Source organism: Corythoichthys intestinalis, chromosome 1, assembly GCF_030265065.1.
Source record: "Corythoichthys intestinalis isolate RoL2023-P3 chromosome 1, ASM3026506v1, whole genome shotgun sequence".
NCBI classification, from domain to species: Eukaryota; Metazoa; Chordata; class Actinopteri; order Syngnathiformes; family Syngnathidae; genus Corythoichthys; species Corythoichthys intestinalis.
In genome coordinates this window covers 49504612-49633186 of record NC_080395.1, presented here as the reverse complement: position 1 = coordinate 49633186, position 128575 = coordinate 49504612, and the positions used below count along the sequence as shown (strand labels likewise).

Here is a 128575-nt window from a genome sequence, read left to right as displayed (position 1 = left end):
TATGAAAAAGCGCTTGAAGCAATCCTTTCTGTAGGTCTTAGTGGGCGAGATGTTCAGCACATTCAGGACCTTGAGGAAGATATCTGTCACAGTTCCAGAATTTTAACATTATAGTCTCCCTTGATTAAAAGATGTTTTAAATATGAACCTGCTCCTTCCACATTTATTAAGTGATCAAAACCATTCAAATTAAAAAAAAAAAAAACTTGCACACTCTATTTCAAAACAATCTATCAATTCTTAACAGTGTTGTCAGTAACACGTTTTACTCAAATCTGGTTACTTTCTTTCAGTAACAAGCAATCTAACGCATTTTTCCAAACCATTAAGCCTAGTTTCCTTAGTGTCTTGTGTGTTACTATTTTGTTATTGCCTCATATTGTATGTAGAATGAAGAATATTGTAATCATGTACAAAGAGCATTTTGAATAGAAAATGTTAGAAAGGTTCCCAAAGGTTTGTTTCCATGGTAAGCGCTCATAGTTACTTCCTGTTTTGGTCTCGAGTCACACGCACTGTTGTGTTTTGGGACTGAGAAAGGCGGGACGAGCACGGGTGCACATTCGAGCCGAGTGCAGCCAGCTGTTGAGATTTGCGAGCGAATTTTGATCTGTGTGCGTCCATAAATGAACCTGAGTATTTCACCTTCATTCTGGGGGGGTCTAGTGATAGGTTGAAGCCGCAACATGCGGCCGTTTCGTAGCGTTGCCGTTGCAACAGCGTGTAGTCATTGCTCCAAGTCATATTTGTGTGCACATGTATGCCGTGGGGTGACGTGTTCGTTTAGCATCTTTGGGATGTGTTGTAAGTTAAGGCTGAACGATATTGGAAAAAACTTACATTGCGACTTTTTGGGAGTTCGTGTATATATATATATATATGTATATATATATATATATTCATTCATTCATTCATTTTCCATATATATATATGTATGTATATGTGTGTGTGTATATATATTTATATGTATATATATGTGTGTATATATGTATAGATATATGTGTGTATATATATATGTGTGTGTGTATATATGTATGTATATGTATATATACTGTATATGTATATGTGTATATATATTAGAGCTGTCCCGACTAGTCGACGTTGTCGACGTCATCGATGACGTAAATGCGTCGACGGGCAAAACATCCCGTCGACGGATATTGACGGGTTAAAAAAAAAATTACATGCGGATAAAGTTTAGAATGGCGGGCGCTCGCGATGCAAGCGGTTGTTACTAACAACCCCAAGGGGGCCGCTGTTATTTCAATGTGACCGGCATTGTCAGATTGAGCAAAGAGGAAGAAAGTGGGCGAGCGAGAGAGAGTGAGCGAAAGAGAGGGAGTGAGATCGGTGAGTTTGGAAAGTGCGCAACTGCGCGGGTAGCCCCTGCGTTTTTGTTTTGGACGTTAAAAGTATCTATAAAGAGCCATCCGACGCCTCTTGGTGTTTTTATGCACGCCGCCGCCTTCCTGAGGAGGACATTGGCCGAACCAACGACAACGAGCCAAGTGAATCGCCGGTTCACTCCTCACTATGGCGAGGAGTTGAAAACACCGCCAATTACCAAAAAGGGCAGAATTGGTGACATGTGAAAGTGGCATAAAGCCAAAAAAGCAGACCAGAATAGCCAGAGCCTGGAATTATATCAAGGAAAATATGGAGGGTGCCACTGTGTGTACTCTTTGCTAAATTGAGCTCCCATACCACGGTAGCACGTCGGCTATGAACACTTGAAGCGCCATCACCCAAGTATAATTTTCGAAGACAACAAGAAACAACAAGCTAGCGGATTGTCCATACAACTTTCTAACGATGTTTTTTAAAATGGAAGTTACCTTTATGTGCGTCGAATCAACGTGCATTTTTATTTAATAAAATAATTAATGTATATATATAATTATATATATATATATTTTTTTTTTTAAATTATTATTAAATTTATTAGGATCATGGAAGCTCCCACTTGGGGAAAATATATAAATACATCCTGTATATACATAATATAATGAAAATATATATGGAAACAGCACTGGCCTGCTTACTGTAATCCATGACTGCGCTAATGTTAGTCACTTTATATTATAAAGTATCATTGTGTATATACATATAGTAGTATACTATAAAATTAATACTGTATATTAAATTTTTGTTACTGTGAGTATGTGTGCCTCTCAATCAAAATAGTTGTGGTAATATTTCAGTGTGCCCTCTACTTTATCTATTTTCAGGTTAAAACAAACAAAAGTTGAACAGTTTTTCCCCTCCCCCAAAAATGCAAAATGCACACCAGAAAAAGGCATCTGAACTCACACAACGTATTCTGAAAATGGTTGTCCGGGACATTTCGATTCATTTTAACATTTAGAACAATATAGACAATGACATACCACAAAAAGAGTGAGAATTGTTTTGACTCCTGTTAAAGAGGTGAAGTCTCAGTGTTTCCGTTTACATTTTTTTGCACTAGTTAATGCCAGCATCATTTGACCTCATTGTTTGTGATTTATCATTGATTTATTATTATTATTATATTGATTTATGTTATTTATTTATACATTAATAAAGAATGTAGGTGTTCCAAAATGTTTTTTTGTGAATTAATAAGCTTCAACAAAAATTTCATTATTAAAGTAGTTAAAAAAAAAAAAAAAAAAAAAAATTAGATTAGTCGACTAATCGTAAAAATAGTCGGCTGACTAATCGGGAGGAAATTAGTCGTTTGGGACAGCCCTAACATATATATATATATATATATATGTGTGTGTGTATATGTATACATATATATATGTATACATATATATATGTATATGTATGTATATGTATTAGGGCTGTCAAAATTATCGCGTTAACGGGCACTAATTAATTTTTTGAATTAATCACGTTAAAATATTTGACGCAATTAACGCACTAGGCCCGCTCAGACAGATTTAAATGTCAGTACAGTGAAAGGCCAACTTGTTAATTGTGTTTTATGGAGTTTTTCCGCCCTCTGCTGGCGCTTGGGTGTGACTTGCATATGTTATGTGGCGTAATGTCGCCCTCTGCTGGCGATTCAGTGCAGCTGATTATTTGGGTTTCGGCGCGCTTTTCTGACGTGATCATATGTCGACGCGAACTCACACTAATAGACTGTGCTATTCAGACCAGCTAACGTCCGCATCCAGTATTCAGTGGCAGTTCTCATAGCCCCATCACACTGTTTGTGTCTAATACATGCATCGCTTGTGAGTTATATTCCTCCTTTGTTTATATTCATGAGCATTAGATAGTTATTGATGATGTGTATTTGAATTTGTTCACATATATGGTGAAATGCAGTTACATTGTTAGATGCTTGTGAGCTAATTGGCTAGTGCTACTGCTCAAATGGACACGTGTGTGTACATTTTATGTTATTTTGTGATTTATGCAAGTTATTGACACATTGCCTTGTTATTTTCAGTTTTACAAAAATACAAGAAACGTGCTCCTGTCAAAAAGAGATGACTTCAGTAAAGCCCATGCAACTTTGCCACACCGTCTGATTTCTTTTTGGAACTTATGTTCGCTATCTGTCAATTTATTTTATTTAGTTTATTTTTTGATTGAAAATTTTACAAATTTTATTAAAACGAAAACATTAAGAGGCGTTTTAATATAACATTTCTATAACTTGTACTAATATTCATCTTTTAAGAATTACAAGTCTTTCTATCCATGGATCACTTTAACAGAATGTTAATAATGTTAATGCCATCTTGTTGATTTATTGTTATAATAGACAAATACAGTCCTTATGTACCGTATGTTGAATGTATATATCCATCTTGTCTTATCTTTCCATTCCAACAATAATTTACAGAAAAATATGGCATATTTTATAGATGGTTTGAATTGCGATTAATTGCGATTAATTACGATTAATTAATTTTTAAGCTGTAATTAACTCGATTAAAAATTTTAATCGTTTGACAGCCCTAATATATATATATATATATATATATATATATATATATATATATATATATATATATATATATATATATATATATATATATATATATATATATATATATATATATATGGCGGAAAACACAGACGACTGAAAAAGCAGTTTCTGCTGTTGCACCCCTCTTTAAAAGAAACTGCAGTATTTTAAGCCAAAACAACTGTTGTGTTTGATAGAACAATATGTCTATATGCTGCCATAGCAGATTTATGGCGCACTAAGCCTCCGGACTATTTTTAATTTGTCCGTTATACCCTGAAAACCCCCGTTTACAGACGTCGCACAACCGCTTTTGTTTCAACCTAGCCATTAAAAGAAGGTAAGTAATTATATATATTATTCGAAATGTCTGTCATTTTTAGCTTAGAATCATTAATTGATGTCTAATATTTAGTTTAAAAGAAAAAAATGACTTAAAAAAAAATTACTCGCATATTTTAAACTTTTAAACGAATTATGTCACAATGAAAAATTTGGCGTCTGTAAAAAAGTCACGGATATCTACCTCATAACTATTGCTTAATTGTATTTTTTTTTGTTACTGTCGTATTTTCCCCGATATTTTAGATGATAAATAATCGATCCAAACAAAAAAAATTGAAAAATAACGTTTAAAAGGGTAACTATATGAAAAAGAAAATCTCAACCACTCCTTGTTGTCTGCGATTTCTGCATCGCGACCCTTGTTAATCACCATGTTTCACCCATAAAATGAAAAAAAAAAAAATCCGGCTATGGCTATTCACAGCTGTGTCTTGACACTCGGTGTTACATGCTACATGGAGTTTTTGGATCGAAACAAGATAAGTACGCGCTAATATCTTGTTAAAATCGTGGCGTCTTTAATTCTGCTCTCGCGTGCCCTCGCCTCCAATTAGGGTTTTGCTGTTTAAAAAAAAAAATTTAAATGCCCTCCTGTTCAAAATTTTTGTTGCCCCAGAAAATTGAGATTTTAGGCTTTCCAATGATGTATCACACATGCATATAGGACAATTTTGAAATTTGGCCAAATTGGGGGTCTCAGAGCGGAACTTCAAATCACCTGAGTGTTTTCCGCCATATATATAATAATAAAAACTAGAGGAATTTTCACCAAATGACTTGAATATCTTTGTTTTAGAAGACTTTGGTTGACTCACCATGACCACATTATATTCATATAATACAGTTTACTCCAGGCTAAGGGGATTCATCTGTGAATTATGAAGATTGATTTATATAAAAGGGATCCAGGAGACCATGCCTCTGCACACTTGCTGCTTTTATGACGCAAAACAAAAGTTTTAAGTGTTCAAAAAAAAAACCACCAAAAAAAATTGCATGTCCTGCGATAGGACTACTGCACAAGCACATATCGCGATGTTCAAACGATATATTGTGCAGGCCTATTGTAAATCCGACTGAGTGTAAAGTGCTTAGTTGCCGCCATGTTTTGTAGCCAAATTGCCCGCGTGTTTGTACAGCGTACTTTCGGGTTGTGCATGTGCATTAGCGCCTGTTCATTGCACTGCTTATGGCACAATTCTTTTGTGTGTTATTGATTATTGTGCTGTCAATTTGTATTGTTCTACATTGGTACTGATATGCTGTTAACCCTAATCCCTAAACCCTAACCCGAAGTTCAGATTTTTTTACATTGAGTTTAATCTTGGAGTTAGCGAGGGTTTAATTAGTCGGTGGAGTTGATTCCAACAAATTCCATGCAGTTTGTCAGTTATTTGTTAGTTTCAGGCCTCCCGAGTGGATAAGCTAGCGAGAGTCAATGGTGGTTGAAATCAACTCCATCGACTAATTAAACCCCAGTTAACTCGAAGATTAAGCCTTATGTGAAAAATTCTGATCTTCGTCTTTAAATTCAATTATCGGAAACTCAATTACACGTGATGACATTTTTCTGTTGTCATTCTTATGTTGAGGTGGCAAAAGGAGAAAAATAGGTAAAAAGTAACCGATAAATTACTTTTAAAGTAACTTAGTGACTTTAATAGTAAAGTAATCAGTAAAGTAACTAGATTACTTTTTTGAGGCTTAATCAGTAATCAGTAATTAAATTACTTTTATAAGTAATCTATGAAAATACTCACTTCACTTCAACTGAAACTGCAGGCAGCATTTGTTATATTATCAAACTAGACAGCTGCTGGCCAGGCACCAGCTCAGTGTTTTCTTAATAGCTCAACGGATATATATTAGGTTTGCTTTTATTTTGGGTCTTTCCATATTTAATGAACAAATATATTTTAGGTTTGCCACTTTATATGGCAAGGGTGTCATGCACATTAATTAACTAATTTCAGCAGCAAGCGGACTGGGTCATTAAAATCATAGCATAACTGAAATAGATAATTAAGGATGCACCGTTGGTCGAATAATATCGTGCATTTTTTTCTTAAAGTTCCAATACAGTACAATTGTACAGTACTGGCACCAGTACAATCAGTAATAAATGGATGTTTATATTTTGAATGTGATCATTATTGACCTAATGCCTATTACCCCATTTGAGAGCAGCAACATTACGTAACTAATCATCAGTCAGGACGAGGCGCAGTGATCTATGATGTTATTTTACCATACAGGGGTCGGCTCTTATGTAACATCTCGACTTGGTGGAAGAGGAGGCAAGGTGTGGAATGGACGGAGAGTGACTTACACTCTCAATATTAACCCACGCACACCAAGGCAATGTCAGATACCAACTGCCTTCGCCCGGTATTTCACAATGTTATGAAAGAAACCCTCTTGTAGGACATGTTGTTTTTCAGATGTGAGCGGACACACTGTACGTTACTGTACAAAATGAGAATGCATTTTTACTGTCAATTATGTACAATGTGTTTTATAAAAATCTCCTGAACTCAGCCATGAGTTGAGTACATAAGCAAAGTATTTGTATTCCATTACTTCCAAGCGCTGACTGAGTGCCTCCCAAGGGCAAGCAGCAAGCACAATTTCCGTTATGGTTTCACATAGCGTTTGATCTCATAATGCCCCCTATAACGTAGCTGTATTACTCCTCTTCCTCATATTATGTGCACTCAGGATGTCGTTTCTGAACCGACTTTGCGCTTCACACAGAATTGGAACATTCCTCTGCGATGGTGCACGTTAAATGGCTGTTTCATCCCACTGCTCTCCTATTCCAAGATGCTTCTTCGTGTCAGCCGCTCAAAAGTGACATAAGCAACGAAGCAAACATAACTGGGTCACTCCACATTTTGTCAAAATGTCAGATTTCAAATGTTCATGTTTTACACCAACAAATAGGACTTTGTTGCAATCGCATAGAGTTCTAGTAATTTATGATAAATGATGAATCATGCTATTTGTCAGGAGGCGTGGTCGGCCTAAGGCCAAGTTAAGTATTCCCTTTGCGCTCAAATGTAGAGTAATAACGAAGTCAAACTAGTTATTTGTGTGGTCGCTGAGTCAGCCATTCAGACAAACGTTGTGTGTACTCCTTTGAGGTGTTGAAAAAAATCCCCTGTGAAAAAAATCCCCTGCAATGTCTCAACCTGTTTTGAGATTATTTTTTTTTGGGTCTTGCATTTCTCCTACTGCAGGCTAACTTCCTAAAATTAAAACAGATCTTATTGGAACTATATACGTGTGAGACAGATAGGACAAAAGTAAGAAACATGAGATAAGATGGTTACAAAACGGAAGTCCAGAGAAGTACACAATTACACATGTGAATAACATTGTAGGCATTCTGTTCATGTATAGCTGACTATGCATATTACAGTAAGTAATGGTAACCTTGATACAGTTGATCTATATCTACTGTTACAGTTTCTTGGAAAGACTGCAATGAATCCTCTGCCATTCCTCTGATCCAAATAACGACAGGTTATGTCATACCTCGGTTGTTTCTTCCTCAATGGCGTGTCTCAATGGAATCATTTCTCTCTAACATAGTGCAAGAATCATAAATCAAAAGCGCTGATAGCTATGACTAGAACATATTGTCAATGAGTTTACAGTATCAGGTAAACAAAAGTTACAGTACCTTTATTAAATGACATTGTCTCTGTTGGTTAATTGCGTGGTAATATCAGCGCAGCACCTTTTGCAATCATTTTTTACAACCCGCAAGGTCGTGTTTCTCATAATATTTTGGATTAAAATAATATCAAGGATGTCTTGTGCAATCATCAGCATGCTGCTGTCTGAGTATATTTCATAACCCGTCCCTTAGTTGTTAGTGATACACGGGGAATTTTTGTGGTACACGTGACATAAAAAGGTCGTGTTGTTAGGTTGTCTTGAATGATGTACATGTGACAGCAGGCAGTTAATGACCCCGAATCAGGCTCTTACCACTCAACTTTCTTCGGCTTTTCCATCTCTGTCACTGCGCTCATTTTTAATGGGGTGCCTGTCTGGCCAGTGTGGGTCTGACCCTGCCAAGTTGTCACCGTGTGCTGCCAACCACCGCATCCTAATGATTAGATGAAATGGTTTCGAAGCCTCTCCTAAGGTAGCTTATCTCATTTGCCGGCTGACATCACTGGCAAACTATTGCTAAAACAATGAGGATATATACTGGAGTTTTGCCCGGGTTTAGGGGTGGGCAAAGCACTCACAATCTGCTTTATTAGAAGTATGAAGACTTGTGGAGAGACTATATAGTGCATAGTAGTATATCTTTTCATGGGACAACACTGACAAAATGACACTTTGACACAATGAAAAGTAGTCTGTGCGCAGCTTATATAAAAGAGTTTATATATTTTCCCCTCAGAATAACTCAAAATATAGCCATTAATATCTAAACTAGAGCTGAAACGAATACTCGAGCAACTCGAGTAACTCGATGTTTAAAAACTGATCCAAGTAATTTTATTCACCTCGAGTAATCGTTTCATTTTGACAGCTCTAAGCATCACGTTTTGCTCGGACTACTTTTAATGCGGGACAGCGTGCTGATTTCACGTGCATAGAGGAAGAAGCAATTTAAAAAAAAAAAAGAAAAAAACTTACTGCAGCTGACAGCCGCTACAAACGACGCCGAAGTTGCTAAAAACTAGCCCGCATGATGCTACGGTGGTAGCAGGTAGCGTCTGATGCATCTCATAGAGATCACATTTATGTTGAACTAGATACCACGTGACAGAGTCAGCGGCGTTAGTAAACAGCCGCCATCTTAAAGCAGTAGACTTCTAAGCGCTAATAAATAAAATTAACGTTACTGTCACTCGCTCATGTAACGTTAGCCCTGCGGAGGGCTAGGTTTCTATTCATTATGACCACTGTCGATGCGTGGCTAAAGTGTCCTACACACAGGCTTTATTTAATCTGTGAAAACATAGCGCTGTAGAGTGATGAGGGTGTAAAATAAAAACTTAATAATGCTAACTGTCAATTTTAGCTCAGTAGTCACTGCTGGATAAAACACCAAGTTGCACTGGTCTCTAATGTGCTCAAATACAGCAGGTATCATGCATTTATTTTGAAGACTGCAAACACTCAAAATCCTATCAGGACTTACAGTTTAGACTAATTTAAAACTTAACTGGAACTTAAAAATAGCTTGACACAAATATAAATTCAATTGAAACACGTGGGGAAAACACCTAACTTTTAAGTGATGTGTATTATCATGCGTAATGGCATTTTTAGTTAAGAAATATATATATATGTATATATACAGTGTGGAGAACAAGTATACTGGACTGTCTCAGAAAATTAGAATATTGTGTATTCTAATTTTCTGAGACAGTCCAGTATACAGGGGTGCACATAAGTGGTCCGCATGCGCGCATGCGTACTGGACATAGACAAACGCGCTGGCCCTCAACGGCTTCCATACGCTTTTGCGTACCGATGGCTGACCACTGTATTTGCGGCGGACACGAGAAAATAACTTCTCAAAATGTCGAAGAGGAAGGCCCCACTGAGTAATTATTTCCGTGTTCCCATACCCCGTCAAAAGACTGACAGACGACAGAGACATCACCGGAGCTACCGAAAAAAGGACTTTTGCTGAAAAGTAGCTGCAGGAGGTACCATGTCTAAATGATGCTCGCACGGAAATGCGGTACAAAATGTGCCGTGAGAATACCAATGTCGTCCTTGGTTTTCATAATGCTCTCTGCACTTTAAACAGAACCCTGAGACTATCACAGAGCAGGTGCATTTATACGGAGACTTGATTACACACATTTGGATTCTATTTATCATCATCGGTCATTTAGGACAACATTGGATCATTCAGAGATCCTCACTGAACTTCTGGAGTGAGTTTGCTGCACTGAAAGTAAAGGGGCCGAATAATATTGCACGCCCCACTTTTCAGTTTTTTATTTGTTAAAAAAGTTTAAATTATCCAATAAATGTTGTTCCACTTCACGATTGTGTCCCACTTGTTGTTGATTCTTGACAAAAAAATTAAATTTCATATCTTTATGTTTGAAGCCTGAAATGTGGCGAAAGGTTGCAAGATTCAAGGGGGCCGAATACTTTTGCAAGGCACTGTGTGTATATGTATATATATATATATATATATATATATATATATATATATATATATATATATATATATATATATATATATATATATATAGATATATATGTATATATATATATACTGGACTGTCTCAGAAAATTAGAATACACAATATTCTAATTTTCTGAGACAGTCCTGTACATTAATCCACCATTTAAAGCAGGGGTGTCCAAACTTTTTGCAAAGGGGACCAGATTTGGCGTGGTAAAAATGTGGGGGGCCGACCTTGGCTGACGTCCTTTACATAGAACAATATACAGGACTGTCTCAGAAAATTAGAATATTGTGTATTCTAATTTTCTGAGACAGTCCAGTATATATGTATACATACAGTGGGGAGAACAAGTATTTGATACACTGCCAATGGGTTTACCCATTGAATGTGTGTATATATACATATATATATATATATATATATATATATATATATATATATATATATATATATATATATATATATATATACATACATACATATATGTATATATATATATATATATATATATATATATACATACATATATATATATATATATATATATATATATACACACATATATATATATATATATTAGGGCTGTCAAACGATTAACATTTTTAATCGAGTTAATTACAGCTTAAAAATTAATTAATCGTAATTAATCGCAATTAATCGCAATTCAAACCATCTATAAAATGTGCCATATTTTTCTGTAAATTATTGTTGGAATGGAAAGATAAGACAAGATGGATATATACATTCAACATATGGTACATAAGGACTGTATTTGTTTATTATAACAATAAATCAACATTATTAACATTCTGTTAAAGTGATCCATGGATAGAAAGACTTGTAGTTCTTAAAAGATGAATATTAGTACAAGTTATAGAAATGTTATAATAAAACGCCTCTTAATGTTTTCGTTTTAATAAAATTTGTAAAATTTTCAATCAAAAAATAAACTAGTAGCCCTATTCTGTCCTCAATGTGTGTGAGTACACAAATTGACAGATAGCGAACATAAGTTCCAAAAAGAAATCAGACGGTGTGGCAAAGTTGCATGGGCTTTACTGAAGTCATCTCTTTTTGACAGGAGCACGTTTCTTGTATTTTTGTAAAACTGAAAATAACAAGGCAATGTGTCAATAACTTGCATAAATCACAAAATAACATAAAATGTACACACACGTGTCCATTTGAGCAGTAGCACTAGCCAATTAGCTCACAAGCATCTAGCAATTTACCTGCATTTCACCATATATGTGAACAAATTCAAATACACATCATCAATAACTATCTAATGCTCATGAATATAAACAAAGGAGGAATATAACTCACAAGCGATGCATGTATTAGACACAAACAGTGTGATGGGGCTATGAGAACTGCCACTGAATACTGGATACGGACGTTAGCTGGTCTGAATAGCACTGTCTATTAGTGTGAGTTCGCGTCGACATATGATCACGTCAGAAAAGCGCGCCAAAACCCAAATAATCAGCTGCACTGAATCGGCAGCAGAGGGCGACATTACGCCACATAACATATGCAAGTCACACCCAAGCGCCAGCAGAGGGCGGAAAAACTCCATAAAACACAATTAACAAGTTGGCCTTTCACTGTACTGACATTTAAATCTGTCTGAGCGGGCCTAGTGCGTTAATTGCGTCAAATATTTTAACGTGATTAATTTAAAAAATTAATTAACGCCCGTTAACGCGATAATTTTGACAGCCCTAATATATATATATATATATATATATATATATATATATATATATATATATATATATATATATATATGTGTGTGTGTGTGTGTGTGTGTGTGTGTGTGTGTGTGTGTGTGTAGGTGTGTGTGTGTGTGTGTGTGTGTGTGTGTGTGTATATATGTATATATATATATATATATATATTTTTTTTTTTAAGATCTAAAAGTTTTTTGAGTGAAAGCAGTGAATTAATTTTTTTTTATTCTATTTATTTTATTCTATTTCTGAGATGCAATTGTTGGCTGTTTTCAACAATGTACATCAAAAATAAAGACATTTATTGGCTGAAAATAGTTCAATATCAGATTAAATGTCTTGTTTTCTCATGTATATTTATAATTACTCTTCACCTAAAAATATATGTTTTATCCGATTACTCGATTAATCGATAGAATTTTCAGTCGATTACTCGATTACTAAAATATTCGAAAGCTGCAGCCCTAATCTAAACCCCTGGCAACAAAAGTAAGTACACCCCTTAGAAACTACGTACATCCCTAAATGTCCAAATTGAGTACTGCTCGTCATTTTCCCTCCAAAATGTCATGTGACTCATTACAGGAGTGCTGTCAGCCAGCATTGCTGCAGAGATTGAAGAGGTGGGGGGTCAGCCTGTTAGTGCTCAGACCATACGCCGCACTCTAAATCAAATTGGTGTGCACGGCTATCACCCCAGGAAGAAGCCTCTTCTGAAGACGGTACACAAGAAAGCCCACCCGTCTCATCAGACCATAGGACATGGTTCCAGTAATCCATGTGCTTTGTTGACATGTCTTCAGCAAACTCTTTGCGGGCTTTCTTGTTTTACTGTTTTACTTATAGAATAACCTATAACTGTTATTACTGTAATTCAAGTCCTGTATGGAGTTTCTCCAGTTTAATATACGTAAATGTCCAAAATATATAACTCTAATTCTTATCTGGCTTCAATTAATTATTTAAGTTGACATAACTCATATCTAATGTGTGTGTGCGTTCCCGCGGCCAGGGGATACCATTTTTGACGGGGGTAATTACATTGGCAAGACACTGGCGGTGTCTCTGTTGTACAATTAGCATCTTTTGTGAGGCAAATTGAAACTCCGCTCAACATTTTGTCGGTGCTCTCTGGCATTTCATAGTTCACATTTTCAATCCTTGGTTCTTGCTCAGTAGTTGTTGTCGCTTTTGAAAGCTTAGGTTTGAAAAAAATTACGTGACCGTTTAAGTTGCGAATCACGATTGGTTCGAAAAATACTTGACAATGATCCATTGCAAAAAAAATTTTTTTTTTGTTTATTTAATTCATTTTTGTTGTTTGTTTTATTGCTTTACACCTTTTACAGACAATATTTTACCGGAAAACTCTTAATTTTAAAATCATATGGGAAAGTGAATTACATGTAATGACACTTGCTCTCAAGCGTCGACCAAACATACTTATTTTAAAAAAAAGATCATTCAGTCTCTATTTATGAATGTTAGTTTATCACACCACAAATTTTCCATGTTGCAACTCTAGGGAGTTGTCTGATTATGCATTACGCCACACCCGCAAAATTTGCAACTCTGGGCTGTTTGGTTTTCAAATTGAAAAATGAAAAAAATAAATAAAAATACATTTCCCGTTTTGAAGGGGTGGACAAGCCAAAACAGAAGCCATTATTTGGAGAACTTAAGTTTTTTGTGTTTTTTTTTACTATATGATACAGCACTGATTTTTACTCTGGATATTTAACTTATGTTTTCAAAGTTGGATACGTTTTTCATAGTTTATATGCTTATTGTCCATTAACTGCAAAACTCTTGAAAGTGGGATTTTCCATTCACACGGAAAGTTGGTCAGTAGAAGACTATTGATTATGTCGTGTGAAGCGTCAATCATTAACTTGTGTTACTATAACACAGTGCAACAGGAAAGGAAGTGGAAAAACACCTTGCTGGTGTTGGCTGAACTACATCACTATATTATCAAGGAACAATGTAACCAGTTTTGGATTGCAACAACATGTAATCTTCCACCTTGGAATACTGCGTCCCTTGGACAGCGTGACGTGTGTGTTCATTGCAAGAGGCCGGAGAGTTGTGTGTATGTGGTAGGGGGCCAGGCTGTGTGTGTTTTTCCAGCTGTAAACCCTATGAGGACTGATAGGCCCGAGCTCTGTTTTTCAGCAGTGGGTCATTGCAGTTCACTTGTATCATCATCTGTTTCATTGCACAAAACAAAAAAAAAGAGAAAAAAGCTTCTTTTTTAAATCAAGATATTACTTTACTTTCCTTATAATTCTCGGTGGGAAAAAATTCAATGGTCAAAATTCCATGTTCCTCAAAAAACACTTTAACCCTTTATAGGGCAAGTTACTATTGGTCCTTTGGGCCACAATAATAACATTTGGTATTGTCCATGCAATCATTATTTTTATATAACTATTTTATGAATAAATACAATTATAACTTAAGAAAATGTTATAATTATAGCTTATAGCTTGTATAAGCTATTTTAAAAAAATAAAAAGAACATAAAAATAAATTAATAAGACTATTTACTAAAGATGTCCCGATCACGTCATTTTCAAAGTATTGGAATCGGCAAAAAAATATCGGACATGCCTTTTTTTTTAACATATATATATATATATATATATATATATATTTATACAGTGCTGCTCGAAAGTTTGTGAACCCCACAGCGATGGTCAGATTTTTTGTAAAAAAAACTAAAATAACCTTATTAAATGTTAAGTTATACCCAAATCCACAATACTGACATTCCAAATAATGGACTGAAACAAAAGAAATAGTTATATTGTCATTCTTTATTTAACAAAAGTGGTTGATTTAAGAAAAACTCAGATATCATGTGTGCAAAAGTATGTGAACCCCTTCAGTTAATAGGATATTGCGCCTCCTTTTGCAGAGATTACCTCAACCAAACGGTTTCTGTAGTGACTAATCAGCCTCTCACATCTACTTTGGGGGATTTTTGCCCATTCTTCCTTGCAGAACGCAGTCAGTTGAGAGAGGTTTGATGGGCGTCTGGCATGAACTGCTCGCTTCAGGTCCCGCCACAGCATTTCAATGGGATTTAGGTCAGGACTTTGACTGGGCCAGTCCAGAACACCAATCTTCTTCTTTTTCAGCAATTCCTTGGTTGTATTGCTGGAATGCTTTGGATCATTATCATGTTGCATGATCCACCTTCTGCCAAGCTTTAACTTCAAAACAGATGGCGTCAGGTTATGTTCTAGGATTTGACAATATTCCTCAGAATTCATGATTCCCTGGACTATGTGGAGTTGTCCAGGTCCTGAGGATGAAAAGCAAGCCCAGATCTTGACATTCCCACCTCCATGCTTCACTGCTGGGAGAAGGTTCTTTTGGTGGTATGCAGTGTTGACTTTTCGCCAGACATGGCGGTTTTGGTTGTGACCAAACAGTTCAATTTTGCACCTACATCAGTTGATGAAAACTCTTTTTAATTTAGTCTCGACAACACAACTGTTAAAAAAACAAAAAAAAAACTACTGAATTGATTGATTAGGAAATCAGGTTGAAATAATAGAAAATTCCAAAATGTTGAGGGGGTTCACAAACTTTTGAGCAGCACTGTATATATATACATATATATATATATAAAATAATATTATATATATTATTATTATTATTATTTTTAATTAAATCGTTTTCTAATTGCATTTAACGTTACAGACAAAATGTCTTACACTCATCCAGAGTCTTTAGTTTTGGCTTAAAGTAGGGCTATCAAATTTATCGCGTTAACAGCGGTAATTAATATTTTAACGCGATTAACGCATGCGCTGCACGACCCACTCACGTATTGTCGCGTTCAATCTATAATGGCACCGTTTTACCTATATATAGAGCTAAAAGGCAGCATAAAATGAGTTGAGTGAATTTTGGCAGCCTTTGGAGCTGTTTTTTAATTGGCTAAAGCCTTACTATCCCTCTCTCAACAATTAGAAATATCTTGGGAAGCAATGTGGGGAAGAAAGGTAGTAGTTGATCTTTTTCTTAACACCCTATCTTATTTCCCAACACAGAGAAGATGTATCAATAGGTGCCACTACGCACAGTCATGGTTGCACTTCCCATCATGCATTTGGGCAGAACAGTTAAATGGCTACAGTATAATTTACTGAAAGCTCAACAAATACACTAGATGGCAAAATTTAGTCACAATATACAAAGTCACATTTATCCTTTAAGAATTACAAGTCTTTCTATCTGTGGGTCCCTCTCACAGAAAGAATGTTAATAATGTAAATGCCATCTTGAGGATTTATTGTCATAATAAACAAATACAGTACTTATGTACTCTATGTTGAATGTATATATTCGTCTGAGTTTTATTCATTGTTTTCTTAATGCATTGCCAAAATGTATATAATCGGGAAAAATTATCGGGAATGATTGGAATTGAATCGGGAGCAAAAAAAAAAAAAAAGCAATCGGATTGGGAAAAGAAAAAAGATACTTTTTTTTTTTTTTTTTTTTAAATAAATAAGAGAAGATTTACTATTAACTCATTTCCTGACATTGAGAACGCTAGATGTCAAATTAATTTGAACTGGTTGGACTGGCTGTTAATGATCATTTTTCAGCGCCAGTTACAGTGCTTGACATCCCATCCACTTTGACTGGGAGAGGTTAGCATCGCTGCCAGTCACAATGGGAAGCAATGAGTTCAACGAGTGCCCTAAAATGGGGTTAAGGTCAAAAACTACATCAGGGTTCCCTGTACAGCCTAAGCATTGAAAAAGAAAAATTGCACTTTCGCCAGTGGTCAAGTTTTGCCCATTTTCTAATCCTCTATTTAAATACAATGTGTAATCTTAGTGCGTGAGTGGACACACATGTATGAAATTGTTCTATTTATATCCATTTGTCAATGAATGCCCATGTAAATACTGTAATCCATCACCTTAATTCATTGGCCGTTGTGAGAGACTGCAAGGTAACATTTGATCCTACTTCTATACAGTGCATTAATTCATGTTAATATAGTCACATGGATACATTAATTATTCATGTATAAACCCTACTAAATTGATTCCATTATCTAACAGCAGTACACGCTGGTAGTAAACAAAATTATGTTTAATAACCTGATCCAACATATGAATTAGACACTATAAATCAATCATTCAATGTTATTGTTTTTTTTTTTTTTTTTTTTTTTTGTAAATTGCATAACTCGCATTAGTCATGCATGAGCAACCCAACTATGTAGGTTGTATCTGCAGAGGAGAATATCATGCAGGGAAAGCTCAGCTTGCTTTCCAAAGTACAAATAAACAAATATTCTGTCCAAGTGGGATGATCACTTGCACAAACGTGTGTGAGAACCACACAAAACAATAACACCTCAGCATTAAGATGTACCTTTTGGTCAAAGAAAGCTCTTCTGTGATTGTTACATCTCTGAATTCAAGTAAATGCCTTTTTTAAAAATGTTTTTTTTTTTCCATGTGAGAGGAAAGAAATGGCTACTGCGTGTTCGAGCCTGAAATGCGAATGAAAACAAATACACTTAAGATTGTCTCTGCTTGAGGGCCTGGGGCTTGGACTGCAAATCTCCCATCGCTGTGTGTACTCTTCTCACCGACTGAACAGGAACAAATATTACCTCGGTCTAAGGACTTCCCAGGAAGCGAAGCACATCTGCAACTTAAAAACACGCTCTGTTGTTTTTAAAATGTAATACTGATATTAAAAAAAGTTTACACACCCCTGCCAGGTTTTTGAGAAATCCAATTACACTGAAACTCATCCTAAATGGAAAAACTGAAAAGAACATTGGATTACCATTGTAAAAGACACAGTAGGTACAGATTGTGCCTCTTCATGCAATGCGGACAAAAATGGAGTGACGCTCTGAAGCTGCACGAAAGGCTTTAGTGGTTACATAATGTAAACAAGTGCAAATGGACGTTTTCTCTTCTCATGTCTCTGAGCGCAATGTCTCATTGTTAGTGCCAAGAGCAATAAAATGGATTAAAAAAAACAAAAACAAAATGGGTCTCAGACATCACATTAAATGTATGTCTAAATCAGCATGATCATATTACAGTAACTCTTTCATTGCCAGCCAGCTGAGAGGTAGGGTACATTCTGAACAGCTACCAGCCAATTGCAGTGCACATATACAGTCTCACAAATTGAATGGAATCTGAGTGTCGTTATGGTCTGAACAGTTTTAATGTGCCATATGGAAGTTTGATATAAACCCATTGTGGTTGCTCATTATGTTTTAGTTATTAGGAGAAAGCAGCGGACGGGTTTCGAGGAGACAGAAAGAAAGGTAGCAGACGGAGGAGAAAAAGAACAGACAAAAATAAAATACTTTATTAAACGTCTATCCTACCTAAGAACATAGTGATGCTATCGTATCTAATTATTATACCCGTGGACATCATGCAGGGGGCCTGGTAACCGAGAGAAGGAGGAGGGAAGGTAAGTCAAAAAGAAACTTGATTTGGCACGGTGGGATGTACACAATTCCGGCAATGTGAAGTGGGGAATCCAGTTTTATGAAAATCACCTAGACTTGGCGATAGGTTGACATCCTACTCTATGCTACCGGATTGCTAATCCTGGCACCAACAATCCCATTTACCTGAATGCACCTGGTTGCACCTAGTCATGCATGAACCCACTCTGACATGTGATAGTCATGCAGAAAAGTGGAAATGCTGCACGAGGGCTGCCACGGGGCCCTGGCACCGCCCCTACCAACCATGGGAGGAGTGAGCGCAGCTTCGGCAAATGGACCACCGCCATCCCCCCAGTGCCCAGCCCCACCTTCACCTTACCGACCCCTAAGCCACCCCATACCCCTGGTGTATGAGGCATTACAATCAATGGGCAGCCTGCCCGGGACTGTCCGGCTCTGTTCCTAAAGCCCTGAATGAGTGTGTAGGTGCCCAAAATGAAGAATATAGTGTGAGGTGAAGAGTGTGTGAGCTAAGTGGCAGGCTCCTGCTGGTCAGGCCCCGCCCACCCACCAGAACAGCGGGCCAATGGCTGAGAGAAGCACCAGAGCCTCTACCACCTCAGCGCCCCCACCCCAATCATGACTTTTCAACAATGTTAAATAGTCAATGTACAGTTTAATGTAAATACCGTTTCCCCTTAAAGCAATACTTGGTAGCTTTTCAACCTTTGTCAAATATTTTTTAGGGCTGTCAAACGATTGAAATTTTTAATCGAGTTAATTACAGCTTAAAAATCAATTAATCGCAATTCAAACCATCTATAAAATATGCCATATTTTTCTATAAATTATACTGGTATATATATTCTGTAAAATAAATTGTTGGAATGGAAAGATAAGACACAAGATGGATATATACATTCAACATACGGTACATAAGGACTGTAGTGGGCATTTCACTCTACTGTCATTTAAATCTGTCTATGCTGTCCTCACTCCGAAGCGTCTACTTTTTCCAAAGCTAGACAGCTAGTGAACGACGCCTGAATAATCAGACTTCTTCCTTTTTCATCTGATTTATTAATAAAATGGCCTCAAACCATTGTCCTATTTAGACCGTCGTAAAACTACAAAAAAAAGTACACAAGCATTGCATTAGCAACAACGTTAGCTTAGCACGCTATACAGGTTCACTAAACATAAACAAAAAGCGTCTCATACAAAAAATATAACATTTCGCTTACTAACATAATATGTACATTCTTTACAACAACCATACTTACGGACAAATCTTGTCCAAGGATCATATAAACACTATATTACAACGTAGGCGTCAGCCCGAGACGTCGTGCAGCCATATTGAACTGGCAAGAAAACAATAAACCATGTCGCAAAGCGACCACAAGTGTTCGCTGTTAGACAGCACAAAAAGCCTTGCTGTAAAACTTACCAAAAGGCAGAATACTGTCTGAGCAGGACATGTGCGTTAATTGCGTCAAATATTTTAACGTGATTAATTTAAAAAATTAATTACCGCCCGTTAACACGATAATTTTGACAGCCCTAATATTTTTATAACATTTGTGATGATATGTCGACTGACAACTTGTTGAATGCCACCACTTTTATACAGTCCTGGCAAAAGTATTGGAACCCCTGCAATTCTGTTAGATAATGCTCAAATGTCTCCTAAAAAATGATTGCAGTTACAAATGCTTTGGTAGTAATATCTTCATTTATTTTGCTTGCAATGAAAAAAAACACAAAAGAGAATAAAAAAAAAAACATTAAATCATTATCAATTTACACAAAATTCCAAATACGGCCTAATACTTGGTAGCACAACCTTTAGACGAAATAACAGCGAACAACAGCTTCCGGTATCCATCAATGAGTTTCTTACAATGCTCTGCTAGAATTTTAGACCATTCTTCTTTGGCCAACTGCTCCAGGTCTCTGAGATTTGAAGGGTGCCTTCTCCAAACCTCTCCGCAGGTGTTCTATAGAATTCAGGTCTGGACTCATTGCTGGCCACTTTAGAAGTCTCCAGTGCTTTCTCTCAAACCATTTTCTAGTGCTTTTTGAAGTGTGTTTTGGGTCATTGTCCTGCTGGAAGACCCGTGACCTCTGAGGGAGAACCAGCTTTCTCACACTGGGCCCTACATTATGCATAAAAATTTGTTGGTAGTCTTCAGACTTCATAGTGTCATTCAAACGGTCAAGCAGTCCAGTACCTGAGGTAGCAAAGCAACCCCAAAACATCAGGGAACCTCCGCCATGTTTGACTGTGGGGACCGTAATCCTTTTTTTTTGAAGGCCTTGTTTTTTTCCCTGTAAACTATATGTTGATGCCTTTTCCCAAAAAGCTCTACTTTTGTCTCATCTGACCAGAGAACATTCTTTAAAAACGTTTTTGCCTTTGTCAGGTAAGTTTTGGCAAACTCCAGCCTGGCTTTTTTTTATGTCTCCTGGTCAGAAGTGGGGTCTTCCTCTACCGTAGAGTCCCTTTTCAATCAGACGCCGACGAATAGTACGGGTTGACACTGTTGTACCCTCGGACTGCAAGACATCTTGAACTTGTTTGGATGTTAGTCAAGGTTCTTTATCCACCATCCGCACAATCTTTCGTTGAAATCCCTCGTCAATTTTTCTTTTCCGTCCACATCTAGGGAAGTTAGCCACAGTGCCATGGGCTTTACACTTATTGATGGCACTGCGCACAATAGACACAGGAACATTCAGGTCTTTGGAGATGGACTTGTAGCCTTGAGATTGCCCATGATTTCTCACAATTTAGCTTCTGAAGTCCTTAGACAGTTCTTTGGTCTTCTTTCTTTTCTCCATGCTCAATGTGGTACACACAAGGATACAGGTTGAGTCAACTTTAATCCATTTTAACTGGCTGCAAGTGTGATTTAGTTATTGCCGCCACCTGTTATGTGCCACAGGTAAATAACAGGTGCTGTTAATTACACAAATTAGAGAAACATCACATGATTTTTCAAAGGGTGCCAATACTTTTTTCCCGGCCCATTTGGAGTTTTGTGTCAAATGAAAATGATTTAATTTTTTTACAATTCACTTTTGTTTTTTTAATTGAAAGCAAAAATAAATGAAGACATTAAGACCAAAGCATTTGTAATTGCAATCATTTTCTGGAAGAAATTGAGCATTATATGACAGAATTGCAGGGGTTCCAATACTTTTGGCCAGCACTGTATCTCGGGGGGCGGCACGGTGGCTGAGTGGTTAGCACGTCTGCCTCACAGTTCTGGGATCAAGGGTTCAATCCCGGGCTTCGGCCTTCCTGTGTGGAGTTTGCATGTTCTCCCCGTGCCTGCGTGCCGTGCCGGAAACTCCGGTTTCCTCCCACATCCCAAAAACATGCATGGTAGGCTGATTGAACACTCTAAATTGTCCGTAGGTGTGAGTGTGTGCGTGAATGGTTGTGTGTCTCCTTGTGCCCTGCGATTGGCTGGCAACCAATTCAGGGTGTCCCCTGCCTACTGCCCGAAGTTAGCTGGGATAGGCTCCAGCACCTCCGCGACCCTCGTGAGGAATAAGCGGCATGGAAAATGAATGAATGAATGAATGTATCTCGGGGAGTCTGTATTACTTTCACTGGCATTAATTAACTTTGAGGACGGTGGCAGAAACCCTGCCACAAAAAAAAAAACTAGAAATGCGCTGACTGCTCTACGGCATACGTTACTTCCACCTTTCCCCATTTATTTTAAATACGGAAATCGATGCGAACGCTGTCGCGCGAATTCTTCAAAGATGTCAGAGCAGCAACTGAGACAAAAAAGTTTTGTCTGAGGAGGGGGAAAAAGCCGACTTTCCCTCACTGGCATGACGCTGGTGTGCGCTGGTCCTCATTGGAAAGGCAGCGCTGGTCTTCCTTAAGGCAAAACACTACGGCTTTTGTCCACCGGCATTACTAGAATCGACCAAAACTGAAAAATTACCAAGTGTTTCTATAAAATATCACTATGCATCCATTTAAAATCCACTGGCAATTAAGAGTTTGTGACCACATAACATGAAAATACTGGACAACATTTAAAAAAAAAAAACAGAAAAACCAAAACAGTTTTTTCAACTAAATTTTGGACAGTTTTTCTTCTTATCAGGTCAAGTTTTTCTCCACAGTGTGTAAATTTGTGTGTAAAAACATGGATTTTATCGTTAAAAAGTCTAACGCAAAAGAGAAAAAACTGAGAAGTTTTACATTTCGCACCCAAAACCTAGTTTAAAACAGCTGTCAGTCCCAAAACAATAACCGATTGTGTTTTCCAGTTTATCATTTATAGTTACATCAGCTGAAATTAGAACAAAGCTCAACTGCAATACACTTGGGTACAATCTGTTCAGGCTAATCAATGCTGCACACTGTGTCAATGAGTCAACAATTAGGAGTCACTTTAAGAGTCGGTTCTTCACTCACCGCCTATGTGCATGCATTCTACATTGGGCCTATATACACAGCACACATTCATTCGCTATCATTGATAGCAATTAACATCCAAGAAGGAAAACAGGAAAGGCTTGGAAGGTTTGGAAGGTGAGTGGGACATTTTACATTCACGGCAATAAACGTATCCTCCTAGGACGTCTACCACCATCAATACATTGAAAGAGTTAATAGTCCCGTGATGACCACAGCAATGAGAATCCTGGCCATGTGGTTGATCAATTTTCAACCAAATATGTAGACCTCATGAAGAACCCAAACTTCATTTGGGTCACCCTTCTTTACAATCTTTTCATGCATTATGGTAGGAGGTAGCTGGCATCATGTCAATCACACCCAAACTAACGACACAATGTTTATTGCCCACTCTCCAGGAGCATAGCCAACAAATGTTCCCACATGTGCTGCTGCTGAACCAGCAAAATTTCCCCTGTGCCCATGTTGCAGCTCCTGTAACGTGTAGTTTGGCCTCCTCCCCAACCTTCTATAGCCTCGTCTACTGCGGCATTGCCTCAATCTGTTGGCAGGCGCGTCGCTCAGGACCTTTACAGTCCACATACCGTGAGAACAAGGAGAGGGACAGAGTTATTCGGAGGCATAAATTTAGCTGCAATACCTCCGGGCTGTCGGACAGGTTGGTGCTAAAGACAGTAAGTCAGCTGTGAAGTTGGACTGAGAGGATGGATAATGAACACTTCTCATGTGGGAGGAATATGGAAAACATATTTTATTGCCTTAACAGCCACCACAACCTATTGAAGTTTGCGCTCATTAGATGTTGAAAGTGAAAAGTAGAAAGGTATGCAACCTCACATATCAATCCTCTTAAAGTGATTAAAGCTTCACCAGGGGTTGTACTCCATCACACTGGTCAGCTGCCTGCTGTTATGCAACAAACTGAGTTCAGCATATTCCGACAATTGCAGTATTTAGATTCATGACTTGATCATCAATCACTGAACGCGGTGGTATTTTTCGGGTGCCCGCGAGTATATAAAAGGTGTGCGACAATTAATTACGTCTGGTTTGAATGATCACTTTAATTTTGCTGATTGTTCCATTTGTCAAATTCAGCTTATATTTGATTTCTTTTTTTTTTTTTTGGCACGGGGAGAGTCAGTGCTGGCCGTTATGACAATATATGTGTTGCAAAAACGATAGCAAATGATTTATTGTCATTAAGTCCTTCTAGAGTTACTAATGTTGGTTTTAATAATATAAGAATACAATGGGCTCAACCATAGACTTAATAAGGATATTGACGGGTCACACTCATATCAGACACTGCGCCACGCCTTCAAGTAGGGGGCCGTCCTACAATCCGCTTCAGTCGGTGGAAGTCGGTAACAGTTATTCTCCAACGTCGGATTTAGGTTGAAAAAGTTCTAAAGCTGTACCGCATACAAACAGGAAGGATTGTCTCTGGAGTGATTTGTTCGAGGATTCAAAGTAATTATTATATTTTCCGTACCATGCATGCATTTTGAAACATTGTGAAAAAAATCAATGGGAGAAATTAACCGCTATGGCTTTGGCGTCATAATTTGCAATATTTACGTAAAAGAAATGCCAACTGCAGTTTTTTTTTTTTTTTTTTTTTTTTTTTTGCTTTTATCCAAGAATTGAGACAGTTTTACGTCCATATTTATAAAGAATTCAGGGATTTAAGCATTTATTACCAAAAATTTAAACGTAAAAAGCTCTTCGTTGTGATAAGGCGGCGCCACAGTGGCTTACAGACTAGCAGCACATTTGACATATTTACGTAAAATAAATGCTAACTGCCCAGTTTTTATTTTTGCTTTTGACCAAGAATTGAGACTGTTTTACGTCCATATCTATAAAGAATTCAGGGATTTAAGCATTCATTCACAAGAATTTTCAACTAAAAAAGCTCTTTGTCTGTGTTTCCACTCGGTCAGCTTTGACAGAGATGGCCCCCTAATAATCGGCCCCGCACCCCGTGTCCCGTCAATATCTTAATGAAGTCTATGGCTCAACTCTAAATTGATGATACTTCTTGAATAAATGATGCACAATGGCCACTAAATGTCCCTATACCAACAAACCTGTGCTGTTGTACAAATCACCGCACAACACAAATGTGTGGTTCATAAATGAAATTGTTTACACATTGGCTGTCATTTTCTTCGTTATGGGCATCTAATCCATTTGAACTGGAGGGGCTGGCACTGAATGATCACGTTACAGTCCCAGTGACCGTGATAGACATCCAATCATTTGAACTAGGAGGGGCTGGCTGCCAGGACTCCCAGTTCAAATGGACTAGATGTCTATCGTCATCAGCGGTAGGGAAAGAGGTGGTGAACACTCTTAGCCATTATTACTACCATACCTTTTTACCTTACCTTTTTTCACTAAATAATTAAAAAATATATTAAATTGTGTCAAATCGTTATCATGATATAAAATAGCCCTTATTGTGATAAATGACTTTTTCAATATTGCCCAACACTAGTGAGAGTAAAGTTTCCTGGAAGTGGGTCAGACAAAGCATGCAAGAGGCCCACACACCATTGTCCCCTCACCCCAGGTATGGCATTTGTGTATGTGTACTTTCTCTCTAATGTGTCATCATGTAATGCCCTATTTATGGAAGTATCCATGGTGATCATGATGTGCGGTCACCGAATAGGAGAGGACAAACAAAAAAGTGTATGCCTCAGTTTGGCACACATGGGTGTGAGCTGTACTTGGCTGTACAGCCAGTCTATTTATCCACTGGAAGAGGACTAAAGGAGTGGGTGGGTACACCACACATTGCCTGGTGAAAGATAAAGAAAATTAAAGAATTAGTGGGTCAAGACCAGAGTAAGACGCCATGACTTCTGTGCATTGAGGCACATGTTGTACATTAGTAACATGTAAAGCCCCTATGCTTCGATATACAGTCCATGCCATTACATCACTGGCCCCAAACAGCGTGCACTGTTCCCAACACTGTTTACACATGTCACACATCTACTATGAAATGAGTTATCTTTCAAACACTAATTGGAATGGACAAATATCCAACTTTACACAGCAGAGAGATCATGATGTGAAATGTTCTACTCTGCATGATACAGCTACCCTAATTTCCGGACTATAAGGCGCACCTGACTATAAGCTGCCACCCACCAAATTTGACATGAAAACGGTATTTGTTCATAGATAAGCCGCACTGGACTATAAGCCGCAGATCTCCTCACTGTATCTTGGTATATTTACACCAAAAGATATTAACCGGTAACACTTTATTTGACAGCGGCATCATAAGACTGTCATAAGACCAAATGAACCCCAGGAAGCTTTGAACCAAGCTTCAAGAAGCTTCATTTGGCTATCATTGCTCCCTTGAGGGAGACAGCCAACCTCTGCTGCCATCTGCCTTCAACACTGTTGTCCGTCTAGCATGCATTGCAGCACTACAGATGTGAACTACAAACAAAATTCATGTTTTGTGCGAATTATTTCCTCAGTTACTGTTCTATTTGTTTCATTAATTGCTACTTATGGTATTTGGTAACACTTTGGTGACACTAAATGACAACTATAATAAGCATTCATTAATGCCCATGATAGTGTCATGTCATAATTATGACGGTAAGATGCAAACAATGACAGAAAGTGGACAAATAAGTAAGTGAACGATCACATTTAATATTTTGTGCCACCCCCCATTCGGCAGCAATAACTTCAACTTCAACCAGACGCTTCCTGTACCTGCAGATCAGTCTGGTACATCGATCAGGACTAATCTTGGCCCCTTGTTCTCTACAAAACTGCTGTAGTTCAGTCAGATTCCCGGGATATCTGGAATGAATCGCTGTCTTTAGTTCATGCCACAGCATCTCAATGGTGTTCAAGTCTGGACGTTGACTTAGGCACTCCAGAACGTGTATACGTGTATTTTGTTCTTCTTAAATCATTCTGAAGTTGATTTACTTCTGTGTTTTGGATCATTGTCATTGTTTGCATCTTATCTTATCTTATCTTATCTTATCTTATCTTATCTTATCTTATCTTATCTTATCTTATCTTATCTTATCTTATCTTATCTTATAAATATAGTTTACACCGTCATAGAAGGCTTGTATAAATATATGCTGGTGTGAGGATTACCTAAGTAAGCAGGGTAATGAAATACAGTTGACATAGCCATGGAGTGGACATAAGATAATGCCAGAGAGAGCGAGAGCGATAGATGGGAGATAGTTTGTCTTGGTGCTGACAGGCTGGTTGGATAACAAATGTTATAATGAGGTCAGAAGCACTGATGACTGTCTCAGTAGGATCTGAAATACTGCAGGGTAGGGAGAGGAGATGAATTCTCAAGCCACATCATACGTCACCTTTCCCAATAGCACCTTAACAATCTGCCATTTGCCCAACCATGAGCTCATTTTAGGACGCGGTTCACCCCACTGAGTAACCAAAGAAAATGCATGACAAACTTGTGCTGATCTTTTCTGTTAATAAGGATTTCATTTTCATTTCATGAAATTTAAAGGGAAATATAACAGCTAAAATATAAAATATATGTAGATCCTGTATATATAAAAAGTTCTGTATTGGTCAATAGAAAATTATAGCAAGCGTTTACAGGCCATGTAAAAGGACATTGAGGGCCAGGTATGGCCCGCAGGTCTTGAGTAAAGTACAGCCTTTATGTGGTAAACATCGATTTAGAACATTTTGCTCCTTAATTCCCGGCCACCCGCATTGGGGCCTCTTGCTTGTTTTTGTGGCGTAATCGCCGCTCAAAGGAGCTCCTTACTGGTGGTGAGCAACTGTTTACCGATTAAGCTCTCCATTTTGAGCTGAACAAGTTGACCCAATTCAATGAACCAGAGGAGACACAATTGTCAGAAATGTGTGTGTATGTTTATTATGAGCTGTTTGTACGCAAGGGGAAAATGTTTTCATAACGGATGGATCTGTGTCATGTGATCGTCTCAGCTTTAAGGAGTATTGCGTTACTATTTTGCCCATTAGCCTCTTACATAAGCATCTGCAGGAAGAAAAGACCTGCTGTGGCAGGAGCAAAGGTCACCAAGATGTCAGAGTGCACAGGGCCATTAAATTACTATAGAAATAAATGACAGTCCCTTCAGAAGCATATTATATTAAGCTGTTAGATGCCCATCACTGATTACATTATCATCTGTGTTTTAGGTTTACGCTGGTCCAAAAGGTCATTAGATAGAGATAGAAATATTTCCATTTTCATTTGATGACTGCACTTAGGGACTGGACCACAAAAAGACATTAAACAGACGAGTATATCTTTTGTCACTGGTTGTAACAAGGCAGTAGTGGGAAACTACTCTTCAATTTTTAAAATAACCCACATACAAAACACTAAAACATGCAAGTTCTTCATCAATGTACATGTCGTGAGATAATTAAAAAAGAAAAAAAAATACTGTATATATTAGTGCTGTCGAATGATTAAACAATTTAATCTAGTTAATCGTATGTCAACTGTGTGATTAATCATGATCAATCACATTTCCCTCGGGATGAATAAGGTTGCTCTTCAGGAAAAAAAAATCTCGGAAAATACTATAATTGACTTAAAATTTGTTTTCAGATGAAATGTATGATGTATGAATGAATTAATACTTAACCAAATAGAGTTTTAAAATTTTATTTACCAACTCAGCTCGTATAAAATAAAATAAATTGTCAGTATTATACCGAAAAGAGCTTAACAGATTAAAGTGCCTCAGACTAACAATGTGGCTCAAGAACCGTTTGGCATATCGCCCAAAACTAACTGCCAATTTAAAGAGCAGACGAGCACAATACAGTAACAATAGCTAGTGTTTCAAAAAATGTGTAAACAACTTGTCTGTTAAATTAAACATTTCACGCAAATAAATCCAGCATTAGCAGTTTTACACTAAACTGCCTGAAAGGTGTGTGAGATTTTTTTTTAAAAAATCGTAATTTGTTAATTTTCACACACTTAACTGAAAAAAATTACACTAAAATGTGTGTAAAGGTGTTTAGAAACACCGCTTAAGTTAGCCAGTCATACCCTTTTTTTGTCCAGTGGTCTCCTGTCAGTGAAACAAACATAACTCTGGCTAGTTGCTCCACCTTCGTTGCCTTTTCATTTTCAAAAAGTTCATGAATTTTTGTGGCAATAGTTGCCCGTGATGGTGTTCTGTATGTGGGGTCGCCCAATGCTATCTGGATGAGATTTTCAAGGCCCTTGTCTTCGACGAAGTTAATGGGTCTCTACAGTCTCTGGCTACCCATCTAGCGATAGCAGTAGTCAACCTACTTGTTGTCCTTTTGTTGACAAGTCCGAGTCCACACTCTGCCAGTGTAGTTTGATGACTGTGGCTTGTTTTTGCGGTGTTAACGTCATTGCTAACACTAGCGAAGATATGCTTAGCCCGAAGGTGGTACTTTAGGCTGGTTGTGCTTCGATGGAAGGACAGTTCATCACAGCAGTATGTGCACACAACTTTGGTTTTATCCAGATTTCCATTAGGCAGCTTTTTAAAACGGGATTTCATCCATACTAATGTTATTCCTCCTACTAGTGGGAGAATAAGTAACTGTGAGATGATTATGCTGTTGCATTCTGCTATTTGTGCTCCACACATATTTCTGTAAGTTTACTTTCTTTTAGTGGCAATTATGTGTCTCTTGTTGTATTTTGGGTAAGATATGTACAAAGATATGTATGTTATAAAGGTGAGTGGACACAGGCATTCATTGGACTGCGCCGTTTATTGGCATAAGCTTCGGCAACTCTTTCACAACAAACATATGTATCATTTAGTGAAAGCGAAACAAAAATAATATTCCTATCTCTCAAAAAAAACAACTAATGTTCACAAAAAGAAAAGCACTTCAATCTGTATTAATGAGGCCCTATTCTCACACAGTTAAACAACTATGCAAAGAGAACTGGCATTGCCAATCAAAATAGCTATGCAAAATACACATAAAACTTACTCAAACTTTGGTCGCTTTATTCTTATTATTTTTATTCTAATTATTATATTAACTCTACTTTTGATTGAAAAATTTCCAAATTTTATCAAAACGAAAACATTAAGAGGGGTTTTAATACAAAATTACTATAACTTGTAACTATAACATTTATCTTTTAAGAACTACAAGTCTTTCTATCCGTGGATCCCTTTAACAGAATGAATGTTAATATTGTTAATGCCATCTTGCGGATTTATTGTTATAATCAACAAATACAGTACTTATGTACAGTATGTTGAATGTATATATCCGTCTTGTGTCTTATCTTTCCATTCTAACAATAATTCACAGAAAAAAGTGGCATATTTTAGAGATGGTTTGAATTGTGATTAATTACGATTAATTAATTTTTAAGCTGTGATTAACTCGGTTAAAAAATTTAATCGTTTGACAGCCCTAATATATATATATATATATATATATATATATATATATATATACATACATACAGTACATTAAATATAATTATTTTTTAAAATACCCCAAAAATCTGCAGTACCCCTAAAATACCAATTTTCTCTTGTCCACACCCTGAATCCCCTAATGACAATGACCAAATTGAATGTCAAATAAAACAGTTAATATTAAATGTTAATTTCATTTTTGGGTAATATCTGTTGCATTACTGGCTCTTGTAACATTTGTGCATTTGTTTAAATAAACAAATAAACAATATTTCAAATGATAATTATTATTCGTGGGATGTGTGTCCAACAACATGGACCCAACTCTGTTACCATAACATCATTATGGTAGAATAATTCAGAAATCACATCATAAACTGGATTTAACATCATCAGTTTTCTTCAAGAATGTGTCAGACTTACATCCTTGCTTCCACATTTTTACAAAATAGTTGCCTGACTCTGTCTCATGCAACACTGTTATGCACATGATCAGAATAAGACGACTATTTTTTTAATTGACTTATTTAAGTACATTAGTAAGTTTGTCCTCTTGGTCTGCAGTTACAGCTCACTAAACAGCTATATAAGTGGAGGTTTTAAAAGCCAAAATGTCTTTCGATTCTGGAATGACCTAAGAATGTCATTCTATCGGTGCTTGTAGTACAAGAACAGTATATAAACACACAAAAACTGTGAACAATACAGAGTGAAAAAGAGTAATGATAAAAGTGTACAGTATTCACAGTAGTTGAAGGATCACCTAGTGTCACACTGAGCCGGCCTGTGTCCTCAAGTGAATATTATACCTGCGAGGTTTGACAGTATAGAAAACACTCTATGCTTTGCGGAAAAGATGATGTAACACGGCGAGTGGCGCTTAAACGGGCCTGTGGGAAGATGGAGGCAGTGATATGGAGAGACAAATGGGGGGGAGCATGGCTAAAATGCTGCAGCCCTCCCCTCTGCCTCAAACACCTTCTGTGCTGGCAGTGGAGCGCTGCCTTCACCCCCCCACTACCCACTACCAGCACCCTTCCCTACGCTGTGTGGAAGGGGGTTTACATAACCCACTGCAGTCTGAGGTAGTGCAGCACATCACTCTTGACAATAGGTTTCCTAAGACATGAGCCTCGCAACTTTTGCATGAAATAGGATTTTATTTTATGTTCTTGATATTGATATTCAGGCCCATGGGCTTTAACTTATCGGCTTCCCCTAACGGTATTGGAAGCCTAGTTTACTTGAACTGGGAGAGTTCGACGTGAATAATCCTGCATTAGTGCCACTTACTCCACTAGACGTCCATTACATGTGAATTGAGAGGGTTGGCAGTAAATTGTAAATCCCACTATTTCATAGTCGATCATTTTAAATATATATGGCGGAAAACAGACAAGGCTGAAAAAGCAGTTTCTGCTCTTGCACCCCTCTTTAAAATAAACTTCTGTTTAAGCCAAAAGAATGTTGTGGTTGATAGAACAATATGCCTACTTGTATATGCTGCCATAATAGCTTCATGGCGCATTAAGCCCCTGAACTATTAGTTGTCCGTTTTACCCTGGAGAGCCCCGTTTACGGACACTGCGCAACCGTTTCTGTTTCAACCAAGCCATAAAAACAAGGTAAGTAATTGTATTTATTATTCAAAATGTTAATCATTTTTAGCTTAGAATCATTAATTGATGTCTAATATTTAGTTTAAAAAAACAACTTTATAAAATTATTCACTCGCATATTTTAAACTTTTAAACACATTACGTCACAATGAAAAAAATAGTGTCTGTAAATAGGTCACGGATATCTACCTCATAACTATCGCTTAATTGTATATATTTTTTGTTACTACTGTCGCATTTTCCCCAATATTTTAGATGATAAATAATCGATTCAAACAAAAACAAAAATTTAAAAAAGATGTTTTAAAGGGTAAATATTTGAAAAACAACACTCCTTGATGTCTGCGATTTCCACATTGCGACCCTTCTTATATTACCGCGTTTCACCCATAAAATCCCCAAAAAGTCCGGCTGTGGCTGTTCACAGCTGTGTCTTGACACTCGGTGAGACATGCTACACAGAGTTTTTGGATTGAAAAAAGGGAAGTACGCGATAATATCTTGTTAAAATCATGATGTCTTTAATTATGCTCTCTCATGCTCTCACCTCCAGTTAGGGTTTCACTGTTATAATTTAATAATTAAATTAATTTAATAAGTTAAAAAAAAAAAAGCCCTCCAGTTTAAAACTTTTCTTGCCCCAGAAAATTGAGATTTTAAGCTTTCCAATGATGTATCACACATGCATATACAGTGGGGAGAACAAGTATTTGATACACTGCCGATTTTGCTGGTTTTCCCACTTGCAAAGCATGTAGAGGTCTGTAATTTGTATCATAAGTTCTCTTCAACTGTGAGGGACGGAATCTAATACAAAAAAACAGAAAATCACGTTGTATGATTTTTAAATAATACATTTGCATTTAATTGCATGAAATAAGTATTTGATACATCACCAAAATCGAACTTAATATTTGGTACAGAAACCTTTGTTTGCTCTTACAGATACCAAACGTTTCCTGTTGACCTTGACAAGGTTTGCACACACTGCAGCAGGGATTTTGGCCCACTCCTCCATGCAGATCTTCTCCAGAGCCTTCAGGTTTCGGGGCTGCTGCCGGGCAACATGGACTTTCAGCTCCCTCCATAGATTTTCTATCGGGTTCAGATCTGGTGACTGGCTAGGCCACTCCAGGACCTTAAGATGCTTCTTACGGAGCCAATCTTTAGTTGCCTTGGCTGTGTGCTTTGGGTCGTTGTCATGCTGGAAGACCCAGCCACGACCCATCTTCAGGGCTCTCACTGAAGGAAGGAGGTTGTCAGCTAAGATCTGGCGGTACATAGCCCCATCCATCCTCCCCTCAATACGGTGCAGTCGTCCTGTACCCTTGGCAGAGAAGCAGCCCCAAAAAATGATGTTTCCTCCTCCATGTTTCACGGTTGGGATGGTGTTCTTGGGGTTGTACTCATCCTTCTTTTTCCTCCAAACACGAAGAGCAGAGTTTAGACCAAAAAGTTCAATTTTGGTCTCATCCGACCACATGACCTTCTCCCATTGCTCCTCTGGATCATCCAGATGGTCAGTGGCAAATTTCAGACGTGTCTGGACATGCACTGACTCCAGCAGCGGGACCTTGCGTACGCTGTAGGATTTTAATCCATGACGGCGTAATGTGTTTCCGATGGTTTTCTTCGAGACTGTGGTTCCAGCTCTCTTCAGGTCATTGACCAGGTCCTGCCGTGTAGTTCTGGGCTGATCCCTCACCTTCCTCATGATCAGTGATGCCCCACATTCCACGAGGTGAGATCTTGCATGGAGCCCCAGAACGAGGCAGATTGACCGTCAACTTGAACTTCTTCCATTTTCTAATAATCGCTCCAACAGTTGTTACCTTCTCACCAAGCTGCTTGCTTATTTTCCTGTAGCCCATCCTAGCTTTGTGCAGGTCTATTATTTTATCCCTGATGTCTTTATACAGCTCTTTGGTCTTGGCCATTGTGGAGAGGTTGGAGTTTGTTTGTTTGAGCAAGTGAACAGGTGTCTTTTATAGAGGTAACAAGTTCAAACAGGTGCAGTTACTTCTGGTAATGAGTGGAGAACAGGAGGGGTTCTTAAAAAAGAACTAAGAGCCGAAATATTTACTAGTTGGTAATGTATCAAATACTTATTTCATGCAGTTAAATACAAATTTATTATTTAAAAATTATACAATGTGATTTTCTGGATTTTTGTATTAGATTCCATCCCTCACAGTTGAAGAGAACTTATGATACAAATTACAGACCTCTACATGGCTTGCAAGTGGGAAAACCAGCAAAATCGGCAGTGTATCAAATACTTGTTCTCCCCACTGTAAGACAATTTTAAAATTTGGCCAAATTGGGGGTCACAGAGCGGAACAAGACATTTATATATACTATATATATATTTATATACAGTATAATATGTTATCAATTTACATTTTAGAATACAAAAAAGAAAAGCATAGTAAGTATTCTTTTAGTTTTCATGTATTTTCTAATTTAAAAACAGAAATAAACTGTAAATATTCTTTCATTTATTTTAAAATAAAAAACATAGGCGGAGATTGAGTGGGTGCAGGGGGCGCTGTTCGAGTCAATGGTGCCTGCTAAGCGTACCAATAAAAACAAAATATGCATGCATGAGAATCACCGGTGACCCAGGCAATCAATGTGTTGGCTATGTTTTCAGGATAAAGTCATTAAAACTTGCCATTGCATGTCAATAATCGTAGTGTGAACAGCAACATATGTAATCCAGCAGCTCTGCAGAAAACAGGCTGTCTGGGCAAGCAGGGCAGAATGATATCACATCGTTTTTTTTCACCGCTGATTTTTTTTCTTTTCTTGTGGGAACGAAAGCGACTCCCCGGCAGACTGAGCACAAGTGGCCGAAGCACTCCTCTCTATTGTGGGCGCATTATGCATCTAAAAAAAACAGTCCTGCAGAATAAAAAGAATTACGGCAGTTTGGTGTGAAGTTGTTTTGGCCGCATGAATATTCCGAACACTGATCTGCATTTATTTGATATGATCTGTTAATCATGTTAATATCGTTTTTTTATTGACATACTCGCGCTAGCTTAGCCACTCTGGAGCCATGAAACTAATATATACTGTATGTATTGTAAGTTCATTTTATTGCTGACACTTTATTTCGTGGTCATCAACATGTTTTTCCCTCCCTCCGACAAAAGTCAAACTACGCCGCTGAAAAAAACTACAGTAAATATTCTATTATTAAACTAATAAAAACAAAATATTCTAAATATTTTTTCAAACGGGCTAATAGTCAATATTTTCTGATTTCTAAATGTATTTAAATCCAATTTTAGTGGAAAAAAACATCAAACCGAGGCACATGATTTACTTTCACGGAACTCACAAAATGACACTGCAGCGTGGATCTGGTCCCCAGGCCGCATGTTTGAGACCTGTGGATTTGCATCTATCGGTCAATGGCAGCCAATGAGATAATAGGATCTCTCTTTGCAACCAGATCCACAGTGTTGACATGTGCGAGCCTAAAAGAAGTTTGCTTTAAAGTGCTGGAACAATCTGCCACGAGCAATTCTCTGTTTTATATAAAATCCTGGCAGCTTTATTAAAAAGTGCTCGTTTTCAGAAAACCCAACAGGCTCCTTTATAGATCAAGTCTTAAAATCTTCACCGAGTACTCAGGAGGTCTCCTACACACATCCAGACTGAATGTCTGTGAGTGTGCAGCGCAGAGACCAAGTTGTCAGGAAAGAGAATGCAGTCACTTTTATGCAACTCTTACCTAATGGCATTGTTAGTGTGTTACCAGTTTGGGTAGTCAAGGTGCTTGTTGTTATTAATGGAGTCTATCTCAGCTGACTTTGAGCAAGAGGTGGGGTTAAATTGCGAGGAAAAAAAACAAACATAACCGCCATTAAGCTCAATAGTTATTTTTGTAGATTTTTGACCTTTCTTTCAAGCCAACCAACAATTTAGCTAAGGTGGGCACTGCACACGTGTTGAATGAAACAAGTGTTTTGGCATGTGACAGTGTGTCATTACACTAGATGAACCTGAATCAATAACCAGGACTGTCGTCACACTGAAAGATTCTTGTCATACTGTGCGGTTCAATAGGGAAGCGTTAACCTAATGTGACCTCTGTTGCTGTCATTTGTGAGGAACAATGAAGTCACAGGAGTGCTTCATTTAAAGATAATCATGGCTTATTTGTGAATGTGATGACTTACATCCAAGATTGTCTCTATTGAAAGATGCGTGAAAGTTATATCCTAGAACACAAACATTTAAATAAAATGAAATTACAACGTGCATATACTTGGTATTGGCAATGTTAAAATGCCACAACTTTGGACATGGTGGCTTCATAATTACCCACTTCCTTGAGAAAAAAAGACAAAAATATTGAGCGATGAACCTGGAGCCATCATTGCAGCCAATAATTCCATCTTTAACATCCTGAAACGTTCGCAGGTTAAAAAAATTAACCCATGTACTGATGCAATTTTTCTAGTTGGTGCCATTTTGGCCTAGTTTTTGTGACATCTTGGACTTAACAATGTATTTGAAAAATCTCTTAAATGCATGGTTTCATATTAAATGCCGACAGTAGTTGGATGTTGATATTTTGGAAATGTGTTCTTTGCACAGTCAGCAAATTCCGTGTGCTTCAATGCCAACAATCGATAAAACGTTCTTGTCAAAACCTCACTGATTTGCATTTTACATTGTCTGCTTTTTGTCAATTTACTAACACAAAGCAAACAACTAATCAGGTGCTTCACCAATACACATTTCTAACACTTGAGTGAACTAGTTTCATTTTTTTCCGGTCAGTTCTGCAGTGAAAGAAAGACACTTTATAGCATAATCGATAGTCATATCCAAATAACCAACTTTATTAAAAAAAAAAAAAAAAACAAAAAAAAACCTAAATTTTATAACCACACGACCGTGTGACTCATACATTTGAATCATATTGTTCAAAACGATTTTGAAAAGGCCTTGGGAACGCTGTCTTACATAAGACAACCATTTCTTTTATTGTTCACCTCAGCTATACGGCACATAAACAATTATACAAACCTACACAAAGTATCCTTTAAAAAATATATACAAAACAAGGTATGGCTGTTTAGCAACCATGTGGGCCTGGGTACTACTGATCGTCCATTGAAAGAGTTTAAAAAAAAAAAAAAAAAGAATTTTATTCATCATCTTCCTCCTCCACTTCTTCTCCCTCCTCTTCCTCTTCTTCTTCATCACTGATTACATATTTCTTTGCCTTCTTGGTGGCCAATTCCTCATCATCCTCTGCCTTTCGTTTGGCTGACCCCTCGCCCTCCTGTGTAAAACACAAGAAAAAATTCCCAATCACAATGTTAAAATAATGTATCCCCTTCTGGACAGCTGTCCAAGTGTTCAATGCACATTCTTCCTAGTTTCAAACACAAGTCAGCACTTTTCCTCTCTTTTGTTTTTACGTTCCTGCAGGCATTGTATGGAAAAGCTGCAGTTTCAGCCTTATCGCTGATCTGAGTTTTACTGCCCCCTGCGTGCAGAGAGGCGTATGACACTCACCTCGTCACTGTCCAGCTTTTTGGCCTTAACCAACCTCTGGGCCTTGTCATCGTCTGAGCCTTCGTCACTGTCTGATGAATAGATCCTCGCTCGCTCCTCTGCATTGAGTGAGATAGAGAAAAACAGTGGGGGATTTTGTAAAGCAATATGTTTTACTTCCATTCCCAGCAGGGATTTGTGCTTACCTCTCAAGCCACTTCCTCCTTTGTATTTGCTCTTGATGGCCGACAAGCTAATAGACTCTTCCCCCTCTTCTTCGTCGTCGTAGCGATCAGGCTCCAGGTAACTACTGCTCAGGCCTCTCTGATGCTGTTTCTCCCTCATCCTCCTCTGCTGTGACTCTCTGCGAATGGATGCTCGCAGGCGCTCCTCCTCTTTCTTAGTTGATGGACACAAGTCAGAAATGTAATTGAGTCTTTATTTTTTTAATGGATAATACTACTATGTTCCCTGAGGAGAAATGATTTTTCCACTCAATGGATTGTATTACTATACTTGCGCATACCACTGGACACTTAATATATACTGCTGGCCAAAAGTACTGGAACCCCTGTAATTCTGTCAGACAATGCTCAATTTCTCCCAGAAAATGATTGCAATTACAAATGCTTTGGTAGTAATATCTTCATTTATTTTGCTTGCAATGAAAAAACACAAAAGAGAATGTAAAAAATAATCATCATTCAATGGCAGCAGAGGCTCCACACCTATTTTTAGCATTGGTTGCACCTAACTTTTTTCTTAAGGTGCACCAGCAAAAAATGCAGGCACACCCACATTTTTCAATGCATCACCTTTAACGCCATACTCTTAATCACTTCATAAAATTCATATGAAGGAGTCCACTCAAATTCACCAATGCTTTAACGCTCACGCTGTCGACGACAGCCTCTCACTTACACAATGAATGAGTTTGCACAGCACACTCTAGACTAGTCTGCAAGTTTAACGATCACATGTGTGCTACCGCGGCCTCCAAGGCCAGATCAAAGCGACAAACCTGTCGATGATCATTAACGTAAGGTACCAAATGCCAGCTGCACTTGTGACCACTTAATTCCGATCTAAAAAAAATGGCGCAATCGGCCCGATTTCCGAATACGTGATCGGCTCGGGAACATCCTTCATTTATATAATGCCGTATAACCCAGGCTTGCTGTATATACAGTGGGGCAAATAAGTATTTAGTCAACCACCAATTGTGCAAATTCTCCTACTTGAAAAGATTAGGGAGGCCTGTAATTGTCAACATGGGTAAACCTCAACCATGAGAGACAGAATGTGGAGAAAAAAAAAACAGAAAATCACATAATTAATTTTTAAAGAATTTATTTCCAAATTACAGTGGAAAATAAGTATTTGGTCACGGTACAAACAAGCAAAATTTCTGGCTGTCAAAGGTCCAACTTCTTCTAACGAGGCGCCACTCGTTACCTGTATTAATGGCACCTGTTTTAACTCATTATCGGTATAAAAGACACCTGTCCACAATCTCAGTCAGTCACAATCCAAACTCCACTATGACCAAGACCAAAGAGCTGCCGAAGGGAAAAATTGTAGACCTCCACCAGGCTGGGAAGACTGAATCTGCAATAGGTAAAACGCTTGGTGTAAAGAAATCAACTGTGGGAGCAATTGTTAGAAAATGGAAGACATACAAAACCACTGATAATCTCCCTCGATCTGGGGCTCCGTGCAAGATCTCACCCTGTGGCGTCAAAATGATAACAAGAACGGTGAGCAAAAATCCCAGAACCACACAGGGGGGGGGTTGGGGGTGGGCTAGTGAATGGCCGTACAGAGAGCTGGGACCACAGTAACAAAGGCTACTATTAGTAACACAATGCGCCGCCAGGTACTCAAATCCTGCACTGCCAGACATGTCCCCCTGCTGAAGCCAGTACATGTCCAGGCCCGTCTGTGGCTCGCTAGAGAGCATTTGGATGATGCAGAAGAGGACTGGGAGAATGTGTTATGGTCAGATGAAACCAAAATAGAACTTTTTGGTAGAAACACAGGTTCTCGTGTTTGGAAGAGAAAGAATACTGAATTGCATCCGAAGAACACCATACCCACTGTGAAGCATGGGGGTGGAAACATCATGCTTTGGGGCTGTTTTTCTGCAAAGAAACCAGGATGACTGATCTGTGTAAAGGAAAGAATGAATGGGGCCATGTATCGAGAGATTTTAAGTGAAAATATCCTTCCATCAGCAAGGGCATTGAAGATGAGACGTGGCTGGGTCTTTCAGCATGACAATGATCCCAAACACACAGCCAGGGCAACAAAGGATTGGCTTCGTAAGAAGCGTTTCAAGGTCCTGGAGTGGCCTAGCCAGTCCCCAGATCTCAACCCCATAGAAAATCTGTGGAGGGAGTTGAAAGTCCGTGTTGCCCAACGACAGCCCCAAAAGATCACTGCTATAGAGGAGATCTGCATGGAGGAATGGGCCAAAATACCAGCAACAGTGTGTGAAAAGCTTGTGAAGTTACAGAAAACGTATGGCCTCCGTTCTTGCCAACAAAGGGTACATAAAGTATTGAGATGAACTTTTGGTATTGACCAAATACTTATTTTCCACCATGATTTGCAAATAAACTCTTTAAAAATCAAACAATGTGATTTTCTGTTTTTTTTTTTTTTTTTTTCCACATTCTGTCTCTCATGGTTGAGGTTTACCCATGTTGACAATTACAGGCTTTTGTAATATTTTCAAGTGGGAGAACGTGCACTATTAGTGGTTGACTAAATACTTTGCCCCACTGTAAAAGGGATCCAGGATCTGCACACTTGCTGCTGTTACGAAGTACAAAAAAAGTTTACATGTTAAAAAAAAAAATAAAATAAACAATTGCACGTCCTGCGATGTGAGTATTGTGAATGCGCACATTGTGACCGCGATGTTCAAACGTTATATTGTGCAAGCCTAGTCGCCTGCATAGAACTCTACCTGTAGTTAGTATGAAAGTTGACAAAATTACAGTTTTGATTCACATTCTCTAACTAATCCATTTACTGCACAGGGCAACATTAAATTGTTTTTCAGCAGATCTCAATTGTGAAAATTGTACAATAACAATTAAAAATTCTAAAAAATAAAAAAATAAACAAATCTGAATAAATAAAAAAGGCAGTAAAACAACAGTGCGTATTGCATTTTGCAAGAAATGGGCCCACCAACTCCACAAATTTGGAAAGCGCAGAACCCATGGCTGTCATCATTGTGTTTCAGACAGTGTATAAGTAGTTATCGGACAAGATGTAGCTGTTCGGTTCTAGACTCAATTCAATTTTGTGTCGAACACCTCGAAAGTTCTTAAATGCAATAAATTCTTGTTTTTACAAGCTGAAAAACAGATGCGTGTTCTGTTTAAGGAACAATTTAAACATACTCTAATTTTCTGGGAAAGTGATAACTATTCTTATTAATGCTCTTCATTTATTAAGAAAATTAAAGAACCCTTAAATTTAATACAGAAGATTGTCATAATTTTTCAAGATGTCTTCAAATGATGATAGATTACCGTTTTAAAAAAACGTTGAAAAATGAAAAGGATCTTAATCTGTAATAAATGAATGACTATTTTAAGACATGATGGGAAGATATTCATGAAAAAAATGACAACCAACCCTGTTTTACCCGTATCCTCTTATAGTGGCTTATTTTGGCTAAGAAAGATTGCATCCTTCTTCAAGACAAGCAACTGGATGAAGTGCTTGTGGTTCTGTATATAATGGAGCCTTTGTTCTGCTTGGCAGAAGACACAAGTGGCCTCAAGAGTCTCGGTGACACAATGTCAGTGTCGCTGACCACAGACTTGATTATGTAAGTGTGTCACGACGTGTCTTTATGTAAGCAGCTGTGACGTGTATCTTTGTGTGTACTAGACACAACTGGCCATTTGCATTTCTTTTTTCTGGTGGTGATAAGAACGTCGGCAAAACAAACAGGACAGACCTTTATCATTTCATTACGATGCGACTCTGGATCTCGCCCGGCCATCGGGAGGATTCGGATTTTCTGCGTCTTTGAACAACGGTCGGCCAGGGACAAGGTCATTTTTCTGTGTGTGGCGCTGTCAGTGGAGTGAGGCCTGGAAACACAAATGAACTGTAAATACTGAATGAATCACAATCTGATCAGGGTTTCTACAGGTATCAGCAAATCTCATTTATCTCATTTAGTGCTTTTTAATTCCACTTTAAACTAATTTAATGCCCAACTGTAGATATTTTGACACACACAATTTGTAAGTAGAGTTGTCCGATAATTACTTTTTAACCGATCTCCCAATATTGTCCAACTCCAAAAATTCAATACAGATGTATGAAGTCGTGGACTTAACATATTATGGCTAATTGTATTGTGATGCTCCACTGGATACTTTTAATAATGATAGATAAAACAATGTCAAGGTTTTCCAATAAACATCTGTGAAAAATAAGAGAACAACTTCAACTAAAGTTATGGAAAAAAGTGCCTATATTGCATCACTACCGTATATTATTGAAATCGAAATAGTGCAATCATCAGTTTTTTGGAGCAGGTGCGAGTGCCAGTAAGGCCCTGCCATATCATATAAGGCTTACACAGTGCTTCTGGAAATGACAACAAAGGCACACAGCTTCAGTATAAGGTATGTAATGAGTTTATAATTCATTATTTTTCATCATTTATTGTTCATTTAATTTTTGCACCATGAATGCAAATGGTCTGCTTACATAACAAATTTCAAGAATCTTAGTTTGGAGAAATCTAACAGTCAATAAGCATAACTGCTTTGCTAAGCTGTGACCAGCCCTTGTACAAAGGCAGAAGGCTTTTATATTCACTTTGAAGGCAACACGCATATTGGTCCAAAACCGATAATGAAAACCGATGTCGATATGATCTGATATTTTAAAATGCTTTTATCGGACAACTATAATTTTTTAAGAGTCAAGTTTACATAATTTTTAATGCCTCGAACATTTAGTTTATTGATTTTTAAGGCCTGAATTTTAAGATTATCGATTTAATGTCTAATGCTTTTTTTAATGACCTGCATAAACCCTGCTGATATATCACGGTTCTACTTTGCATTGCAGATTTTGACTGTAATAGATGTCCAATCCATTTTGACAGGGAGAGGCTGACAGCAAATGATTGCTGCCAACCCTCCCAAACATTCTGCAAGTCCTATGACGTTGGAGAAAACGAGATGTCCAGGTGGACAAGTGGAAGCTAAGAGGATTATACAAACCTGGGCAGCTTGCACAAACTAATTGAAAGACTTGGAGCACATTCCTCAGTGAAGCGCAAATAGAGCCTGCTATTGTTGCTTGGAATAAGACTAAACTCGGGGCTTATTAGAGCAATTTGCAGCAGACGATTCTTTGACATTTCATACTTTGGGTAAGGGTTTCTGCCTCTAATAAGGCCATCACATAAAAGAGGTTGTGTATACCTGAACGTGAGCTTGGTTTTGAACACAGCCTGCCCCTGCAAGCCAGTACCCTGCCGGATGAACAAGTGGTTGTGGTCTCCTTGGAGTGGAGCTTTGTAAACATCAAAAACTTCATTCCCCAGGTGGAGGGACATGCTGCAGCAAAAAATTAATAAATAGTGTTAAGTCATTTTGGAGTGAGGAATCAGACCAAGAACTAGGTGGATGGTCAGGCCGTACCTCCCGTCAGACCATTTGACAATGCGCGCGTTGCTTTCGCGCGTTTCATTTCCCTCCTCATCTCGCTTGACTCGCCACCGAATTGTGTTCTCCACCTGGGTCAGGCAACGGCGGCAAATTAACTTTCACAGAGTCAAAGGTCAGACTAGATCGGACTTAAAAACATCATTACTAGTGCCAAGCATGGTGAGGGCAGTGTGCTGCTTCTCTACTACAGAACAAGGACAAATTGCAGTGATTAACTCGTTCACTGCCACTGACAGCAATAGAAGTCAAATCCCAGCCCAATCCAAATTGGATTGATCATCTAATGCAAGATAAGGCTGTTGATCCGTGTCCTTAGTTTAACACTTGCAAGGGGTACTATGCTGAAATGAATGCATAGAAATGTGAAATCAGTTAACTTTAGGGCAAATGTGGTTTGTCTATCACCATCAATGATGGTCAATGAGTTAATGGGGTAATACAGATGGTTATCAACCAGAAAAGCCTGGAGACAAGGGACAATTAGTTTCTCACATGGAGCAGAGCTCAATGTTTCCTCTATAGACTAATTCGAGCTAAATGGTGTGCCGCCCGCAGCACAAAGCGAACAGCAGCTAATGTTACTGTTTACATTGACTGATACTGGGCTGCTATAGGTGTGCAGACACCCCAGTAATGGCAGCAAACCACTAGAGAGTGACGTAAACAAATCTCTACTTGGATTAGTCAATACAACCAATCCTAGCCGGCACTCTTTCAAACGTTTTTTAATGCTTTTACAACGTAGTGTTGGCCGTATGCTGTAGATGCCTTTTACTGGCCGCTACAGTCCTGGAGAATATCAGCGAACTGCACTGGCAAGCTGCACGGAATAAATGCTGCAAAACACAAGGTGACGGGACTCTGTACATCTCAGTTCTGTACAGTTAGTTAAAAATAAGATCACAATATATTGAGGACTGCAAACATTGCGTTAATTATCAGTAGTTTAAGTTAATTTGGCCCGGTGCCAACTCGGTGTCATTAATGTGAGTTAACGAACGGATTGCATTAGGCTAACGTTAATTTCTACACGCTAAATTTTTTTCTTTAAAAAGTTGGTGGAGGTGAAATTCTAAGTCAACCATTTTCATTTCAAGTAGGAAAAAAATTACAGTAAACAAGTTAACACTCTAAACTCAAAATTTTACGGAGAAAGTTGAGTTTAGACCATTACTCTAACTAGTTTGAGATTGCCATAAAAACTTGAAAACACCACTGACTTGAAATTTCAGGTTTAATCAACCTTTTTCTTTACAGTGTATTTTCTAACTGGTGACTACAGTTTTCACATCAGCTTATTGAAATATTTCTCTCAGAAGAGGAAAACTGCCTGATCGCTATCCCGTCATGGAACCAACAACATAAAGTACAATTTTCTGGTGTAAATATAGTTTTCTGGTATATAGTAATGGCTAAACCACACTGATATGGGTGTGTTTGAAATGTTTTTTTCCCTTTCTTTTTTTTGCATAATATGTGACGTTGTAATTCAAACCAGAGGGTATGGAGAATAAAAATAAAAATTCAGTTTTGTTTATATAAAATGTATTTATAAAACAAATGAATTTCAAATTATTTATTTATTTAAGGTCTGTGAAAAGTATCAGATGAACGACTGAATAGGTTTGGATTTTTCTTCCTTCCGTAGATAGTGGTATATGAAAAAATGGCACATTCAAACAAATTCAGGTATGTAGCACACAGAAAGCGAAGGGTACGCACCTTTAATTTGAGCCTGGTACGTCCTTCTTCATCCAGCATTTCCTCATCCTCAAATTCATCCTCATAGTATTGAGGGTCAAAAGGTCTTCAAAGGGCAAAGTCAATTAAACTCAGATTAAATATGCAGGCATTATACAATTACAAAAACATATCTTAAGTCACCGGGTGTAGAACGTGTATTGATAAAGTTTAATTGGCTCTGACCTGGGCTCCACAGAGAGGAAGTTGGGCAGCTTAACAAAGTAAAGGTCAGAGCCGAGGTCAGTGCTGACTTTGGGGATTTCGACTTCAATACGAGTCTCTGGCACAGGCTCCTCCTCTGCCTGCTCCCCTTCCAAACCATCTTCTGCATCCTAAAAAGAAGAGTTCATCAAACTCTGCATGCTTTAGTGAGACATAATAAAAAGGGATTAGCGACAAGAGCCATAAGAACAGGCTCTGAAAACAACACACTGGGGTAGTTGTAATTCAAATTCGAAGAGCCAGTAATTCAAGAGTGTATACCATGGGCTGTCCTGGGGTCGGGGGCTTTTCAGCATCACTGTCAGAAGAGATGTCGTCAGCCTCGCCGAACAAGTCATCTGCTGCTGACTTTTTGTCTGCGTGGTAGTGCAGAAAACACAACCTTTTAAACTTCTGACGGGAAAAAAAAGCTGTGAAGTGTCAACACTCATCATCTCTTACTATCATTTGCACCAACTTCACTGTCAGAATCAGAGTCGGACGCAGCTTTTGCTTTGCTTCTTCTATGGAGAAAATCATCTTCACTATCGCTTCCTTTTGCAGATTCTGAAAAATACCAATATGATAAATGAATGCCAGACAACATGATCCATTCAATAATTGACATGTTTGACTTTTTGGTAAGTGGATGGCGTGTATTGTATCTAGATTGTGTGTATCAGGAGGAATTACGTTTCTAGTAGGGGTGTAACGGTACATGTATTTGTATTGAACTGTTTCGGTACAGGGTGCTCGGTTCGGAACGGAGGCGTACCGAACCAGTTTCTGACGTAATTAGAGCTGAAACGAGTACTCGAGCAACTCGAGTTTAAAAACTGATCGGAGTAATTTTATTCACCTCGAGTAATCGTTTATTTTGACAGCTCTAAGCATCACGTTTTGCTCGGACTACTTTTAATGCGGGACAACGCACTGTCACGTGCGGAGAGGAAGAAGGAAAAAAAAAAAACTTACTGCAGCCGACAGCCGCCACAAACGACGCCGACGTTGCTAAATACTGGCCCGCACGATGCTACGTTGGTACAGGTAGCGTCTGATGCGTCTCATAGAGATCACATGTATGTTGAACTAGACGCGAAATGACAGACTCGGCCGCGTTAGTAAACAGCCGCCATCTTAAAGCAGTAGAGCGCTAAGCGCTAATAAAGAGCGCTAAGCGCGAATAAATAAGATTAACGTTACTGTCGCTACTAGCTCACGTAACGTTAGCCCTGCGGAGGGCTAGGTTTCAATTAATTATGACCACTGTCGATGCGTGGCTAACGTGTCTTACATACAGGCTTTAACATAACATAGCGTTGTGGAGTGATGAGGGTGTAAAATAAAAATCTAATCATGCTAGCTATCAATTTTAGCTCAGTAGTCATTGCTGGATAAAACACCAAGTAGCACTGGTCCCTAATGTGCTCCAATACAGCCTGTATCATACATTTATTTTGAACACTGCAAAAACTCAAAATCCTATCAGGACTTACAGTTTAGACTAACTTAAAACTTAACTAAAACTTAAAAATGGCTTGACACAAATTCAATTGAAACACGTGGGAAAAAATCTTAACTTTTAAGTGATGTGTGTTATAAAGCGTAACGGCATTTTTAGGTAAGATATATATATATATTTTTTTTAAATAAGATCTAAAAGTTTTTTGAGTGAAAGCAGTGAATTAGTCTTTTTTTTTTTTAAATTCTAGTTACATCTGAGATGCAATTGTTGGCTGTTTGCAACAATATACATCGAAAATAAAGACATTGATTGACTGAAAATGGTTCAAGATTAGATGAAATGTCTTGTTTTCTCATGTATATTTATAATTGCTCTTCACCTAAAAATATATTTGTTTTATCCGATTACTCGATTAATCGCTAGAATTTTCAGTCTATTACTCGATTACTAAAATATTCGATAGCTGCAGCCCTAGACGTAATGTGAAGTGCTGTCAAATTTAGCATGTTAACGAGCGGTAATAAATTTTTTGAATTAATCACATTAAAATATTTGACGCATTTAACGCAAGCGCGGAATGCCCGCTCATGCATCCCATAATCCCACTGTTACCTCCCACGGACGGCTCTCTAAGGGCGTAACATAAAACGAGCCACACACACAAGTTGCAAGTGGACACAAATTTATTCACACAAGTTGAACTCGCAATGAACAAAATGCGGAAGAAGCTGGCTTCAGCGTAAGCACAGGCCAAAACAACAAACAAAATGAAACTACAGTGCCTTGCAAAAGTATTCGGCCCCCTTGAACCTTGCAACCTTTCGCCACATTTCAGGCTTCAAACATAAAGATATAAAATTTTAATTTTTTGTCAAGAATCAACAACAAGTGGGACACAATCGTGAAGTGGAACAAAATTTATTGGATAATTTAAACTTTTTTAACAAATAAAAAACTGAAAAGTGGGGTGTGCAATATTATTCGGCCCCCTTGCGGTAATACTTTGGAGCGCCACCTTTTGCTCCAATTACAGCTGCAAGTCGCTTGGGGTATGTTTCTATCAGTTTTGCACATCGAGAGACTGACATTCTTGCCCATTCTTCCTTGCAAAACAGCTCGAGCTCAGTGAGGTTGGATGGAGAGTGTTTGTGAACAGCAGTCTTCAGCTTTTTCCACAGATTCTCGATTGGATTCAGGTCTGGACTTTGACTTGGCCATTCTAACACCTGGATACGTTTATTTTTGAACCATTCCATTGTAGATTTGGCTTATGTTTTGGATCATTGTTCTGTTGGAAGATAAATCTCCGTCCCAGTCTCAGGTCTTGTGCAGATACCAACAGGTTTTCTTCCAGAATGTTCCTGTATTTGGCTGCATCCATCTTCCCTGTCCCTGCTGAAGAAAAGCAGGCCCAAACCATGATGCTGCCACCACCATGTTTGACAGTGGGGATGGTGTTTTCAGGGTGATGAGCTGTGTTGCTTTTACGCCAAACATATCGTTTTGCATTGTGGCCAAAAAGTTCAATTTTGGTTTCATCTGACCAGAGCACCTTTTTCCACATGTTTGGTGTGTCTCTCAGGTGGCTTGTGGCAAACCTTAAACGAGACTTTTTATGGATATCTTTGAGAAATGGCTTTCTTCTTGCCACTCTTCCATAAAGGCCAGATTTGTGCAGTGTACGACTGATTGTTGTCCTATGGACAGACTCTTCCACCTCAGCTGTAGATCTCTGCAGTTCATCCAGAGTGATCGTGGGCCTCTTGGCTGCATCTCTGATCAGTTTTCTCCTTGTTTGAGTAGAAAGTTGGGAAGGACGGCCGGGTCTTGGTAGATTTGCAGTGGTCTGATGCTCCTTCCATTTCAATATGATGGCTTGCACGGTGCTCCTTGAGATGTTTAAAGCTGGGGAAATCTTTTTGTATCCAAATCCGGCTTTAAACTTCTCCACAACAGTATCTCGGACCTGCCTGGTGTGTTCCTTGGTTTTCATAATGCTCTCTGCACTTTAAACAGAACCCTGAGACTATCACAGAGCAGGTGCATTTATACGGAGACTTGATTACACACAAGTGGATTCTATTTATCATCATCGGTCATTTAGGACAACATTGGATCATTCAGAGATCCTCACTGAACATCTGGAGTGAGTTTGCTGCACTGAAAGTGAAGGGGCCGAATAACATTGCACGCCCCACTTTTCAGTTTTTTATTTGTTAAAAAAGTTTAAATTATCCAATAAATTTTGTTCCACTTCACGATTGTGTCCCACTTGTTGTTGATTCTTGACAAAAAAAATTAAAATTTTATATCTTTATGTTTGAAGCCTGAAATGTGGCGAAAGGTTGCAAGATTCAAGGGGGCCGAATACTTTTGCAAGGCACTGTATACTTAAACCCCACCCACTAATTAAACCCTGATCGTAAAAAGGAACTAACAAAAAGACAGCCACTACCCTGGCTTCCTACACTAAACAAAACAGGAGAAAACGAGTTGAACGAAAACGGCAGTTTACGCCTATTGCGATGCGGTGCTCTTATTTACAGTGGTGAACAAAAGCGATCCAATAACGAATGAACACAAAGACCTCACCAAAATAGCGGGAGTGTAACAAAGTAGCTATCAAATGCACAGGTGAATGAATGAGGAGCAAACAGCTGGCGAGGAGAGGAGGTACGCGGCACGTATGCTGCAAATGCAAACTCTCAGAGTGTTGACAGCGGCTAGTTTTTGAAGTTGGCACCCTTCCTCGGGTCGCCCATCAGCGGCGGCGACGTCGTCTTCCTGTCCGGCGTCAATCAGAGTACGTCACATTGGGAGGGGAGGCAGCCAGCTGGCGGACGCAACGATCAGCTGACTGATAGTTTAAAAAAAGATAACAATTAAACGGCCAGGGCCGTCGCACCACTCAGAAGTGCAGTGTGCAGCGTGGGTAACGGTTAAATGTAAACATGGAAGAAAAGCAGGTTGGCCCTCTGGGTGGGGAATTCAAATTAAAAAAAGAAAATGTAAATAAGAAAATGTAAATAAGTTGGTTTGCCTCAGCGACTGGCTAGAGGATGAGTAGGGAAGAGGGCCACATTTATGTATACACAACACACACTTTGCACACATTATAAATAATACTGTTTTTGTTACTGTTCTAAGGCTCTGTTATGTGTTTGTTTTAGCAGAGAAAAAGAAAATGTTTTCAACAGAAAGAATGTTAATGTTAATGCCATCTTGTGGATTTATTGTTATAATCAACAAATACAGTACTTATGTACAGTATGTTGAATGTATACGTCCGTCTTGTGTCTTATCTTTCCATTCCAAATATAATTTACAGAAAAATATGGCATATTTCAGAGATGGTTTGAATTCCGGTTAATTCATTTTTAAGTTGTGATTAACTCAATTAAAAATTTTAATCGTTTGACAGCCCTAATAACCCTTACTTTTCGAGCCTGTGGTCATAAAGTTAATATGAGAAACTTGAAACTGTTCAGTGTTGCTACTGTTCAATTTTTCACATCAGATTTTTTTTAAAAGACAAAGTTTGAGCCAATGTTATTTATTTTTATTTTGTTTTTCAAAATATCTGCATTTCAGAATATTGTATTTTCTATTTTTGAGCAGAATTCTAGCTTTGTATAGGCTAATGTTCCTATTGTTGAAAGCACAAAAGTGTGTAGTAAACAACTAGAACATTTATATTTAGCATTTTGATTTCTTACTGTACCGAAAATGAACCGAACTGTGACCTCAAAACCAAGGTACGAACCGAACCGAGATTTTTGTGTACCGTTACACCCCTAGTTTCTAGGGTGACCCATTCTGAGTTGTTTAAGTTGTTTCCATGTCTCGTGTTTTTTTTTTTTCCAACCTTCTTTTTTTAAAAAAAAAACAGAGAAGGGGAAGGTCATGTATTCAGTTCTGTATGTCCCTTTGTCTGTCTGTATTTGTGTTCAATATAAGTCAAAGGCCACCTCAAGACATACGCTGAACTCCGGTTAAATCCCGGGATTTAAACAGGTAGCCCTTATGTCTGAAAGCAAATTTCCGGGTCATGTCCTCATGGTGGATGCGGCATGTGTGAAAGCAGCAGTTTAATTCGATAATACCTGAGTGCAGCTACAGCCGATACAAACCACGCCTTGTACAAACCACGCTAACAGGATGCTACGGTGGTAGCGTCTGATGCGTCTCATAGATATCATGTATATATAGAAATAGATGCGAAATGACAGACTCTGCGGCGTTAGTAAACAGCCGGCATCAGCAAAATCTTGACTTGAATCTATCTTTATAAATGCTGAAACAGTATTAAAATAGTAAATAAAGCAGTATCAAGAGGAAATAAAGCAATTATGCAATAAAGGGGGCAATTTTAACAACTTTAACAGTTGATTCAAAACATTAAATGACTTCCAACTAGCGGTGCAACGGTTTGCGGTTCAAAGCCGAACCGTTCGGTTCGCCCTGCACGGTTCAATACGCCTTTATGAACCGCGCCTTTTCGGTTTTGCAATTAATGTATTTCGAACACTTATGGAATGAATTGATCGAGCTCCGTGTGCCTGTGTGTGACGTGAAGCACCGCTGTGGAGATATGCCCGCCCCGCAAGTAAATGTCAATCGATGTCAAGCACCTGTGTAATAGAAGCCGAGTAACGCCCTCTCTCGCTTACGAGTGAAGTGAAAGGGAAACAAGAAAGAAAACAAATAGCTATGGCGAGCGGAGGAGTGGAGAGACCAAATTTTGAGGAAGCACCGGCTTTTTTCAAATCTGCGGTGTGGCAACATTTTAGTTTCCCTGTGGATTACAATGCGGAGGGAGAGAAAATAATGAAGAAAAAAATGCAAGCATTGCTCAGCGCTTGTTCCCCATGCTAATGGCAACACTTTTATAACATGACTCCGGCACCTCAGCCAGCATCACCAACAGCTATCACTTTCTCAGGGTAGGACAACCCCGAAGATGACACCAGTGAAAACACACGGCGGGCTTCGTTAATTTATTTGCAACGCTTGACCCGCGTTACATTGTTCCCTCGCGGACATATTTCTCCAACAACGTAATCCCCGACATTTATGAAATGGCACGCAAAGCCATCGAAGATGATTTCGCTTAAGCACATAGTTTCGCCCTGACCATTGATAGTTGGAAGTTGGACATCCCGTGCTACAGAGTGCTACTACCTAACTGTGACGGTCCACTATAATTCATACCTGCCAAATTGTACGGTCTCGTCATAATTTGTACAAGTGAGCACTCATTTTTGAATGTGTACGCCGTGCACTACGTTCAAAATCTGCACGTTTTTCGTGCATTACGTTTTTTTTTTTTTTTTTTTTCCTCCATCCGTTCGGATTTGGTCACCGTTTCTGCAACGAGACAATGCGTTGGTTGAATGACGCGAGAAAAGTCAGAGACTTGGAGAGGGAAGAGTGTTTGTTGAGACGCTGTAGCAAACGCGATGCTAGGCTAGGTGGCTCCAATATTATCTGACTTAACCGACAACATGCAATCTACGCCTAGATGTCTCATGCATATAGAACTACATGCGAAATGACAGACTCGGTAGCGTTAGTAAACAGCCGCCATTTTAGGGCAGTAAACTTCTCAGAAAGGCTCTGTTGTAGTAAACCTTACGAGTGAACCTAAGCAACTTTTTTATCTAAAATACTCCTAAATCGGCAATATCTTGACTTGAGTCTATCTTTAAAGGATGAAACAGTTTTAAAATTTTCACATGTCGAAAGTAGACAGAAGGGAACTAATACAAAAACGGGAGCAATTTTATCAACTTTAACAGTTGATTCACAACATTAAATGACCTCCAAACATAGCAAAGGTTACCATGTTTTTTTTGTTTTTTTTTTTAATAAATGAAGAAAAAAAACATGAAAGGTATCACCAGTTACTTTGCCAAGTAACTTTTTTACTACTGTGTGTGTATTTCAGTAGTCAGTCACTACACTAGCCAAAGAGCTAAGAGGCATTTTAACAGTCGAAAATGTTTACATTTTAAGTGTTTATTTAAATTTTTTTAAAGCAAAATAAAGGCAGTTAAAAAAAAAAAAAAAAAAAAAAAAGCAAAACGCAAAACGCAAACCAAAACCGAACCCGTGATCCCAAAACCGAGGTTCAAACCGAACCGTGGGCTAACTGAACCGTTGCACCCCTACTTCCAACATAGCAAAAGTTATAATCTAGTTATGCTTAAGCATGCTCCTATGTCCGCAATACCCCTGTGTCTAGTTAAGTTTAGGGTAAGGAATTGGGGTAGGGCCTATTCTCTCAAAAATCCTTTGAACTTAACATAGTAAACTAATTCTTCGTGCCACTGTACCAACAGCAGGCGTGGTTTGGATGAGGCGTGGTTTGTAGCGACTGTCGCTTGGGTCTGGGCTGCATTCAGATCCTTGTCGTTTAATTCCCGGGTCACAAAAGTGGTAAATAAAGATCGCAATTATCAACATTGCAAACTGGAAAGAGAGCAAACTTAAACTGGAAACATAACGAAATTAAATTGCTCCTGGATTTTAGAGCGGAGGAAGAGACAGTCCATTGTCTATCTTTGAAATGTGAGGTTTATTTTGTTGCCTATGCCAACCAAAAATGACGTCATGTCCGGGTAGGGCAGGGCGGTAAACCGAAAATTTACCGTCACCGAAATTCTTAACGATGACTGACGTAATTTTGACCATGTCGGTAAATTCGGTAAATTAATAAAACAAGAAAATATAGTCTTTTCATCCCGCTTTGATTCTGTGTTGTTCGTCTATGTTCATTCCCCTTTAAGAAAGCAGTCAATGGGCTTACGTAGGGAGTCACGTGATCATCAAGAAGCCAATCAAACAAAAGCCCGGTAAGCTAACGCTAGCAGCTAACGCTACAAGCAAAACGTGATGGAGTGTGGCTTAAGGGAGGTTCACCAAACTTTCAACCGACATTTAGTAGACTCTTGGTGGCATCCAGACGGGCTTTCACCCGCTGTCCTCCCTTGTTCTCACGATTTCCGGAGATGGTGCTTTCAGTGCTTTCTACTGGTAGCCAGGCTAACGCTAGCTAGCGGCTAACGCTACAAATGAACGTGATGGAGTCGGATCGCGGCTCTAACCTTGTCGAAACGGCTGAACTTAATGAGTGGATTGGGCACGGACTGCATCTAGCAATTACTATGTGGCGTTATTTTGTATCTGTCTGTGTGTGATTCCTCTGATAGCTTTTGTGATGGTGAATCATTCAGCATGAAGTACAATTCAACGGCGAAACTTATAATGACCGAGAAATGGCCCCAGCTATTTTTCTGTATGTGCTTATTTCTGTGTCATTATTGCTATCATAAAATCTTAAGCGTTTCATTTGAAGAAGATCAATATAGCTTTAATGTGTGTGTCTCTCTCTGTTTGGGGGTTCATTTGTGCGTGCATTTATTAAAAAATGCACTGGGGGGGACCCTGAAACCATAATGTAAACACTTGTATTTAATAATTATGTCACAGCAGCCATTAACAATAAGTTGTCTTTTTGAAGTGTACTGTTCAAGCTGCAAGTCATTTGTGTTACAATGGCATGTTTGCACAGGCATATTGATTTTGATAATGTACATTGTTCAAGTCATACACGCTGTTATAAATGTTCATACTTGAATTCTTATTGCTTACAATACATTTTTATAAACTTAATGTTTAGACTGCATGTACAAATGTTAAATACAGTATATGAAATTGAATGCTGGTAAATAAATCAACAAGAAACAGTTAATCTGTATTTCATGCATTGATTCAGATTTTCAAATTATATAACAGTACGCTTGGGCGAATTTATCGTCATTTATCGTTATCGAGATAAATCTGCTCAATTTATCGTGATACATGTTTAAGGCCATATCGCCCAGCCCTATGTCCGGGTTCTAAAATCCCGCCCCACGCCCTCCCTGCACAGAGAGCACCGGGTTGCCAACACGGGACAAGTGTAAAAGCGTCCAACCCGATAGATCTCCCCATGTCTGAAAGCCATGACAAGGGTAAATCCCGCATCACCATGCACGGAAATTTAGCAGTATATAAATCTGAAAGGGGCTTTAAGGCATTTTTATCAAACTTGCAGGACATGTTTGTCATGTGAAATGCAACTACGGCAACTGCTTCGCTCAAGTATGAACTGCTTGTAATATTCCATACGTATGGCCCTGGGCCTTTCTCCATCTTGCTCACCCACTCGCCTTCACAGCTTCTGCTTGAAAATGCTGCTATCAAGTGGCCACAGTTAAGTACTATCAAGGTTTAAAAACAACAGCACAACTGGTCAAGTGTCTCATCCACCAATTCATAATTTAAAAACATAGTTGAGGAGAAAACTTTTCATTGACACGCAACGCTTACATCATAGTTGACAAGTTTTCTCATCATTGGCCTTCAATGAGTAATATTAAAACACATTTAATTATATTTTCTTTATATAACTTATTCCCTTCCATTAACATTCAATCCACTTTTGACTGGGAGGGCTGGCAGTCAGCACTACCAGCACTCATAATGGAATATTTACATATATTCCATTATACAGTATCTGTTGCAGATTTAGTTTTGCCTTGAAAAACAAGCCCATAAATGATGGGACAGCATGTGTACCTGATTTCCGGTTCCTGTGCTCTTCATCATCAGAGTTTTCCCTTTCTTCATCTGAGTATTGCCGTTTCTCCTCTTCGTCCTCTGATTGATCACTTTTAGCCCCGCTTTCCCACTTCTCGTCATCCGAACGGTTCTCCCGACCTGAGCCTTCTCCATCAGAGTGAGGGGTGCCCCCACCTGACCGTGGGGTTCCAAGGTCGCTGTGAATGCTTGATACAAGACAAAATGAAGGAGATGAAACCATTTCTGTCAATTGAAGCGGAAATTGAACATTTTATTACAGTCCCGACCTTCTGTCTGAGCGGACACTGCCCCTATCAGAGTGAGGACTTCCCCCTCCGGACATCCCACTGCCCGCCGGGCTTCCACCTTCCGACTGGCGGCCTCCGTCTTCCTCATCCTCTTCGTCATCATCTCGATGGCCGTGGTCTGAGCCGCTGTGTCTTTCCACGTCGGAGTGTTCGTCTTCAGCCTGATCTGAGTGCACGCTGGCGTCCGACTGATTGCCCGAGTGCTCGGACTGGTTGTCACTGCGTCCACTGTCGCTGTGTTGACTGCGCTCTTCTTCCTCGCTGTCATCCCCGAACAGTTCCTGGGTATAAATGTACTAAGTCTCCCTTTCAGCTCACTGTCAAATATTATCACAGACCTTATTCATACTGGGTTTTTCTCCCTCGTGGCCTTCCTCTTCATCATCATCATCTCTTTCTCTCTCACTCTCACTGCCACTGCCTGAGGCGTTGCTGGCAGAACGCGGTCTCTCTTGCTCTGACTCGGAACCAGAGCCTGAACCAGACTCTGTGGAAGATCACGTTAGTCAATTAATAGCCTCTTTCAGACTATAGAAACCTGAGTAAATACATAGTTCCTATAACTATAGACCTCTCCAGTAGTTATAGGAACTATCCTTTGCCAGGCAGTTGTGTTCGGACATAGCGTATTGCGCCCGATACGAACCGCTGTGATGTTGTAGTCTGTGCCAGTGCGCATTATTTACTCAACACACCTACCTCTGGCAAAATAAAACTGCAAATACTAAAATGAATTGGAAACAACAAAAGGGACACTGTCGAGGACACAGCGGCAATTCTTGCATGTTTGAAGGGAATAGTTTGCATCGGCAAAAAAAAAAAAAATCCATTGTCTAACGACGTGACTGGGAGAGCACACAGACTGAGCACAGGCTATTTTTTTTTTTATTTTAATTTTTTTAATATGGTGGCTCCTTGAGACGAGCAAGAATAGTAGGTGCGTAGCTGCTGATTTCAGTGATCACCAAACACCTACATAATCGAGTTCCCACGGCCCCACTGGAAGTCCCTACCTCATCGTAGGAACTAAAATGGTTCCCGGAACTCGAGTTCCAGGTCCATAGTTCCTACTAGAGCTGTCCCGGCTAGTCGACGTTGTCGACGTCTTCGATGACGTAAATGTGTCGACGGGTACAACATACCGTCGACGGGTAATGACGGGTTAAAAAAAAAAAATTATATGTGGATAAAGTTTAGAATGGCGGGCGCTCGCGATGCAAGAGGTGAAAGCAGCATAAAGCCAAAAAAGCGGACCAGAATGGCCAGAGCCTGGAATTATTTCAAGGAAAATATGGAGGGTGCCACTGTGTGTACTCTTTGCCAAGCTGAGCTTGCATACCACGGTAGCACGTCGGCTATGGACGAACACTTGAAGCGCCGTCACCCAGGTGTAATTTTGGAAGACGACAAGAAACAACAAGGTAGCGGATCGTAAGTTCATAAAACTTTCTATGATTTGTTTAAATTGAAGTTGCCTTTATGTGGGTCGTATCAACGTGCACCATTAAGTTTTTTTCCCACATACTTCACGTTTTTAATCTACTCTGCAGCTGCTCCCGAGAGCTGTAGATCTCGACATCTCTGTGCAAGACATGCAGATGGTATTTATTAGGATCATGGAAGCTCCCACTTGGGGAAAAAACACAACAAACAAAAAAATTATATATAAAAATATATATATACATATTATAATAAAAATATTTATGGAAACAGCACTGGCCTGCTTACTATAATCCATGACTGCAGTAATGTTAGTTACTTTATATATTAAGTATTATTGGGCACATACCTATAGTAATATACTATAAAATTAATACTATATACAGTGGGGTAAATAAGTATTTAGTCAACCACTAATAGTGCAAGTTCTCCCACTTGAAAATATTAGAGAGGCCTGTAATTGTCAACATGGGTAAATCTCAACCATGAGAGACAGAATGTGGAAAAAAAACCCAGAAAATCACATTGTTTGATTTTTAAAGAATTTATTTGCAAATCATGGTGGAAAATAAGCATTTGGTCAATACCAAAAGTTAATCTCGATACTTTGTTATGTACCTTTTGCTGGCAATAACGGAGGCCAAATGTTTTCTGTAACTCTTCACAAGCTTTTCACACACTGTTGCTGCTATTTTGGCCCATTCCTACATGCAGATCTCCTCTAGAGCAGTGATGTTTTGCGGCTGTCGTTGGACAACACGGACTTTCAACTCCCTTCACAGATTTTCTATGCAGTTGAGATCTGGAGACTGGCTAGGCCACTCCAGGACCTTGAAACGCTTATTACGAAGCCACTCCTTTGTTGCCCTGGCTGTGTGTTTGGGATCATTGTCATGCTGAAAGACCCAGCCACGTCTCATCTTCAATGCCCTTGCTGATGGAAGGAGATTTTCACTTAAAATCTCTCGATACATGGCCCCATTCATTCTTTCCTTTACACAGATCAGTCGTCCTGGTCCCTTACAAGAAAAACAGCCCCAAAGTGTGATGTTTCCACCCCCATGCTTTACAGCGGGTATAGTGTTCTTCGGATGCAATTCAGTATTCTCCTCCAAACACGAGAACCTGTGTTTCTACCAAAACGTTTTATTTTGGTTTCATCTCACCATAACACATTTTGCCAGTCCTCTTCTGGATCATCCAAATGCTCCCTAGCCAACCGCAGACGGGCCTGGACGTGTACTGGCTTCAGCAGGGGGACACGTCTGGAAGTGCAGGATTTGAGTCCCTGGCGGCGCATTGTGTTACTGATAGTCGTCTTTGTTACTGTGGTCCCAGCTCTCTGTGGGTCATTCACTAGGTCCCCCCGTGTGGTTCTTGCCCCACGGGTTGAGATCTTGCATGGAGCCCCAGATTGAGGGAGATTATCAGTGGTCTTGTATGTCTTCCATTTTCTAATAATTGCTCCCACAGTTGATTTCTGTACACCAAGCGTTTTAACTGTTGCAGATTCAGTCTTCCCAGCCTGGTGCAGGTCTACAATTTTGTCTCTGGTGTCCTTCGACAGCTCTTTGGTCTTGGCCATAGTGGAGTTTGGAGTGTGAATGACTGAGGTTGTGGACAGGTGTCTTTTATACAGGTAAAGAGTGGAGCCTCGTTAGACCTCATTAGAAGAAGTTAGACCTCTTTGACAGCAGAAATCTTGCTTGTTTGTAGGTGACCAAATACTTATTATCCACTCTAATTTGGAAATAAATTCTTTAAAAATCAAACAATATGATTTTCTGTTTTTTTCCCCCCACATTCTTTCTCTCATGGTTGAGGTTTACCCATGTTGACAATTACAGGCCTCTCTAATGTTTTCAAGTAGGAGAACTTGCACAATTGGTGGTTGACTAAATACTTATTTGCCCCACTATATTATTGTTATATTTTTGTTACTATGACTATGTGTGCCTTTTATTCAAAATAATTGTGGTAATACAGGGTGTCCATAAAGTCTCTTTACCATTTCAAAAATGTATTAAAAATGCAATTGATTAGATATTTTATTCAGATTTGTTCTATTGTATTCAGCGTTTATTGAAGTTTTTTTTTTGTTTTTAACCTCTTTTAATAGACTTCTACATGGGCACCATTATTTGCACGAAGCACAAATGACTCTTCTGCAAATGTTTACCTTGACCTTTTAACTGAATATGTGGCACCACAACTGAATGACCTTCAACCAACCATCATGTTTCAGCAAGATGGTGCACCACCACATTGGGGGCTGCATGCTCGTAGGTTCCTCAATCAAACATTTCCAGACCAATGGATTAGAAGGGATGGGCCAATTCTTTGGCCGCCACGTTCACCAGATATCACTCCCCTGGACTTCTTTCTATGGAGCTATGTTAAATGGTAAATGGTGTTATACTTATATAGCGCTTTTCCACCTTTCAAGGCGCTCAAAAGATATCGTGTATCGAATAAAGATAAGGGACATTACTGACCTTAAGCGAATGATTACTGATGCCATTGCCAAAATCGATGAGGCTATGCTACAGCTAACATGGCAAGAAATGGAGTACCGCCTTGATGTGCTTCGTGCAACTAATGGTGCCCATGTAGAAGTGTATTAAAAGAGGTAAAAAAAAAACTTTTAATAAACGCTGAATACAATAGAACAAATCTGAATAAAATATCTAATCAATTGCATTTTTAATACATTTTTGAAATGGTAAAGAGACTTTATGGACACCCTGTATTTCAGTATGCCCTCTGCTGTATCTATTTTCAGGTTAAAACAAACAAAAGTTGAAGAGGTTTTCCCCTCCCCAAAAAAGGAGGGGAAAAAGGAATGCACACCAGAAAGAGCATTTGAACTCACACAAAGTATTCTGAAAATGATTGTCCGGGACATGAGGCCCATTGAAATTCATTTTAACATTTAGAACAATATAGACATACCACAAAAAGAGTAAGAATTGTTTTGACTCCTGTTAAAAAGGTGAAGTCACAGTGTTTCCGTTTACATTTTTTTGCACTAGTTAATGCCGGTGTAGGTTCACTATCCTCTTCCCCTCACTATCCACTCGCGGGGCCTGCGCTTGACAGGGACGTTCCTTATTCTCGCTAATGTTCCCGTTGTTACTTCTTGCGTTCGATTAAAAGTGGCCATTTAAAAAGGAAAAGTGATTCATGATACAACACACAGAGCGTAATATTAACAAATGTTAAAGTTGTATAAAAGAGCAAACGTGTCCGCACACATCTCTCTCTCTCGTGTTAGAGGCCAGTAAATATCGTGCCTGTCACGTAAAATGAAATACCGTACATGCCAATTCCCAGACGTACTTACGTCAATACGCTTGCGCTATGGCGCGCACGCATGTATGTTTTTTTTTTTTTATTCGACTCTTCGGCCAATCATATAGCGAGAATAAGGAACGTCACTGACAAGCGCAGGCCCCCGCGAGTGGATAGTGAGGGGAATAGACCCCAATCACATGACGTCACAACTCCGCCCCCCTGACTGGAGCCGCCATATTGTCCGTCAGCTCGTCATGTTTACACATTACCGCTACGTACATGTCTCCTATTGCGGCGTGTTTTTCTGCTCGTTAACATAAATGATCAAAATGGTGAAGGCGTGTGTGGCGGTTGGACTTGAAGTTCTACCGTATTCCGAGAGAACCGAAGAGGAGAGCGAGATGGACTGGTGCAATTTGACGAGAAAACTGGGCACCAAACGATCACCACAGACTATGTAGTAGTCATTTTATACCTGGTAAGATGCATTTAATATATATTTAGAGGGTTTTGGGCTGACAACCACAATTAAGATCATTGCGAGGCTAATCGCCGACAACATACAGTTTCAAATTCAAGATGTTTATTTCTTCCGCCATCGTTATTTTTTAAATAATATTTAGCTAGTACCAAGTGAAAGAAGCTGGCTTCGTCTACGGATCATCACTTAAACAGGGGTGTCCAAACTTTTTGCAAAGGGGGCCAGATTTGGTGTGGTAAAAATGTGGGGGTCTACCTTGGCTCATTTACGTAAAACAATATATTTAAACAAATTTTAGCAAGTCCTTCTGTGTGTCACATTTGCTTTATTATTATTTTTTTAAATTTATAATCTCAACAATCTCGCCTTTGTGGCGTTCTCTTTTGACACTCGGGCTCTTGCGAAATACTGCTGCTGTGAAATTAAACTAGCTTCAAGTTGCTATAATTTCTCGCTGCGTATCTTCCCTGTAATATTGTCGTACATGTCAGCGTGTCTTGTTTGGTAATATCGCGTCACATCGAACTCTTTGAAAACAGCGATTGTCTCTTTGCAAATGAGGCAGACACAGTTGTTGCATATTTTATTGAAGAAATAGTCCAATATCCACCTATCCTTGAAGCGTCGGCCATCGCCGTCAACTTTTTTTTTTAAATTGATTGTCGCCATTTTAGAAAATTGGAAGTAAAGGGTCACACGGGGTAATGTTGCTTAGAGTGCTGCTGTTAAAGTTTTTCAAAGTTTCGTGAGAATAGGCTGAGTTTCTGTGGACAAGATAGTTGTAGATATCAGGGTATAGATGTCAGGCAGAGACGGCGAAGACAGCGGGTCGAAAAATATCGATTTAGGCATCAAATATGGATCTGGCGAATGGATCGACCGAAGCTTTTCCACATAACGCCTTTTATGCAACACATCCAATGAGTTTACAGCGTCTGAAAGCACCGGGGCTTCAATGGATTGCACTATAAATTGCACGATAAATTGAGACCATTGAGAATATGGACACACAATGACGGACAACATGGCGGCACAACACAGCGATCACGTGATTGTGTGACGTTGGTGATTGGGGTCTATAGAATCGTGCGCCTACACCGGCAGCATTTGACCTCATTGTTTGTGATTTATTTTTGATATTTATGTTTATCATTTATACGTTAAGAATGAATTTAAATGTTCCAAAATGTTTTTTTGAATTAATAATCTTCGACAAAAAATTCATTATTAAATTAGTAAAAAAAAAAAAAATTATTAGATTAGTCGACTAATCTTAAAAATAGTCATCTGACTAATCCGGAGGAAATTAGTCGTTTGGGACAGCCCCAGTTCCTACATGTGCAAACACGCAAAATGATGTCATCGTCCCCCAAAACGTTCTAGGAACTTAAGATAGCTCCCACAGTGCGATAGCCGCTAATATTTGACACAAGAGCTGGAACTACAATTCTGCTTTGTGACTGTAATTGGAGGAGATACACATTTAACTTTTCTAATTTTTTTTTCCAATTAAAAAAAATATATATATACAGGAACACAATAGCCACCATGAGCTTTAATTTATATGAATTTGACAAATGTGTGTTTGTATTACTGTAAATTAAAACATTTTGGACACAAAATGCTGTGTGGTATTTTTATACAGTATATTTAGAACTTTTATGTTGACGTTTGAAATTATAAATAAAGAATGAACATTACTGAATATTTAGTAAAAGAAATTTACCACTGAAATCACAGTGAGATTAAATGTAAATAAATACAAACAGTACTTAGAAATACAACTCATTTGAGCATGACTTTTGCAATCTAACAACAAATAATGTCAAAAAAAAAAACATTGTTGGTGTGCTAAATGCATACTCAGACTAAATGAGGGACTGATTGGACGAAATATTATTTTTCAACCGAGTTCATTGCAGCCTAAATTCATGTTGTTATCGTGTTAGCATAGGTGCTAACAAACATTACCTTGTGCTATGTTTAGGACTAAACCGCGTGGTTTGACTGAATTGACTCAAAATACAACCTCCATAGCATCAGCAAATGAAAAGTTGAAAATGATATACCTCGTTGCTCATTGTCGCTGTCTCCATCACTCCCAAACAACTCATCCATATCGGCCATTTTTCGAAACTGGATGAAATCTTACAAAGAGGAAGCATTTGGAATGGCAAGAAAATATTACTTCCGGTGTCATGCTGAGGACAAGAGCTAAATTTATATAAACACGAGAGGGCGCTAAAAAGCAGGAAGTCAATATCCTTGATATTAAATGACAACAATTTATAACGATAAAGTATATGAGTAAAAACTATAGTGCTAAAAAATTGCTATAATTTACCAATTTATAAGTACATTTTTCACGATTTGTGTTACACAAAAGCACTTATGTTACAGTGCACATGTTGTTACAGTATTACAGTCAAGGGCGTAGGTTTGGTCTCAACATTGGAAGGGTCGATATAACAACATAACCTGCATGTACACTTTTTGCTGGGTACGGGACATTAATAAAACCAAACAGATTGGGTGACCGGCGGTCAGGGCTACATTTCTCACCAATAAGAACCTAATTAATTGATAGTCTAAAGGATTAATACAATATAAATCTTATACTAACTTTCACAGTGCAAATTTATAACATCTTAATATTTTCTTAAATCTTGTCGAATAATTTTCTTCATCTATTTTGAGTTTTAAAGACTGGTTAACAGATTAATGCGTCAGATTCTTCCACTTACTTTTAGCAAATATTACCATTTGTTCTTATTAAGCCCATACATCTAAAAGTCTGTCATTGTTCACTTAAATCAAGAAGAAATGCTTTCAAACAATGTTTTATACAATATCTATTCTTGAATTAAGAACATTTCTGACAAGCAAGTTTTTTAAGATTACATTTACAAACTTTTTGCTTAAAATAAGTCTGTTAAAATTATTTTCAAATAGCTATTTTTCTTATTTCAAGAAATCTGAATTAAATTTACTTGAATTGCTGGCAGATAATTTCACTTATTTCTAGTAGATTTACACTGAAAACAAGGGAATTTAAGGTTTTTTTTTGTTTGCCCCCCCCCCCCCCCCCCCCAGTTTTTATGGGGTGGGTTTTGCAGTGCATAAGTAATGGTTCAGGTGATACACCGTTAGATTCAAACCTTTGTTTTCAAAAACTACTAAAGAAACATTTTTGAAAACTTCCAGAATAAATGTCTGGATTTTATTAGCAAATTTAAATTGCAATATTTGAACACAAATTATATTAAAATACACAAGAAATACAAACTTGTTAATCATCTCTTAAGTATCCAGGAATGCAAATAAATAAACATTTTTCATATTACCACTCAAAAGTCTAAATTATTTAAATATGACAAAAAAACTTCTTAGTCATGGAATAACAAAAATGAATAAAAATGGAGCCTTCCTTGAGGATTAACACATGAAAGCTCCTTTGGGCTGCTTTAATAAAAGAAAAATGAAAACTGGGGACAAGGGGGTAAACTTTGGTTCACTACATTTCTTATAGCTGAGCAGAGTTGACTATATTTCTCACAGTTTAATTAATGTTAACATAGTAGAAAACACATAGAAAACGCATTCTTCCTAACAAGCTTCCTACTCAGGTTAGCAAGTTCACACAGTTTATTGTAATGGTAATGCAAACTCTGATGCACGTCTGACTTTCAGTAGCAAAATTAGTGGTGTGTTTCCCACCTTCACAACAATGACTTCTTACAATACTTACAGTGGCTGCTGGCCGAAAAAAAAACTTCTAATATCCCTCCTCTTTGAAGTGGGCGGAGGAGGGCATGTCAACGTAATTCTGTGCTGTGAGACTGTTAAACATGGACTAACACATTCAGCAAGTGAAAAAGGGGTAAATGTAAGTCTGAACATAATGAAAATAATTCACTTAATAATGGTAAGGTCAATTCTATCCTTAAAACATATGGATAGACAATCTAAATTACCTATACAACTGAAAGCATTATATGATGCAATTAAGGTTGCTTAAAAGTTGGTGGGGACAATTTGAGCATCCTGAAAATTTGGTTTAGTCTCTACCTTCCCTATGCAAACCTACGCCCTTGGTTACAATGCACGTATGTTCTGCATGAAACTCAATATTGACAGTCGTCTGAAAGCAAAGTGGATAACAGAAAGGAGGGGAGATAACGTCCCTGCTCAAACATCCAGCAAACACAACAAATAGGGGTGCAAGTCGATTAAAATAATTGTAGAACACATGTGAGAATTGAAATTGTAATATTCATCAATTAATAAAAAAATAATCATGCTTTTTTGTATAATATACAAAGAAAGCTTTTCTGCTCTTGCCCAGTCTTTGTTTCATTGACTGCCATTGATGGCGATACACGTCACTTTGACTGGGAGAGGCCTCCCTGTCAAAATGAATTGGACATGTATCGCGGTCAGTAGCACTGAAACATGATGAGTTCCTAAACATCGCCATTTAAAAACGGCCTTTTATGTTCACATAGGTTATCTTTGTCTATCGCTGTCATTGACAGCAAGAGAGCTAATGTTTACTTAGTACAGATGACAAACATTGTTTTGCCCATGGCAGGTTTCAACTGTCAAGGTGCAGTATGTATTTTGTTATGGATCCAGTAACACTGAGAACAAGCTTCTATTATAACTCTTGACTATTGTGTATAATTTATGGGTTATTATTCCAGAACTAGACAATTTTAGGCACCAGAGTTTTAGAAAAATCAACCATTTATTGAAAAATGTGTTAGATTTAGAGAATAAACTGACCATTTCATTGGATTTTTTTAGATCAGCCATCAACGTAAGCTTTTTAAAAGGTAGTGTATTTGTAATATTTTACATTTTGTGTTTGGTATAACAATTTATAGATACAGCATTTAGTTTGAAAAAAAAAAAAAAAAAAAAAAAAACAACCAAACAAACTCATGTCATGTATCCGTGTTCCTTTATTTTTATTCAAACATTATTTGTAGAATGATTGTGGGTATGTTAACCATTAACTGTGAAAAAAGACACAAGTTCACATAATAAGTGAATTATTTTTTTATTTTACCCCAATATGTACTCACAGATTCGTAAAATGTAGGTGCAAAATACATATGACATACAGTGGGGGCAAATAAGTATTTAGTCAACCATAATTGTGCAAGTTCTCCCACTTGAAAATATTACAAAGGCCTGTAATTGTCAACATGGGTAAACCTCAACCATGAGAGACAGAATGTGGAAAAAAACAACAACAGAAAATAACATTGTTTGATTTTTAAAGAATGTATTTCCAAATCATGGCGGAAAATAAGTATTTGGTCAATACCAAAAGTTCATCTCAATACTTTGTTATGGACCCTTTGTTGGCAATAACAGAGGCCAAATGTTTTGTGTAACTCTTTACAAGCTTTTCACACATTGTTGCTGGTATTTTGGCCCATTCCTCCATGCAGATCTCCTGTATAGCAGTGATCTTTTGGGGCTGTCGTTGGGCAACACGGACTTTCAACTCCCTCCACAGATTTTCTATGGGGTTGAGATCTGGAGACTGGGTAGGCTACTCCAGGACCTTGAAATGCTTCTGACGAAGCCACTCCTTTGTTGCCCTGGTTGTGTGTTTGGGATCATTGTCATGCTGAAAGACCCAGCCATGTCTCATCTTCGATGCCCTTGCTGATGGAAGGAGATTTTCACTCAAAATCTCTCGATACATGGCCCCATTCATTCTTTCCTTTACACAGATCAGTCGTTCTGGTCCCTTTGCAGAAAAACAGCCCCAAAGCATGATCTTTCCACCCCCATGCCTCACAGTGAGTATGGTGTTCTTCGGATGCAATTCAGTATTCTTTCTCCTCCAAACACGAGAACCTGTGTTTCTACCTAAAAGTTCTATTTTGGTTTCATCTGACCATAACACATCCTCCCAGTCCTCTTCTGGATCATCCAAATGCTCTCTAGCGAACCGCAGACGGTCCTGGACGTGTACTTTCTTCAGCAGGGGGACACGTCTGGCAGTGCAGGATTTGAGTCCCTGGCGGCGCATTGTGTTACTGATAGTAGCCTTTGTTACGGTGGTGCCTGCTCTCTGCAGGTCAATCACCAGGTCCTCCCGTGTGGTTCTGGGATTTTTGCTCACCGTTCTTGTTATCATTTTGACGCCATGGGGTGAGATCTTGCATGGAGCCCCATATCGAGGGAGATTATCAGTGGTCTTGTATGTCTTCCATTTTCTAATAATTGTTCCCACAATTGATTTCTTTACACCAAGCGTTTTACCTATTGCAGATTTAGTCTTCCTAGCCTGGTGCAGGTCTACAATTTTGTCTCTGGTGTCCTTCGACAGCTCTTTGGTCTTGGCCATAGTGGAGTTTGGCGTGTGACTGACTGAGGTTGTAGAGAGGTGTCTTTTATTTGCCTGGTATACCAGACTCACCGCTGTTCCAGCGATTGAGTCTAGCGACCGTCCGGCGGATCAAATTCCGAGGGCGGAGCAAGCCACAGCAAACAGACAGCGGAGTGGACCAATCAGCGATGGGCAGAAGTGACGTTGTTAAAGCGACAAGTAATTAGCGTGAGCGGAGAATGGAGAATTTTATTCAACGTGGCTAGCGCGAGCCATGTTGACTGTTGTCAATGACTTGTTTCTATGTGTTTTTGCTAATTTAAAACTGGTTTTACCGCCGATTGGAACACATTCTCGGCTCTACCGTTTGCCATCTGCGTTGTTGTAGACACGACTTTCGGCGCGCAAGAGTGACGTTACTCGTTAAGAACACGTCACACAAATAAACAAATCTGATTGGACGATTGATTTTGTACCTTGCTCGAGAGGCCGTTAATGGGCTGGGTTCCAGACTATTTCTCACAGTGTTTCAAAAATACAGGGAGAATAGTCTGGCTGTGCCAGGCAAGTTTTTTATACCGATAATGAGTTAAAACAGGTGCCATTAATACAGGTAACGAGTGGAGCCTCGTTAGAAAAAGTTAGACCTCTTTGACAGCCAGAAATCTTGCTTGTTTGTAGGTGACCAAATACTTATTTTCCCCTCTAATTTGGAAATAAATTCTTTTTATAATCAAACAATGTGATTTTTTTTTTTTCACATTCTGTCTCTCATGGTTGAGGTTTACCCATGTTGACAATTACAGGCCTCTCTAATCTTTTCAAGTAGGAGAACTTGCACAATTGATGGTTGACTAAATACTTATTTGCCCCACTGTACATACATTATGACAACATACATTTTTTTCTACCATGGCACCAGATACTCTATTTATGTATAACCAGAATTTTACTTTTTGAAAATTGAAATTATTAATTAATATTTTTACTATTATTATTTCATTTAAACTAACATAGTCACTCTGTTGTACAGTATTTTTTTCTGCCTATTTCCGCCTCACTTGCTCCCCCCCCCCCTTTGGGGGCGGGCTCTCGCCCATCATTGGTTAAAAATCGTGTGTCAGCGACGTCTATTGGTTCAATCACTCGTCAGTCAGGAAATCGGCGGTTCTCTTTCCGTTGGGTTACCTCAGTGGCTGAGACTGGAAATCAAGCACTCGAGACAGCGTCCACACAAGGAAGTCCGCTTCGTTTTGTCATCCTTCAGGTAAAACGTGCGAGGGTAATGGGTTCATAAAAATCGTAAATTCAAAGCGGACGAATCAATTTTGAGTTATATTTCGAGTGCCACTTCTACGTCTGCCCTCGAGCTGGATGAGCTAACGTCAACCATTAGCACTGTTGAGCGAATGATAGCCTGCTAGCTGGCATCTATAGCGCTATTTTCTACGAGATGCCCAAGTTTAATATGCAAAATAGTCTTCATTTAACGGTCTATTGTATTCTAGAATAAAGAACTGATGACGGATGCAAACAGTCGATGGGATCATCATAAACATGTCACGACTGACGAATTATATGAAGGGGATGAATGAAAGTTTTCACTTATTTCCAATGCCTGGTTGCATTTAGTTTCCCACAGAATACAATTTACGCGTCACTGACAGTCAATGGGCGTGTTTCTCAGAACGCAATCACATCCAGTTCTTCTGGTACCTGACTGAAGGACTGGATTTAGTTCATTTGGTAAATCGTCTATTATTGAATCCATGAAGACATTCTTGTTTGCATTCTACTTATGAATTGACTTGAGGTGTAGTCTGTTTCGTAGTAATGCTGAATGCAGGGTGTGGCTCTGCTGTTATGGTGCATGGTCGCTCAGGGAAAGTGAGCTCTCAGATCATCGCCTTAGAAGCTGTAACATAGTTGTTTGTACCTGCATGGAGTGAGCACGCTGACATGACATTAGTCGTGGTGAAACCTAGGGCTTGCCACACCTTCCCGATGCAGTGTTGTATTGCAGATAAACAGGCTCCGCAGATAGCGTGAAGAGAAACAAGCTGCTCATTAGTCATGAGTAGTATTTTTAAATTTTAACTACTGGATTAAATAAGAAGTTCATACCACTGTAATTATAGTTTTGCACATTTAAATCAGGAAACCATTGATATGAAGACACATCAAAAATGAAAAAAAAAATCAAATCAACAAACTTATTAATATGCAAAGATTCTGTTTTTACTTTTTTTTAAATAACTGGGGGGAAAAAAAGTCAAATTTTTGCTTTTTAATCATCGGTGTAAATGATCAAATGTTGGGCACTGTGTTGGTGCTTAGAGGAGCAAAGTATTTGCTGGTGACACTTAGTGTAAACGTTTGAGAATCAATTGTTATGGTTAAATGGTTAAACACTATCTGTTGAAAGATACATGTTGATCACTGCACATTTAAATCAGGGAACCATTGATATGAAGACAAAAAATGAAAAAAAAAACCCAAAAACCTAATCAACAAACTTAATACTGTGCAAAGATTCTGTTTTCACTTTTTTAAAATAACGCGGGAAAAAAGTTAATTTTTTTGCTTTTTAATCATCGGTGTAAATTTTCAAATGTTGGTCGTTGTGCTGGTGCTAAAGGAGCAAAGTATTTGTAGGTGACACTTAGTGTAAACGTTTGAGAATCAATTGTGCGACTTGTTATGGTTAAACACTATCTGTTGAAAGATGCATGTTGATCACATATAATTTATATTTCAAAACAACAATGAAATGTTGCAGCAGCATCTTGACCCAACTCTTAATTTGTTTCATAACCAAACTCATTCAATAAATTGGAATGCGATTAACGTCTTCCGCTTCAATACTTTAAGAAGTAAAGAAGAGAGCACTTGTAAATGGCCTTAATTGCACCTGTATATTTTTTGACAGCGACACACAACTCCATAATCCGACAATTAGACGCAAGACACACATCAGCACATGTCATAAAGTTTATGCTGCACAGTGATTTTTGCTACCTGTAGGCTGTCATAAGATGTACCAGTAGTTAGTATAGTTTATTTTAAAGCTGACTCTCAGGTTTAACATGTATTATTCTTACGCGTTCCCTTTTCAGTATTTGCCAAGCTGAAAGACCGGGAGCTCCTTAAAAGCTTCTCTTATTATACACAGTACAGTAATAGATGTGTGTGTCCTGAGTTTGCTTGAGTATGCAATCTTATTTTGAGGAACAGCCCATTTCCTGCCTTGTCATTGCCAAGTCTTTCGGAGGACAGGCCTATTTATCATTTAATTTGTCGTTTTTCTCAGCATGTGCAGAAGCAAAATGTCTATTTTAAGCAAAATACTCTTAAGATATTAGAAGAGTGTCTTGTTTTGCTTGTTTTTGGCAGATGTAGAATCTATGTATTGGCACAATATCTGCCATATTCAATGTTCCACTGCACAGGACGAACAATTTGGAGGCATTGTGGCATAAAATAGAGCAGAGTGTGTGGGATGAGGAAGCCGGGTAATTCTAACTATAGTCTGATGTTGGGGTGGTCTACTATAATGATGAAATAAGAGTGCAGCACCTATTTTTTCCCACTTACACTCTTTGGTTAATTTAAATAGTAACGTTATGCATGTGGTTCTGCTATCCTTCTCCGGATACTATGCACAGACAATGTCAGGACTTGCAAGGTGACAGGGTTAGTTGTGTAGACAGGTTTGAGGTATTACTGGCTTACAGTCATTGTTTGTGTTGAAGGATTAGCAGAGATGAGAAGGAGAATGGAATTAATCAGCCTGGACTAATGGATCCCCTAGGTGTGCATTCTTCAGCCTTCATCATCTGCGATTTGAAACATTTTACCGGCTCTTACTAGCTGCTGTTTGAAATGTGTTGACTTTGAGAAAAGAGGATCATATGATAAACAGTGTTATTTCAGGCTCATCTTGTCATAAGAGCATTATATGTGTCTGACTTATGTTCATCCTGGTTGGTTGATCCTGCACTTTCTCAAAATCCTTGCCACAAATATCACATTTTACTTTGTTTTTATCCTACCCACCCCATTTTTTTGCCATTAACATCCATAAATGTCCTATCAGTTTGATTGAATGATCACTACGAGCCTTCCCAGTTTAAATGAAACTAATTTGACGTCCAGCGCTGTCAATGACAGCGAATGAGTTAGCCCTTTATTGAGTGCTCATTGAACTCATTGCCTGCTATTGTTGGCAGTAGATGTGCAATCCATTTTGACCGGGAGAGCTGGCAGCAGTCATTCGCCCCCTCACAGTCAAAGTGCATTAGGTGTCTAGTGCTGTCAATGCCACTGAAAGATATGCATTCACAGCCAGCTCAACTCCCAGCTCAAATGAATTAGACAATAGACATCTATTGTTGTCATTGGCAGGCAATAACCAAAATATTATGAAATACAGTGCCTATCATAAGTATTTACCCCCTAGGATTATTTCCCCCTTATATTGCATTCATAAATCTATCATGGTCAAAACATTATGGCATTTTTAACACAAAAAAATAATTGAGGAAAAACTTTTAAATGTCAGATTGAAAACAGAATACAGATACATGTCAATGAAGTAAAAATATATAGATGAAAATAATTGTTTGCATCATTATTCACCCCCCTCAAGGCAGTATTTCACAGATGCACATTTGGCTGAAATCACATCTGTGAGTCTGTGTGGATAAGTCTCATCCAGTCTTGTAAATCTGCCCACTGCAATTGTGCTCCATTCTTCTTTGCAAAATTGCTCAAGCTCTGTCAAGTTGCACGGGTATCAGGCATGAACAGCCCTTTTCAAGTGCAGCCACAAATTCTCTATAGGATTGAGGTCTGGGCTTTGACTGGGCCACTCTAGCACATTTACCTGGTACTCTTTTTTAACCATTCCTGTGTAGATGTAAAGTTTGCTTTGGATCATTGTCCTGCTGGAAATTAAATCCTCCCCCAAGCCGTGGTTCTCTTGCAGACTGAAGAAGATTGTCCTCAAGGATTTCAGTGTATTTTGGAGCATTCATTCTGCCTTCTATTTCCTAGAGGTGGGAATCTTTGGGCACCTGACGATTCCATTACGATTCAGAGGCTCCGATTTGATTATAAATCGAGTATTGATTTCCCCCCCACCGCTTTTAATGTTTTGTACATTAGTTCTAAAATTGTTCAAAAATCCTCTCAGGCTAAACCAAACTACTATTTTAGAATCAAGTTAACAGTTAAAAACTAGGGATGTCCCGATCCAGGTTTTTGCACTTTCGATCCGATACCGATATTGTTTTGCACTTCCGATCCGATACTGGCCGATACCGGCCTATCTGAGCATGTGTTAAAGTTTAAAGTTATTTAGCCTCCTTACTTAGTTGTCAGACTCATGTTGAAGAGTTTTAGTACTCTTGATAACAACTAGCCAGCTGTATTTGGTTAGTTTGAATAACACACAACGGTTGGTAACAAGAAACTGACCTGTTTATTCAGTGACAATCACAAAACATAAATAACAAACAGAAACGGCATAGTCAGTCAGTAAAACGTGCAAATAAGATTGTAAACTGTCTTTAAAAAGCAAAACACACAAACAACCTCAGTGGAAAATCCCACAAACCCCCCCAAGCTATTAGATGCTTTTAATGTTTCGTGCATTAGTTACAATAACTGTATAAAAAGCCTCTCAGGTTTAAATAAACGACTATTTCAGTATCAAGTTAACATTTTAAAACAGTAAATAAAATACTCAAGTCCCATTCTGTATCAGCAGCTTTAAACTACATTCATTTAATTTTGCGAATCAACTGTTAGAGTTTAAATTGCTCCCGTTATTCCATAGTTTCCCTTCTGTCTACTTTCGACATGTGCAAGTTTTAAAACTGTTTTGAAGATGGATTCAAGTCAAGATTTTGCCGATTTAGGAGTATTTTAGATAAAAAGTTAATTAGGTTCGCTCGGAAGGTTCACAACAGCCTACTAGGGAAGTCTCCTGCTTTAAGATGGCGGCCGTTTACTAACGCATCTAGTTTTTCATACTTCAATGTTGCTAACGCCGTCGAGTCTGTCATTTTGCATCTAGTTCTATATACATATGATATCTCCAGTAAAATGACGTTGACGTAGTTTGTAGCGGCTGTCAGCAGCAGTCAGGTATTCTTGTGTTTTTTATCCGGCGGCATGAGTTGAGCTAAAGCCGTGAGTTGAGCATTGGCCATTCCCCGGGTCTATGACAAGCATGATGTTTACTCTCGGGACGCAATGCGGTCCGTTTCTCATTGCGTCCCGAAGACCGCGCTGTGTATTAGTTCCACTTTACTCGACATATTTCAATAATCGGAATTTGGATGTTTGTGAATCGTTCTCGAATCTTCCACGGCCGAATCGCTCAAGGATTTAATGACGACTGGTCATGTTGTACTTAGGCATGTGCCGGTATGAGATTTTCACGGTACGATAACCTTGAGCAAAAATACCGCGGTTTCACGGTATCACGGTATTGCAGTTATAGCTCCAAAATTTTGAGATGTATGGGTTTTTAAAAAAAAAAATCCATTGAACAGGATTTTTTCAAAACATATTTGCAAATTGGAACATGAATATAATGTGAAAATAAATAAATTATAAATAAATAAATATATAAATTAAATAAATATAAATTAAAAACAAAAAATAACAAATATTATATAAAATTAAAATAAATAGAACCTAGACTATACCCACAGCCACAGCTCAAGTTGCTCAATATTAGAGTAAGAACAAAATAGTTGCTATAAAAAGTAAAAACACTTCTAAATAAAATTAAAAATATATACTGTATGACTTTTTTTGAGGGGGGAAGCTCAAGTGAAGTTTCGCCATTTTCAGCCACTGTGTCAACTCTAGTCTACATGATGCGATGCCTTTGTGTTAAAAAGAAAAAAGAATTTATAAGTTAATAAGTTAAAAATGTATACGTTAATTTTATAAATTAGTTAAAATGTAAATATTGTTGAGGAAAGGTTTCATCTAAAAAAAAATAAAATAAAAAAAAAGTGAGGAGTGAGACCTCCTCTCTCAATTAGCGATCTTTGACGCGATTCTTTTTCTTTCCCCCCTGCATTCAATCTTTTCTCTCACTCGGCGGCTGTGAGACATAAAAGAAGCTGCTCTCCCAGTTTAGCCTAGGCTGACATTCGTCTTTTTAAGTTTTAGTTAGTTTGTATATTGAATTTGAAAGGAAAATGTGTGTTATGTTTTTGGCGAACTTTTTAATGGAGCTACTGCTATCCTGTTGAACCTAATCACACGTGGAAAAATACAATTGTACAGCGTTTTAAATGTATTTATTTGTATATTTCACCACGATTTGAGAGCTCAATAAATTGAAGAAAAGTACGCCTTGTGTTTGGAGGATTTGTTTTTGGGTTTGCTGGCTGTTTAGTGACACTCACGGCAACAAACGGAAAGGGGTGAGCGGTGCCGCACCAAGCCACTTCGGCTGCATTTTGGCACATGAAAAATAGCGAATACCGTACTAAGGTATGACGGAAAATTTTAGTGGTTTTGAAACCGCGACGTTTTCACACCACGGGAAACCGTGAAACCGGTAACCGGCACATGTCTAGTTGTACTGTGGTTCTAAGTGTTGGATGGTGTGTCTTTACTCACGAGAGATAATGGCTCGTCATCCAGAATGAATTCTTCGGCAATGACTCTTGTTATTCCCTGGGCTTTGGGACTGTCGAGTGCCAGTTTGTCACGCATAGCAAAAGTTTCTGCCAGTGTTAGTTGCGTAGGACCTTTCTTTTTGTCTTCAGTTTTCTTATCATACGCCATATATTGTTTGTGGTGGTATTTCGCTAAATCCTTGATTAGTTTGGTTGTATTAAAACTTCTTACAGCTTTACCACCACACTTGACTTTATTGTGGCATATGTTGCACTCCGCCTCTTCGTCTTTGTCGTCCTTTAAGGTGATGGCCGCAGCTGACATTTTTACCGATAAAGTCTCTCGGTAAATTTTGAGACGGTAATGTAGTGTGTTGAAAGTGTGCCGAAGCAAAAACTGTAATGGATTATGTAAATCGGTGAGCTGGAAAACCCGGACCGGACTTTAAAAAAAAAAACTGGATCTGAAGTCTGGATCGGAATTTTTCCGTGTCGGCTGATCCAATACCGATGCGCATTTTTTTGCCCATATCGGTGTCCGATCCGATCAAAATATCGGATCGGGACATCTCTACTAAAACAGTGAATAAAATACTCAAGTCCCCATTCTGTATCAGCAGCTGTAAACTACGTTCAATTAATGTTGTGAATCAGCCGTTAAAGTTATTTGTAAAAATTGCTCCCGTTATTCCATATTTTCCCTTCTATCTACTTTCGACATGACAAAGTTTTAAAACCCTGTCATCATATAAAGATGGATTCAAGTCAATATTTTACCGAGTATGGGTATTTTAGATAAAAAGTAATTAGCTTAGCAACAACAGAGCCTTCTAGAGAAGTCTACTGCTTTAAGATGGCGGCTATTTACTAGCGCCGGTAAGTCTGTCATTTCGCATCTAGTTCTTTGTACATGTTCTAACCCCGCCGTCGTCTGTCATTCACATCTAGTTCTACATATATGTGATATCTACCGTAGCCATATGTTGCCGGATGTTTGTAGCAACGAGCAACTGGGCGCTGTTTGTAGCGGCTGTCGCCCGCAGTCAGGTATTATTGTTTTTTTTGTTTTTTTTCCTGCTGTTGAGGAACATCAGTTGGGGTGGTGTGTTTTTGAATGTGCAGTGTTTGGTTTTATCTCATAGGTCTTGATTAAAGCCATCAGCATTGACATTTGATTTCAACCTAATCTTGTAAATGCCCCTGCTGTGACTCTTAGCATTTGCCCTGTAATGTGTTTGTTGTGGTGATTTAATGGAGCAGGCTAGGGAGAGAGTTAGGGAAGGACAGAGGTTGAATTGTGGAGTAAAGGAACTGAACACACCACAAGAGTGGTGGAGCAAACTGCTCAGGAAAAACCCTCCAAAGTGCAGAAATCACTGACTCTGACAGCTTTGGGAAAACTGCCAGAAAAATGTTCAAAGAATCTTTTGCTAAACCTCACAGTTACCCCTTCTGTCTCAGTGTTTACAATGCGAAATTATTCAGGTGGAGGGGGCCTGTTTTATGTAATCCAGAGGTTGTAGAGGCGTACTTTATGTTCACTTTCTTTTGCAACAAAATAGGCCAAGAAAACCATTAAGGATGTGTAGGGTTAAATGTCGGCACTTACTTTAGATGTGGACTGCTGCTGGGGAATCTGGAAATGATGAGGTCATGCTGTGTTTCAACTGTGGCGTGGGAGAGTGGACTAAAAACGGAGGTCTCATCACAGTTTCACAGGATACACACTCACTCTGTTTTTAATCATTTACATGCACTCTGTCACAGTCAAAATTGCACTGTAATGGCACATACGGATTCAAGATTCGGTTCAAGTATAATATGACTGGAGTGGAATGGAGTAGCCCATTAGGTTTAGCGGAGGAAAGTTAAACAGCCTATTTAGGAGTGGTCAGTCGAGTGTATGAGAAAGTTGCTTCTTTGTTCCAGCTGTGTGTTGCGCCATTGCAGTTTTACGCGCAGCTGTGATCAACTATTGTTTCACAAGGATGAGATCAACATTGGCCTCTTCTACAAAAAGACTTGATTTAATTTGCCGGCATTTTTAAATTAAAGGTTGAGGCATCCACTTAGATACGAGGACGTCCTACTAGGGAAAATACAGAAGTAATGACGTTTTCTCATTACAAATAATCTTCAAATGGCAAAGTTCTAAATAGCATTGACAACAAAAGTAGTTCACGATATACTAAAAAAAATAAAACAAATGGCTATTTTTTTTTCCAGGTTGCGGTGTCTCTGCTGTGGCGTGACAAGGACGAAGCTTCTGAAGTGGGGCTGCGGTCTGTTGTTCTGTGCGGTCTTGCAAGCAATAGCGACCATGGCGTTGCCATTTATAAAGGACCTGGACAAGTACAAGGACCTAGATGAAGATGAGCTCCTTAACAATCTGTCAGCGGACGAGCTTAAACAGCTGGAAACGGCCCTTGAGGAGATGGACCCCGAGGTGGGCCTTTTTGATTATTACAGCTCCTTGCAAAACGTATGGATTCACCAGTCTCGGACGAGCATTCACTCAGACATTTCATCATGTAGAATTAACTCTGATAAAAAGCTTGAAAAAATAATGAATTACTGCAACTCTTTAGCATTCAGAAACACTAAAAGAAAGAAAGAAAAAACATTGTGGTGGTCAGTAAATGTTAATTTTATAGAGCAAGTGCAGGGAAATATATATGGAATCACTCCATTCTGAGGACAAAAAATATGGAATCATGAAATACAAACAAAGAAATAACAATCAAAACACATCTCTAGTATTTAGTAGCACCACCTCTGGCTTTTATGACAGCTTGCAGTCTCTGAGGCATGGACTTGATGAGTATTCTTCATCAATTTGGTGCCAACTCTCTTTGATTGCAGTTGCCAGATCATCCTTGCAGGTGAATTATTATATAATTTCAATAAATATTGAAAATATGTTTGTCATTTTTTCAAGATGACAGTGCATCATGCCATAGAGCTAAAACTGTTAAAGCATTCCTTAGAGAAATACTCATCCAGTCAATGTCATGGCCTGCAAATAGCCCAGATCTCAACCGTATTGAAAACCTGTGGTGGAAATTGAAAAAAATGGTCCACAGCAAGACTCCGGCCTGCAAGGATGATCTGGCAACTGCAATCAAATAGAGTTGGCACCAAATTGATGAAGAATACTCATAAAGTCCATGCCTCAGAGACTGCAAGCTGTTACAAAAGCCAGAGCTGGTGCTACTAAATACTAGAGATGTGTTTTGATTCTTATTTGTTTGTTTGTTTCTCATGATTCCATATTTTTTTCCCTCAGAATGGAGTGATTCCATATATCAGGCATGAAAATCTCTTACCTTTTGGCGAAATTCGCCGTTTTGAAGTAAAAAAAGGTGACCTACATGAATTGTGTAGATCCGAAGAGAAATTTTTTTGGGGTTGGAGGGGGGTTGGTCGGGAGTAGGCATGTGCCATTTACCAGTTTTACGGAGTAATGCCAGAGTATGGTGTTCGCCATTTTTCATGTGTCAAAAATTGAGCCAGAAGTGGCTTGGCAAGGCAGCGCTAACCTTACCCCTGTTTGTTGCTGTGTGTGTCAGTGACGCTATTTCAGCGAACCCAAAAACAAACACAAGGCATACTTTTCTTCAATTTATTGAGCTCTCAAATCGTGGTAACTGAAATTTACAAAATGAATACATTTAAAATACAATAGTATTTTTTCTTTTGTGAGTAGGTTCAACAGGTTAGCAAAACAAACATTTTCCTTTCAAATTCAATATACAAACTAACTAAAAACTTACAAAGACGAATGTTAGCCTAGGCTTAGCTGGGAGAGCAACTTCGTTGAGGTTATAATCACAGCTGCTGAGTGAGAAACAAGATCGCTAGTCACAGACAAGTCACAGATCGCTAATTGTGACAGATGATGCCCTAAGCACAAATTCATGTTCGCTGGACGAGGAGAGGTCTCACTCCCAATGTTTTTTTTTTAGATGAATGCATTTTCCAGCAAATTGAATTCGGTGAGTAATGGTTTCAATCATTTTAATATTTTGCGGTATAACAAAGTTACTGCCATTCGTTGCAGCTTGCGTTGAACACTGCCAGAGCTAGCCAAATCTCCGGTGAAAAAATAGCTCTCGTTAAGTTGGCGTCAAGCTTGTGTACTTAATGGTAATATAAACGAAGAAACACATGCTTCTTTCTAATATCGCTGTAAATGGTATTTCAGGGATGCGTGGCACCTTTTTTTCAGTGCAACATTCGTGTACGGCAGGGGTCTCCAAACTGGTCCTTGAGGGCCGCTGTGGGTCCTGGTTTTTGTTCATACCGATCAAATACAGACCTTTTAACCAATGTGGTTTGTACTAAAACAAGCAGCACCTGGCTGCAATCAACTGATTACATTTATAAAACACCAGATTGATGAAAAGGTTTGGTCTTGTTTTGTTGGAGTGAAATCCTGCACCCACTGCGGCTCTATGTGGAATAGTTTGGAGACAACTGGTGCACGGTGTTGAACACCTAACTTGTTTAGCTTCAAAGTAAACTTTGTTTAAAAATAAAACATGGCCAGCACAAGGTGTATGTGTGTCTGTGGTGCCTCCCGCAGACTACTGAAACACAGTGTTGGTTGACAGAGCTCAATATTTTGTTGGTTTGTACAGTGTACCGGTGTTCGGCAATTCCTTGCTACGTGGCGAAACGTCCTACACAATGCTCAGCGCGCTTGCGCAAACATTTGCATGCCTGCGCACATCGGTTAAAAGTGGCGACTACTCACTATTTTTGTTTTTATTAAGTTTTTAATTACCTTTTCATTCCCCCCAAAATATTTTTGCATGTATTACCCTCTCATACTTTTAACCATTGTGTTTTTTTGTGGTAGCTTTAAAGCATTAGTCACGTAGCATATTGAAACCGTCCTTATTTGAAATAACTACATTTAAGTATTTTCTGAAGGCATTTTTAGTACGTTTTGCCTGTATGCATCTAAACAAAACAAGTTGAGAGGGCACGGTAGTACTTTGGGTGTCAAATTCGCCTCATATAGGACATTTCGCCGATGTAGACATTTTGGCAGAACTCCAGAACATATTTCCTCCATACCTTTCTCACCTTTTTAACCCCTGACCCATTTTCATGCCTGATATTGTTTTCCCTGTGTTTGCTCTATAAAATTGACATTTACTGACCACCACAATGGTTTTTATTCATTTTTTTAGTGTTTCTGAATGCTAAACAGTTTCACTTTTGAACTCATTCATTATTTTTTTAAGCTTTTTATATGAGTTTGTTCTACATGATAAAATGTCTGAGTGAGTGCTCATCCGAGACTGGTGATTCCATACTTTTTGCTAGGGGTTGCACCAGTACTTTTTGGTGGAGTTTCATATGCCTAATTTTTTTTTCTGTGTGTCTTTATTCCCTCTCAGAATGCTCTACTTCCAGCAGGTCTGCGCCAGAAAAACCAAACGACAAAACAAGCAACAGGAACGTTTGACAGAGAGCGTCTCCTCAAATACCTGGAGAAGGAAGCCTTGGAGTACAAGGACAGGGAGGACATTGTACCCTTCACGGGAGAAAAGAAAGGTACGTGAAGCTGAAGGACAAGGCATTAACTCAGTTTATGTCTGTTGTAGACAGCTGTAGTTACTCTGCTGCTGTCACTGCAAGTATGACTAAGGCTTGTCCGCTGTGATGCACTTATGCAATATGTCGGGAGCGTGGGGTAGCGCAGCACTGCATGGGGAGAGCCGAAAGAAAATACTTTCATGGGATAGAGCAATTTGCTGTAAGTTCTGTCTTAAACGGACAGAAAACACTTAGCAAATGACCTTCACGTGAAAGCTCAAAGTATATAGGTATGCAAAGCGTGACCTTCTCTGCCTCTGAAATTTCAAAAAAGTAATGTGAAGTTGTAAACACACACACAAAATATGACCGCACTGGTCGGCTCAGCCATTTTGTAACATTGGTTATACTCAGTGCTTAATTTGTAAATCATAAGGTGCCGGAACGCAAAGTACATATGACAGCACAGGGATGATGAAACGGGCACATGTCCCGGATCATACGTAGAAAATGGTACTGAAAACAACACGCAAATGCCCACTTGCCATGCTGTGGGACTTACAGGCTTCAATTTCAGATAATATCCATGGTATAAATGTTATGACAACAATTTACAATTATTTAGGCTATACTCTGCACAGCACGGGCAATTGCCCGCATAACCACTGGTGGGTAAGTAACGTACAGTCTAACTTAAAAAAATTAAACATAAAAAAAATCAGAGATTACAATAAAACCATTATTTTGCGAGTTTCATCCCTCCAGTCTTCTCTGGCCCCAAAGTTTCCACCGCCTTACAAATTGTGCATCCCAAACCAAACCTGAATTTCCCATAAGCGATACTGGCCTGTTGCTCCGGCTGTTGGTGGTCCACCTGGTTGACTGCTGGCGCTATAGCTTGCCCTTGCCCCCACTCCGGGTGGCGCTGAACCTGACCAGCTGCTGCCAGGGTAGCAGCCTCCTGCCCCATGAACCTGGTTAGCTAGGCGCAGTTGCTTTTCTGACTCGCTTTGAACTATCTCCTTCTTTTTGTTGAAATACCGTTTTATCCTGGCTGCTTGCTCCCCAGAAGTTTTTTTTTTTTTGTCAGGAGCGTGATTTGTATGTCCAGCTTTTCAGTGCATCAACAAATCCCCGCCTCTTTCAAATGACTTAAATTTTTTATAAACAAAATGCAATTCTTGGGATTTGTTCTGTAAATGAATTTATGCATATTATTATTTTATTTTATACTGTAGTGTCCGTAACTATGCACGGTCCCTTTAAGAGACGCTGGGACTGGAGAGCTGTGAGATAGTAGAAAGCGAGGGGGAGACGGGCGAGAAGCAAAAGTTTGCGGTCGAATGTGGCGGCAGTCCGCTCTTATTTTGTTTGTTTGTTTTGTTTTTTTCTTATTTTTGCCACAATAAAGTGGAGAAAGCCATCAACAACTCCTCTCCTTCTTTCCCCCCATTCGGGGCTATTACAATACATTTTAAAAAAATGTTTTTATATTATTATTATTTTCTATGCACGAGAGGTGCTGGATCTGCCCAAATAAGTCCCGGAACACACGGAGGCCAAAATCAATAGGTGCCGGATCTTGCCGAGATCCGGCACAAATTAGCCCCTGTTTATACCCATGCGCATAAACAGGGATACTCAAACACGAGTGCAAGTGATGATTAATGACGTCACAAAGCATGGTGGGCAATCTGGAATACTAGCATTTGATTGGCTAAAATAGCACTGCATTGATACAATTAAAAAAATTATTAAAAGCAATCGTTCGCTGCCAGCCTCTTCCATTTAAAATGGATTGGATGTCTAGCACCGTCAATAGCAGCTAATGAGTTTAATGAGTGTCCTACAAAGAACAAGTCTCTCCACTGGAATGCACGTGATAAAGATGTAATTATTCCCTTAATATATGACGAGGAGATTAATTACTCAAATCGTCAGTTAAGAAATTTAGCTAAGGAAAAAAAATCCTTTAATTTTTACTTGCATATCCAAACCACTCCCAAGTAACTACCATAAGTATTGCCACACCGGAAAAATAAAAGTAGAAACCTGACTTTAAATGAACCTAGTAGCATATTAATAACTTCTAATGACCTATAATGTAAAAATCGTGCTGCGCCATAATAATGGCCTTCTGAAAGAGTCCACTTCTCATACACATGCTTATGAAGAGTTTTACAGAACACCGAAGTGTTAAAGCAGTTTAGCAGAAGAGGGAGTGGCAACAAACTATGTAGCAGTGCTTCGTTTATCGTTCCGACCTCAGTAAAGGAGTGACTACCAGAGTCCAACTCCAAAGACGTTTTCCTTGTCGGGACTTTTTAAAGGTTTAATATTCTCTAAGATAATTGAGAGGAAATTGAAAGCTGACATCTTGACATCCATTCTGAACCCGCACTGGCCCGTTAGCCGTAATGCGCCCCATATGTGTATGTGTGCAAGTCCTATGACAACATGGAAAAGTTGAATCATTGCGGTGATTATGTGGAATGTTGCAGATTCCCTTCCCCTTCTTCTCTTCACCCCCTGCTGATAAATGAAAACAAACAACCGCCTTAAGTGCCTTGGAAACGGCTTCACAGGCCTTCTTATTACTTTTTTGTAATTTGTTTTTCTGTTGTTCTTTTGCGCTTGAGTTTTCCCATTCCCAAGTTCAGCTCATAAATCATTCCCCCGCAATTTATCAAAGGTTTGAGATTTGTTTGCGGAGAACATCATACACAGCTTGAGGATTTTAAACTCTGAATAGATGCCATATGTTAATAATTTGCTTCACTTTCTGGAAGAATTACCCGATTTTATCCCATCAGGCATCAGGATTCCTCGTGACGTGAATGATGCCTGTTGTACTCTTCAGCATTTTCTTAATTGAATCCACAATGTATGTTAAACTGGGATTATTTGTATTCTAGGAAAATAAAAACACATCTCTTAATGTCTGTCGTTTCAAATAAACAGGCCCAGGATAGAGGATAATGCCCGTATTTACTGTTTTGTTGGCTTCAGGAAGTGCCAGAACCCCCACCAGGGACCAGTTTGAGCAATTTGATTGGCTCGACTGACTTTTAAGGAAGAAACGAGTAAGGCGCGCCTGTTCTTGACGGGCATGTGGCGCTGGCATTACCGGACTGTGACACCGCAGCAGCGCGGTCAAGATTACAGTTCACTTATTGTTCATGACTTCCTTCCCTCTTCCTCCTCCTTCCCTCTGACTGGTTACCATGGCACTACCATGCTTGCCTGACTCTTAGCCTTAGTTTGGCCTAAGTGAGTATTGTAGTGTGGAATGTTGGTGCAGGGAAACAATTTTATTTTACCTCGCAGATAACAGCAAAAACTGTACCATATGAAAGAATCGGGAAGTATTTTCCACAAACAATGGATGAAATAAGATCTAACATGTTATTTCTGGCAGTGAAGCTAGATCAGAAAGAAATGAGATGAATGTTCTACTTTATTCACCCCGTAAGGGTAATATAGTAGTAAACCTATTTGAAAATAAGGTCCTCTGTTGCCGAAGTGTAATGGAGAGAATGTAAAAAAATTATGTAGCGTGTAAAGTTTAACTGTAATCTGCTTGTGTCCATGATCACTAGAGCTGGGAATCTTTGGGCACCTAACGATTCGATTACGATTACGATTCAGATGGTCCGATTCGATTCTAAAACGATTATTGATGCACCCCCCCCCCCCTTTTTTTTTTTTTTTTTTTTAAATATTTTGTACATTTGTTCCAAAATTGTTCAAAAATACTCTCAGGCTAAACCAAACTACTATTTCAGTATCAAGTTAACATATAGCAGTAAACAAATATACAAAAATAGCAGTAAATAAAAAACTCCAGTCCCCATTCTGTATCAGCAGCTTTAAACTACATTCAATTAATTTAATGTTGTGAATCAACCGTTAAAGTTGTTAAAATTGCTCCCGTTACTCCATAATTTCCCTTTTGTCAACTTTCGACATGTGAAAGTTTTAAAACTATTTTAAAGATAGATTCAAGTCAATATTTTACCGATTTAGGAGTATTTTAGATAAAAAGTTAATTAGGTTTGCTTGGAAGGTTCGCTACAACAGCCTTGCAGAGAAGTGTACTGCTTTAAGATGGCGGCCGTTTACTACATCTGCATCTAGCTTTTTGTAGATGTGCTGCAAACGCTACCGCTACCGTAGTGCATCTAGTCTTATATAAATGATATCTACCGTAACATTATGTGGATGACGTACTTTTGTAGCAGCTTCAGGTATGTTGTTGTGTTTTTTTATCTCGTGGCATGAGTTGAGCTAGAGCTGTGAGTTGAGCATTGGCATTACCCGAGGGGCCGGGTAATGAGAAGCATGATGTTTAGCTACTCTCGCTCCGTTGCTCATTGACCGCGCGGCGCGCTGAGTGTGTTGTACTTCCGCTTTACTTGGCATATTTCAATAATCGGAATTTGGATGTTTGTGAATCGTTCTCGAATCTTCCACGGCCGAATCGCGAATAATCTAAGAATCGGAAATTTTGCACACCTCTAATGATCACCATGTCAGGCAAGCTGTTTTGTTTTCCTGTTCAATTTTAATGAATCTCTTTTTTTTCACACTCTTACCTCAACCCTTTCATTTTGTTTCTCCAGGCAAAGTATTTATTCCTAAACAGAAACCAATGGAAACGCGAAAGGAGAATGTCACAACCCTTGACCCGGAATTAGAGGAAGCCCTGTCCAGTGCCACCGATACGGAACTCTGTGATCTTGCAGGTAAAAGGAACCAACAGAATCTCCTTTTGCTCTCACGCTCATGGCTTTTCACCTTTTATTACGTTCAATAGTCAAAACCATACCATATGCATGCCTACGAAAACCGCTAGCTCCTAAATGGCCTTCTGATATTCTTTTTTTCTAAGGTCGTTCACATGTTTGTGCTCATATGCCTCTTTTTTTACAGCAATCCTGGGTGTTCACACGCTTGTAACCAGCAGTCAGACATACGACGGAACTGGAGATGGCTACAACAGTATGTAGAGTAAAAAACAGCAACCTTTCTTTTTCCTATACAGTGGTACCTCTACATACGAAGTTAATTCGTTCCAGGACCTTGTTTGTAAGTTGAAATGTTCGTATGTCGAGCAGGATTTTCCCATAATCATACACTATAATTCCATTAATTTCTTCCACAGCCCAAAAACCTACACTAAATCCTTAATAGATACTGCTGGTATAATTACAAATGGCAATTAGACATAGCAAAACAAATAAATTATAAATACAAATCAGAGTAATAATATAATAATAATTCCTGTAATAATGTAATGAATCAGGTTCTAATGTGGCACAGGTGTTTTGCGTGCTGTACCTGAACTAGTGCTGCAACGATCAATTGATTAACTCGAGTATTTGATAAGAAAAAAATATTCGAATTAAATTTTGTTGCTTCGAGTATTTAATTATAGTGGCGTTGTAATGGTTTATTTTGAAAGTGTTTGCATTTAATTTTTTTGATTAGGGTGGATACAATGCCCTCTGGTCTGCCTCTTTTTACATGGCTGAATCCAACGGCTCCCTGTTAAGACCAACGTAAGCTTAATTTTTGTTTAAGCTTATGTTTTTTAATGCATTCATAATTTGGTTTATAGGTATATTTAGCCATTTTTTGTGGGAATATGTGTCTGGACGGTTTGTTAAGAGCATTGTAAAAAAACTTTAGCATTTTATAGCATTTAAGCTAGCGGACTTTTTCTATGTAAATTAGCCAATTGTTATTTTGTTGTACATAGATCCTCAATTTAAAAAGAAAAAAAAAAAAAAAAAAACGTTTGAGGCTCAGCGCAGGTATTTTAATTTTTCATGTTCCTTATCCGATTATCGATTATTTGAACTAACTAGTCCGTCGATTAATCGACTACTAAAATATTCGATAGCTGCAGCCCTAACCTGAACGCAACGTGGCAGAGTAAGAAAGGTGCTGCTGAGATTTTACTTTCTGTTTTAATGTTCAGTTGTTGCTACCTTCATCTGCGGAGACAGTAGCCGTGTTGTGCTGCAAAAGATCTGGAATAAATAATTAAAAACCTGTAGAAGCTGGCGATTTTTTTGGGCGATGTTACCACAACAATAATTGTCCCCTTATAGAGAGTGACGAACGAAGGTCGGAGTATTGTCGAGGCAGTTCACAGATGCGCACGCCACGCTCATATTTTTCTATCATTTCCATCTTAATTTCAATAGTAAGCCTCACCTTTTTGCTTGGAACCAGTGTTGATTTCTCTCACAAGAGATCCGTCTTGCGGCAAAACAAAGAAACTCGGCGCTGTCATAAATCGTCCTATTTCGAGCATGTCGTCGGATTTAGCAACAAATGGCGAGTCAAATTTTACGTCGGATTTCGAAAAAATAGTGTGTCGAAGCGATCGGATGTCGAGGTATCACTGTAATTAGTAAGATACAGATACAATTATTGCTACAAATGTTAGTAATGCAAAAAAAATGTAATTCTTATAGAAGGTAAGTGGTTATTTTTGGTAATTAAAAAAACGAGGCCATAATATTTACAAGTTATTTTATATTTTTATTATTTGTTATTTACAGGTGTCACCCACATGACCCAAAATGTGATGTTCGTATATGTGGGCGCCAGATCTCAATTATTATTATTAATTTATTGTTTTAATTATTCAATGAGATGAGATAACGATAAAAGATTAAAAGATTTTATATATTTTTAGTGAATAACTACAATGTTAAAAAAAAGTAAAAAATAATAATAGTAAAATAAAAAAGAAATGCATTCTGGTGCTTATGACCCCCAATAGCCTTCAAAAGTTATTTAAAATTTCATAGTCTTTAAATGAGTGCCCAGTATTGAGTTAATAATCCACTGCTTATTGTTTTTCCCAAGATGTGGTTAAAGGGGAGAAGATGAATCCTGTATTTGACGAGCCACCCAATCCCACAAATGTAGAAGAAACACTAAACAGGATCAAAAACAACGATGCCTCCCTAACCGAGGTCAACCTCAACAATATAAAGGTGCAGAAACATGCTTTTGAGGTCTGTTAATGATCCACTTGGTCAACCTTTTAACCAAGCCCTGTTTATCTTCATGCAGAACATCCCCGTTCCCACTCTTAAAGATTTTGCCAAAGCCATGGAAAAGAACAAATACGTCACCAAGTTTAGCATGGCTGCCACACGGAGTAACGACCCCATAGCAGTGGTGAGGGACACTGGTCTCTTTCTGCCACGCAGAGGTGCTCTATCTTCACTTTTGTGTCTCCGTTGTAGGCTTTCAGTGATACGTTGCGTGAGAACAAGACGCTTCGAAGTTTGAACTTGGAGTCCAACTTCATCACCGGTGCTGGGATGCAGTCGCTGATTGACGCACTGCGAGACAATGACACCCTCACGGAGATAAAGATTGACAACCAGGTAAACGCACATCGAAATAATTGAATTTGGTGAGCAGGTTCCATTTCTTTGACTTGCTGGCTGTAGCTACAGTACTTCAACTTTAATCTACATGTCATATTTTCCACGACTCATTCCAACCACATGATCCTGGATTTAATCAAGTCACCTTCTGAGTGTGTTGGCAGACCTTTTTGAAGCATGAATTGGCTTTGTATTTCAGAGGCAACAGCTGGGTACCAATGTTGAGATGGAGATTGCTAAAATGTTGGAGGAGAATAACAGCATAGTGAAGTTCGGCTATCACTTTACCAAGCAGGGCCCACGCTCTCGAGCCGCCGCCGCGATAACCAAGAACAACGACCTGGGTATGTAATGCACATGCTTATTGAACAAGACCTGTTGTAACTTGGGCAGAATCAGATCATTACATCACGCTCGGGGTGGTTTGCAGTGATCCCTCGTTTTTCGCGGTTAATGGAGACCAGAACCCGCCACGATAAGTGAAAAACCGCGAAGTAGCGCCCCCCCCTCCCAAAAAAAACAACAAAACAATTTTTTTGGTGTGTGTTTTCAATGTATTTATTCAGATTTAGCATCGGAAAGAAATACAGTGGGGAGAACAAGTATTTGATACACTGCCAATGGGAAAACCCATTGGCAGTGTATCAAATAGTTGTTCTCCCCACTGTATATGTATATATATATATACACACTCTGGTCCTTCTAAAAAATTAGCATATTGTGATAAAGTTCATTGTTTTATATAATGTACTGATAAACATTAGAATTTTATATGTTTTGGATTCATTATACACAACTGAAGTAGTTCAAGCCTTTTATTGTTTTAATATTGATGAAAAATATTTTAAAAATTAGCATATTTCAACCTGCCAATACAAAAAAGTGTTTTTTCAATACAAAAAATGTCAACCTTCAATTAATTATATCAGCTATGCACTCAATACTTGGTCGGGAATCCTTTTGTAGAAATGACTGCTTCAATGCGGTGTGGCATGGAGGCAATCAGCCTGTGGCACTGCTGAGGTGTTATGGAGGCCCAGGATGCTTCGATGGCGGCCTTAAAGAGCATACGACGCGAGAAAAAAAGTCTTAAATGGCATTATTATGTGAATTACAATCATATTTTGAGACGATTCTACTATATACAACAATTTAGCAAAGCACAGATGACGAGAAATTAGTCTTTTAATCTGCCGGTTAGCCACGCCTACCATTATAGGGCTTTAGTGTCCCCAACAGGTGGATGACGTCAGCGGTAGACTGGGCTCATCGGTTTTACTATTCAGCCCATTGAGGGGGAATTATTCAGAACGAGGAAAACGCGATGAAGAGAGCCGCAAAATGTCATTGTTTCAGTCTCTCTACTCCAATATTTTTACAGGATATTCTTTTTATCCAAGTATTTTTCCCCAATAGCTATATAAATGGCTTGAGAAGGACCAGTCAGCCGTCGAGGGGGAACTATTCACAACGAGGAAAACGCGACAATGAGAGCGGCAAAATGTCATTGTTTCTGTCTCTTTACTTCAGTATTTTTACAGGATATTCTTTTTATCCAAGTATTTTCCCCAATTGCTAAATAAATGGCATGGTCATGACAAATAATAGTCTTGTGCTGAATGGAATATGAAATATTAAAAATGCATTTATTCAGGACGACATGGCAAAATTACTCCATAATGGTCAAAACTGTCGACTTCACCTTTTCTGTCGCAGCTCCCGAACGATATTTTATGACACCTAAATCGGACATATGTCATTTCCCTTCCCCGGCTTCGGAGAGTGTAAACAAACCAGAAGGCGTGACAGTTAGCCGACATGCTAACCCGAACCGAGCGATGTTTCAAAGTCTTAGAAGCGGAAAATCACACATAACTATCCTGGATTATTTGACATGACGACCCGGTTGTCGATTGTTTTCGCGGATCGGCAAACCGCCCGGCGGAGAGCAATTTACAGTTCATTCCCCGGAGGAGGGTGGCTGGAGTTGTTGTCCAGCTAACGTGCTGCTGCTAATGAGCATTAGGAGAGCTTTTTACATGCCTATCAATGATCAAACGTAAGTACTCCTTCATTTAAAGGAAGTTTGTAGTGTTTACTTTGTAATCGCTGTATTCGTATTTGACATAATACAAAACAAGATGTTTACTCACTTCCTTGTAAGTCCAATGGTCCCACAGTAAATATCCACGGTGAATGGGAACCTTTTGAAACTCCAAAAAGGCGCATACGCCTCTCCCTCAAAAGTGGGGGATGCAGCACCTGTAGCCCAGCACACGCCTGTGCATGGTGGCTTGGGATGTTTCTACTCCAGACTCAGTCCACTGTTTCTGCAGGTCCCCCAAGATCTGGAAACGGCCCTTCTCCACAATCTTTCTCAGGGTGCGTTCACCTCTTCTGGTTGTGCAGCGTTTCCTGCCACACTTTTTCCTTCCCACAGGCTACCCACTGAGGTGCCTTGATACAGCACTCCGGGAACAGCCTATTCTCTCAGAAATTTCTTTCTGTGTCTTAGCCTCTTGCTTGAGGGTGTCAGTGATGGCCTTCTGGACAGCAGTCAGGTCGGCAGTCTTGCCCATGATTGCGGTTTTGAGTAATGAATGGGTTTTTAAAAGCCTCAGGAATCTTTCGCAGGGATTTTGAGTTAACTTGTTGATTCAGATAATTAGGTTAATAGCTTCTTTAGATTACCTTTTCATGATATTCTAATTCTTTGAGATAGGGATTTTTGGTTTTTCTTTACTTTTTTGCCAAAATCATCAATATTAAAACAGTAAAAGGCTTGAACTACTTTAATTGTGTGTAATGAATCTAAAATATATGAAAGTGTAATGTTTATCAGTACATTACAGAAAATAATGAACTTTATCACAATATGCTAATTTTTTGAGAAGGACCAGTATAGGTGGATGGCGAGATAGTGTAAAGCGCTTTGAGCGCCTTGAAAGGTGGAAAAGCGCTATATAAGTATAACACCATTTACCATTTATACAGTGGGGAGAACAAGTATTTGATACACAGTCAATGGGAAAACCCATTGGCAGTGTATCAAATACTTGTTCTCCCCACTGTATGTGTGTGTGTGTGTACAGTGTATCACAAAAGTGAGTACACCCCTCGCATTTCACTTTTGTTGCCAGGGGTTTAGATACTAATGGCTATATTTTGAGTTATTTTGAGGGGAAAATAAATTCACTCTATTATATAAGCTGCACACAGGCTACTTTTCATTGTGTCAAAGTGTCATTTTGTCAGTGTTGTTCCATGAAATGATATACTTAAATATCTGCAGAAATGCGAGGGGTGTACTCACTTTTGTGATGCACTGTATGTTTTTTTTTCCCACCCCCCAAAGTATAATTAAAAAAAAGTATATATTTTAATAAATTGTTTTTAAGCACTTCAAATGTAATAAATATGATAAGTTTTAAACATGTAACTGTCCCACCGAATTATTTTTAAACAGGAAAAAAAAGCAGAAAATCCAAAGCTGCTCACTTACCATGGGTTGCCACAGCAACTGTTTAACAAGTTAAACGATGATTGACAAATGCGGCTCTTTAAAGCTTGGCTCTCTGGCAACATCAAACATAGACCTCTGTCAATCATCGTTAACTTTAATAAGAAACTCACTGCCTGACCAACAACAAGCAGGGAGAAGGAGGGAGAGTGAGTTAGACTACGCAATCGGCTCGGACAACTCATCTGTTTTTTGTTTTGTTTTTAATTGAAAAGAAATCCACGATGGACTGAGGGCGCAAAGTTTGAAGCATGAAGTAGCGAGGGATCACTGTAGTCATAAAAAATGAGTAAAAAACTTGACGGTTACATCTGGCTTTAAGTTAATTTTTGCAAATAGTGATGGGAGGTGTGGTGTCAATGTGGTTGAGATCAAATTTCCCATCCACTACAGTAGATGTACAGTGGGGAGAACAAGTATTTGATACACTGCCAATGGGTTTTCCCATTGACTGCGTATCAAATAGTTGTTCTCCCCACTATAGTTTGTACAGGGAGTTTTAGCTTTGCGTAGTGTTTTTATTAAAGATACATGATAATATCGGTACCGATAATGGCAATTATGACGTCACACAGATAATACAGATAAAAAAAGAAAATCAACCGATAACGCAATCCGATAATTATATACTTTATTTAGCCTCCAAATGTGCGCAACCAAGCAGTTTTCTCCACTTCTCCAACACTGATGTGTAACACTGCCTCCTCTATGACGCCGCCTGCTCAACCCCTCCCCTCTCTGAAGCCCCTGTGGGAGGAGGGGTTGAGGAGTACGGCGTCATAGAGGAGGCGGTGTTACACATCAGTGTTGAGGCACTCTCACTAGCGTGCGTTGCTTTTCCCGTGTGCGAAATGAAATAAACAACGCTCTTGCCATCTACAAAACAGTTCCACGAGGCGTAAAGAAAGCGTCCTCATTGAACACCACTAGCACTAACCCAGCAGACATTTAAAACTGCATCACAATGATTTTTGGAATGAATACGAGGCTGCTGCTAGCGCGAATGCTAAAGCTATTGTAAACACAAATAAACTATAAAGGAAGCTACGGGGCTTGTGACGATACAGAGGGGCAGTTTACATGGCGACTCTGCGACACAAAGACGCAATGACTGAGTTGCGGACTCGCCTCGCGTGCATATGGTGTCGGCGAAGACGGAAGGCGAAGACGAAAAATTCTGAATCCTGCTTCCAAAGTGGAAGAATCCGATTTCGAGGGTCGCAGCGCGTTCATATGAATGAAAACCGCCTTCGCTTCGATGACGAAGGCACTCGCACCCGCACCTGTACGTCACTTTGGGCATGCGCAGTCTCAGCTACTAAACATTCACAACAACAAACATGGTGGAACTTTGGCTTGTCCTTTGTGTAGTGCGCCAAATGTTTGCGTTGTTGTACCTTTTGAGGCAGCTTTATAATCCAACGTGGCGCGTAGTAAAAGTTCTACTTCCTCATCCATCCAAACCAAAAAACGCGTGTGTTTCCGGTCTGTGGAGGTTGTTGTCAAGGAAGTGCGTCATTGGCTGCCCCCTTGTAAAACTAAACTGCCCACTAGGGCCCGGCATTAATACTACATCGTTTTCACGTGGAATTGCGACATCGTTCGAATGGAAACGGAAACATGGAACCATATACAGTGCTGCTCAAAAGTTTGTGAACCCCCTCAACATTTTGGAATTTTCTATTATTTCAACCTGATTTCCTAATCAATCAATTCAGTAGTTTTTTTTTGTTTTTTTAACAGTTGTGTTGTCGAGACTAAATTAAAAAGAGTTTTCATCAACTGATGTAGGTGCAAAATTGAACTGTTTGGTCACAACCAAAACCGCCATGTCTGGCGAAAAGTCAACACTGCATACCACCAAAAGAACCTTCTCCCAACAGTGAAGCATGGAGGTGGGAATGTCAAGATCTGGGCTTGCTTTTCATCCTCAGGACCTGGACAACTCCACATAGTCCAGGGAATCATGAATTCTGAGGAATATTGTCAAATCCTAGAACATAACCTGACGCCATCTGTTTTGAAGTTAAAGCTTGGCAGAAGGTGGATCATGCAACATGATAATGATCCAAAGCATTCCAGCAATACAACCAAGGAATGGCTGAAAAAGAAGAAGATTCGTGTTCTGGACTGGCCCAGTCAAAGTCCTGACCTAAATCCCATTGAAATGCTGTGGCGGGACCTGAAGCGAGCAGTTCATGCCAGACGCCCATCAAACCTCTCTCAACTGACTGCGTTCTGCAAGGAAGAATGGGCAAAAATCCCCCAAAGTAGATGTGAGAGGCTGATTAGTCACTACAGAAACCGTTTGGTTGAGGTAATCTTTGCAAAAGGAGGCGCAATATCCTATTAACTGAAGGGGTTCACATACTTTTGCACACATGATATCTGAGTTTTTCTTAAATCAACCACTTTTGTTAAATAAAGAATGACAATATAACTATTTCTTTTGTTTCAGTCCATTATTTGGAATGTCAGTATTGTGGATTTGGGTATAACTTAACATTTAATAAGGTTATTTTAGTTTTTTTTACAAAAAATCTGACCATCGCTGTGGGGTTCACAAACTTTCGAGCAGCACTGTAGATGCTAATGTGAAATTTTTCGTCTTCTCGGAGAGTCCCCGTGTAAACTGCCCCAGAGACGCTGCGGTCCTCCCGGAGTTCGGTTGTTTGGGAATGCAGCCCAAAGCGGGTGGTAAACTCCCATCTATGGCTAAACACCTCACGAGACCGATAGTCGACAAGTAGCTGTCTTCCGACAGAGCCCGCCGGTCCGGTCACGCAGGCCGCCGCCTCGCCCTCGGCGGGCAGAGCAGAGCCATGCACCGAATACGCCGCAGCGAGCCGGCCGGGGCGGGCGGATATCCGGTACGAACTTAGCTGCCGCCGCCACTCCGGTTCAAGACAGAGGCCTGGCGCGGGTGCTAATTTGGCAGCCGGGCGGACTGAAGGGCACAGGCGGGAGGAAATTCCCGAAATGACCCGATAGCCAAACCCGTGGATGAAAAAATAATGCAGTTTATACGACCACGATTCTTCGTGAAAGACATGCCGATCACATCAGTTTTACCACGGACATTTACATAAGTGATGTCAAGAAAGCATGTTTATCATGACGGCACAGTGGTTAGTTGATAATTTTAACATGCACCAAACCACAAAAAGAAGTCATCCAGTCAGTAATGCATTCAGTACGCTTAAAATTTATGACGTCTTAATCAGATCATTCTTCTTAAATCTAGTCAAATAATTTTCCCCAGCTTGATTGAGTGTTGAAGACTAGTTAACAGATGAATGCGCCAGATTATTCCGCTTACTTGAACTAAATATTGCCATTTGTTCTTATTAAGCCCAAACATCTAAAAAATGTCATTTTTCACCTAAATCAAGAAAAAATTGCTGTCAAATAATGTTTTGAACCATACATATTTTTGAATAAAGAACATTTCTGACAAGTTTTTTTTTTTTTTTTTTTTTTTAGGATAATGTATAATAATTTATTGCTTAAAATAAGGCTGTTAAGCTTATTTTCAGCTGGCTATTTTTCTTCAAGAAATCTGAGTGAAATATACTTGAAGTTCTGGCAGTTAATTTCACTTATTTCCAATAGATTTACACTGAAAACAAGGGAATTTAACTAGTTTTAAGGAGTTGTGTTTTTGCTGTGTAGTAATGTTATACGTTAGGAATGGCTTACTTTTAAAGCCATTTTTGTGCAACTTATGTATTTACTCTAAGTAATTGTTGCCAAAGGTTTACCATTGCACATTGTCAGACAATCTGTCTTTATTTAGATGTTGGAATTTACTACTTGTTCACATTTGATGTTGGAAAAAAAGCGCAATAATATTTTTGCACAGTAATATTTTCTCTTGTGTATACTTTAAAATTTTACATAAATCTTTTAATAAAATTATCGGCTTGACATTATCGGTTCTCGGTTGGAACGAGGAGGAAATTATCGGTTATCGGTATCGGCTGAAAAATGCATTATCGTGCATCACTCGTTTTTATGCAACGAGCATCACATACACAGAATAGAGCAGTAGATATGAAGAGCACCAATCCTCAAGAAACAACATGAAAAAATATTTAACAAGGTAGATGGCGATAGACAGATATAATGAGGCAACGGAAAGTCTCCTGAAAGCTGAAATCAGGAAATATGACAAAGTAAATGTAACGTGTGGTTTCAGTGTGATTATGGTGGCAGAGAAGGAAAGACAAGGGTGTTTACTCTGTCTAAAACGGTTGTCAGTAAACAGCATGGAGCCAAATAAATTAAGGCGTGACTTTTATCTACAGTCACAACTAAAATCACGCTCATAACCCGTGAGTTACTTTAGAAAAAAACAAGCCTTATACTGTCAATAACATTACTGTACTTAAAAATAATCCTTTTGACAAAGATACAATTTTGTAGGGGAGAGTTGTGGTGGGAGCAAAATAATTTATCTCTTCCTGGGTGAGTGTTATAACAAAAAAAAAGAGAGAAGCACTGGTCTATCAATTAACAGTGGCAGACCCTTACTTTTATACATTTAAAATAATTTGCCTTAACCTGCACAGAAAAAGCAACATTTGTAAAGTTCTAATCATTTCCAAGATGTGCCCTGTCCTGTTGACAACATGCCGAATTGTGTTTCGAGTGCATTGGTCCACATTGGTGTGCCACAAAGTGAGGTTTCTTTGTTTTTGTTTTATAAAATGAACATTTAGTTTTATTCTATTTCCATTTTTTTCTATTCCTGTTCATATTTGACATCAACTGTACCTTTCAAATTCCTGGATGTTTTGAATGATTCCTGATTTTGAATGATCTTGACTTGGAGGCATCAATGATCTGTTCTCTTTTAGTTCCTCGTCCTGTCAGAGCCGCAGTAGAGCAGGTGTGATGCATGAGTGTGCTCAATGCAAGACAACACTGACTACTTTTCACATTGTTGTGCGCGTGCGTGTGTATAAGTGGGGTCATTTTAGTTTGTTCTGTTTTCACTGACGCACACTCTTTACAGGTTTAGAATTTGACCAAGTACAGACTCACAAATGGTCAAAAATATTAACGAGTTAGGTTTGAGCATGTAATCTTTTTGCTTTCACAATGACGCCTTTGCGGGATGAATACCCAGACAATCGGACTTGGACCCGAGTCGCAAATTTGACTGCTTGTAACGCAGACTTGGCTTGCCTGGGTTGGGAGGGTCCGACTCAACTCGGGAGGCAATGATTTGAGACTTGACAAGACAAGTTGACTCAGAAAACCTGAAGCAGACATACTGTGGCGCGTAACGGTTCCTGTTCCCGTCTACTGCCGCAGCTACTTGGGGACCGCTACAGTCATGGCGAGTTATCCAGGTTCCAGAGGAGTCCATATTAATTTTAAAAACTTCCATTCCGATGGAAAACGCAGAAAGGCCAAATGAAAGATATGCAACACCACCATTATCAACAAAAAAGGCACATGTCTTTATTAAGTTAAAGGGGAACGACGGACAGAAAGACTTGTTCTTAAAAGATAAATGTTATTATGAGTTGAATTAATTTGATATTCAAACCCCTCTTAATGTTCTTGTTTTTATAAAATGTGAAAAATTAGTTTAACTAGTAGGCCGCCATTGTTGTTGAAGGCGCAATGCATTCTGGGCGGTGACGTCACTGGGCAGTGGCAGTGCTGCCGTACTTCCACAGTGTCACCCATTAGGTACAAAAACATGTCGTTGGTTCTGCCCTTCCAATTTGAACCAGAGCTGAAAAGTGATCATGAGCAGGACAGCACTGTCGATATTTCACAAAACGAGCAGCAAAAGCAATCAAAGGTCTCCAGCGGAATTCGAACCCACATTTCCCATGCGAAAGATAATCGCGTAAACCACAGGATTATACGCATGAGAGTCATCATTTTCCTTTTAAAGCAATCGTATCCCACTGGCGTTGTCTGTCCGTGCGGTAAAACGGGAAATGCAACTGAAAAGAAAGGGCGGCTGGCTTGACCTCGGAATTGGAAAATCCGGCTCACTTCAGACAGCAAGCAGACAGCAATAGCATTAGATTTACTGAACACATAAAAAACATGCGATCGCGAAGAGGGAGACACAAAAAGGGTCCGTGACAGTAGGTCGGGATCAATTAAAAAAAAAAAAAAAAAAAACAAGGGAAAACCGCGTCGAGAGGCAGACAAATAAAAAAAAAAAAACAAGGCAATGATGCAACTAGCAACGAATGGATATACAAATGGTCAATATCTCGGCAAGCCGCCTAGGATCTGTTTAACAACACTGCTCATGAGCTGGAATTGGATGCAGGTACGATGTTGGGGACTCATCCCACATCTCTGTAACAAAATAATCTGACCGGCAGCAGAATGTTCCAAAATCATGCCAGTCGATATACCAGCTTCGCTTGCTAGCTAGCACAGCTGTTCTCCCAGTCCAGCCCAAAAGCGTTATCACCCCTAGCGTGTATTGCAAGCATAAAACATCCTCAACATAAAGCACCCTCCGTAGGTCAAAGCATGTACTAAATAGATTTTTAAATCAATGTCAATAATATATGTGTTTCTTATATTTTAGTAAAAGAGAACAATTGTGGCTTATAAGAGCCTACAAGTCTTTAAATCCAAGGTTGTTTAAACTGTAAAGTCACACATCACTTTGAGGTAAGAGGCAAACCTTTTTCTTGGGTCAATTTAAAAAATGTAATGTTTTCACTATTCTGTTTATGGACTTTCTAGTTAGTGTTTCCATCAAAATTTATAGGGCAAAAGCTACAGATTTGATTTACATTCTCTAGCTGGCCAGTTGCTTGCTGTTACTTTTAGTGAAAAATAAGAGTTGAGCTGGTTGTCACAATTTGGATGGGGATTACTGTTACACCATCAACAATGAAAAATATTGAATTAATTTTTATTGTCACTGTATATGGCACAGTGAAATTGTGCCTTCATGTAACTCTGCTTGATTCGACAACCTTGTGACTTGCTGCTACTCTGCTTTACTTGACAATCTTGTGACTAGACCAGACTGTGCTTGACAAACTTGCGGCTCGGCTTGACTCAACTCGACAAACTTTTGACTTGACCCGATTTAACTTGGCTCGACATAATCTCGTGACACGACTCTGCATGTCCTTGTGACTGGACTTGACTTGCCCACAACAGGAAAAACTTTGAACTTGCTTGGATCAGAGGGACTCATGCAGTTGTATGTAAATAAAAGAATGTGTTCCACTTTCCACAGTTCGCAGAAGGCGAGTGGAAGGGGACCAGTAGAGGCGGAGTCCCGACCGTCTCCTGGCCAATCGTGTCGCTTCATCTCGCCATGTGGAGCCATTTCCACCAATGCCCTGATCTCATCTCACCGTTCGGAGCAAGTCTTGTGCCAAAGTTTGGGGCAAGGCGCACTCAGCAAGAACATACATCCGAGAGGACGAGAAATAACTGGAATGATATGCCCCTTCCTCCCATATTTACATTTATTGTTATTATTTTGCTGTCATTGAAGGTGTACATCAAATTAGTTTTTAGTCTTTCCATTTCAGCTGCTCCCTGGTTTAAGTCTTGAACTAATCCATCCATCGTTTTATTTTCCTTTTATACCAATAGAATATGAATTCACAACATTGTGTAGCCTATTAGAAGCAATCCTCGACATTCAGGATCACCTCATGGAACACCAGGGTCACATCAGCAGCTCTTACAGCAGGATTGCCTGCCTAATTAAAAAAAAAAAAAAAAAAAAGACCCTCCACAGGTCTTAAAAAGCCACGCTGCTTTACATCACTGCTTCATATACGCTCTAACTCATTTGCTGCTAGTAAATGATCAGTTTCAATGCCATTGACGGCGATCGACATCCAAGCCATTTTGACTGGGAGGGCTGTCGAAAATCATTCAATGCAAGCCTCTCCCAGTCAAAATAGTTTGGATGTCGGTCGTCGTAAATGGCAGCAAACAAGTTAAATGTTGTCTTTATTCGAAAGGTTTTATATTCCTCTGATTAAATTTTAACTGAATAGTCTTCTCACGACCCCCGGTGACAAATAGGAATTACCACCATTGAGTAAATGTCGAATGGAAATTAGGCAGGATATGATGTCTTTCTGTAGTAATGAGGTTTAACAGACGAAGCCATAAGTTTCTACTCAGATGTTAAACCATGCCAAAGACCAACACATGCATTGCTTAATTGTCTTATTTTGGACCAGATGTTTATATTGAACATGTATTGGCTTAAATAGACACCTCATTGTAGTGTCAAATTCTATTTTTGTTGTTGTTGCAACATTGCTTATGTTTCCTTTTGTTCCCCCACTAGTCCCTAAAATGGGATCAACAACTTATTTGAAACTTAGTGCTGTAATGCAAACGGTTACCACCAGTGATAAACATCTGAAATGAGAAATTTGCTCAAATTACCTTTGACTATATATAATTATGTGAAGACACTGACACTTTGCGCCAACTCAAAAGGGACATGAGAACAATGAGCACAACACTAATAACAGTCTGCGTGCCTCAAGCTAGACATCTCAAGGTACATTTCCTATTCAAACTAAACATTCCTTTAAAAATATCTGGGCAGTGCGTGTTGGATTCTTTGCACGTGCGCCTCATCCATGCTTATCTTTTGTTTTTGTCGCTTAAATATACAGGTGGACAGCTAATGTGCAGCTTCTGCATTGGGCTTTGTGGATCTGTTTCTTGTGTGAAAATTGTTCAATGGCATCTCAAAATGCAACATTTATGCACGCTACAATGTGTGTACAACACAAGTCTGCACAACTACTGTGGCAATTTTTTTGTATATTGTTAAAATAACAGGTGCCGACTTAACGTTAAGACAAAACTGGTGAAACGCACTGCTGAATATATGATATCTTCAACAATAAATGTTTTTACACTCAGTCTAGGTACTATTTTTTTGTTGACACGTGAAAGAAATTTTTAATGATAGTCATGCATTTCTTGCACATCTTTTGGTTTGGGAAATGTACTGTCAGATGTTCTTGTGCTCGGTTTAAAATCCCGTTTCTGTTTGCACATGCCAGGGAGATTATGTCATTCTTCTGTATGACTTCATCCCCATGGGCTACAAGGTGTGCCCAGCTGTTGTAAAAATGGAGGTCAATTACTTGTTTTCTAAAAACAACTGGATTTACAAAGAGGTTATCAAATGTTGTTTGATGTGATCTAGCCTATTACGTATTGAATCAGAATTGAATATTTTATTGGAAAACTGAGGCTGAAAAGAGAAAATAATAAAAGTGATGTATTTGTTCCAGAAGAATCCAAATAAGATTTTACAATGTTAATCCCACCGTCATTTTATAACAGACTTGAAATAGTCATCATTCAGTCACATGATGTCTGGCTATTTTTTTTTCCAACTCAAAAATATATCAGGGTAATCCCTAGAGTGGAAAAATGTAATTTGGAGTTCCTTAACACACTTTTTTCCCTAAACATGTTGAAAAATAATAAGCTTTTGGTTTCCCTAAACCACCCTAGCCTTACGGCAGTATTTTAATTCAGTCATAAAATAAATTAATAAAATAATAATTAATGCATGTATTCTACCTTGGTACATTTGATGACTACTTCGGGTCAAACATCCCTCCTAAACAAGCATTACATATACAGGTATCAAATTAGTGGAACTTTTTTTTAACAGTAATTCAACGTACAATATGTTGACCGAAATACAGCAACACGGACATAATGATGATAATGACTTTTCTCACTAATGCTTCAAATAAATACATGTTAGTGAAAGCATCAGAATAGAATAATTGATAAACTGCGCCATCTAGAGGGTGACATTAGCCTAAAATTATAGCATCTCCGTGTGGCAGTAGGGGTCAGAAGAGACCAACAAGTGGACTTAATATAGTATTGGACTGCAAATGACAATACTGAACTTACCTTACTCATCATTGACTGAAATTTACGGCGATAAACGTCCAGTCAATTTGGAGTGGGTGAATCTGCACTGATTAGGACACTGCTCTGTTGAAATGGATGGGAGTTTATGGCGGGCATTAGGTTAAGTAGCAAAAATTCACCAAAATTGCTTTGAAAAACTACATGAAAAAAACAACAACTTTGACATGACTGATTGGCATCACGTGCCACCAAATGGAGCCAAAACAATGTTGTTATTTTTATTATTATATATCAGGTTAGAGCACGACTAGAACATGTTCAAACAAACTACGACCTCCCGGCTCCCTAAAAGTAGGTTATGATCAGCCCAGAGACATGATAAGCACATCCGAAGAGCGCATGCCCACTACTGGCAAATTCAGACGCTACAGGTATCAATACGTCCCCAATTCATCAACCAATCCTGATTCAGATTATAAAAAATCGGAAGCTCCCCAGACAATTTACAAATATGGGAGATAATTTCCCTCCGAAAACTATGATACTGGCAAGATCACACAGCCTTCAACCTCCATGAGTGTAACCAGATCAGGTGGCTCTCAGGAGATTGTTGTCATGGCAACGTGGTAACTATGACTCATGGTGCTGTTCCCTCTTTATTTAAGAGGGCGGCCGATACAATTCTGTGAGTTCAGTAGAGAGACATTGCTTTTCCTCAACCTCATTGTTTGATCTTTATGGTCAGTGGTGCCTCCGGTAATGAGTACAAGCTGTTTTGTGGTCATGCTTGTAATTCAGTCGTACACGTCAAAACTACAGAGATAATATATTTCTGATGTTTGCTTATATTTGCATAACGGCTGAAAATATCAACAAGCAAGCTTTTGGGACTGTTGTCAAATGCAATACATTCACCATTTGCCCATCATGTATGTTGTAACCCAATATTTCCCCTCATGGCAAATTAGATATCTTTGTGCTTCCCAAAGCAGCACCTGCCGTCTTTGTGCTGCAGATGAATAACACATCAGCACATTTCATCAGCACTGTCCAGTTCAGTAGCTTCACAGTTTTGTGCAAGCACTTAGATTGGATAAAGAACAATAGATGCTTTTACTTCTGGGTAAATTAATTCAAGAAGTAACCAATTAAGTGAATTTAGTCCTTGTCTCATGTTGTAAATATTCATGAAACATGCAAATCATAAATCAGGTACACAAAGCAATGGAAATATCTGAATTAACGAAAATGAAAGGAGAACATTGAAACACTGGAGTCTTTCATTTCTCGTTTTCACAGTGTGACAGTGTCATAATCTAGCAGTTCAATGATGGCTCTTTTGCCTGCAGTTCTACAATCATTAACTGACCTGCTGCTTCCTGGCTCTGCTGCACAGGCAATGTCAGGAAATCATAAAATATTCATTTCTTCGCAATTCTTATCAAATTAGATAATGGAAGTGACTAAATTAATTTGGCAGGTGAGTTAATTAAATCTATAAGTCTAACTACGGGGATATGGTGACTTACAATACAAGTCACCTGACTTACGTGTGTTTTTAGATACGAAGCATCGCCTGGTCATTTTTTTTTTGTCTTAAATTATGGGCAAATGTTGTTTTTATGTTGTTATTCCTTTTTACAATAGTTCGTTGTCACCGGACACATTCAATTTTATTCATAACGCGCTGCAGCTCTAACAGCTTCATTTTGTGATACAGCAACAAGTTAAACGGAAAGACAACAATCTGTCTCAAATTATTTAAGTATGCAAATCGCGTTTTTTTTTTTTTTTTTTAAATCTGTGATAACACCATGTTACAGGGAAAGAAAATCTGTTCCTGGCTTGTATTCATTTTATTTGTGTGGCTTGGGTCCAAACTAAATGGAAAAAGTGCCACTAAAAAGGTAAAAGTTTGGTTTTGCTAAAATGAGAGACCATATTCAAAATTTCTGATTTACATCCTAGTTATGCAGAGTATATTTGTTAAATGTCATTTCTTCATGATTCAGGCAAGGGCATAGGTTTGATCTCTACATTGGTAGGGACGATATAACAGCATAAACTTCATCTACACTTTGTGCTGGGGGCGGGACATTTATAAGACCAACAGACTGGGTGAGCGGGGGTCAGGGCTACATTTCTCACCAATATGAACTTATTTAATTGATAGGCCAAATGATCAATGCAAAATAAATCTGTATTGACATACTAACTTTCATGTGTATTTGTTCAGGTGATACACCATTCGATTCAAACCCTGGTTTTCAAAAACTACAATAGAAACATTTAGAAAACTTGTCTGAAAAATGTCTGGATTTTATTAGCAAATTTAAATTGCAATATTTGAACACAAGTTATATTAACATACACAAGAAATACAAACCTGTTAATCATCAATTAACTATCCATAAGGGGCAGCGGTGGGCCGTCAAAGCCTGCAAAGCCTTCTCTGCTGGCCTAAAAAAGTTTGAATCACAGACTGATGTTACTCATATTTTTTTGTTCATGAATATTTATTCAATCAACCCAAATGGTCTGTCTGATTCCTTTCATTCTATCCCCCAGGTTGCGTTGCTTCCATACGCGTATTTTCAGATTTAAGCATTTAACCAATCAAATTCAGCTGTCTTTAGTTCACTAGATTTCTTACTGTTTAATCAAAGTCAACAGTAGAAAACATACGGGAGAATATTTCAACGCAGCTTCCTCCTCGAGTTTAGAAATTCACACAGATTAATGCTAACTCTGATGCAGGTCAGACTTTCAGTAGCAAAATTAGTGGTGTGTTCCCCATCTCCACAACATTTACGTCTTTTTACATTACTTACAGTGGCTGCTGCTGGCGGAAAAAAACTTCTAATATCCATCGTCTTCGAAGGGGGCGGAGGCGGCGGAATGCTTTATTTCTGTTGGGCTGTGAATGCGTGTGTGTGTGGATGGAAGGATCAAGTCATCAGTCAATCATACGTGCATGTTTTTGGGGAAAAATGCAAGTGAAAAGGGGTCAATGTGAGTCTGAACATAACAAAAGTACAGTGATACCTCGCTACTTCACCCCCTCAGTCCATCGCGGATTTTTTTTCAATTACAAAATAAATACAGATGAGCTGTCCCGAGCCGATCACGTTGTCTCACTCTGCCTTCCCTTCACTTATAAATGGTTGGGTCAATTCTATCCTTACAATATATGGGAAGACAATCTAAATGACCTATATAACTGAAGCCATTATATAATGCAAATAAGGTTGCTTAAAAGTTGGTGGTGACAGTTTCAGGATCCTGAAAAGTTGGTAGTGTCGTGTCCCTACCATCCCTATGCAAACCTACGCCCTTGGTTTTAGGTCAAACTAAGTCTATAGAATAAGGACTGAATGCACATACATATAAACATAAGCATTAAAAAGTACAACCGTAAAAAAAAAAAAAAAAAAAAAAAAAAAAAAAAAAAAGTGGAAAATAGAATTTCAATGTCGTCACCATAAACCCAAACTTTTGAGGAAACAAATGTGTGACGAAACAAACAAGGAAATACCACTTAGAACCTAGGAACAAAATATGTGTTACATGGTGTAATCGAGAAAACATTGTATAAACACAAAAAAAAGGTCACCGTTTTTGTGCGGCGACACTTTGTTATCTTCAGTTATATCCGCGCACATACTCACTGGTGCATGTAAGTGGGTATTAATGATGTAACATGGACAAGCGGGCAATCTAGGATGTTTCTATTTGATTGGCTAAAATAGTACCGGTGTTCTGACGGAAGTAAAGTAGCGCTATTCTGTACCCAAAATGCAGAAGTGTGCGTCATTTGGTCGAAATAAAACAAAAATTAACAAAGTACTGAAAGTGTCATGCAGAAAATGAGTGGAAATACTGCAACACATTTTTATGTCTATCGAAACAATCGATGTTTGCATTTTTTAAACGACTACCGGAAGTAAATGGTTATTCTAATCGTTGATTGGACGCGCTGATCATAGACATTGCATATTTAAGGCCTGATGCCCAAAGGAAGTTGGCGGCGCAGGTAACTGACGGCCATCTTGCGTCAGAGGACAAGCTCTATTGCATACAGCAGACGTAAGACGAGTGATTTTTTGCTTCTTAAATACTCTAAACATTGATCAATTTAGAAAAAGGTTTGGTTCATCCCAAAGCATTTAAAAGTGGTAATGATTCAGGCTGGATGTTGAAAAAAATTCTAAGTATGCAATTCATTTACTATTTTTCTGACGCTAAAGAAAATCCAAGCAGTTTGAAAATCGTTTAAAAATCGAGCATTTTATAGTTACAATATTGCAAAGTACTAGCGAACGGCCCCGACGCAAAATGGTCGAAACAAGACGACGCTCGTCCTTGTTGGCTCATAGAACGCACCACTCATCTACTATGGTGTCTGCATCATTACGTTGACGAAACAGCCGAATGACGAAAGCTAACTTTGAGGTAGCACCCCCGAAACATGTCCCTCGTCTTGGGCTAGCCGGGCTCAATTCAACCGGGAATGGGAGCCTTTTTCCACACTGACGCTGCCGTTTTATAGCCCCAGCCTTGCAAGTGGGGGGTAGTCATTCACCGAGGTCACAAGCTTCCACGTTATATCCAAAGAAGATGGCGGAGTTCTCGCCCGTGCTACCGATGCGGGATGGAGGAGCAGTGGGGCGATCCATCTTCCCTCGGTCCAGGTCCGGTTCCGAGTCCGAGAGCGAACTCTCCCAAAGCCTGGCTCGGACAAAGATCCGTTCATACGGAAGCACGGCGAGTGTCACTGTCTCTCTGGGGGAGAAATTCATCGAGCATCGGGTTACACAAAGTGATACTCTGCAGGGGATTGCCCTTAAGTACGGTGTAACGGTACGTTCACTTGCCACTTCCTTGTCTCCGTCAATATATAAAATGGAGAAAAGTACTCGTACAAATAATGATTTTAATTATAATTCGGTGTAAGTCCATATACGTCCGGGCGGCAGCATTGGTAAACAATCCAGTCATTTGGTCAAGACAGAACCATTGAAAAACGTGTCGACTTCAGTGAAGATTTAAACTTTCTTCTTAACAGATGTATCACACGTATATTGCCAACAGAAAAGAACTTATTATGTGATTTTTTTAAGAGTTAGACAAAACACTTGTTTTAATTTACATTTTAACAGGTAATTCCAGGGCTGTCAACAGACTTGCAGGGGCCCGGGGACAAGAGACCATTATAGGCCCCCCTCCACCCAACCCCACCGGCTTGTCACGACGACATTCGCAGTACTTTTAACGCTTTGCAAACAATGACAGTGTAAATTCTCAATTTTTAAAATTTGAGATGGACAGTTAAATTTAACAGACCGTAATGTGATGTGACACGATGTAAACAAACAATTTCCATCTATTGTCCCATATAGGCTACTATACAATACAACTGAGAGTGCTATGCCTGCCTGCTAAGCAACAAAATGGTATAACTCAGTATTTTTTAACCTGGGTTTGATCGAACTCCAGGGGTTCGGTCAGTAAGTCTAAGGGTGTCGGCGAAGGAAAAAAACGCAGAGCCCTATTTTCGTACGCTGATTAAATCTAGGGAAAGTGGCTTTGATCTGGTGGAAGGAGGAACTGGTTTGCTCAGTGGAAGGTTGACTCTCACTTAGTATAAGGGAATACAACAGACCAATGGGCAGTGTTGTCTATAATTTGAAGGAATCTAAAGTAAGGGACTACTGAATTATATAATGTCTCTACATCTTTTAAAAAAAAAAAAAAAAACATATCGTAATACTGTTAATACTGGACAAGTCTGATGTGAGCCAAATGTGAGCGTTCACCAAACAACAGGTTTTGTCTGACTGAATTCACTCAAAAAAGAAAAGAGAGTAATGAGGCAACTGCAAAACAATCACCATTTTTGTTACAGTATTGCACTTTTACAGTACTTTCTCTTCCCATTGATCACCGATCTCCCAAAATTTTTTACATAGGCCCTGATTGACGGGACACCTTTATTAAAAATAGTTATTTTGATGGTGGAACGTATGACGTGTTCAAGAAAAGTGTGTGTTAAAAATAAACATTTTCATCAAAATTCTTGAGAATTTATATAATTCGTCACCCCAGCTTGCAATTTTTAATAACTAAAAGGTATTTAAATTTCCACTGTTAAATTTTACGCTATTGAAACAGTGTATCTAGTTGAGGAAACTCCCTTAATATCATTTTTTTTTTAAGTAACTTTTTTTTTTTTTGGCTGCTACCCAATCTTCCAGATGGAGCAAATCAAGAGGGCAAATAAGTTGTTCAGCAATGACTGCATCTTTCTGAAGGACATTCTCAACATCCCCGTGGCAGCCCCCAAGCGCTCCATTTTTAACGGACTGTCTCTGGAGTCTCCCGACGGGGACGGCGAGTCTGCTTGTCAGTCCGAGACCCCTAGTGTCCTGTCGCAAGATGTTGTCGGACCTTCGCCTGCATCCTCACCGCCGCCTGAAGATTCCACGGCCCCCCGACCCCAAGCGGAGGAGCTCTCTGCCAAAGACTTCTTACACAGACTGGATTTACAAATCAAACAATCAAAGCAGGAGGCACGCAGACTGAAAGAAGAGGAAGTAAGGTGAGGTCAAGTCGGCAAAGCGACTGAGCATTGGCACCTTGATTTAGGATTGACTCAATTCAAGAGTAAATGTGCTGTAACTGCTCACCGTTTTTGTCACGGTGGTACCGAGGTCATTACACAAGCATAAATAATTAAGTTACTTGGAAATTCCTTTCCACACTGCAGTACGGAGCAGAAACAGGTATAGGGCTTCTGCGAGAAATGACTACATTGTGCAAGTGTCAGGTATTTGACCTGCTGAGTCAAGCCAGGGCAAGTCTCTTCGTAGTCACTTTTTCAAAACGCGTGCTCTCGCTTGCTTTGACTACCTAAAGACAAAATCCGTTGAGCTAGTTACAAATTTACTACCGAATAGCTTTTTTACTTGACCCAGTCTCTCGGATTGAGTTTGTAAATCAATGTCGATACATTTGTCATTCATCTTTAAACTCTTTCAGTACTAATGACAAGAAGACTTGTTTACCAGAATCCAAACATGAAAGGTGAACTCACATGGATTCCTGTTTCCCACCCCATTGTTTCATGCATGAGATGTACGACACACTTCATCCAGGTTACACATTGATTTTGACCTATGTGGTTTGTGATTTGACTTTTACAAATCAAACTAGCAGATGAACTCGGTGACCTCTCCCCAACGGCCAATCACAGCAATGTGTTAAATATTTATTTTCTGTAAATTCGATCCAGTCTGCAACATATTCATGGGAATCCAACTGTTTGCAGCGGACGAACATTTTGAGTTACAAACAGGAAATGACCTGGGAATCACCCAAATGAATAGGCAGTGACTCAAACTCAACAGAAAATGACCTGTAAATGCCCTAAAATGAACAGCAAGTGACCTGTAAATGCCCTGAAAATCAGACAGAATGACTGAATGCGCTGGTTTCGAATGAACGAATGTTCCCAGTCTAAATGGATTGGGCATCGAGCACCGTCAATGCAGCCTTAGAGTTAACTGAGACACTATTATGGTGGGACACTATTATGGTGGAAAATTCTGGTAGCAACTTGTTGTTTCATTTTTATTTTTATTTTTTTTAGACATTGACACCTTTTGAAAACGATATCTCGATTCTTGGCAGGAGCATATCCATAAACCTTTGGGATACAAAGTATCACGATATATCACCATTTCGATATTTTGTCACACCCCTAATAGTGTGTTTTCAAAAGATTTCACAGATCACGCGGCCCTACTGTATAGTGTGTTCCATCATTTACATGTAACTCCCACGGCAGTGCCTATGTGAGATGAAATCATTTTACAAACAAAGTCATACTTGTCAGTGCGTTTAAGGCAGGAGTGTCAAACTGATTCCACAAAGGGCCGCAGTGTGTCCTAGTCTTTTTTTCAACAGATCCAGCACAGACCGTTCAAGCAATGAGGTTTCTGCTATGACAAGCAGCACCTAACTGCAATCAACGGATTACACTTGTAAGACACCAGATTGGTGAAAATGTATTCATCTTGTTTGGTTGGAATGAAATCCAGCACCCACTACAGCTCTTTGAGGACAGGTTTGACACCCCTGGTTTAAGGTAATATGTTGTCAAGTTGCTGTAGCAACGCCAAGCTATCACGCGATTGGTTATCCTGGTATTCCAATTTGACTACCTGATTCTTCCAATATCTATGCATATTGTGACTTTACATGAGGTTTGGGTTTAAAAAGTATATGTGACTTATAACCTTCCATGTTTATGTTCCTCATTTGCAGGAGCGACGAAAGCGACTTCACGGCACTTACCACGTCATACCAGGAAATATAACGGACCATTGCGTTTACCTGAATCTTTCTTGTTTGTTTACCTTCTTGCTTGTTATGTTTGCCTTTTATTTATTATGCACATTCAGATGTTACGATGTGATTGTTTTTTGTACAGTTACACTTGAAAAGACAGACAGCCTAAGTGAAGCATCTCTTATACAGGTACTATCCATCTATTTATATACGCTGCTGCTGTATAGACAAGACTGCCCCCAGCTGCACATGTGCGCATCAGTATTTAACCCCGGCTGAAACATCAGGTAATAGACTACAGTCTGTATACTCATCCCATTAGCTCCCTAAAAGCATTTTGCTCAAGATCAGAAAGGGACGCCTCTATTTTTGGAGTGCATTATTTATGTGTGGAGTGTTTTTATGTGCTTTGAAATTGAATTTGTTTTAATGTTTGGAGCAGAATAAATGACTGTACCGAACAAAACAATTTGAATAAAAAATTTTTGTTTTTGCTTTCATTTTTTTCTTTAAAAGATAGATACTAAATGGCATAAATGGAAGCACAAACAAAACTGGCGTTTGTTTTCCGTCAGTGTATTTAAACCTCATTTGTGTGTTACTTTGTTGCTCTATTAGACCTAGTAAGCACACTTGCAAAGAAAAGACATTTTTTTATTTGCTTACACACTCTAGGAAAGAAAAAAAATCACATATTTACATTTAAAAATGGCTCTTGTGTCTACTCGGATGGAAATGTTCAAATCTTACAGACACATGGAGTGGAATGATTGACACGTCGCCCCCTTGTCGGCCCGAGTTATTACTGCAGTTCGCTGAAGTGTAATCCACAAATATATTTTTGGTCACATGAAAAGCAAGAATAGAATAAGATTGCACATATACACAGAAAAAGAGGTGGTTACATGGTAATGTAATGGTACAATGTAATTTTAATATACAGTGCTGGTAAAAAAAAAAAAAAAAAAAAATCGACAAAATGACCAGTTTCTCTGATTTTGCTTTTTGTAAGACTGAGTAAAATGACAAAAACCTCCCAAATTCAAAATAAATTGGCTCATGATTTTTCATCTCTTAATTCTTCCCATAAGTTTATACGTGTTTAAAAAATATTACTTAAATGACAATGTTAAAGGGAATATTACACTTTACTCTTGCCGTGCAAATAGAAGTGAAATTCTTCCAGTGCCTTGTTTAATAATTTTATTACATTCTTTCCCTCAAAATGATTGTAGCATTAATGGGGGCATAAGCAAGTATTATCAATACACTTTACCATGCCATTAGAATCAAGTGTAAGTGCGAAATGAATGTTCTCTAAGTATTTGGAATCAGTTCTGGAGAATGACGTCACAGGCTGCTGTAGATCCTTTTGATTGTGTCGCCCTCGTCCCTGGCGATGATGCCCTTTTCGATGTACGAATCCACCTGCTGGTCCATGAAGTCCTTTAGTTTGGACAGGTCGTAGTCTGATGTGCAAATACAATAGAATGATGTGCGTTATGATCAGACATCATGACACCCAAACAAGACATAATCTGTGCTGGCAGTTGCTATCAAGAGGGATTGAGGTCAATGTAAGCGTGCGTGGATTGAAAGAAAACATAAGGCAACCTAAATGAGATGTTTGACATGTCACACTACTAGGTTCAGTGCAGAATTTGATAGAATTATTCAGCACAAAATGCATAACCATTAACTTTTTGTGTAAATTATATTTGGAGTTTTAATGGGGTTTTAATTGAACCAATTCCCAAATACAGTTGCTGACAATTTTAGCCATCCAAAGAGGGAGCTACTTGATATGACCAAAAATGGCACTTAATCAAATTACGATTGAAATTAAACACTTTTTAAATTTTTTTTTTTTTTTTTAAATGTGTTTTGTTTTAAATCAGAATCATCTTTATTGGCAAAGTATGCTGGAATTCATTTATGAGTTTTTAGCTCTCACAAATGAACATAAAGACAGACAAAGGAGATAACAAAGTAGTAACATAGTTGGTAATCTTTGAAGAAAAACGAGGTGCTGTAAAAGAAGTAATTCACAAATCTTGCCAATTTTTAAATTTATTCATGATTTAAAAAAACATTTTTTTCAACTTGCTCCCAGTGAATTAAATATCTAGAGTACAGGCCAAAAATGTGTACACACCTCATTCTACGCAACACAAATGAAAGTCCCAACCACTGATGAAGCAATAAATTCCATTAATCAACCCTGAAAAGGCATACCTGTGAAGTAAAAAAACATTTTAGGTGACTCCCTCTTGAAGCTCATTAAGAGAATGGCAACAGTGTGCAACAAAGTAATCAGCAAAGTGTGGCTACTTTAAAGGTAGTAGAATATTATATGTTTTTATTTATTTCAGTTTTTTTTCCCCCCTAAAGCACAAATCCACACGTGTTAATTCATAGTTTTATTACCTTAAGTGAGAATTTACAATGTAAATAGTCATGAAAACAAAGAAAACGCACAAATGAGAAGGTCCAAACTTTTGGCCTGTACTGTACTGTACTGTACTAAAAAAAGGCATTAATGATGGTTGCAATGGACAAATACAACATTATGGTTTATTGTTATTCATGAAAACAATAACATATTTCAAAATAAATGGTAAATTCTTCCTAATCATTTGTGCCTAAATTGTCATCCACTTCTTGAATGGCCCATCAAGTGTTCAATTTCTCCAATTTATCAACATACTCTACTGATTTCCACCCCGTCCTTTCATTTTGCACCGTAACGTCACAGCAACACCAAGTAATATCCGGAAATGAACCTTGCGTTATGAGTCATAGGAACAAAACAAACATTACTGCCACTCTTAATAAGACCGAACAAATTATAACAAAGAAAACGCCTGTTAATGACGGAAGTCTCTTCCCGATAAAGTTGCTGGGACACGGTTTGCCAATGTCAAACACGACGCATGATTCAAACCTAACTTCATTACTAGTGGTTAGCCATATATAGATTTTAATTTGCTACCATTGACCACGATACCAGGGATGGAATGATTGCTGCTAGCCTCTCCCAGTCAAATGGATTGGACATCTATCGCCGTCAATGGCAGCTAATGAGTTAACTGTGTGTGTCCAGAGCGTCCTTCTTCTGGCTGACAGGCCGACGGGGAGGCGGCTGTTGTCCCAGACAACCATTCCACACTAGAATACTAATCAAGTGTCCCACATACAAGCAAGATGAGCCACAATTAAAACCTCCGTGTTGGAAATGCAGTGTTTCATTTCAAAGGCACCCAGGCTTTGTGTTTAACAGCACCTGCCTGTTCACACAATGTTCAATAAAGCCTCCGAGCCCTGACTGGAAAATGTAATTTTCATACGGCTATCACGTTCTGCCCGCGCAGCGAGAGGTCATTAACATTTAATTTCCTGCTGCCAAACGAAATAGCACTGAGCATTGATTTTTTACAACAGCAGGGAGACTTTTGTGCGTCAATCGGTTTTCATGGTTGCCAGTCACATCTTAAGACATAACAACAGGAGCCAAAACAAGAGAAATAATGGATCATTTGAGACGGGATGTCAAACTCATTTTTGTCTTGGTTTGCCACAGAGGGACGTTACTGCAAAACTGTATACCAGAGGCGATTGCTCTAAGACTGCAAGGGAAGCTAAGCTTCCCCAAAATTTCAAAAAATTAGTTATCAAATGTATACTGTTGTGTCCATGTCATTGACCAAATATGCACAACTATGTGCTCAACTTTTGTTCAGAATTAGCTTCTTATCACTGGTTACGATTTGGCTTGCTTTTTATTCATTCGTGCAGCTTGAGTTCTTTAAACAGAGTGGACGTTGTGCGTCTCCAGAAAGACATTGGTCCATTGCAGCGAAAAGAGACGAGTCATTGGCTAAAGGCTGGGTTTATCCCACCCATCAGACGCTGTGCGTTTCTGGGGGTCTATGAGCTGTGGACGGGTCTCGGCTGGCCTGGACGCTCTGGTTCTCTGCACGATGATCTGTCTGACTTTCATACCCATCCTAGCGACACTTGCTTTGTTAAAAACAACTAGCGAAAAATCAAGCCTATTTCTGGTGTTTTTTCTATTGTAGCTGCTTCCGTTTGGACACTTGCCTTCTGGCACTCTAGTTTCTTTCCCTACTGTCCCAGACAGACTTCGAGCTTCCCCTCATTAAATGACAAGTCCCCTTACTGCCATATGCATTTATGCACAACAAATTGAATGATAGAATTATTGAAACGACGATAACGAAAACTCTTAGTCTTGGATGACTAAACCATGATGAGATGTTTGACAATTTAAGTCTGAAGAGACAACACAAAAATGCTTAGTAGTTTCTCACATTTTGCTTATTGAAAGTCGTAACAATTCATATTTAGCTATGATAGAAATACAATTTCAGTCAGTTACTGGTCTGTTATAATTGTAATATTTGAAAGATTTCCACATTTTTTATGTAACTGAGTGCCGAAATTATATTAATATTTTAGTTTGTCTGTGCAGCTAACTTCAAAGTGTTAACTTGTAGAACATGCGTAGATGAAATATTGCAAAGTACGTGTGGGAAACACTGATGTTACAAATTGTCAAATAGGGCCCGCAACATATTCAGATATAATAATTTGTTTGAGAGGAATGTCCTGTATTAATGAAAAAAACATTTGAGGAAAAAAAAATAACATGATTCCTGCATTAAAGGGTGAAAAATAGACATGATTATTAGCTGAATATTGGCACTAATATTTGGAAATTTGATGTGTACTAGTATTGGCCTTTTTTAATCTGCAGCTTCCATGAGAAAAAAAAACAGGATTTAGCAAGGGTTATAGATATCAGGGCGCTTATTACACATATTCATTTCTTTTCGCTTTACAAAAAAAAAAAAAGTTTCATTAGGACCTTATTTTTCAAATTTTGGGATTCTCTGATAATTGCTTCATGTTGCAGGTATTTAAGGGTTAAATCCGACCGGCCAATATGACAAAAGTCTATTTAAAACTGGGTTATTTCGGCTCAAATGCAGCCACGCCTCTCTTTCCTGCCTGCTGTCTCCTTCACTAGTATTTCACCCCGTCCTCTTATTGGTTAAATGGTAATGGTAGATGGAGTTACACTTGTAAATGGAGTTACACTTGTATTGTGCCTTTCCACCTTTTCATGGCCGTCAAAGCGCTTCACACAATATCCTCATGTGGGGTTAAGTGTCTTGCTCAAGGATACTTAGACAAGGTCGTCAGGGCTTTCTTTTCTGTGGAAAAATTTTAGAGAGCTATTTAATATTTAACCTTTTATTCAACTTTCTAAAAGGTGTTTCTTAGTATAGGAGATTCAGGCATTTCTGAAGCTATTTGCCTCTTTCGTCTTTTATCCAAATAAGACAACCTTACATCATAATAAGAAGAGTAACTCAATGGGCTTTTAAAAATTTGAAAACATGTTCACGAGTTTACTGAACAGACTACAGTATATTATTTGTGAACAAGGCATTCAAGCCAGTAGTAATTAGGACAAACTCATCAAGAGTGATCCATATTCATTAGTTGTGGAGCAAGCATTCATTTCAAATGCAGATTAGGGAGAACAAAAAAGCTTAAAGGGTCTTCTCTGCTTTTGACCCACTTGTGACCCACCACAATTCTCCGGCTTTACAAGTTTCTGCATTCACTCACCGTCTTTGCCTTCTTCCTTGTTGTGTTTCTTCAGCCATTCTATGTTCTTCCTGATGGCCTCCAGATACGTTTCAGACTTCCCGGGCCGGTCTGTAAATTCAAATGAAAGGATAATTAATCAAAGATATTGCTTTTGCTCTTCAAAAGACTCCTGAAGGGTTAAGCGCAGTCTGAATGTGATCATCATTTTTTTTAAATAGACACTTTCACTGTTTATCATTAAAACCAAAAATATATTGAAGATAATCATTTTTTACTATGAAGCTAGTCCAGTACAGCGTACATGAACAGGAAATTACAGCAGCTGTGTTAGGCTTTTGGTTGTCTCTTATTTGACTGGCCTAATTCTGGGCCAAACATGGATTCAGTGCTCTGATTGGCTCTGCCTTACTGTCTTATTTATTTATCTCCTGCTGGCTCTGCTAAACGGAAACAAAAGATCCGCTTTGTTCTGCTGGCTGTACTCATACTCACTAAAATGGGACATAGGAGACGTTTGGTTTAATTGAAGAAATGTGGTGAAACAGCCAGTTATTGTTACTTTTTAATTTTTTGTTTGTCCCTTTAACGATGCTTCTATTTTACAGTTTTAATATTCCCAAAATTACACAATGGAAAACCCTGATGTACACAAACTTTCTACCGCCTGTTCACAAGAATGACATTCTTGAATATTTTTTTATAGTTTGGGCTAGTTTAGTCACCACATTTTATTGTGCAAAAAAAATAACCATTTGTAGTTTTATTTTTGTCAAATTGGACTCAAAGAATATGCAAGGATTAGAACAGAATAATTACAATAAGTTTGTTTATGAAACATAAATAAGGCATTCACAACAACATCTAATAAGGAGTCAATGAGGGGTCTGCACATCACAACTGGCTTGTGGACTGACTGGTAGATGGCTGCTCGTCCTTAGTGGAGTCCTTAAGGTTCTCGTATTCCTTTTGCATCCTGGCAGCCTCGGCCTTGGTGTTGTCGTCCTCGTCGAAATTCTTGCCCGCTGCCCGGGAACACAACGGTCCATTAACCCTCAAGCCTTGTTACACTTTACAACCTTTTCAGCTTCTTTGTAGCCAAAAATACTCTCAGCTTTTAACAAGAGTCATAAATGTTCTCTGACTATACGGCTCAGACAAATTTAATCATACTTGTAAAATCAAATGTTTTTATTATTATTTTAATTTTACCATTATTTCCTGCAAAGTCTGGCGGTCCGAGAACCTTTCCAAGTTTGTTCTTGGTCTGCATCGCAATCATAGCGTCCAGATTTTCTGCAGGAGAGTGACAGGGGAAAAAATGGCATTATGTCATCACTCCATTCCTTTCTCATTGAGAAAGAATTTCTAGATGAAATAACCAAACTGAATAATGTTACAGTATCTTACACAATTGTTAAGCAGATGTATTTAACTAATTCAATCAATTAATCTTGGTTGTATCACTTCAACAGAGAAACAAATAAATGTAAGTCAATGTTATTCCTATTTTGCATCAATAGATGTGCTGTCTTTTTTGTAACAACGACGGGTTACTACTTGTGCCCTCCTTTCTCTCTTGGCAAGTTTTGGCTGTATTCACACCGCCTACTCCCAAATGTAGTGCAACGAAATGCTGTTCTTTTTACAGTCTCCTTCTCAATGTTCAACAGCCACACGTAAAATTGCATTTCCTCCTCCATTTCCCTCATGACTACGATTTAGATTATTTATTCATTTACTGTATTTATTTATTGCTAAAAACATTTTTTTCTGCCTGCTCAGTGGTGCGCTCACCTTGCTGACTCAATTGCACAGCGAACATGTTGCTAGGCAATTGGCAAATTTGGACCCATTACCCCCACTACCGACCTATAAGAACCATATGGGCGACGGGTTACTATGGAAACTCTCCTCATGCGTAAAGACTGATTTGTTCAGCTGTGCGAGGTCATTAATGTCTACTCAGGGTCGCGTGAAGGACTCATACATACAACAACATGTGAACTAATGGCAGAATAGGCTCTGACTGATTTACAAAAACGCAGTACCACCATCAGACCTAAAATTTAGGGTTAGACATCCAAGACCATTTTGACTGCGAGGGCCAGCCCTCCAATCAAAATGGATTGGACATCTAGTGCCGTCAGAGGCACTAGAAGATGAACATTCACAGCCAATCCTCTCAGTTTAAATTAATTGGACATCTATCCTTGTCAATGAAGGCAATTATTTAAATACAGTGGTACTTCTACATACGAAGTTAATTCGTTTCCGGACCTTGTTTGTAAATTGAAATGGTCGTAAGTTGAGCAGGATTTTCACATAAGAATACATTACAAATCCATTAACTCGTTCCACAGCACCAAAACCTACATGAAATCTCTAATAAATACGACTGGTGCTATTGCAAATAGCAATTACACAGAGCAAAACAAATAAATTATGAATAAAATAGGAATAATAATATAATAATAGTAATACTAATATTAATACCTGTAATAATCTAGCGAATCAGTTTGTAATGGGGCGAATGTGTTTTGCGTGCTGTACCCGAAGGCACCACGTGACTGACGTGACAGAGTGAGACAGGACTTTTTACTTTCACTTTTTGTGTTCAGCTAAGGTGGACAGTAGGCATGTTGCTTTGCACAAGTTCTGAAAAAATTGATTAAAAACCTGGCAAAGATGGTGATTTTTTTGGCGACGTTACAATAATAATAATTGTCACCTTAACTTATAAAGACTGGCGAACTGAGGTTGGAGGAAGGACCGTCGAGATTGTAGACATTCTACAGCCGTATTGTCGAGCCAGTTCAAGGACGGTCACACTATGCTCATATTTTTGTATCATTTCTGTATTCGTTTTAATGGTAAGCCTCACTTTTTTCCTTTTTTTAACCACCTGCACTAACATTTTTGGAATCCATGTTGATATCTCTCACAAGAAAATCTGCCGTGTGTCCGTCCTGCGGGAAAACAAGGAAACTGCGGGGCTGTCATAAATCGTCGTATTTCGAGCATGTTGTCGGATGTAGAAACAAATGGCGTGTCAAATTTTACGTCGGATGTCGAAAAGATCGTGTGTCGAAGCGATCATGTGTCGAAGTACCACTGTACTATGGCAGTTGGAAAAAAAAAAAATGAGCGTGTTATCGGGAGGCTGTGACCAGAGTGTATTTTATTCATTTTGATTTAATGAACTTTGCTTTTATTAACAATTAATGAAATGTAATGTAATTGTAAATTTAATACAATGGAACTTGATACATGCACTGTTGTAGATTGAAACAATGTTGTTTAAAAATGTAATTCATTCAGTTTTCTGCGTACCACTAGAGGAAGCCCACGTACCACTGGTGGCACTCATACCGCACTTTGAGTATTAGGCAATAATATGGTCGTGAAGTGTCCTTACCAAGATATGAGACGCCCTCCTCGGGTGTTATGGTGCCATATTTGACCATCATCTTCACAAAATCAATCAGCGTCTTCATGATGGTGATGAGCGTCTCTCTTTCCTGAGCATCTTGATCTTAAAACAAAGAATTCAGGTTTGTATTTAAGTCGAATTTTCAGCAATCAGTGGTTTTACCTAACCATTGATTTTCCTAATGATTTTCTAATACTGCAGTTGCTTTTGCCACCTCTACAGAGAAAACAGTATTGTGTTGGCAGTCATTAGTTGCTATAGTGGTAAGTGCAGGGGTTTGAGTGATAGGATTATGAATAATTAGTGCTGTGCTCATGTGTTCCTGGACGACCGTTTACAAAGGCAGGCAAAACAGTGACTCATCCTCGAACACATCATTGCCATGACAACAGCACGTCCGGGTCATTGCGTTGGCTCACAGGCTGATATATGATGTAATTGCTCACCTGAATTGAGGCTCCTGAGGAGACGGTAGAAGTTGGGGAAGTACTGCAGATCCCGAAGGCCGTCCTCCGGGTTGACTTCGTTGTCGTCCTCGCCAACATCTTTGTTCCAAACGGTGTCGTCTTCATCTTCCGCATCCCTCTCTACCTCATCCATGACATCGTCATCATCCTCGACTTCTTCGTCATCGTCATCGTAGCGCCGATTGGGCGGCTCCCATTTATCCTGCAGGTGTGTGCGACATTTTTATATTTATGGAACTCAAATTAACTGTCAGCAGCAACTTTACCGAGTTGGCGTCCTGGGTGTCCTCGACTTCCTCTTCGTCCTCGATCTCGTTGTTTTTGGCATTTTTGGTGATGAGGTCCTGCAAGGCTTCGGCCACCTGGTACTCTAGAGTATCAGCCTGGCTTTCCGTTATCTAAGTGGAGGAAGGACTGATTAAACACATTTTTGTGTCGTGTAATATTGATTGAGCCAAGTGAGAACAGAGCAATTGAGAAACTGAGGACTTGAGGTGTTGTAAAAGTAATATAGAGCTGAACAAAATCTAATTCACACATCTTATTGTATCTTATTGCACGCAGAGAAGCAGAGGTACTAAACTACTCTCTGTACTAAATTCAAAGCACAGATTGGTAAAAAAAGATGGACTGATTCAACTCCTGTACTTTTAAAAAGAAAGTGCAAAATTTAAGTTTTTTTTCTCCTTCAACACAAAAGATGAAGAGCCGGAAGTATATCTGTTTTCAATTACAGGGAGTAAAAGTGAAGAAGTAAACGGAGATTGAAACACTTTCTATTGAAATAAAGGGAAATACTGTACCATAAATCTGCTTTGGTCTCCCCCCAAAATGTTTTGTAGTGTTTTTCTCAAAAGAAAAATAGCACTACATACTTTGTACTTTATAAAAACATATAGTATGACATAATTTAATGCAATGTAAATAAACCTTTTTTGGCACACTGTTAACTTCAATTCAATGGCCCTTGTGTTGCTCCTTCTAGTGTGCACAGCTTGGCCACTCGGGAGCAATATACAGTAATACAGAAATGAGAAGTTGGATCCCTCATAGCTCTAGTGTTATACAGTAGTTTGAACAAAATAATTTCACATTTTAATAAATTAAATAAATCAGATAAGACAATGTTTTTTTTATTTTATGATAACTGACTGAAAACCAAACCAACAATGATCATTCACACAAAATGGATCAGATGTCTAGACGTGTCAACGGCAGCCAATAGGTTAAAACAGTGGTTCTTAACCTTGCTAAAGGTACCGAACCATTTCACATGTGGATTCACCGAACACTTTGGAATTAGATAATGAATATATATATTTAAAAAAAAAAAAAAAAAATCAAAACTGATATATCTAAGCTAGAGAGGTAATAATTTAGCAAATTCCCATTCAAAATTCTTGATGCTGTCTAATTTTGACAGCATGTTTCATAAACAGGCCAAAATTTGGAACCACGCTGCCCATTGGTCTGTTGTATTCCTTTATACCAAGTGCGAGTCAACCTTCCACTGAGCAAACTAGTTCCTCCTCCCATCAGATCAAGGACTAGCAGTTAAAATAAATAGATTAAGATTGTAAATTGGGAGCAAACCAGTCCAAAACCTTTCATAAAGGGCCACTTTCCCTTGATTTAATCAGCGTACGAAAATAGGGCTCTGCGTTACTTTACCTACGCCGAACCCCTTGGGTTCGATCGAACCCAGGTTAAGAACCACTGAGTTAAAACCATCATCTCAAGGCCTCACGTTACCTGAAAATTCCAATTCCATACAGTAAACTAGCAATAAATTAGTACTTTCTTAATTTCCCTTAATGTTTCTCTGTATGTGCCCCGAACCTACCAAACCTAGTTTGAGCAGCTTGGACACAATGCGGTCAAAGACGCCTCTGTCGTCCTCCTGGTAGATCTTGTTTGCAATCTTTTGCACGATGTCCTCAGGTGTCAGCGGAGTGCCGTCCACCTGACGGAACGTGTCTGTGTCATCTGAGACCCCAACAGACAAGATTTGTGTTAACTAATTACATTGCACTCAGTTAACCAGACAGAAAAGAGTCCCTTAAGTTGATTTACAGCCTCTATAAAGGCTTGGGTTCATTTATCAATAATGAATGGATTTTTCTACTGAGGGATACAGCCTTAAACTGTTAAATCATGATTGCCACATGAAAATATGCTATCTGCTAGGAGGATAGGTTTTGAAAAAATATCAAAATAATGCAAATGTGAGTAGCAAATGGCATCCATTTTCCTTCACTTTTATTTTTTAGTAGGTGTATTCATTGGCATGTGTCCCAACACTTTGACTACTCTGTGCATCTGTTCTTGCTCTTATGAGAGAGATGCTATTCTTACATCTTGACGCTTTTATAATTCCCTTGCCTCCCACAAAGAGCAAGCGTGCGCTGACTTATTGTATCATCTTCAAGCTATTGTTGTCTCACTCTGAGGAGCCACAAAAGAGCATCCAAAGTGTGCTTTGCTGTGTTGTGATGTAACATAAGCTGACGAGAAGCTCTCACATGCTGAACCATATGCGGCAACTGATCTGGGTTGGTGAGTCACAAATCACTTTAGTGATTCTGATACAAATCATTTGGGGGATGTTCCAGATTTTGTGATGTTTTTATCCCCTGATGAAATTTGACAGGAAAGCAGTTGTTTTTTTAAGGCCAACTTGAATTTAGTATTTATTTTATGTCATGTGACTTCCTGTCATCCATTGCTGTATAGTTCTAGTTTTCCTGTTTTACTGCTGCTTGTTGCGCTCAATTTTTTATTTCTCTATTTTAAAATTTTGAATTTATGAAAAGCCGTCAGTTTGCAGAGTAGCCAACTCCAGGTTTCAAGCCATTTTACAGAATTTTGACACATTTTCCTGACCCACAGATTGTTATGTTCTATGATTGTATATACAGTGGTACCTCTACTTAACAACGGCTCTACGTACAGAATTTTCAGGTTAAGACACGCTTCAACGGAAAAATGTTGCCTCCTGTTAAGAGAGAAATTTCAGGATACAATAGGTCAAAATACAGCATGGCTGGTACATGCAGCTCCCAAAGTTTACTGAACGTAACATATTTATAGTTACTGTACCATTGGCTATTGCCTAGCATTCCTGGCATCCATGATCCAATAGGCTAAGAGGGCCCTCTACTGTATGTGTATGTGTGTATCCCAGCGTCCTCTTCATTCCCCCCTCGTGTTCCGACAGCCTTACATAAGTGTATTAATCTTTATTCTTTATTCTTGGTTTTTTACATTAGGCACAGCTCAGATTGTATGTTTATTGTGCAATAATCCAATTGTAACATGAATTTGTTACATGTTTTGATTAATATCTATGCACTATAAAAGATTTATGGCTGAATTTTGGGGGCGGAACGGATTAGGGCATTTACATGGAAAACGCGTCTCTTCTTACAGAATTTTAGTTAAAGTTAAAAAACTACTTCCAGAACCAATTAATTTCATAAGTACAGGTACCACTGTGCAGCGATTCTACCAAATTAAAGATAAGACTCTTCTTTCACCAGAAAAAAAAGATCCTTTGCTTTTCACTTCTTTAATAATCCACAGTAGTATGTATACAGGTGGACTTTACAAAGAGCATCCACTTTTCCCAGAAACCTCTTAATGTGTAATCACAAATTTGATTCATCTCATAACTATAACTGTGCATTGCTACTACCCAATGACAGTGTAGTTGTGCCAAAACTTGAATTTTACAGCAAATTAGCATCAGACACTCCCCTACCAATCATTTAAAAAAATTATTAACAAGTATTCTCATCCAAAGCAATTTGAAAAAAACAAAAAACAAAAAAAAAAACCTAAACTAATTGATTATCATAGCAAACAAATTATCTGATGAAGAGTACACAATTATATCAATTAAAAATTCATTTAAAGAACAACACTGACTATTTGAATTTCATATTTTCCAGGCATTTCTATGAAAAGAGATTTTGAAGCGGGTGCTTCCAAGAGCTGTTGGCACGGTAGCATTGGAAGATAATCCCACTGACATCCACGTGTTGTCTTTCATGTCTGCCTGCAGACACACGTGGCTTGTTCAAAGGTCACCCACTTGCAGACAAAATCACTACTGTATCTGCCTCAGCTCTACTTGAGTAGAACCCATGGGGGCAATTGCAATCTTACTGTACTAACATACATTTTGGCCATGCCTGTTTGGTACTTGCCATGTTCCATCCCGTTCTTAGTTGAGTCATATTCCTCAGCGAGGCGGCGACTCTTGGTGGAATCAGATTCGTCCGGAACGTAATCGTCTTTCTTCCGCTCATCCTTATCTTCGCTGGCCTCCTTGGATTTCTGGCCCTGGGCCAACGACTTAAGCGCTGGTAGGTCATCGCGGTCCGGCTCCTTGGAGATTGCGGACTGCTTGCTCTCTGATAGGCAGCACATATTAAGAGCATTAATCATTGTGGCTGCGGTATTTTAGTCAGGCTGCAAACTTTGGAAATTTTGGCGTAAAGTGGGAAATTAACCTTGGAAATAAACTGAATTTTGGAAAAGACCACAATTTTACCAAATTGAAGGTTAGCTCTTAATACTAATATAACATTTTCTATCCAAAATTCTAAGTTGAGTTGCCTTTTAAATGTAGTCCATGAAAATATATTTGAGCATAATCCTGACAAAAACAACTAAATGCCATGCAAGTACATTTGGACCTTCATTAAGTTAAGAGTGTCAAATGTAATCAAAATTGAAAGTACAATAATACTTAAACGTGATACATTCCAAGAAATTATAGTAAATTCCTGTAACATTTGCACAATTTCCGATCTTAATGTCCCACTGAAATTTCCAGAAATGTTCCATCAAATTTTCCACCCCTACATTGGACAAAACTAGGCTAATTTTAGGTTCTCTACATTGACAAGGCCTTTTGTTACTGGCAGCGCTGAAACCTGAACTCAGGATGTCTCATCAATTGATTGGCAATACAGCTTCCTCTTACCAGCAGACTGTAGTGCGGCCTTCACACTGTCCGCCTCGGCAATCTGAGGAAATGACAATCGTTCTGTGAATATTTTCCGCTCGGCAAATTAACTTTTGATTATTAATGTTTAGCTGGGTTAGAGATGAGGGAGAATTACCTGCTCTTGGAGCGGTCTTTCCTCTGTCAGCTGTTGGTTGTAGACAGATTTGTCTGGAAAAATATGAGAATACATGCCAATGATTTTCTTCGTAACCCATTCCATGCCATTGACAGTGATAGATGTCTAATCTATTTTGACTGGTGGTCACTAGTGTCAACCCTCCCAGTCACAATGGATTGGACATCTATTGTCGTCAATGAAATGGAATTACTGTAATTTTTGGACTATATGGCTCTACTTTTCCCCCTCATTTTGAAGCATGCGGTTTATAGTCCAGTATGCCTCATTTTAAAAATTCATTTACATTAATATTACACATTTTGCACAAATTTTTGCCAAATTTTGTCACTAACTCCATTTATTCCCGGCTTGGATCTTTTACATCCATTCAAAAGTGAGATAATTTGCCGAGAGACACTAAATGACATCTGTCATAAGCATTCATTGATGATCACAACAGTGTAGTGTCATAATTGTTACATAATTACTGTCTCTGACAGTCTTATGACAACGTTGTCAAATAAAGTGATACCCTTTAATATCTTTTGGCGTTAATATCCCATAATACAGGGAGGACAGCTGCGACTTATAGTCCCATGTGGTTTATCTTTGAACAAATGCTGTTTTTGTATCAAATTTGGTGGGTGGCTGCTTATAGTCAGGTACGCCTTATAGTCCGAAAATTACGGTAGTTTATCTTGACACTTTGAGTGCCAATGGGGATGAAAGACGTCCTCCAATCATGTGCCTCTTTTCATCCTTTTCCTGTGAATTTAAATTAGTTTGTCACTAGACATTGAATGTTCATTTGCTGTCAGCCATCCCAGTTCAAAGGGATTGGACGTTTATCACCGTCAATGGCAGCCAAGGTGTTAATTTTCTAACTTCTATTCACACATATTCTATGTGCCATACTTATTTACTTGCAACATTAATGCACAATATTCAATGCCTCACTGTCAACTTCTGCTACTTAACTTCTATTCACGCCTATTCTATCTGCAATACTTATTTACTTGCAATATTAATGTGCAAAATTCAATGCCTTCACTGTCAACTGCTGCTACTTCACTACCTGATACATATTTTATATTTATTTAGATTTTATACTTTTATTCTTGCAAGACACTTTTGAGATTTTTACTTGTCCTGCACTGTAAAAGGAGATGCTCCACAATTTCATTGTACAACTGTATAATGACTATTCTATTCTATTCTATTCTATTCTATTCTATTCTATTCTATTCTATTCTATTCTATTCTATTCTATTCTATTCTATTCTATTCTATTCTATTCTATTTAACGACTTATTTTATAGTTTATTTATTTATTTATTTATTAGCTCCCAGACATGTGTGGGCTGCTGTCCTTCCACTCCCCAACCCCTCCCATGCATGGGCAGATCTTAATCGGATTATCAAACAAAAGATTAAACTGAGTCGAAAATAGAGCACCGGCCTGAACAGCCGCCGCTGAGCTACAGCTCAACTTTGCCGTATTCTCTTAATGGGCATATTTACAGCTACAGTAACATGAAAACAGCTAGTAAGAATTCCCAAACTACCAATTAGTCAGCAGCTTTACTATATTGTTTGTTTTAAACACGCAATAAGTTTCTATTTTGCCCTATTTGCAAGTGTGATTTTATGTTATTGCTACAAGGAACACGTGTTTTGAAGTTTGTACCTCTTAGCACTGCTGTGTTAATGCTAACTTTCTTATTATTGTGAATATAAGATCTAAATGAGCTCTGTGTATTGAATAGAAATGAACTATAAAGCCATTTGAAAGGCCAACTCACCATCGCTGGATGCTGTCGGCGTAGGAAAGGCAGATATTTGGTTTAGTCGAGTGAGTACAAGAAGCTGAAAAACGATACAAAAATGTATTTGCGCCATCCTCAGCTAATTAAAAATAAAATATAAAAAGAAAAACGGATCGCCGGTGCTGTAGCCGTCGCCGCGGACAGTACGAGACTGATAGCCGCTTGATTGGAGCCCTTGGCGAGGGAACGGCTGGTCGGATCTCCGCTTGACTGTGGAGGGCGACGGAGCTGTCTGCGGGCGACGGTGCTGAAAGCAGGTCACGCAACACGGCTTGCTTCCGCAAAGGATGAGTGAGGAAGAGCTGAGCAAAGCCCCGTGTGAGCTACAACATCACTGGCCGAAGGATGGAACACAACTCAGCACAACACAACGTGTACAGCCCCCTCAATGGGGAGGAGGAGGAGGAGGAGGAGATGAACACTAGGGGTATGACAAAATATCGAATATATATATATATATATATATATATATATATATATGTGTGTGTGTGTGTGTGTGTGTATATATATATGTGTATAGGCGGAAATGCCTTGTTGATGCCAGAGGTCAGAGGAGAATGGCCAGACTGGTTCGAGCTGATAGAAAGGGAACAGTAACTCAAATAACCACCCGTTACAACCAAGGTAGGCAGAAGAGCATCTCTGAACGCACAGTATGTCAAACTTTGAGGCAGATGGGCTACAGCAGCAGAAGACCACGCCGGGTGCCACTCCTTTCAGCTAAGAACAGGAAACTGAGGCTACAATTTGCACAAGCTAATCGAAATTGGACAAAAGAAGATTGGAAAAACATTGCCTGGTCTGATGAGTCACGATTTCTGCTGCGACATTCGGATGGTAGGGTCAGAATTTGGCGTCAACAACATGAAACCATGGATCCATCCTGCCTTGTATCAACGATTCAGGCTTGTGGTGGTGGTGTAATGGTGTGGGGAATATTTTCTTGGCACTCTTTGGGCCCCTTGGTACCAATTGAGCATCGTTGGAACGCCACAGCCTACCTGAGTATTGTTGCTGACCATGTCCATCCCTTTATGACCACAATGTACCCAACTTCTGATGGCTACTTTCAGCAGGATAATGCGCCATGTCATAAAGCTGGAATCATCTCAGACTGGTTTCTTGAACTTGACAATGAGTTCACTGTACTCAAATGGCCTCAACAGTCACCAGATCTCAATCCAATAGAGCATCTTTGGGATGTGGTGGAACGGGAGATGCGCATCATGGATGTGCAGCCGACAAATCTGCACCAACTGTATGATGCCATCATGTCAATATGGACCAAACTCTCTGAGGAATGCTTCCAGCACCTTGCTGAATGTATGCCATGAAGAATTGAGGCAGTTCTGAAGGAAAAAGGGGGTCCAATCCATTACGAGCATGATGTACCTAATAAAGTGGCCGGTGGGTGTATTATATATATATATATATATATATATATATATATATATATATATATATATATATATATATATATATATATATATATATATATATATATTAGGGCTGTCAAAATTATCGCGTTAACGCGCGGTAAGTAATTTTTTAAATTAATCACGTTAAAATATTTGACGCAATTAACGCACATGTCCCGCTCAGAAAGTATTCTGCCTTTTGGTAAGTTTTACAGCAAGGCTTTTTGCGCTGTCCAACAGCGAACTCTTGTGGTCGCTTTGAAACATGGTTTATTATTTTCTTCTTTTCTTTCTTCATTATGGCTGCACGATGTCTCGGGGTGATAATGTTGTGCTTATATGATCCTTGGACAAGATTTGTCCGTAAGTATGGTTGTTGTAAAGAATGTACATATTATGTTAGTAAGCGAAATGTTATATTTTTTGTATGAGACGCTTTTTGTTTATGTTTAGTGAACCTGTATAGCGTGCTAAGCTAACGTTGTTGCTAATGCAATGCTTGTGTACTTTTATTTTGTAGTTTTACGACGGTCTAAAGAGGACAATGGTTTGAGGCCAATTTATTAATAAATCAGATGAAAAAGGAAGAAGTCTAATTATTAAGGCGTCGTTCACTTGCTGTCTAGCTTTGGAAAAAGTAGACGCTTCGGAGCGAGGACAGCATAGACAGATTTAAATGACAGTAGAGTGAAATGCCCACTACAGTCCTTATGTACCGTATGTTGAATGTATATATCCATCTTGTGTCTTATCTTTCCATTCCAACAATTTATTTTACAGAATATATATATATAATTTACAGAAAAATACGGCATATTTTATAGATGGTTTGAATTGTGATTAATTACGATTAATTAATTTTTAAGCTGTAATTAACTCGATTAAAAATTTTAATCGTTTGACAGCCCTAATATATATATATATATATATATATATATATATATATATATATATATATATATATATAT

At 38.8% G+C, this 128575-nt stretch overlaps 4 protein-coding genes across 5 annotated transcripts; 2 read left to right on the top strand and 2 right to left on the bottom strand.

The window, feature by feature from the left end:
- Window positions 1-37028: 37028 nt before the first annotated feature.
- leo1 (LEO1 homolog, Paf1/RNA polymerase II complex component) lies at window positions 37029-63170 on the bottom strand. Its single transcript, XM_057851386.1, has 14 exons — window positions 63056-63170; window positions 56110-56258; window positions 55751-56052; window positions 55461-55669; window positions 45836-45940; window positions 45656-45750; window positions 45356-45504; window positions 45152-45236; window positions 43403-43497; window positions 43184-43318; window positions 41695-41830; window positions 37922-38114; window positions 37737-37834; window positions 37029-37500 (listed from the first exon to the last, which is right to left on the bottom strand). The coding sequence occupies exons 1-14, from the start codon at window positions 63111-63113 to the stop codon at window positions 37363-37365; spliced, it is 1947 nt and encodes a 648-aa protein (XP_057707369.1). The 5' UTR covers window positions 63114-63170; the 3' UTR covers window positions 37029-37362.
- Window positions 63171-68496: 5326 nt separating this feature from the next.
- Window positions 68497-100366, top strand: tmod2 (tropomodulin 2). Its single transcript, XM_057844801.1, has 10 exons — window positions 68497-68602; window positions 77208-77427; window positions 80390-80546; window positions 85151-85273; window positions 85461-85529; window positions 87411-87541; window positions 87621-87728; window positions 87797-87940; window positions 88143-88287; window positions 98701-100366. Exons 2-10 carry the CDS (start codon window positions 77302-77304, stop codon window positions 98730-98732), a joined length of 1035 nt encoding a protein of 344 aa, XP_057700784.1. The 5' UTR covers window positions 68497-68602; window positions 77208-77301; the 3' UTR covers window positions 98733-100366.
- A 5379-nt stretch (window positions 100367-105745) lies between these two features.
- Window positions 105746-110726, top strand: lysmd2 (LysM, putative peptidoglycan-binding, domain containing 2). The gene is made up of 3 exons (XM_057849884.1): window positions 105746-106205; window positions 107600-107943; window positions 109671-110726. Exons 1-3 carry the CDS (start codon window positions 105963-105965, stop codon window positions 109720-109722), a joined length of 639 nt encoding a protein of 212 aa, XP_057705867.1. The 5' UTR covers window positions 105746-105962; the 3' UTR covers window positions 109723-110726.
- On the bottom strand, window positions 110337-126551 carry scg3 (secretogranin III). Of its 2 annotated transcripts, none has more exons than XM_057849857.1 (12): window positions 126166-126549; window positions 124361-124413; window positions 124222-124264; window positions 123440-123646; window positions 121075-121217; window positions 119498-119629; window positions 119211-119433; window positions 118750-118866; window positions 116544-116627; window positions 116249-116356; window positions 115353-115442; window positions 110337-111163 (listed from the first exon to the last, which is right to left on the bottom strand). In XM_057849857.1, the coding sequence occupies exons 1-12, from the start codon at window positions 126260-126262 to the stop codon at window positions 111045-111047; spliced, it is 1416 nt and encodes a 471-aa protein (XP_057705840.1). In that variant the 5' UTR covers window positions 126263-126549; the 3' UTR covers window positions 110337-111044. The 2 variants fall into 2 exon arrangements, with proteins under 2 accessions (XP_057705840.1, XP_057705851.1); XM_057849868.1 differs by lacking the exon at window positions 110337-111163 and adding an exon at window positions 111248-114931 and having other exon boundaries at window positions 126166-126551.
- Window positions 126552-128575: the final 2024 nt, after the last annotated feature.

Excerpts from the sequence above, each read along its gene's own strand:
- scg3 (XM_057849857.1), bottom strand. The coding sequence starts at position 126,262 with ATGGCGCAAATACATTTTTGTATCGTTTTTCAGCTTCTTGTACTCACT. Across the intron at positions 119,630-121,074 it reads AGCTGCTCAAACTAGGTTTG|ATAACGGAAAGCCAGGCTGA; the intron begins GTAGGTTCGGGG and ends TCCTCCACTTAG. Across the intron at positions 115,443-116,248 it reads GGACGAGCAGCCATCTACCA|ACCGGCCCGGGAAGTCTGAA; the intron begins GTCAGTCCACAA and ends TTGAATTTACAG.
- leo1 (XM_057851386.1), bottom strand. The coding sequence starts at position 63,113 with ATGGCCGATATGGATGAGTTGTTTGGGAGTGATGGAGACAGCGACAAT. Across the intron at positions 43,319-43,402 it reads GTCAAATGGTCTGACGGGAG|CATGTCCCTCCACCTGGGGA; the intron begins GTACGGCCTGAC and ends TTTTTGCTGCAG. Across the intron at positions 38,115-41,694 it reads ATCGTAATGAAATGATAAAG|AAAGAGGAGGAGCGCCTGCG; the intron begins GTCTGTCCTGTT and ends CCATCAACTAAG.
- lysmd2 (XM_057849884.1), top strand. The coding sequence starts at position 105,963 with ATGGCGGAGTTCTCGCCCGTGCTACCGATGCGGGATGGAGGAGCAGTG. Across the intron at positions 106,206-107,599 it reads CCCTTAAGTACGGTGTAACG|ATGGAGCAAATCAAGAGGGC; the intron begins GTACGTTCACTT and ends CCAATCTTCCAG. Across the intron at positions 107,944-109,670 it reads CTGAAAGAAGAGGAAGTAAG|GAGCGACGAAAGCGACTTCA; the intron begins GTGAGGTCAAGT and ends CCTCATTTGCAG.
- tmod2 (XM_057844801.1), top strand. The coding sequence starts at position 77,302 with ATGGCGTTGCCATTTATAAAGGACCTGGACAAGTACAAGGACCTAGAT. Across the intron at positions 85,530-87,410 it reads AACTGGAGATGGCTACAACA|ATGTGGTTAAAGGGGAGAAG; the intron begins GTATGTAGAGTA and ends GTTTTTCCCAAG. Across the intron at positions 87,941-88,142 it reads AGATAAAGATTGACAACCAG|AGGCAACAGCTGGGTACCAA; the intron begins GTAAACGCACAT and ends TTTGTATTTCAG.